At 40.9% G+C, this 144,179-nt stretch overlaps 1 long non-coding RNA gene across 1 annotated transcript; it reads right to left on the bottom strand.

Moving 5' to 3' along the window:
- Positions 1-30,390: 30,390 nt before the first annotated feature.
- LOC102948496 lies at positions 30,391-134,319 on the bottom strand. The gene is made up of 4 exons (XR_006213595.1): positions 134,012-134,319; positions 119,115-119,241; positions 62,596-62,671; positions 30,391-30,875 (listed from the first exon to the last, which is right to left on the bottom strand). It is a non-coding gene; the product is annotated as an uncharacterized LOC102948496 (long non-coding RNA).
- Positions 134,320-144,179: the final 9,860 nt, after the last annotated feature.

Below are 144,179 nucleotides of genomic sequence, written 5' to 3'. Positions count from 1 at the left end.
GGTGCTTCACAGATGTGATTAAATTAAAGATTTGGGGATGGGGAGATTATTCTGGATTATATGGGTGACTTCAATGTAATCACAAGGGTCCTAGTAAATGAAAGATGGAGGCAAAAGAGTGGGTCAGTTTGTGATGGAAGCAGACAAACAGAGAGGGGTGGAGGCATTGAAAATGAACAGTCTACATCACTGGCCTTGAAGATGGAGGAAGGGGCCATGAGCCAAGAAATGGAGGTGGCTTCTAGAACCTGGAAAAGGCAAGGAAGCAAAATCTCCCCTAGAGCCCTCTGAAGGAATGTAGCCTGCCATAGCTTAATTTTAGCCCAGTGAGGCTCACTTTGGACTTCTGGCCTCTGAAACTCTCAGATAATAAACATATGTTGTTTTAAGCCACTAAGTTTGTGGCATTTTGTTATGGCAGCAGTAGGAAACTAATATGGAGTCTGAGGTCAAAAAAAAGGAAAAGCAAAGCCTGTATAAAGATGTATTTTAGAAATAGTATCAAACCAGGTGAAAAAAAACCTCACGGGAATTAAAGCTTATTTAGCAAGTGCCCTGGGGGAACCTGGATATGAACACAAAGGAAAATCCACCTAAATGTTTACCTCTCCTTGAATAATTCAATTTGTTCCAGATGGGTTAAAGAATGAGATATTTGGGGAAAAACTAGAAGGGAGAACAGGATGGTGAAGAGTGTGTGTGTGTGTGTGTGTGTGTGTGTGTGTGTGTGCATAAGCCCATGGTTGTCGCTTCCACCTACATCCAGAGCTGTCATGGGAAAGAGTCACAGAACACAGGACAAAGACTGGTAGTTAGACATTTTAGAGAGAGAAATTCCAGCTCAGAGTAAGGAAAACATCATAAACTATTGGCATTGTCTGAACCTGGAAGACTGCCTTAGGAAGTAGGGGGAAGCCTGTCTTTAGAGGTATTCCAGGACAGACCTAATTCTGGACAGGGGGGTTCCTGTACCCAGCAGAGGGTTTTAGAAATGATAGGCCCCTTCCAGATTCTAGGTTGTGCCAGACACTTTCTGAGCTTCGTGAGGATTGAGTCAATTGGTGCTCATCTCCATCTGGACTTGAGATAAAGAAAGAAACTAGTGTCAGTCCGGGGACCAATTCCTCTCAGCTTCCTGATACAGGCACCACCAGAACACCCAGAATCCAGGAAGCCTGAAGTGAGTCCATGGACATCACCTCTCAAAGAATTCCTCAGTATTCCTGGGAATTAAAAGTAAAGGTTAACAGATGCGCCTAGATAGGTTGTGGCACCATGACAAATGGATTCATCTCTGCAGCGCTGCATCCTGGGAGTCCAGGCAAGTGCCAAGAGCAGAGAGGCTTCACTGTGGTAGGATGGGGGACAAGAGAACTTCAAGGTTGGCGCTATGGTGGGACAGGCCAGAAACCTGCCCTGACCCAGCTTCCCTCTCATTTCAACATGTTTGGGTGACCTACCTCCTGCCCTACTAATTAACTTCACAGCCAAGCAGGGTCATCCTGAGGCCAGGGCCTTCCTTATGTTCCTCTACTTCTGTGGAGATGCCAAAAACAACCTAAATAAGGACCGTAAGCACTTGACATAGACTACTTTGCAGATGAGGACACTGATGCAGGGAGGTTACAGAACATACCAGAGTCAGGAAGAGGACATGACGTTGCTCAGACTGTGACTTACGGCAGCTTGCTAAACAGCCCACAAAATCATGCCACATGAAAGTAAAAGGGGCCTGAAAGGAGCTATCCCTTCCCCTAGGTTTGCATAGGAAGAGGCTAAGTCTCTCACTGGACTTAGGGCATGGCCTCCCTCCTGCTAGGCCTTCCTTCCCCATTATCACCCCGCCCTGATTTATCTCCCCAAAAGAATCCCACCTTAAATACCAGACAAACTCTGGCTCAGTTCTGAAAGATGTGTACATAACCTCACTGAGATTTGGAAGTCACAAAAACTTGATTCCCCTTACCCAGGGGTTGCATGCCTCCCTTCCCTTTACTGGATCCCCCTTCCTGGTTTCTTCTGGCCTGGAAAATGCTTCTAAACCCCATTCCCCAGGAAGGCCACTGTGGGGGAAGAACGTGGTAAGCCAGCTGCTTGGCTGGCTTAAGTCAGTCTGACAGTGAAGGTCTGTGAGGTATAATTTTTCCCTTCTTCATGCAAACACAATTTGCAGTCCCCACTATGACACCTTGCTGGCTGATAGTCCACATAGTTCATTGACAGCCTGTGGAACATCCCTTCTTAGGAAAACTTTCTCTCAAGCCCTGGTGATATTCAAGATCAGCTGAATAGTAGGCTGGAGGTAAGGCCTGTCTTCAGTTCTGCTCTTGTAAATGGCCCAGAAAAGGCAGAAACAAGTAAGGAAGTATTGGAGACCTGGCTTTTGTGGCTTTTGTTACTTCACTGGACCCTCAAGATGGCCCTGGGAGGTCACCCAGGATGACCAATGGCAGGATGCTACTGCATCCAATTTACAGAAGAGGGAACTGAGGCTCAGAGACATTAAGTGACTTGCCTGGGATATCTCAGCTAGGAAATGTGGGAGTCCAGGGCCCACCCTCTTAACTGCTTCTGTTGTGCTGCTCCCCACTACTGCCTCTTGAATGGCACATTTGGCTGTGAAAACTGCTTTACGGAAGACCATGGTAATGCAGGAAGCCCAGGTAAGAGCCCCGGGACTGCCAGGGCCAGGAGTCCAAATCTGCGCTGGGCCCCACTCACCCCGTGCTCATCAGAGCTGGGCAAGCGCATGCACCCATGAGGCTGGTGAGCTTGTACCACTTAATACATTTCACTTTTCAAATATGATAAAAGGGTGTACTAATCACACTATGCCAAAGCAAAGAAGAAAGAAGAAAAAGAATGTTGGGAGTTAATTTTATGGATTTGTGTAAGAGGCTTGAAATGATAGAAAATGCCTTTCAGAGCATGCACAGTATCACAGCAACAAAAGCGAAGGAGAGCAAAACAGAACGACAACACTAGGTTACTGTTTCTCCTTCACATCTTTGGGGGTTAGCCACCACTGAGGAATGAGAGTGCATGAATTTGTAATTTTTTCTCTGCTAACACCCGAAGTGCTAACCTAATTTGATATAAAAATGAGCCCATTCTAATTCACTCTCAGTATGTGCTTTAACACAAAAGACTTTTTACTGTTACCATAAACATTTTCTTTCCATCATTCATTTACCTATTCATCATTCATCCAATAAACATGTGCTGAACTCCTATTCCATGCCAGGCCCTGGCTGGGCCCTGGAATTAGGGGGAGAATACCAACGTGCATCAGGCTTAGGACCTGACCTTAAGCCTTTTGGGGTAGTGGAGGAGACAAGGCAGGGACCTAAATAATCAAGTGGAACGTGGTCACAGTGCCCCTATGAACCACAGGGCACTAGGCAGGAAGTTCTGAGGAAGGACAGAGGACTTGCTGCTAGAAAAAGAATGTAGGAGGCCTGCCCAACCTCTGGCTTCTCACGATGACCAGGAAAAGGATCTAAGCCTGCCTGGCAACATGGGCCGGAAAGAGTCCTGCTTGCCAGGCCCGGCTTGGCAGCAAGCTAAGTGTGCAGCCTGGGGCAAGTCCCTGCTTCCCTCTGGGCCTGTTTTCTCAAGTGTGAGCTAAGAGCTTTGGACCTCACAAACCTGACAGGCACTTCCAGGGTGAAGAGCCTGAGCTGAGTCCCAGACGTCGGCGTTTCAAATCCCCAGCCTTTCAGCCATCCTTCTGTTTTTTCCAACCACACAGCAACCGCCATCAGCTCAACCTCTGAGTGGGAACTACAGAGCCTGGGAAAGAGGGATGAACTTAGTAGGTGGCCGAACTACTTTCTGTAGCCCCCAAGTCTTGAGGACATCAGTCGAAGACCCTTGTTCCCAATGTGTCTCCTCCACACACGAGCGATGCCAATGCCAATAATGTCAAAATGTCCATCAAACAAAGACCCCTCTCTCCCGCCACTCCCCCCATCCCCTTTATCTGGTAGGTATGAAACAAAATACACTAGAAGGGATAAAATACAGCTCAAGTGAACCAAGAGGTAAATTAACTGGAATGCAGGAGACCTCTAGAGGGTCATTATGACTGGCCACTCTCAGGGTTTCCAGGATACCACTGGGAACCAAGGCCCCTCTTGAGCGGCTTAGCCGGCAGATGGCTCTGCCATTCATCATGGCCTCTGAGCACTGGGCTAGAAGCCTCTGCATGGAGAGGGCTGTGGGCCTGAAGGAGCCACTCCTTCTCCTCTCCTGGACACTTCCGGAGGGTCGGCGGTATTGATACCCACCCCATGCTGACCTCAACCCTCAAATGCCTTTGAGGAGCTATGGTACATCAAGACCACTGGGGACTTGGTCCGTATATTCATTTCCTAGGGCTGCCATACAAATTGCCACAAACTGGGTGGCTTAAAGCAACAGAAATGTGTTCTCTCACATTGTGGAGGCTAAAAAAGTCCAAAATTAAGGTGTCAGCAGGGCCACACTCCTTCAAAAGGCTCTGGGGTAGAATCTGTTCCATGGCTATCTCCCAGCTTTGAGTAACTGTCAACAATCTTCAGCAGTCCCTGGCCTGCGGGCACACTGCTCCAATGTTTGCCTCCATTTTCACATGGTCTTCTTTTCTTCTTCCTCTCATGACACTTGTCATTGGATGTAGGACCCATCCTAAATGCAGGATGATCTCACCTAGAGATCCCTAACTTAATTACATTTACAAAGACTATTTTCCCAAATAAGATCACATTCACAGATTCTGGGTGGACATATCTTTGGCAGAGGGTATCACTCAATGCATTATACCTCCTTTAAAGCCACTGTGCCTTTTGATAGCCAGTTGGCAGCATTCAGGCAAAGAGAGATCCTGGCCCGGGCGCTCAGTGCTCTCATCACTTCTATTGGACAAGAGCATTCTGAAAGATTCAGCTTACAAGACCCCTTGTAATAGAGCAAAGCATGAACTCTGTAGCCAGGCTCCCTGGGTTTGCATCCTGGTTTTGTTGCTTCCTAGATGCTGTGTGACCCTAGGTAAATCACTTCACCTCTCTGTACCTCAGTTTCCTCATCTGTAAAATAGGAATGATAGCAGTGCCTACCTTGCAGGAGGTGTAAGGCTCTGTAAGTGTTTGCTTTTGTTCCCAGTAGCATGTTGTGATCACCTCTGAGGCAAGCTCATACCATCCAGAAGCAGAATTGTAACTGGAACACAACAGAACCGGAAGCAACCATAGAGGCTACTGACTCACCAATAGCCTCAGTCAATAGAAAAATGGGGACTGACAGGGTGCAATGGACTAGACATTTACATGGGTGCCTTTCATACAGAAGGTGGTGTGAGAATGAGACTGCTTTCAGGCAAAGGGACCAGAATTTACACCAAGGAAATGTCTCCCTTCAGTCATCCCCTTGCGAGGCCTTATGCATTTTCTCAGAGCTACTGTTGCTCCAACACCGGGGGGCTGTGGAGGTGGTCCTCAGAGACAGTTTATGAATCACACCAGCCTTTGTAGCCAGATCCAGTCTTCCCTGGTTTAACTATCCACCATCTCCGCATTCTCTCAGAAAGACTTTTGGGTTACAGAGCCGTTCTGGGAATGGCTGGCCAGCTCTGAAGGCATACCCCTAAGACAAGGCCCACAAACACTACAGGCACCGAGCACCCACTTAAAACCCTACGGCGGGGGTGGGGGGGGGTAATGACAGTGAGCCTGCCACCGTATCCCAGTACTGCCACATCCCTGATCTCACTTTGTCTCAATAACCTTGTGGCTAAATGCTCTCCCGTCCCTTTACTAATGAGGTAACTGAGGGCCAGAGAGGCTGATCAGCTTTTCCAAGGTCAAACTAGTCTGTGGCAAAAAGGAGAGTTGAACTTAGACTTCTTGCCTCCAAATTCATCAATCTTTCTGCCACCCCAGGATGAACACAGTTGAGTCCCATTACTTCAGAGGCATCTCTTACATGTGTAAAATAATTTTCTGGTTGTCTACTTTGTCCTTATTCCCAGTCTGAACTTGGGGAAAATAGGGATTGGTTAGGCTCTGGCTGAGCCTGGTGCTTTGCTTTGCAATCAACAACTGTGTGTGCAAATACTAAGCAATACCAGCACAGTCTAGCACCATTGGCATTTCCTAGTTTTTACAATCCTAGCTTACCCTTTGTCCATCTGTAAAATGGGCATAGTGATAACAGAAAAGAGACACTTGGCTTCAGAGAGATTTTGTGAATCCTGGGCTTTCCTAAGACTAGCAATTGGAAGTGTTCTCCAGTGGGGGTAACAGGGACACCTTTGAACTGTCCTACCAAGAACAGCATTGACCCTGGAAGGAGGTGGCACTCAGTCCTGGCAGCTAAGTAAATGGTCTTGGATGGGTCACCAGCAGGAGACGCTAGAGAGCAGACCGCCACCGAGGTGTGCACGTGATCCCTGAGGCAGAACCAAAGCTGCTCCTCAGGATGGTTTTATGAAACTGGAACAGAGTGAGAGAGGGAGGGAAGCAAGGGGGTGGGGGACAAGTACATTTTCTTATTCTATGCAGAAAAATAGGACATTTTAGGATGGAAAGAGGCCAGAAAGCCCACAGAGAGCTGCCTCCTCTTTTCCAAGCCCTGAGTTCTGGCACAGTATAATTTCCCTCCTAATACTTGTCGAACCATTTTTAAAAGCAAAAACAATCGTTCCCACTAGTGGCTTCTATTATTGCCTTTGGTGAATTTTCCTGCCATTCTCCATCCCATTTCAGAATAAAACCCTAGTCCCTGGATCATTAGAAGGGACATCTTTTCTCCTAAGAGGACCAAGGACCTTCACATAGCCATCTCCACAGGAAAACTATCCCTCACCCCAGAGGGAAAAGATGTCTAGGCCTCTCTGGGAGTTTCATTTTCCCACGAGTCTTTGCTGCCAACTTGGAGAAAATTCCTGGGCCCCCAAGTGAAGTTGTCTATTTCTGCTTTCCCCTGCCGGAGGCCCTTTCCCACCCTGCTGGCTTCTGGCCTGTGTCAGAGCCAGTCCATACAGACAGTTCTGTTCTGAGTGCTTGGGCTTAGTCCTTGGTCCAGCTGTGAGAATGAAATCAAACCAGCCCTCGTGAGGAGCCTAGAATTTCCTATGCTTTGCCTTGATGTGCCCTCCACCCACCAAATGAAGTTCTGTGTGTGAGAAGAAAACTACACCTACTGAAGGAGGTCAAGAGAAGAGGTAAGCATCAACCTCCCTACTGCATCCTGGCAAGAAGTGCTTGTAGGCTGCCCTTCCCCCAGGAAGGGGCCTCTGCTGGGTGGGGCGCCCTCCGCTGGGCTCTGGTGCTGCTCTGCACACACTTGGCCTTCGTCCTTGCCATGCTGCGCTCCACTTGTTTACTCATCTGCCCACCCCAGTAGACAGACAGAAGTCTTTGAGGAGACAGTCACGGTTTCAGTGTCACTAGTCTGCTTGGAATAGAGCACAGGGCCTGACTGGAGCAGGTGCCTAGTAAATAAATACTGGTTGAATGAATGAGGGAAATGTATGCAAATAATCTTTAATATGGTGCCTAAATGAAAATTAACAAAGAACTAAGAGAGAATTGGGTCAGCCAGTTTGTTGGTCCCTGTTGATGCTTGTCCCTCACAGCCAGACTCAAGGCCTTTTCCCGCAGTCTCAGACCTGATCTTACCCTAGCCCCAGCAGGGTCCATTCAGCAGCTTATGTTGCTGCCCTACAGCAGGCAGTTGGGGGCAGGGGGCGCTAGGGGAGCCCCATTGCCCTGTGCCTACGCTGTAGAGTCACTGCCTTTCCCCACCCCAGCCACATTGGCCAAGTCCATATGGATGGGCTCTGCTTCAGTTTCTCTGCTTAGTACTCCAGCTCCTTCCTGGAGCCCTGCCCTAAGCCCCAGTGTGTTTGAATCACGTCCTGCCTCCCTTCCCAGCTTTTGTTTGGCCCCTTCACCAGAGGTGACAGACAGTCCCCCTCTTCCCAGTAGCTGCTTGGCAGGCTTTTGCTGCAAACAGTTCAGCAGCTGGCAATGCACCTCCAAGCCCCGGACTTGCAGTGTCCCCAAGCTCCCATGCTGACCCACAAGATGAGCCCACCTCAGATACTAATATCTGCACAAACCATACCCACATTTCATCACAACTTTTGACAATGTCTGGGCCCTTTCAACAGCTTTCAAAGGGACCTATCTCTACAGCCTTGGCTGCCTCCTTGTCTCCATCAGTCCAGCTTTCTAAAGGTGCAGCCCAGCCCAAAACCGAGGGCATGCAGGACACTGCCAGGGGACAGGAAACTGGTCCCCAAAACCCACAGAGGAAAAAGCACTAAATGTTAAACAGAAGCCCCGCCAAGTTCATCCTTATGTCATATTTAATGGGTCACCTGTCACCATGCCCTCCTCATTGTCTCCCACAACCACCAAATCACATCGGTCAAAAGCAGCTCTTCCTGGAAGATACACACTCTCCCTTACACACCAATGAGATCCGAGTGGACAGCTTTCACTAGAGTACTAAATGAGATCATTGCAGACTGACCTCACATCAACACATTCTCAGTAATAGCTACTGTTTTCCAGCAAATGGGGCTTCTGTGAACTACTCTCCTCAGGATCCATGTCTTGGGATAGCCTCACGGGCAAAGCTTCATTGTGAAAAAGTCCTTTGGCACTTCAGCATGTAAGTTCCCCTGAATGGAGCCCAAGAAAAGCCCATGTATGCTGTAGTATCCTCTATGTTGGCAGGACAAATAACAATAATGGCCTTTTGTTGAGTACCAACATGCACCCCCCTGTGCCTGGCCCTTCCCATTTACTCCTCAGAAACACTTTACAGAGGGTGAAGTAACTTCCCCAAGGACACACAGCTAGTAAGTGGGGCGGGGTGGGGAAGAATCAAATTTCCAACCCCAAAATCTTAGCTCTCATTGCCACACAGATTATTTCCATGTCCTTGGGCTAGCTCGAGTGGTCTGAATCAGAAGCTTCTAAGCAACACAGAGAGATGGAGTCCTTGATGATTCAAGATGTTGGAATATGGGGAGAGGACACCCCTGATAGCTACCTGCTCCCCCAAACACAGTAGCCTGTGGGCCTGTCTGTGGGTAAGCAAGCATGAGGCAGCTACTTATGATCAGAACAGATACTCTGCTAGCAGTGGCCCAATTTCTCTGGTTGCTCAACAGACTAAATTCCTTGAAGGTAGGTCTGATTCACTCAGGACACACTGTAGCACTGAGTACAAGGCTTGACAAAGAGCAGTGGTTTTGGCAGGATTCATGGTGAGCACAAGGGAGGGCTGAAGGGCTACAGGGACTCAGACGAAAAACCATCACATCAGGCTGGGGGTTCAGATGGACACTCTTGGTACTGGATCTTGAAGATTAGGTCTGATTTTACACAGGTGAACATGATGTGGAAAGATGTTCCAGGGAAAGAGATGAGCATAAGCAAAGGCTCAGAGAGTGGTAGGGTGATAGCAGGACTAAATCTGGCTGGAGCACAGGGCATGCTGAGGAGAAGATGAAAGTCTGGAGGGAAGTTGGGGCCAGACTCTGCAGACAGAACTGCAGTGCTCATAGCCGAGCAGCCACGATGGCTCAAGTACTGGGCCAGATGTTCTGCATTTATTATCCTCTCTTCAACCCTCACAACAGCTCCATGAGGCATTATCATCTCCCTTTGACAGATGAAAAAAGAGGCTCGGAAAGAGACGTAGAGTAACTGTCCAAGGCCACGTATGAGATAGAGCTGGCATCTAAAGTCAGATCTGCTTGCATCTAAAACCAACCATCCTCCCTACTATTTCATACTGAAAAGATGAGGTAGGGAAGGCTCTGAATGTCGGGTGAAGGACAGCCTGTTCTTGGGAGACAGGAGGGGACACGTACAAAACCTGAGGGCAGGAAGGCGCCAGCTTTCTGCACCAGCAGCGATTCCAACCACACTATCAAAATGGCTGCAACATGGGCTCTATCAGGACACAGGGGTGTGAGGAGCAGAAGCCTTCTAGAAGGCCAAACCCCACAGCAAGGCTAAGAGGAGTCCCAGGGTAAAGTTTCTGCAGAACTGTTTCTAGCATGGTCTGGGAGCTGCTAAATGGAGGAAAAGCATAAGCCCTCCAGATATGATTCACGATGATCAACAAGAAGTTTCCTGTGTATTTAAACCAGTCCAATCAGAAATATGTCAATTTTCAGCTAAATGCCTTGGTCCTTCTGATTCTGACAGTTTCCTTTGGGAAACTGTCCTGAGTCCGTAGCCTTGTGTCTATTTTATCCCAGGGCTGGTTTGGCCTGGGAGATGGCCTCTAGAATTGTCCCAGGCAGAGGTCCTGTGTGATGGCACTTCTTTGTGCCTCCCCGGGTCAGCCCGGCTGATCTCATGCTATTTGCCCACAACATTGACCTGCTCTGTGGCAAATGCCAGGCTTGAACAACGAGAACTGCAAATAAACCTGATGGCCAAAAGGCTGGGCCTATATAAACCGGGAAGTTTCTCCCTGCAAAGGCCCAGTAAAATGCGAAATCTCTGGAAAGTGTGATCAATGTGTACCATAGAACAGGCTGCCCTATGAAGTCAGAAGAGCAGGGACTTTTAAGCCCATTTTTGCCAAGGAGAATCCTGAGGCTCCAAGAAGCTAAGAAACTCACCCAAGGTCAAGTGAAAGAACTCAAACTTGAGCTGAGTAATTCTATTCCAAGTCCAGTGTTCTTTCTACTCCCCACAGCCTTCTCTGTGAGAGGTACCAGTGAAATGGGTTTCTGCAAAACTGGATTGTGGTATTTTCCAAGCTGCTCTTGGCTGAGATAAGGCATTTGCATGTAACTTTATCCCCTCAGAAGCTTCCTAGAGATGGCACCTCCAGCTATCTGGGACCCAGCATAACTGCTCTAAGTCCCAGCTAATGCTGCACTCTGCTCCAAGATCACTTTGGGACTTGAACTGGCTCTTCCACCCTACCCTCTGTTGAATAACAGACTCACATGCAAATGAGTGGGACATTTGTATTTGCATTTGGGGCAATGCAGCCAAATCAAATATGATGACCACATCAACTAAATATTATAGGCATTTCCTTTCCAGTTTTCCCGTCTGTCACCCACTCAATCTGGTATAGAAGGGCCATGCAAGAATGTGATAAATAGCTTTTCCTTCCTAAACTGGGATTTAGCATGAATAGAGAAAGATCAGAGAGAGAGAATTAACTGTTGAAATATATGTGGGAAGGAGTTAGAGTCATTCAGGACCAAGCTATCGCTAGGTAGAAATCTATGGTCACTGATAACAGTGTGCCCAGCAAAGAGGCACTAGGAGAGGATCTAGGACCTGTTTGCAATAAAAATAAAAGAAGGACCACCTAGTGAGAAGCCCTTTCCCATTGTACTAGTCCTTCCTTCTCAGATATGCTGCATTCAAGGTTCACCAAGTCTGCACTTCACTCCTGGAGTCTGGCTCAACCAGGCCTTACTGTGGATCTGATGGGCCCACATTTCAATCCAGGCAGCAGCCTTCTAAAGGAGTGAACAGGTGGCACTAGGAATATGGTTTTTGAGTAAGTGACTGACAGATTGGGCCTATTTGCCTGGTGTGTGTGTGTGTGTGTGTGTGTGTGTGAGAGAGAGAGAGAGAGAGAGAGAGAAACAGAGGAGGGAGGGAGGCAGAATATGAATGAGGTGGTAGTAGATGCTGATAACCCAAAGGGAGGTTTTGAAGGGAAAGCCTGATGAAAGTTCTGAGAGGGAAGTTGTTCTCAGGATTTGCAGTGTGAAGTAACTTAAAATGAGGGTGGGACTCTCAAGAAGGAAGGGAGGGGACACCTAAAGGTTGGCTTCTGTATCATGTAGGACACCAGGGCCATGGGTTAACTTGGAGAATGTACACTCTTACAAAGCACTTCCTGACAGACTCCCTGGTTTATCTTTCCCAGTGACCCTGAATGGATGTGTATGTGTGTTTGTGGAGGGGGTGTGTATTGCCCCCATTTAACTGATAATGAAACCAAGGCTCAGAGAGTTTAAGTAACTTCCCATGGTCGCATAGGCAGCATGTGGCAGACCAGGACACAAAGCCAGGTCTTCATCATCCCTTATTCTACTCTCTTTTCATTAGAGACAGTTAGCCTAGGGGATAGGAAGCAGGTTCTAGAATCAGAGAGAGATCTGGGCTCAAATCCCAGTTCCACTACTTCCTGGAGTACTTACTTACCTGATATGGTATCTGTCACCATTAAATGAAACAGTATATGATGACAGTTTATATTTAACAGAAGGCCCAAAGACCCTTCTTGCTCTTCAGAAGTGAAGTCAGAGGGAAGCCTGACTGCCAACATTGCCTTCAGCCTCCCAGCACCAGCACTCTGGCGACTCCAGTCAAGGCAGGGGGACACGGACAGGAGAGACAGCTCTTGTTGTCTTTCTTTCTCCCTATACACTCATGCCTGCTGCTTGCCTTTCCCCCACACCACACTCTGGATTTCAGGCTCCTGGACTCACCCCTCTGCTCCCACACCTCCCAGCCCTGGCCAAGTGCTCACCTCTGCAGCCTGCTTGGGCCACTCCACATGGACGCTGATGAGAAGTAGGTCAATGATGTTTCCTGAGCCTCTGTTCACCTTCCACACCCCACATTTTGTTTTTTCTTTTATGTCTCTTTCATAAGGGAAGGAAATCCTTTTCCCCTCAGCCTGGGATGTGGAAGGAACTCCCAGACCCTCCCTCTGAAGTCACAGGCACAGCTGGCAGAAGGACTTGCCATGGAAGAACACCACTTCCCTTGCCATTGATTCAGTCACTTGTGTGTCACTCAGTGGACCCTCACTGAATGAGTGCAGTTCCAGACCAGCTCCCATGCCAGGATCTGCAAGGACAGAGGTCAAGACGCTCCAGCCTTGGCTGGTTCCACAGCCTTTCTCTGCATATTCTCATTTAAGCTTCATAATCACACCTGCAAGTGTTACCATCCCATATTATGAAATAAGGAACCAGAGCTAATGCAGAGATGGGCCTTACCTGTCCATAAACACAAAGCCAGTAAGTAGCCCAGCTGATATTTCAATTTAGGTGTCTCTGTGCCCTAAGCCTATGTTCCTTTGACTCACCAGACTGAAGAGGGAAGGAGAGAGACAGTAAAAGGTTTATGGGAATCTCTCCCTTTCCCAAAGAGGATCTGGGCCAGATTGGAGGAAGCAAGGGGCATGGGCTTCTCAAACTAGAAGATGTCATGGCCAGGCTGACAAAGAACCATATGGGACCACATGGCTGTGGGTTTAAATCCATGTCTGCTTCTTACTAGTGGTCTGCTCAATTAAAGACAGGTCTTGGTCATGGTTGTCCCGACTGGCAATGTGCAGTGTTGGTCAAGAGAGCAAGAGAACATGGGCCAGCATGTGTAGCCCTGTTCTGTGTCCCAATAGCATTCTGTGAAGAATTTCCATCCCTTTAGAGCCATTGCTCTAAACTGCCATTACCCATTGTTATAGGCTGAATTGTGTCCCCCCCGCCCCCCTCCCCCCCGCCACACCAAATTCACATATTGAAGTCCAAGTGCCTCAGAATGTGACTGTATTTGGATATATGGTCTTTAAAAAGGCAACTAAGTTAAAGTGAACTCATTAGGGTGGGCTCTAATCCAATATGACTGGTGTCCTTTTAAAAAGAAGAGATTAAGACACGGACATGCACAGACGGAAGGCCATGTGAAGATGGGAGCCACAGAGACAGGGCTGGAACAGACCATTCCCTCTCAGCCTTCAGAAGGAACCAACCTTGCCAACACCTTGAGTTTGGTCTCCCAGCCTCCAGAACTGGGAGGCAATAAATTCCTGTTTTTCAAGCACCAAGTCTATGGTACCTTATTACAGCAATCACAGCAAATAAATATACCTATGTAGAGAGATCTATCTTCCTTGCTTGACTGTGAGCTCCTTGAGTGCAGAAGCCCAGCAACAGACCAGTGCCTGGTGCCCAGTGAATGGTCAGTGACCATTGCCTGGGGTGAGCAGAGAGGATATTAGCCTGGGAGGCTGGCTGTCCCATTCCTCTCAGGACAGGTCTGGAAGGCCTGCCTACTGGCCCCCTCCCTAGATCTTCTGCCAGGCAAAGAAGGCACCTTTGCTCATGGAAGAGGGTATGAGCATCATCCTGATGAACAAGCAGCCAGCAGAGCCTGGGTAGTCCATGTTTCTGAAGACTCCAAGGCATTCTGGATAATACTCAGTGCCAGTTCTCTTCACCAAACAGCATGAAGTAAGGGTTTTGAGGATTCGGTTCTGGTCTCACTCTTCCCTGACCTGAGAACAAACAAACTCTCTGGGGATTAGAGAAAACTTCATAAACTTGGTGATGTCATAGCCATAGCTTGAAAAATTCATTGGAAATAACTTCAAGGAAGAGGAGGAGAATTCTAGACAATAGGAATTGCATGAACAAAGTAAAGCAATGTGCATATACATGGGATGCTGGGATGGCTGAAGCATGAATATTGTGGAAAGAGAGTGGCCAAGATCTTGGAGAGCTTAGTGGGAAGTAGGATACTGGGGTGGAGAGGGGCCTGAATACCAGCCCTGGGCTGGGACTTCATCCTGAAGCCAGTGGAGATCCAGCCCTTCTGAGTGAGAGGCAAGACTTTGCAGTGGGAAAGAAGTCCTTTACACTGGAGGCAGTGTAGAGGATAGCTTGGAGCAACAGTGACAAGTGAGGGGGCTTCTGCCAGCACCCTTGTGAGATGTAAGTAGTGTGAACCCCAGATGTCAAATGGTGAGTGGCAGTGAATGGAGAGTGAGGAGTTTATAAATGGGCAGCTGGGGACATGGTGGGCCTCTTGGCCAAGACCTAAAACCATCTAGACCGGCCTGCATGCTTCCCAAGGTCAGAGGAACTTCCATTCTCTCCACAGAGCCCACTGCTAAGCTCAGCTCAAGGGCCCAGCAGAAAGTGAAGAGTCTCTCAGAAAAAGTTTGTGGACCAAATTAACATGCAGAAGAAGGAACAAATGCTAAGCTTCTATTTGAACACCACAGAAAAATGCTCTGCCCCACAAAAGACACAGGGAATGAAAAATGAGAAGACTTCACTGTGAAAAGCAGCCAATATTTAAATCCCAAACTTCAGAAGCACTCATAGAAGTCAGTGTCTGATAGTAAGGAGGAGTTTAAACTTAGGAAGTGCAATAGCTCATTGTGATTTACATGGTCATGCAGAAGGGGAAGAGAGTTCATCTAAAGTGAACCAGCTCCATCTAGCAACATTAATCATCAATGGCTTGGCATCTATTTTGGCCTAATAATACAGGAATAAAAGGCCTTCTCAGGGCCAAGGAAAAGTCTGCTTTCAGAAATAGCCCTTTACTTATCTCCAAAAAACCCCCAGGATGAGTATGTCCCAGGAGCCCCTTTCTCTGGAAGTTCTGCAAATCCCTGAGGGGCATGCAGCATGAACCCCATACCCTGGAAAGATGTTAAGTCTCTGCAAGATGTGCAGAAGACAAAGATGTGCAGATGTGTGTGTGTGTGAGTTCCTGGTTCTCTTACCCTAATATATACACTCTGGCATATAAATGACATCATATGCCACAGAAGATTAGTGAGAGAAAAGTTGTAGCTCTTCTGGAATTTGTGCTCAGCAGAGCAGGCAAAGCTTTCAAAGACTGGGGTCCACAGAAGCGAGGTTGGTGGTAGAGCTGTGAGTACAACCCAGAGCTCTGGACTCCTGGGCCAGTGAAAACTGGACCATACTGCCAGCCTCTCAGATTAGACCCACAAATCCAATTGGTTTGACTATCTTGCGTTAATGATAATGTATCAATACTGGTTCATCAATTGTAACAAATACATCACATCAACACAAGATGTTAATAGTAGGGAAAACTTTTACATGAATGATTATAGTAGCATTATTCATTACAGCCAAAAGATGGAAACAATTCACATAACCATCAATGGATGAATGGATTAATAAAATGTGGTATATCTACATAATAAATATTATTTGGCCATAAAAAATGAACAAAGTACTAACATACTGCAGTACAGATGAACGTTGAAAACATTATTCTAAGTGAAAGAAGTCAGTTGCAAAAGACTACATACTACTATATGATTCCATTCATATGAAAGTCCAGAATAGTGAAATCTATAGAAACAGCAAATAGATCAGTGGTTGCTTAGGTCTAGGTGCAGTGGGGAGATAGAAGGGTTGACAGCTAAAGCAAACAGTTTCTTCTTGAGGTAATGAAAATGTCCTAAAATTCACTGCAATGATGGTTGCACATACCTGTGAATATATTAACAACTATTGAATTGTATACTTTCAACTATTGAATTCAACTATTGAATTGTATGGTATGTGAATTATATCCTTAAAAAGCTGATAGGGATACAGGAGTGCTAATGCATAGGGGCAGTTGTACCCCAATGTTTATAGCAGCACTCTCAACAATAGCCAAATTATGGAAAGAGCCTAAATGTCCATCAACTGACGAATGGATAAAGAAGATGTGGTTTATATATACAATGGAATACTACTTGGCAATGAGAAAGAATGAAATCTGGCCTTTTGTAGCAATGTGGATGGAACTGGAGAGTGTTAGGCTAAGTGAAATAAGTCAGTCAGAGAAAGACAGATACCATATGTTTTCACTCTTATGTGGATCCTGAGAAACTTAACAGAAGACCATGGGGAAGGGGAAGGAAAAAAAAAAGTCAGAGAGGGAGGGAGCCAAACCATAAGAGACTCTTAAAAACTGAGAATAAACTGAGGGTTGATGGGGAGTGGGAGGGAGGGGAAGGTGGTTGATGGGCATTGAGGAGGGCACCTGTTGGGAGGAGCACTGGGTGTTGTATGGAAACCAATTTGACAATAAATTTCATATTTTTAAAAAAGCTGTTAAAAACCTATATGTTGGAAAATTTCCAGATATCTGTTATTGATTTCTTGTTTGATTGCTTGGCAGTCAGAGAACATCCTTTGCATGATTTAAATTCTCAAATTTGTGAGAATTTTTTATGGTCCAAAATATGGTCTTTCTTGGTGAACATTCTGTGTGTACTTGAAAATGATGTATATTCTGATCTCGTTGGATAGAATGTTGTATAAAAGTCAATTAGATCAATTCACCTGATAATGTAATTTGAATTTTCTATATCCTTACTAATATTCTTTCTGTCTATTCTATCAGTGACTGAGGGAGGAATATTGAAATCCCCAACTATAATTATGGACTTGACGATTTCTCCTTACAGTTCTTTCAGCTTTTACTTCACATATTTGAAACTCCCCCATCAGTTGCATACACATCTTGGACTGTTATGCCTCTTGATGCATTGACCTCTTTATTATTATGAACTATTCCTCTTTAACCCTGATAATATTCCTTATACCCAGATCTACATTGCCTAATATTAATGTAGCCACTCCAACTTTTTGTTAGTGCTTGCTTGTTATGTGTTTTTCTTTTAAGCCATATGTTCCCTTACATTTATTTATTTATTTTTTATTTTAGTTTTCAGTAACCAGAATCATGCTATATGTAGTGTTCCAAGCCTAGCACACTCCTTTTATCCATTACATATTCTACATATTTAGTGCCCCCATTGGGATTGCTTCATTCTGCTGTTATAATTATGCCCACTTTTGCACACAAACTTGAGTACAGGGGCTGGAATTTGAGGGGGAGAGTGTCATTTTGAGTCCCTATCTGAGGTGAAGGTGTGCTTACTTGTCATGTTGACTTGTGAGCAGGTGGCAGGCAGTACATGCTGAGATGGGCAGGAGGGTGGCTGGAAGGTTGATGGCATCATGTGTGATGGGGAAGTAGCTGGTTTTGCTCTAACTCATGAATTCCTTTAACTTTTGTTCATCTGGCAAACTCTATCTATCCTTCTATTCTGAATGATAGCCTTGCTGGATAGAGTAGTCTTGGCTGCAGGTTTTTCCCTTTTAGCACTTTGAATATATCATGCTGCTCCCTTCTAGCCTACAGAATTTCTGCTGAAGAGCCCACTGATAGTCTTATATGGTTTCTCTTGTATGTAACTGCTTTCTTTTCTCTTGCTGCTTTTAAAATTCTCTCTTTATCCCTAGGTTTTGCCATTTTATTTACTGGGTGGCTTGGTGTAGATCTCTTTGGGTTGGCTTCATTGGGGGCTCTTTATGCCTCCTGAATCTGGATTTCTGTTTCCTTCCCCAGATTCAGGAAGTTTTCAGGTGTTATTTCTTCAAATAAATTTTCTGCCCCCTTTTCTCTTTCTTCTCCTTCTGGGATCCCTATAATGCAACTGTTACACTTGATGGTGTTGTTGAGTTGCCTAGGTCTATTCTCATTTTGCATAATGTTTTCTGGCTCACCTGCTCAGCTTGATTACTTTCCATTACTCTGGCCCCTGTCTGGGCTGCCTGCACACTGCTAGGCTTGTGGTACCGCTTCAATGGGATCTGGCCAAGAGCTTACTGAAGGGGTGGATCCACAACGTGCACAGAGGCCAGAGGGGCAGTCTTAGCAAGGTTTGGTCTCCTGTGGGAGGGGCCCTGAAGCCCTGGGACTAAGGCAGGCCAGTCAGAGGGGTGGATCCACAGAAGCAGAGAGCTGGGGGGTTGGGTGGTGCAAGCAAGTTAGGTGGCAGGTGCTGGTTCCTGCCAGTATCTAGGCTAGGGGGCAGGGGAGAGAAGTGGTACCTGGCAGCATCTTTGTTCCTGGAGGAGTCCCCCACCAATCACTGTCCTTCTGGGACACAGGTTGAGATGAGTCAACAACTCTCCCTCCTGTAGGCCCCAGGCATTTTTCAAACTGCTGGTCTGCCTAGTATCTCCTTGGGCTCTTTGTCCTGCAGTCTCTTCGGAGCAAGATTGGGTCTCTCTTTGGAAACTCAGCTTCCTCTCATCCTCCCTGTTCTCTGAGAGTAGAGCTGATGACTTTTAAAATTCCAGGTCTTAAGTCCTACTGGTTGTGAGAACTCACGAAATTTGGCCCCTCTGGTTTTGCAAGCTAAATGTAATGGGGATCTGTCTTCCCGATGTGGGCTTCCCTGGAGTGAGGGCCTGCCCCTCTCCCCTCTCCATAGCTCACCAGTCTGTTTAGCACCCACCATCTCTCTGCCCTTCTTACCCTCTTGGTTGTGGCCTCTTGTCTATGTTTGGCTGCAGAGAGTCTGGTCTGGCAGTCTTTGGGTAATTTTCTGGGTTATTTATGCTAAAGTGGATGTAATCTAGGTGGCCTCAGGCCACAAGGTGAGCCCAGTATCCTCCTACTCCACCACATTCCCAGCAGTCTGTGTGCCCTTATATTTAAAGTGGGATTCTTATAGACAGTATAAACTTAGGTCATACTTTTTTACCCAAACTGACAATCTTTGCCTTTTAATTGGAGTGTTTAGAGCATTCATATTTAATGAAGTTATTGATTTTGTTGGATTGAAATCTACAACCTTGCTATCTAATTTTTGTCCTATCTGGTTTTCTTCCTTGTTTTTTTTAGTCCTGCTTTATTTTTGATTAATTATCTTTATGATTCATTTTAATCTCCAGTATTGGTGTTATTAGTGAATATCTGTTTCATTTTTTATTGATTATTCTAGGGTTTATAATAAAATCTTAAACTTAGCACAATCTACCTTCAAGCAATATTATACCACTTCATATATACATCTCTTTCCCCTTCTTGTCCTTTGTGCTACTGTTGTCATATATTTAATTTCTACATATTATAAACACCACAACACACCATTATCATGTTTTATTTAAAGTTAATTTTCTGTGAATGGTGTAAGAAAGTGGTCTAGTTTCATTCTTCTGCATGTTGCTGTCCAGTTCTCCCAGCACCATTTGTTAAAGAGACTGTCTTTTTTCCATTGGATATTCTTTCCTGCTTTGTCAAAGATTAGTTGGACATACTTTTGTGGGTCTAGTTCTGGGGTTTCTATTCTATTCCATTGGGCTATGTGTCTGTTTTTATGTCAATACCATGCTGTCTTGATGATTACAGCTTTGTAGTAGAGGCTAAAGTCTGGGATTGTGATGCCTCCTGCTTTGGTCTTCTTCTTCAAAATTACTTTGGCTATTCGGGGCCTTTTGTGGTTCCATATGAATTTTAGGATTGCTTGTTCTAGTTTCGAGAAGAATGCTGGTGCAATTTTGATTGGGATTGCATTGAATGTGTAGATAGCTTTGGGTAGTATTGACATTTTGACAATATTTATTCTTCCAACCCATGAGCATGGAATGTTTTTCCATTTCTTTATATCTTCAATTTCCTTCATAAGCTTTCTATAGTTTTCAGCATACAGATATTTTACATCTTTGGTTAGATTTATTCCTAGGTATTTTATGCTTCTTGGTGCAATTGTGAATGGGGTCAGTTTCTTTATTTGTCTTTCTTTTGCTTCATTATTAGTGTATAAGAATGCAACTGATTTCTGTACATTGATTTTGTATCCTGCAACTTTGCTGAATTCATGTATCAGTTCTAGCAGACTTTTGGTGGAGTCTCTTGGATTTTCCATGTATAATATCAAGTCATCTGAAAAAAGTGAAAGCTTGACTTCATCTTTGCCAATTTTGATGCCTTTGATTTCCTTTTGTTGTCTGATTGCTGATGCTAGCACTTCCAACACTATGGTAAACAACAGCGGTGAGAGTGGACATCCCTGTTGTGTTCCTGATCTCAGGGGGAAAGCTCTCAGTTTTCCCCCATTGAGGATGATATTAGCTGTGGGCTTTTCATAAATGGCTTTTATGATGTTTAAGTATGTTCCTTCTATCCCGAGTTTCTCGAGGGTTTTTATTAAGAAAGATGCTGAATTTTGTCAAATGCTTTTTCTGCATCGATTGACAGGATCATATTGTTCTTATCTTTTCTTTTATTAATGTGATGTATCACGTTGATTTGCGAATGTTGAACCAGCCCTGCATCCCAGGAATGCATCCCACTTGATCATGGTGAATAATTCTTTTTATAAGCTGTTGAATTGGATTTGCTAGTATCTTATTGAGAATTTTTGCATCCATATTCATCAGGGATATTGGCCTGTAGTTCTCTTCTTTTACTGGGTCTCTGTCTGGTTTAGGAATCAAAGTAATACTGACTTCATAGAATGAGTCTGGAAGTTTTCCTTCCCTTTCTATTTTTTGGAATAGCTTGAGAAGGATAGGCATTATCTCTGCTTTAAATGTCTGGTAGAATTCCCCAGGGAAGCCATCTGGTCCTTGACTCTTATTTGTTGGGAGATTTTTGATAACTGATTCAATTTCTTCGCTGGTTATGGGTCTGTTCAAGCTTTCTCTTTCCTCCTGTTTGAGTTTTGGAGTGTGTGGGTGTTTAGGAATTTGTCTATTTCTTCCAGGTTGTCCAGTTTGTTGGCATATAATTTTTCATAGTATTCCCTGATAATTGCTTGTATTTCTGAGGGTTGGTTGTCATAACTCCATTTTCATTCATGATTTTATCTACTTGGGTCATCTCCCTTTTCTTTTTGAGAAGCCTGGCTAGAGGTTTATCGATTTTGTTTATTTTTTCAAAAAACCAACTCTTGGTTTCGTTGATCTGCTCTACAGTTTTTTTAGATTCTATATTGATTATTTCTGCTCTGATCTTTATTATTTCTCTTCTTCTGCTGGGTTTAGGCTGCCTTTGCTGTTCTGCTTCTATTTCCTTTAGGTGTGCTGTTAGATTTTGTATTTGGGATTTTTCTTGTTTCTTGAGATAGGCCTGGATTGCAATGTATTTTCCTCTCAGGACTGCCTTCGCTGCGTCCCAAAGTGTTTGGATTGTTGTATTTTCATTTTCGTTTGTTTCCATATATTTTTTAATTTCTTCTCTAATTGCCTGGTTGACCCATTCATTCTTTAGTAGGGTGTTCTTTAACCTCCATGCTTTTGGAGGTTTTCCACACTTTTTCCTGTGGTTGATTTCAAGCTTCATAGCATTGTGGTCTGAAAGTATGCATGGTACAATCTCAATTCTTATATACTTATGAAGGGCTGTTTTGTGACCCAGTATGTGATCTATCTTGGAGAATGTTCCATGTGCACTCGAGAAGAAAGTACATTCTGTTGCTTTGGGATGCAGAGTTCTAAATATATCTGTCAAGTCCATCTGATCCAATGTATCATCCAGGGCCCTTGTTTCTTTATTGACTATGTGTCTAGATGATCTATCCATTGTTGTAAGTGGGGTATTAAAGTCCCCTGCAATTACCACATTCTTGTCAATAAGGTTGCTTATGTTTGTGAGTAATTGATTTATATATTTGGGGGCTCCTGTATTTGTTGCATAGACATTTATAATTGTTAGTTCTTCTTGATGGATAGACCCTGTAATTATTATATAATGCCCTTCTTTATCTCTTGTTACAGCCTTTAATTTGAAGTCTAGTTTGTCTGATATAAGTATGGCTACTCCAGCTTTCTTTTGACTTCCAGTAGCAAGATAGATAGTTCTCCATCCCCTCACTTTCACTCTGAAGGTGTCCTCAGGTCTACAATGAGTCTCTTCTAGACAGCAAATAGGTCTTGTTTTTTTATCCATTCTGATACCCTATGTCTTTTGGTTGGCGCATTTAGTCCATTTACATTCAGTGTTATTATAGAAAGATATGGGTTTAGAGTCATTGTGATGTCTGTAGGTTTCATGCTTGTAGCGATGTCTCTGGTACTTTGTCTCACAGGTTCCCCCTTAGGATCTCTTGTAGGGCTGGTTTAGTGGTGATGAATTCCTTCAGTTTTTGTTTGTTTGGGAAGACCTTTATCTCTCCTTCTATTCTAAATGACAGATTTGCTGGATAGAGGATTCTCGGCTGCATATTTTTTTCTGTTCATCACATTGAAGATTTCCTGCCATTCCTTTCTGGCCTGCCAAGTTTCAGTAGAGAGATCCGTCACTAGTCTTATTGGTCTCCCTTTATATGTTAGAGCACGTTTATCCCTAGCTGCTTTCAGAATTTTCTCTATCCTTGTATTTTGCCAGTTTCACTATGATATGTCGTGCAGAAGATCAATTCAAGTTACGTCTGAAGGGAGTTCTCTGTGCCTCTTGGATTTCAATGCCTTTTTCTTTCCCCAGATCAGGGAAGTTCTCAGCTATTATTTCTTCAAGTACACCTTCAGCACCTTTCCCTCTCTCTTCCTCCTCTGGAATACCAATTGTGCGTAGATTATTTCTCTTTAGTGCATCACTTAGTTCTCTAATTTTCCCCTCACACTCCTGGATTTTTTTTATCTCTCTTTTTCTCAGCTTCTTCTTTTTCCATAATTTTATCTTCTAGTTCACCTATTCTCTCCTCTGCCTCTTCAATCTGAGCCATGGTGGTCTCCATTTTATTTTGCAGCTCATTTATAGCATTTTTTAGCTCCTCCTGGCTGTTCCTTTGTCCCTTGATCTCTGTAGCAACAGATTCTCTGCTGTTCTTTATACTGTTTTCAAGCCTAGCGATTAATTTTATGACTATTATTCTAAATTCACCTTCTGTTATATTGTTTAAATCATTTTTGATCAGTTCGTTAGCTGTCGTTATTTCCTGGAGGTTTTTTTGAGGGGAATTCTTCCGTTTCATCATTTTGGATAGTCCCTGGTGTGGTGCGGAACTGCAGGGCACTTCCCCTGTGCTGTCTTGAATAGCTTGCGTTGGTGGGCGGGGCCGCAGTCAGACCTGATGTTTGCCCCCAGCCCACCGCTGGGGCCACAGTCAGACTGGTGTGTACCTTCTCTTCCCCTCTCCTAGGGGCGGGATTCACTGTAGGGTGGCGTGGCCCATCTGGGCTACTTGCACACTGCCAGGCTTGTGGTGCTGGGGATCTGGCGTATTAGCTGGGGTGGATCAGCAAGGTACACAGGGGCGGGAGGGGCAGGCTCCGCTCACTTTTCCTTTGGAGATCCACTTTGGGAGGGGCCCTGTGGCACCAGGAGGGAGTCAAACCCGCCGGAGGGATGGATCCGCAGAAGCACAGCGTTGGGTGTTTGCGCAGTGCAAGCCAAGTTCCCTGATAGGAACTGGTTCCGTTTGGGATTTTGGCTGGGGGATGGGCGAGGGAGATGGCGCTGGCGAGCGAGTTTGTTCCCCGCCAAGCTGTGCTCTGTCATCCGGGGCTCAACAACTCTCCGTCCCGTTGTCCTCCAGCCCTCCCGTTCTCCGAGCAGAGCTGTTAACTTATAACCTTCCCGATATTAAGTCCCACTTGCTGTCCGAACACACTCCGTCAGCCCCTCCATTTTTGCCAGCCAGACTCGGGGGCTCTGCTTGGCCCGCGAGCCGCCCCTCCGCCCGGGCTCCCTCCTGCCAGTCCATGTAGCACACACTGCCTCTCCGCCCTTCCTACCCTCTTCCGTGGACCTCTTGTCTATGCTTGGCTCCAGAGAATCTGTTCTGCTAGTCTTCTGGTGATTTTCTGGGTTATTTAGGCAGGTGTGGGTGGAATCTGAGTGATCCTCAGGACGCGGTGAGCCCAGCGTCCTCCTACGCTGCCATCTTCCCAGAAGCCTCAACAGTTAATTTTCACTTAAGGAGAATATAAAAATGATTTTTGAAGTGTCTGTCATATATACTCACATGTCTACAAATTCAGTGATCTTTGTACCTTTGTTTGATCCAAATTTTCATTTGGTATAATTTTGCTTTTGTCTGAAAAAACCCCTTTAAATTTTATTGTAGTGCATGTCTATTTTCTATAACTTGTCTCAGCTTTTGTCTCAAAAGTTTTTATCATAGCATCACCAAAGAAGACAAGAGAGGAAGAAAGGAACAAAGGAACTACAAAATAATCAGCAAACAATTAACAAATGGCAATAGTAAGTCCTTACCTATCAATAATTACTTTAAATGTAAATAAATTAAATTCACCAATCAAAAGACATAGTGTGACTGAATGGATTAAAAAACAAGATCCAACTATATGCTGCCTCCAAGAGACTCACTTTACCTTTAAGAACACACAGGCTGAAAGAGATGGAAAAAGACATTCCATGCCAATGGTAGCCAAAAGACAGAAGAAGTGGCTATATTTATCCCAGAAAAAAAAATAGATTTTAAGTAAAAAATTGTCACAAGAGACAAAGAAGGCCATTACATAATAATAAAAGGGTTAATTCATCAAAAGGGTATAGCAATTATGGATATACATGCACCCAACATTGGGGTCCTAAATATGTTAAGAAAAATACTAACAGATATGAAGGGGAAAAAAGACAGCAATACAATAATAGTAGGAGTCCTCAATACCCCACTTTTAACAATGGATAGATCAAGCAGACAGAAAATCAATACGGAAAAAGTAGATTTGATTAACACCAGAGACCAAATATACTTAACAGACATATAAGAACATTCTGTCCAACAGCAGCAGAAAACACATTCTTCTCAAGCACACACAGAATATTCTCCAGGATAGGTCATATGTTAGGCCACAAAACAAGAAGACTGAAATCATATCAAGTGTCTTTTCTGATTACAATGGTATGAAACCAGAGGTATTAAGAGAAAAATTGGAAAATTCACAAATATGTGGAAATTAAACAACATACTCCTAAATAGCCAATAGGTCAAAGAAGAAATCAAAAGGGAAATAAAAAATATCTTTGAGACAAATAAAAATGGCAACAAAACATACTAAAACTTACAGAATGCAGCAAAGGTAGTTATAAGAGGGAAGTTCATAGCAATGAAATACATTAAGAAAAAAGAATGATCTCAGTAACCTAAATTTACATCTCAAGGAACTAGAAAAAGAACAAACTAAACTCAAAATAATCAGAAGGAAATAATAAAGATTAGAGCAGAAATAAATGAAACAAAGACTAGAAAAACAATAATAAAACTCATCTTCATTTCTGAAAGATTTATTTGCACTGGGTTTGGATTTGTAGGATGACATCAGTACATTTAAGATGCCACTCCATTGTCTTCTAGCCTGCATGCTTAGTGACAAGAAGTCTGATGTAATTATTATCTCTGCTCCTCATGTAATATGTCTCTCTCTTCTCCTATGGTTGCTTTTAATATTTCTCTTTTTCAATGTTTTTCAGCAATTTGATTCTGATGTGCCATGATAGAGTTTCCTTTATATTTATTTTGTTGGAGTTTGTTGGTATTCTTGGATCACTGGATACTTAGTTTTCATAAAGTTTAAATATTGGGGCACCTGTGTGGCTCAATCAGTTAAGCGTCTGACTCTTGATTTCAGCTCACGTCATGATCTCACAGTTTGTGAGATTCACTCCCACTTCAGACCTCTCTCCTCTCTCTCTGCACCCCACCCCCACTCATGTGTGCTCACTCTCTCTCTCTCAAAATAAATAAACACTAAAAAAATAAAGTTTAAAAATTATCCAGCCTTATTTTTTCAAATATTTTTTCTGCCCTCCCACTGTCCCAACACTCCAGTTGGGCATATGTCTGATCACTTTATGTTATCCAGGTCACTGATGCTATATTCATTTTTCTCTTCAGTCTTTTCTCTCTGTACTTCATTTTGAATAGTTTCTATCACTATGACTTTAAGTTATCTAATTTACTGCTGTTTGTATTCTGTTAATCCCATCCAGTGCATTTTTCATTTCATATATTTTTCATCTCTACCAGTTTGATTTGAACCTTTTTATATCTCCCATTGCTTTATCACATCCAGGTTCCCTGCACCTTTATAATCATATAGAGTGTATTTATAATAGCTATTTTAATGTTTTTGTCTACTAATTCCATTATCTCTGTCATTTCTAAGAGTCTATACCTTTTGATTAGTATTTCTCTTGGGTATGAATCACATTTTCCTGCTTCTTTGTATTGTGAATACTATTTGATGGGATACTGAATATTGTGTGTTTTACATTGTTGGGTGCTGGGTTTTGTTTTATTCTTTTAAATATTGCTGGGTTTTGTTGTGGAAGGCAGCCAAGTTACTTAAAATCAGTTTGATTCTTTCAAGCCTTGCTTATAAGCTTTGTTAGGCCATGTGTATAGCAGCCTTTAGCCCAAGGATAATTTAGGTCTACTACTTTTTAGGACTCTACCTGATATCCTAAGTATTACACAGGTCTTTCCACACTGGTTAGTGGGAACATGAACTATTCCTAGCCTTGTGTGAGCTCTGATAATTATTCAGTCTACTGCTTTCTGGTGTCCTTTCAATAACCAAACATAGTTTTTCTTACGCATGTGTAGATCAGAATTCAGTCAGAGACTCAAGGAGACTTTCTGTATATCTTTGAAGTTGTCTCTTCATGTACAGATTCTGGTTCCTTAGCATTGATCCTTGCAATTTCCAACCTTCTTGGCTTCCACGAACTCTATTTTTGTCTCTCCTATTGAACAAGGTCTCTAGGATTGTTTTGGGTTCCCCCTTTCTCTGCTGAAGCCTGTGACTCCAGGCAATAAATTATGACACTCCTGGGGCTCACCTTGTTTTCCCTTTGTCAGGAATCACCATTTTACATTTTTGTACTGTCTGCTTTCCAATCTCTAAAAGCCATTATTTCATATATTCTGTTTGGTTTCCTGGTTAAGATAGAAGGTAATAAGTCCCTGTTACTCCATCATGGCTGGAAGAGGACGTCCAACTTTATATTAATTTTTGCATTTTTACAAGCACAAAATGTTTAAAAATTTAAAAAATACATTTTAAGAAAACAATTCTTTTGTCCCTGACAGTACTTTGTGCGTGTGTGCCACACATCTAGCCACCAAGAAAAGAATGATCCAAACCAGTTTCTCAACCTCAGAACTACTGACATTTTGGACTAGAAAATTCTTGAACATGGGGAGCTGTGTCATGAACTGTAGGATGTTTGGGAGTTGTAACAACCAAAAATGTCTCCAGTCATTGCTAAATATCACTGGGGGTGGGGGAAGCAAAACTGTCCCTGATTGAGAACCAAACTTTCAATATCATAGCAACCCAGAGACCATCCCCTTTTATATAAAAGTTGGGAAGCCTAAAAAATTTAACAGGGGCATACTGAACAGGCACAGAAGCCAACCTGAAAGACTTCTCAATGTCCAAAGTTGAAACAATCTGAGCTATAAGCAAAAAATAACCAAACCACTAAATAAAATCCATGAATTCATACTGACACAAATAAACGTGGAAGAAAGTACACACTTCCTAATAGAAGAATTCTAATCGATACACATAGAAGGAATGAGGGAAATAGAAAATCACCATTGGAGCACAACAGTGATAAATACTGAAGGTGGGATCTACCAGTGGTGCTGTAGTAAGTCTTATGGACAAAAGTTTAAGCAGAAACAGTATGTCTGCTTAATCTCAAAGTATTTCCCCCATAATATTTAGTAATTACAGAGGCAAGGAAGGAAATAATAACTTTATGAGAGAGAATCTTGGCAGAAACCACTTTAGCCAGGGATCAGGATTAGTCATATATATCCTCAGTAATACATATCGATACCATGCATCCCCTGATATTATTGACTTGTAAATGCACATCACTTCAGGGGTAGCCTTCCCCCAAATGCACAATGTCAATGTAATCATGAAAAAATTCAGATTAAACTAAACTGAGGGACATTCTACAACATAACTGATTGGTGTTCTTCAAATTGTCAAGGTCATAAAAGACTGACGAACTGTCATAGATTGGAGGAAACTAAGGGATATGATGACTAAATGCCATGTGGTATCCATGACTGGATCCTGGAGCAGAAAAGACACATTAGTGGCAAAACTGGTAAAATCCAAATAAAGTTTGTTTATTTAATAATAGTTTTGTTTATGTAAATATAATAGTTTAAATAATAGTATTGTACCAAGGTTAATTTCTTAGTTGATGAGTGTGCAATGGTTATGTGACATTTTAACATGGAGAAAGCTGGCTGGAGGGAGGACAGCAGTTCTCTGTAGCATTTGTATAAATTTTCTATAAACCTAAAATTATCTCAAAATATGAAGGTTTTAAAAATTGGGGCATCCTGTAATCTCAAAGTAGATATGTATCTGTGTATTATAAAGATCTTATTAAACTAAACACTGGAACCACAGAATGTCAGAGTTGGAAGGGCCCCTATACATCACCTGGTTCAATTCTTTCATTTTACCTTTGAGGCAAACTTGGTATGGGAAAGAAATGGGATCTGCCCAAACTGATTGAAATAGTGACAAAGCAGGGTCTGGAAACCCTTTTCTGCTCCTAGGTGAGAGGTCTTAGGATATTTTCCTCATAGTCTTTTGTTCTCATTTTTAAAACATGTGCAAACACACCTAAGATGCTTTGGGTACGTGTTATGGTGGACATCTGTTCTTTAGAGCAGGGGGTGGCAAACGTTTCCTGAAGGGCCACAGTAAATATTTCAGTTTGGGGGAGATATCTGGTCTCTGGCAACTACTCAGCTCTGCTGTTGTATCATGAAAGCAGTCATGGACAATATGTAAACACATGGGTGTGTCTGTGTGCCAATAAAACTTTACAAAAGCAGGAGGTGGGGTGTATTTGACCTATGGGCCATAGTTTGTCAACCCCTGCTCTAGATCTTTGCTAAAGAAGATCAGGGGCAAGCACCTAAGATGCATCTCATGTAGTATGGTGAGTGGAAGATATATGCACATGTCCCCAGCTGGGCAACAGCATTGAAGAGGAGGTCATGAAGGTGAGATCTTCTAAAATGATGAAAGAACGGCAATAAAGGTCTCTTTTTCCTTTGTGTTAGTTGGCCCAAGCAGAGGATGATCAAGTGGTATAAAGGATGTCAAAGACAATAAGCCCATAAATGGAAAGATGAACAACCATCCCTCTGACATTTCATTATGCCCTTCTGGCTAGGTGGGGGACTTTCTACACAAATAACCAGAGGTGTGGAGCTTTCAAGTTTCAAAGATAATGAATTAAATCTAATTTCAAAATAGTGGGTCTTTAAGCTAAAACACACACACCCAAACACACACACACACACACACACACACACACACACACACACACACAGGAGCAAAGTATTGTGATCTAAAGTGGTTAGAAAAAAAATGACAGAATGAAAAGAATAATTCTATTAAGAGGGCAAGATTTATTATAACTCTGTTTAGTATTGATGGAAAGCAGGCAAGAGTGAGCAGCCTGAAAATGGGATAAAGAGTATTTTTAAAATACAATGTTTAATCTTATTTCCAAAGAAATGTTTCCTAACTTGACTCTTCTTTCAAAATGTTTTTTCTGGGGCACCTGGGTGGCTCAGTCAGTTAAGCATCTGACTTCAGCTCAGGTCAGGATCTCACCATTCGTGGGTTTGAGCCCCGTGTTGGTCTCTGTGCTGACAGCTCAGAGCCTGGAGCCTGCTTTGGATTATGTGTCTCCCTCTCTTTCTGCTCCTCGTCCACTCTCTCTCTCTCTCTCTTTCTCTCTCTCTCTCTGTCTCTCTCTCTCTCTCCTGCCTTTCACACACACACACACACACACACACACACACACACACACACACAAATAAACATCAAAAAATTTTTTGTAATTTTTTTCTACTTAACAATGGTTACTACCTATTTTAAAGAAGTCCTGTGATGAAAATAACCTTTTGAGATGAGGTAAAACCTCAGTAATATATTTCCTTTTCATTTTTTTTTTACCTATCTGCGACCTTTAACCACAAAGTAAAATAAACAAGAAAAATGCTAACGATATTGAGCATGCATTTAAATAACTTCTACTCCTGACAGTTACTCGACATCGACATAATGCTTCCATGGGTCTGATTAACTTGTTGTTTCTCAGGTTAAATATTTCATACCCAGATTTTGTTTCCTTCTCTATTGGACTACAACCTTACATGGAGACACAGCTTTTTGTTCCATCGTCAATCCCTGAAGTACTGTGGCTCAGTTGGTTAGAACAATGTAGACGGCAGTTTCAGTCTGTCTCAGGTTCAGCTAGCATACTGTATCCATGAATCCTGCGGGTCACCTTGGAGGTGGGAGGCTACTGGAGTAAATGACAAGAGGGCAGTAAATCAGGGACAAGAGTCAGTAAGGACTCAAAACTATGTTATCCAAGAATACCAGATTTCCTGGGACAGATCCACTTCCAATAGTAGGCCTCATCGATCATGCCCTAAATATATTTGTTGTTGTCAGATTACAGATTTAGAATTTTAAGTTCAGGGCTAGGAGACTTCAGATCCACAAGAAGAGGTGCAATAGGGATTAAATGAAACAAAAGCTGTGTGAGGCTGCCAAAACCTTGGGCACCTTTCCCTATTTGGGATGGTTGCTCTCCCCTTCCTACTTCCCATTAGGGACTGACTGGCAATGAAGTCCCTAAAATTAAAGAAATGTTAACCTGGAAGTGGAACCTGAGGTAACGGCAGCCAGGGCAAAGCAGGGAAGACAAGTATCTGTGTGAAAGGTCACTGAGTCTCTCTGAACATTCAATTCTTCATCTATCAAATTTGTATCTAATACCCATGCTGCCACAGTGGTTATGAGAATGTAAGACCAGAATACACGGAAAGAGCGCCTAAAAACTCTGACACAAAAAAAGCCCATATGTTTATTAGGAGTCCATCCCCGGGGCTTATGGGAAAAGGGATCCTGGGTAGCCAGCCCAAGACAAGACATAGCCCCAGACCTTATCTCTTAGGAAACACGGGTGGGCTTTCCAGCCACCTCAGTCAGCTGCCTCTGCCCTACCATAAGACGAAGAGCTTGGAGAATGGGACCTTTGGGGAGGTGGTCAAACAGCTTTCCCTATTCAAAAGCCAATGCCTTCTAAGTGAATAGTGCCATGTAATGAATAATGAATAATGCCTGTTCACTGGGTACATTGGGGGAAGCAGACATTAGGTAAAAGAATTCTCCAGCAAGGTCTCTCAAAATCCAATTCACCCTAGAATAGATAGATGCTGAGCTGAAGACCATCCCAGGATACTACTTAATTGAGGAGGCTCTCCCTCATCACTCTTTCTAACTTCATCCAATATCTTTTAGTTTCATTGTTAAAAGGTTGCACTCTTTGCAGGCGCTGCTCCTCCCCTGTGGCTGCCAGGGCTGGAACACTGAGACTGCCTGACCATTTCATAACTCTTGATCCTAAGTTGAGGGAAGCACCATAGCAACACGTGAGTATCAGGGCAGAATATCTACCATAAACACCTCATCCCAAGTTGCTTCTGTAGCTTGTTCAGAGATACTTGCTGTGACCTTGAGGAATGAAAAGCCATTTTAATATTAGTGGAAGTAAAGCTAATTTAAGAAAGGAAATCTGCTATATATATCAGATAATGTCTTTTAAACTGAAATGTGTGACTTTGGAGTAACTCGTGAACTTGGATTATCCTTTTGAATTACCTATGCTTCTATTCTTTCTTTAACACAACTGAAAGCTGGCATCACCATCACACCTCAGTTCTCGGGGGTAGGGCAGAGATGGTGAGAAGGGATCTATTTACTAATATTTGGACACTAATGAATGGACACTCTGAAAAACAAAGAAAAAACACTTTTTGAAAACAATGTCATTAAGACAATGCCTACTTTCACAGAGCTTAACGTGTGTTGGCATCAATTATTTGATGACATCTATCCTCAAAGTCAATTTGCAAGTATGTACTGAGTATCTACCATATGTGAAAGAAAACACTCCATGCTGTAACTATAGAAGCCTAAGTAATTCTAGAGGATGTGATGTTGTCACTTGAAAAAGAAGAGAACAGGAAATGGAGAAGGAACATGAATTTCTGAGTACCTACTATGTGTTTGTGTGTACTTGTGTGTGTGTGTGTGTGTGTGTGTGTGTGTATCCTTCTTAAGAACCATGGAAGATAGGTGCCATTAGTTCAGCATTAGTTCATTATAAAAATGAAGAAACTTAAGTGGGTAGGTATTAAGATTGTCTATGGCCATACAGGCAGTGTGACGTAGGGCCAGGATTCCAAAAGGACTCCAAAGACTGTGCCCTTTTCACTATACTGTGTTGACATCTATAAATATGGTTCTTCATATCTGGAGTAGGACATGTACATGATGATCCTGGACTATCTTATACACAGCAAGAAAATTTTCAAAGACTACTAGAGTCATGTAAAAAGGACTAAGGAACCAACTTAAAGAGTTTCCCAATGGCCAATGCAAGCCTCAATATGAATAAGAACAATGTATTACAGGTGCCTTGGTGGCTCAGTTGGTTAAGCATCCAGCTCTTGATTTTGGCTCAGGTCATGATCTTCTGGTTTGCGGGATCAAGCCCCACATCAGGCTCTGAGCTTACAGAGCAGAGTCTGCTTGGGATTCTCTCTCTCCCTCTCTCTCTCTCTCCCCCTGCCTCTCGATTAAAAAAATAACAATAGAGGCACCTGGGTGGCTCAGTCAGTTAAGCGTCTGACTTCAGCTTAGATCATGATCTCACGGTTCGTGGGTTCAAGTCCCACATCAGGCTCTGTGCTGACAGCTCAGAGCCTGGAGCCTTCTTCGGATTCTATGTCTCCCTTTCTCTCTGCCCCTCCCCTGCTCATGCTCTGTCTCTCTCTCTCAAAAATAAATAAATAAACATTTAAAAAAAGAAAGGCTTTAAAAAATAACAATGGATTAAAACACCATTAATTCATCATAAAGTCCATTCATTCATCATTATATTTTAAAAAAATAATCACTCATTGGTTTTATTAGTGAATGCTGGCAAACTAGCTCATTATTTTGAATCAGGCCTTTATCTTGCCTCCTTATACAAACTGTACCCTGGATAAACAAGTAGTGGATGTATAGATATATTCCAGTTAATAAATAAAGAATGAATAAAAAAAGAAAAACATCACCATGTTGCACTCTTTAATGAATAAATGAATCTAGACTTATATCATCAAAGGCTGATAACATAAAAATAGAGAAAGCCAGATAGTGTGTGTCACTTAATGGAGAGCACAAAAGCATACATGAAGTAATCTCACCAAAAACAAAACAAAAGGGGCACCTGGGTGGCTCAATTGGTTAAGCGTCGGACTCTTGATCTCAGCTCAGGTCTTGATCTCAAGGTTGTGAGTTCAAGCCTCACGTTGGGCTCTACACTGGGCATGAAGCCTACTTAAAAAAACAACAAAAATAAAATAAAACGCTAAAAAAAAACCCTTTAACCTGAATCTAATTAAGCCTCTAAAATCAATTACTAATTTAGAGAAAACACAGAAGTCTGGGGATACGTAGACTACTTAAGTACGAAACTTAACAATGGGAATACAATCAGCAAAATCCAGAGTGTGGGAAATGCTACAGCCTACTTAAAAAAACAACAAAGGCATTTTCTCAATTATGTTGTCTTAAAAAAGCATTTTTCCTTTATTTTTCAGAGTGTCCATTCAAAAATAGTAATAAATAGATCCCTTCTCACCATGTCTGCCCTACTCCACAGAACTGAGGTGTGATGATGCCAGCTTTCAGCTGTGTTAAAGAAAAAAGAGATGAATGGATAATTCAAAATGGAAAAAAACAACCTATTTTCTTCCAAAAATCAATTGCAAGAAGAAAAAGGATTGAAGGGGAACCTATAGATTAAAAGACACCAAAAGGCTATTATCAATCAATTATAGTATCTAGCTCTTACTTAGAGCTTTAGTCAAACAAATAAGAATCCATTTATCCCAGCTGTAAGATAATTGGAAACTAGAACACTGACTGGATATTTGTTTATTTTAATGAAGTTCTGTTCATTTTGAGGTGTGATAATTGCATTGTGGATGTTTTTTATAGAGTCCCAATCCTTTAGAAGTACATACTGAACCACTTACAGATAAAATGTTATGATGTCTATGACTTGCTCCAAGATATTACAAAAAGAGGAAAAATGGGTGTGGTATAGATGTGAGTGGCCATGGGTTGATCATTTTTGAGGCTGGGTGATGGGTACAGGAGTCTTATTATAGAATTTTATCTGCTTTTGTATATGCTTGAAATTTTCATAATAAAAAGATGTATCTATAGAAAGCACACACATATGATTTGAAAATACATGCACATATATATGTGCCCAAATACCAACTCAGGGAATTGATGATATGGATATACAGTGGAATCACAGCATATGCACATATGAGTTATAACAATTTAAACATAGGCACTCAGCATACAGACAGGGAGAGGGAGAACAAAGGAGAGAGAAAAAGAGACAGAGAGACCAAGATATAAACAGAAAGATAGAAGAGAGAGAGTTGACAGAGAAAAGACAACTAAAATATGCCTCTCAGAGAGTGAGCATCTCACTGCGAATCTGGTGTTTAAAGATGTATATATGTCACTCAATTTGGCTCATAACTACAATTTCATCTCTTCATCAGGTGCTGAACCAGACTCAACGATCTACTTCAATACTGGAGGACAAACAGGCAAACAGGGATGATAAAGATATGGTATGCCAGCATTCTCAAGGGAATTTTAAGGATGTTTTTGACTCTATGGGATTTTCACCTACAATTAGACAATTTATAAAAAGATGCAAAAGTCCACTATACCTCATACATGTGTGCAAGGGCATGTGTAAAAAGATGTTTAATGTATCATTGTAATTTTTTAAAAACTGGAAAATCTTAAATGCTCACTAACAGAGGATTGGTTAAACATGGTGCATCCTCATAGTGGAATTCTTTATGGAGCCATTAAAAAGAAGGTAGGTGGCACAAAAACAGACACTCAGATCAATGGAACAGAATACAGAACTCAGAAATGGACCCACAAATGTATGGCCAACTAATCTTTGACAAAGCAGGAACGAATATTCAATGGAATAAAGACAGTCTCTTCAGCAAGTGGTGCTGGGAAAACTGGACAGCGATGTGCAGAAAAATGAACCTGGACCACGTTCTTACACCATACACAAAAATAAACTCAAAATGGATGAAAGACCTAAATGTAAGACAGGAAGCCATCAAAATCCTTGAGGAGAAAGCAGGCAAAAACCTCTTTGACCTTGGCCGCAGCAACTTCTTACTCAACACATCTCCGAAGGCAAGGGAAACAAAAGCAAAAATGAACTATTAGGACCTCATCAAGATAAAAAGCTTCTGTACAGTGAAGGAAACAATCAGCAAAACTAAAAGACAACCGATAGAATGGGAGAAGATATTTGCAAATGACATATCAGATAAAGGGTTAGTATCCAAAATCTATAAAGAACTTATTAAACTCAACACCCCAAAAAACAAATAATCCAGTGAAGAAATGGGTGAAAAACATGAATAGACACTTCTCCAAAGAAGACATCCAGATGGCCAACCGACACATGAAAAAATGCTCAACATCACTCATCATCAGGGAAATACAAATCAAAACCACAATGAGATACCACCTCACACCTGTCCGAATGGCTAACATTAACAACTCAGGCAACAACAGACGTTGGTGAGGATGTGGAGACAGAGGATCTCTTTTGCACTGCTGGTGGGAATGCAAACTGGTGCAGTCACTCTGGAAAACAGTATGGAGGTTCCGCAAAAAATTAAAAATAGAACTACTCTACGACCCAGCAGTTGCACTACTAGGTATTTATCCAGTGGATATAGGTATGCTGTTTCAAAGGGGCACATGCACCCCAATGTTTATAGCAATGCTATCAACAATAGCCAAGGTATGAAAAGAGCCCAAATGTCCATTTATGGATGAATGTATAAAGAAGATGTGGTATATATATACAATGGCGTATTACTCACCAATCAAAAAGAATGAAATCTTGCCATTTGCAGCTATGTGGACGGAACTAGAGGGTATTATGCTAAGCGAAATTAGAGAAATAAAAATATATGACTTCATTCATATGAGGACTTTAAGACAAAAAACATATGAACATAAGGGAAGGGAAACAAAAATAATATAAAAACAGGGAGGGAGACAAAACATAGGAGACTCTTAAATATGGAGAACAAAAAGAGGGTTGCTGGAGGGGTTATGGGAGAGGGGATGGGCTAAATGGGTAAGGGGCATTAAGGAATCTACTCCTGAAATCATTGTTGTACTATATGCTAAATAACTTGGGTGTAAATTTAAATAGATAGATAGATAGATAGATAGATAGATAGATAGAAGGTAGGTATTTTCCATGCACTGATCGAAACAGATGCCCAAGACATAGTGTTACATGAAAAAAGCATGTGTCAGAATAATGTATATAGTGTGCTTCCATTTTTGTAAATAAGAAAAAGAACAGAGATATATCCATAGATACATACACACCACTATGTTTTTACTAGAAGACTTGTTTCTAGAAGAATAATGAGGTATTACAAGAAACTGGCAATAGTTATAGCCTCTGATGAGAGGGAAAAGGATTTAAAGTAGAAGAGTGACTTCATTTTCATTATATACATTTCTACATACTTTGAAATCTTATTATGTACATGTAGTCGCATTTAAAATTTTGCTGAAGTATAACACACATGAAGAAAAGTGTACAGCTCATACCTGTATAGCTTAATAAATTAACATACCATGAACACGCTCCAGGCACCAACACAGAACATTGCCAACACAGAACAAGTCTCTAAAAGCCCCCATAATTTTCCTGTCCTCCATTTTGAAAGTTAACCATTATCCTATTCTAATATCACGGTTTAGCTTTGTCTGTTTTTTTGAACTTTATAGAAGCTGAAATAGCATGTATTTTTTAGGGTCTGATTTATTTCAATAAATATGATGTTTGTAAGAGTCTTCCATGTTCTTGTATCTAGCTCTAATTTTTCTCAACTGTATTGAATTGTATAAATGTACGACAATTTATTCATGTATTCACTATTGGTAGATATTTGGGTTGTTCCCATTATTTGACTGGTACTAAATAAATAATGCTCTAATGGACATTCTTGTATATATATTTCAGTGAACACATGCAGTGGAATTGCTGGGCCATTGGGTAGGTTTGTTTAGCTTTAGTAGATACTGCCAAACAGCTTCCCCAAGTGGTGGTCAGCTAGCAGTGTATGAAAGTTGAATTAATTTTCAAACAAATAATAAGAAGAAAAACAAAACCCCTAACTCAATTAATATAAACAGTGATGATTTGAGTTGTATTTCTGTGTTATATTCTGTGTTGAATTTTTACAAATTAAAGTTAAAAACATAAGTCACTATGTTACCTAATGTGCTTATACAAGGTTTCTATGACAAATCCCAATTTGAATTTCATGTCAGGGAGAAGCTGATCTTTAAAGAGGAATATATCTGCTTTCTAGTTCTCAGGTAATATATACTAGTGTAACCCTTACCCTTGACTGCCAAAAACTCAGAGTCATCGTCAGTGCTCAACAAGGATAGCATTCCACTCATGCAAGGTATCTGGTAATATCTACTCCTTAAAATAGACAATTCTGTTCTATGTCTTACTTTGCATTATGTTTAAACTTGCAAGCTTCTTAAAATCCTTTTGCAAGGAAAGGAAAGAGGATAAATCGTAAATAAATAAACCAAAAATAGTTCTAGCCCCAGATGGTGAAGTTTTAAAAGGAACTTTAAGAAATTAAGGTTAATGCAACCCAAACAACAAAAGTACAGAAAGGAAGCAGATAAAATGCAGTGTTCTATAATGTAAGATTAGCCAACTAACCTGTCACATGGCTGGTGGCCAAGATAATGTCAGGTTTATATGAGTTCTAGGTCTCCAAGAAACAAAATGGCATGCTTTATCCTAATGGGGAAGGTGGAAAAAAGCAATGCTTTCCCAGGATTTGAGACCTTTTGGCTAAATACTATTAAATAAGTCCTTTACCCCAGAATCAAGTCTGATTTCTTCTCCTTAAAGTGGAATTAAATCCATCTTTGGAAGGGACACACAGTCTGCACAGTCTACGACTGTATCTCTCAGTCAAGTATTGCTACCTGGAACATATTCCTAGTTGTTCCTTCAGACAGATAGAATCCCACATCCTTGTTGGTCACTATCAAAAAAGAACTCAAACCAATCCAAAGGTCCTTCACCTTTGGATGCTATTCTGGTGTTCAGTTAATGCTTGATAAATGTATCAGTGAATATCTTAGATCTCATGGTAATGACCTCATTCAACAAGATCTTTCCATTTGGTGAAAGGCTAAGTCTGTTCAGTTTCAAATGGATATCACAAAGAACAGGAGCTCAAGGGAGGGAGACAGCTTGGGCTAAGGTTTCCAGTAAGGTTTCCAAAGATCTGGAATTTGAGTGTAACTTTGAAGAGGAGGTAAGGTATAAAGGTAATAATTAATGTGACGTTTGGGAAATCAAATATGCAGATCAATGTATCCATAGACCAAAGCAGAGGGAATGAATATCAGGAAAGATTTGGCTCAGTTAATGGAGGCCCTTGAATGCCAAACTAGGGAATTTTGATTGTATGCTACTATTGAAGATTTTTTAGTGAGAATAGATTATGATGAAAGCGATGTTTCAGGAAATGATTCTAACCATGGTGTGTAGCACAGACTGGACTGGGGAGAAAAATAAGTAGGGAGTCCACGGCTATTGCTATATCCCAGGCAAAGACAACTAGTGTCTAAAACTGGGTGACAACATAAGGAATAGAAAGGCAGAAACAGAGAAGAGTACAAAGGAAGAATCACCAGGGTTCAGAAGTGATAAGGTGTACAAAAGGAGGCCGAAGGAAGAGTTAAGAATGCCACTGAGGCTTGGACTGAGGACAATCATGAAACAAATACCTCCACTACTTATGGTAGCTTTTTTTGTAATAGAAAAAGACTAGAGTCGATACAAGTATCTGTCAACAGGGACTGACAAGCTGAACAAACGACAGTTCCTCTTTTGGAGAGCATACTATCCAGTCATAAAAAAGGAACAACGAAGATCTCCATACATTGATATAGAATGATCTCTAGAGCATAATGTTAAGTGAAAAAAGGGAGGAAAACAGTTTTTATGGTATGTACTACATTTTTGTAACATATGGGGGTGAAATACAATTACTTATTCTCTTTTGTTTAATATTCAAATACATAACGGATGGATAAGCCAAAACCTAATTAAACATAGAGGGAAGGAGAAAAAAGAATGAGGGCAGGATGGAAGCAAGGCATTTAGAATATCTCCTGTTATATTTTGTCCTGTTTTGACTTTGGAACTCTGTAAATGTTTTACATAAATTAAATGTAAAATTAAATTTCAAAAAAGAAAGAAAACAATCTGTAAAACTGAGAAAAAAATGAAGCAAATGAATCAAACTATGTATCAAGTTGGTAACATAACCACACAGAAAAAGAAATTACTTTTTAAGTGACGGAAACACGACACTTTGACTACCTCCTTAGTAGGATTTATTCTAACGGCAAAAGGAAGAGCAAAGAAATCTTAAACTGCATTCAGTAATCTTAGTAGTAACATTGGAATTGCTCCCTTGAAACTGTTACAGATATAATATAGGGTAATTCAAGTAATGACAATGTCATTAGGAACCAAGACTTTCAGAATGAGAGAAATGAGATACAGTTACAAAATAAAAAATGTTAAGTAAAACCCCTATACTCTTAAATTCAGCTTCGAAATATCAGTAGGAATTCATCATGTTTCCTTTTTTAAAAAATAGGCATTTTCCAGCTCTTTCACTAAAAAGATAAAACCTGACAACCCAGCCACAGTGAGGAAACTCAGTCCTCAGATTGGGCTTTCTTAATACCATTTCCTATAAAAAGGAACAAGAGAGCTCCTTGGCAAAATGGTTAACTCCAGGACTGGGTTTGAAATTGTATAAGATGAGCCTGAAACCAAACCAAAAATCAAGAAATCTATCAGGACAAAAGGAAACAGAAGCCAACCTGAAAAGACCCCCACTGGCCTAAGATGAAATAATTTTAGCAACAAAATGAGTAATGACTACACTACGTCAAAACATACTAAATATATAAAAATCTATGAGTTTATAACAATACGTAATAGACTTGATTGGTCACCATTGGAGGCTGCTAGGATACCAACTCATTCTGAAAATTGATGTTTTTATAAGGGAAGGTATCAAATATTTATCTTGCCCTTTTTTTTGGTACACTACTTCAAGGTAACTAAATGGTTGAAGAATAAAATTATACAAAAATCTCAAGTAATGAATGTAGAAGCATAGCAGAATTAGAAAAATGCCATTTTGCAACTCTTAATGAAATAATAGACCAAAACAGTAATCATCAATGGCTGTTAAAACCATCAGGTGAAGGGTTCATGGGGACCTTTATAATGGAGGCCTCCAGGTGATACCATTTAAACCCACTGATCAATCTTAGTAACACTAAAAATGAGGCACCTAGATATGATTTGCCTCATGAGGTGATATAATAGAAAGTACACAGCACTAGCTGTGAAGTATTCTTACCCAAAAACCTCAACCTGAACCTAATCAAAGCCTCTAGACATAACTACCAGTTCAGAGGAAATATAAGGGATAGAGAAACAAGTTCAATGACAACATGAGAAAACAAACAAATTGAGAATATGAGACATTCTTCAGGGCAAATGACCTGGTTTCACCAACAACTCAAAAAACAATAAAAGACTTATAAAACATAGCCAAATGCAGTGTGTGGGCCCTATTTGGATTCTAATTTTAAAAAACTAATTTAAAAAACTAAATTACATCTTTGAGAAAATCAGGGAAATCTGAATATGGATTGGGTATGAAATGATACCAATAATTATCGTTAATTTTGTTAAATGTGATAAAAGCATAGTAATTAGTGTGTGTGTGTGTGTGTGGGTTGTGTGTGTGTATTAATGTATGTATTCCTTATATATGTATATATGTATATATACAAGGAGGGGGTCAGAAAAGCATGAGGAAGTCCAAAGTCGTTTGGTCTTAAAGAGGCTAAAGAAGTAAAGCATTTCAAGGTAAAGGTGGTCAACAGTGTTAAATTCTGGAACAAGACTGATTTAGGCCTCAGAAAATGGAGCTATCTGTTATCCCACATTCCTACTATGTTTCCAAATTAATTCCAAGCTGACTATGACCTCAATAATAGTAGCAAGCCTGTAAGAAAGTGTCTCAGTCCTCAGTCTTCCCCTGTTCCCCATTCATTTCTTCCCTCACTCCCCTACTCACTTAACCATCATTCCCTGAGTCTCTACTCCAAGCCACACCTACTACATCCTGCCAGACTTGCTATGTTCTGCACATACTGAGACAAAGATCTGTCCTCTGGGAGCTCACAGCTTAATGAGGAAGACAGATCTGGAAAAATAATCACCACACAGTATTAACATTTCAGCAACAGCTTATATACCCTGGGCCAGGCACTATGGGAGGCACTAGAGATACAAACATAAACAAGTAGTTCCTGCCCACCAGAGTTCAGAATATAGCTTGGAAGGCAACAGAATCACAATATATTAAGATATGAACTAAAAATAAATGTACAAATTATATGAAAGTACAGAGCAGGAAATGGGGCTAGTAAGGAAGCCCTGCAAGATGGGGACTATTCAATATGCCCATTTTACATATGAGAAAATGGAGTACATGGAGGTGAGTTGACTGGCCCAAGGCCATGCAACTGTGTGTGGCACAGCCAAACTTTAAGGGCCCGTTTGTGAGACTCAGGAGTTTGGGTTTTATCCACTCTGTCACATTGCCTGAATGCCTCTTCCAAGACTCTCCATTCTCTTACCACTGTGATTCCCTGGTTGTACCCCTAGAGGCACAGAGCAGGTGCTCAATGAGCATTTGCTGAGTGAATAAATGAGTTATGCAACCTCATAGGGTTGTTGGAAAGGTTCACTGCGATAAGTACTAGGCTCATTAGAGGTCACTATGTAGAATCACTGTGGCAGGTGGCAGCTAAGGATCGCTCCTGTGTAGGCCACTATTACCCAAAAGAAAAACATCCAACAAGTGTGTCGGGATTAGTAATGATTGGCATCAGGGAGCTCTGAAGTCAGTGGACAGGGCTTCAGTCACTAGGGCTGGGAGGGTGAGTGGCAAGGGCCAGGCAAAGTCCCAACCCTAGAGGGCTCATGCTCTGAATACAGGGGTTCAGGGACTCAGATGTAGTTATTTAAACTGGGTCACCAGCTCAGAGCCAACCAAGCCATTAGCCTGAGGTTCTAGAAAGTCCTCCAAAGATGAAGGTGGATGAAAAACAGAAGAAGAAAACACAGGAGGAGGAGAAGGAAGGAGGAAGGCAGGAGAGGAAAGGAGAATAGTGGCAGCTAACATTTACCAAATGCTGCCTGTGGGCCAGGTGCTGGGCTGAGTGCTTTCTAGGCAGTGAGATAACCCTCACAACCATCCTATGAAGCAGATATACTAATATGAACTTCTCCACTTTGTAGATGTTCCCCATAGACATTTAGTAACTTACTTGCAGCCACAGAACCAGAATCTGAACTCAGGCAGCCTGACACCCAAGGCACGGCTCTAATGCACTATATACCTCACAGGGTCTCGGGGTCTTACTGAGATGGGTCTTACTCGTAGGGGCAAGGGGCTCTACACTCCTCTTCCTGCACCCATCTGAACCCTGCCTTCAGGTAGCAGTGACCCTGGCTGATGGCTGTATGGGAGACTAGTAAACACAGAAGAGAACTAAGAATCTGTTCCAAAGGGCTCTTTTGGGTTGCAGAGAGAAGGAGCTGGGGTGGGGAGGGGCAATGTTTCTATCTCCTGTGAGCTGCTGAGGTTGCCTGTCCCATGATCTGTAACAATGAAGATGTTAATAAGGCCTTGTGCAGGGGTCCTGCCCTATAGTTACAAAGCCTTGTATATATATATTACTTGATTAATATGTCACTTTGGAAAAAAACAATTAAAAAAGGAGCTGGTTCTTGATATTGGAGATCTTCCCCAGAAGACTTAAGTATTTCTCTCTACTTCAATCCACATATATTTCTCAGATGTCCTCTGGTCTTCCTGGAATTTCTACTAAGAATTTCAGCTATCCCAACAAGAATGTTCAGACATCACAGTTTCTACCAACATATGGAGCCCAGATCCCCTGGCTCCAAATTCATTTCCCTTTCAATCACAGCTGGGCCCAATGCTTCCAAAGGAATGGTAGAAGGAAAACAGGCTCCACAGGAGCTGGGGTGTCATTCCTGGGCTTTGTTCCATTAACCCCCAGTTCAATTCCCCTACCCTACTCAGACCACCATAGCTGGACCTCACTGATCCTTTCAGCTAAAGGCTCAGGCCCAGTGAATTTCCCAGACCAAGTCATCCACAGGCACAGGGTCAATGCTCAGCCTCAGCCCTAGGGCTGGGGGATTAAGAATAGGTTGCCCTCCCAGATTTGGTACCCCTAGAATAGCTGCCTGAGAGGCTGTGATGCTTTCAGACTAGAACTTTCCCCAAAACCACCTCTTAGACTGATCCAGTTTTAACAGCTGGCCTTCTGCCTTGATTACCATCCCTAAGTTCTATGTGTTGTCCTGCTTACAACTTCAGTCCCCTTTGAAACTAAGCCTTGGCCTGAATGAGATACTATCTTACTTGTGTCTTCTCCCAACACCTGGCACAGAGGATGGTCCTCACTGCATGCCTGTTGGGTGGATAAGCCCCTCTGCCCTGACTTGTTCTTGGCCACCCTTGTCTCTTGAACTGGCACCTTGGCCCAGGAATGGGGTTTTGACTCTACAGAGAGGTCTTCTAGATTATGATTGCCAATTGGCTGACTATCCAAGTAATATCCATATACCCACCCCTTAGCTGTGTGATCTTGAACAGGTTGCTTAACCCCTTGGTCTCTCAGTTACCTCATAAAGCAGGAAATGGCACTGCTACCTCACAGCATTTCTGTGAAGGTTAAAAGAGTGAATCTATTTTAAGTGCTTAGCATAGTGCCCATGTAAGTATTTGCTTTTGCCATTGTTGTTGAGCTAGTTACTGTGGACTCCTCAATGTTAGCCATTTCCCAGAATGTCATTGTAGCACCAATCTCCTTACCTACTAGCCTGTCTCTGTCTGTAACAAGGCCATTAACTCAAGCATGTGTCCTGGTTAGTGGCCGTATCTAGTACCAGGGCTTAATATGCACAAGTGCTACATTAGGAGGGACACCCATTTCTAACAACCTAAGTTTGAATAATCAGGCTGTTCTCTCTTGGGCTGGGCAGTCCCTAGAGTGAGCAGAGGTGGGAGGAAGCACCAGTATGGTTCAGGGAATCAGGCCTGGAGGAGTAAAGCAGAGGCAGAACTAGGCCATGTCTCTGGGAACTAGGTGTGGTTGGCCAACCTTCCAAAGACTGGAAAGACCACTTCCCCTGATGGCAGAGCCACCCTGGGAAGAGTTTGCAAAGGTAGCAGGAAGGCAGCTGAGCTATGCAATTCTTAGGAGACCTGAATGCCTGCTACATTTGGTCCCTCAGTCCAGGCAATGCACTTGGACTTCCTCTGGCTTGTGCACTTGGGCTGCCCCTTAGGTCCTTTCACTAACTGTGCTGCCTCAGGCAGTGTCTGCAAAAAGAACCATTCCTTCTGCCCCAGCCCAGCCAGTCTCCTATCTTGCCTCCCCCCATATGCACACAGCTTCCAGGTCATGGGATTCAGGCACTGTGGCCCAGAAAAGGAATAATAATAGTAACACAAGCTCCTTGGCAGAAGGTGAGATGTTTTTAACTTTTAAAATAAAGAACAGAACCCTGGTACAAATTTCAGCTTCAGCTCTGCCTAGCTTCATGATCCTGAGGAAGTGATTCACCTTCCTTTAACTTTAGTTTCCTCATCCATAAAATGTAGAGTAAATGGGATATTGGACCTAATTGCCTGGCAATAGAAAGAGCTCACAAAATTGTAGCTAATATTAGTAGTAGTAACAGATAATCTAATAACCTCTACATCTTTGCCATCTATCAAACTTGTGCCCCAGAGCAGTTACTCAGTTAAGTGCTCAGTAAAAAACATGTTTCTTTACCTTATTGTCACAACTACCAGGGGAGGCAGGTAGGGGAGATCCTGGTCTCCCTAGAGATGGAGACCTTAGGCTGAGTGGCTAAGTGACTTGTCCCAAATCACAGGTACTGAGCAGCAGAGCCTGTACTGGAAACTTCTGTTTCCTGACTCTCTGTTTCGTATTTACTGTTTTAGGTCACCTGATCAAATTTAGGGCCAGAAAGGAGTTTAGAAATAATCTAGTATAACCCCATCATTTCAAAAACTGAAAACTGAGGCCAGAGAGACCAAGGACATTTCACAAGGTCAAGAGTTAGTCAGCTGGGCAGTAGAACCCAGGTCTCCTGACTCTCAGCTTAATGCTCTATCAATAACCCAAAAGCTTATCTTGAAAAAATCATCTCACTGTTCCTAGTTCAGTAAGCATGGTCATCCTAGGCTCAAAGCTACCATAGATTTCTAGAAAAATGCCCAAGCAGTAACAGCAAAGGCTTCCTGCAATGACAGGCCCACCTTTAGAGTACCAGGTTCATTCTTCATGGAGGGTGCATTTCCCATGTGATTTAAAAGAATGTGTCAATGTGACACCCAGTGACCATCAAGAGTACACCAACAGTCCCAAATTTCATGTGTGGAGTACCATCTTTGAAGTGGACCCTATAGTATTTCTGGAATGTCAAGCATGAACTCTGAGAAACACCCCACTTGGCAGTTCCTTCTAAAGCAACAAAGACAGTTAAATGAGGCCCAAGTAGCACAGGATATTATTGTTTACATGCGACCCTTATCCCATGGCTGTGGGAAATGGAGCCAAGTTCCACAAGCTCTTTTCTTGCAAAAGACACTTTGCAAAACAGAGAAGGACAGCGCTGTTGCTTGGTTTCCTGTTCTTTCTTGATGTCAGCTTCATTTGAAAATGAAAAATGATGTTCTCAGAATTTAAGCTCCAACACTGGGGGGATGTATTATGTTGTCCCACTTGCAGTTAATCTGAGGATGCAAAAGTTAAATGAGCATCGTGTTTGCCTCAAATGAAGAACATAATGGGGAGGGGACAGAGGTGAGTAACTCATTTGTCATTGTAACTAAAAAGGGATCTCCAATACTTCTAATTTAAAAGGTTTCAAAATTCGAAGGGTTTCTGATGAAACCGGAGGGGGATGTTTTCTATAGAAGAAAATCAACACCTTGGATTCTAATAGCACTCTTTTTTCCCCCCTTGAAAATATCACCAAAACACATTTGTTATCCACCCCTGTGCTGTTGGGCAATGGCAGCTATAGAAGCATGTGATTGATGGAAGAGGCCTGTCTCTGTGCCCACAGCATGCCCTGGCTAAGCACACAAATCAGGAGTACCTTGCCCTACTCCCCCAAGCACAGGCAAGCTAATGCCAGCATCCACGGGCTCAATAAATGCCATGCTTCTTGGTTCCCTCTGCTCCCAATATAAATAAATAGCCACAGCAAGTCTTAGACAAGTGGTCTTAGCATGCTTGCTTGGGTCTTGGGAATAAAGGAGAAAGGGCTTTTTGAAAGCATCATCTTTGTGGCCAATCTCCAAAAATGATAACATTTCACAGTTGGCTTTACTCTTACTGCATTCACCTAACATTTACTACAAGTTAGGTTCAGAGCTAGGTGTTAGACACAGAAAGAAGAATAAAGAAGGAAGCAATCAATTCTGTTTTGCGGAGGAGGCACTGGGCTCCTACTATTTGAGCTGGTCTGAGAGGACATGAATAGTGCTTCAACAGGAATGGGGGTGGGGATGGTGTACTAATGAGAGAGAAGATATAAGAAGGAAAGAAGCCAGCTAATGGCTCATGCACTCATTTGCTTAAACAGTTGGAATCAGTGGATTGCAAATGGTTGGGGCTGTTTTCTCAAAGTGAATGAGTATATTCACGGAACACACACTTGTTATTAAAATGATGTGATGCCTTTTACAAAAGACTTTATGGAGTAGAAAGCAATGGACTCCCATAACTATGTTAGCACTCATTTGTAAGACTTCTGAAGCTTCTAATAAACAAGAATTTAGTCTTTGTCTAATTAGGTTTTAATAGCTCAGACAAAATTAAGAACTAGAGGAATTTGATATGGCTTTTTTTTCATTCAAACTTTCTATCATCCTAATCTCCTTAGAAGCTATAAATTATAACTTACCCTCATAAGACTATATGCAAAGCTCATAAGCAAAGGAAAAAATAATCAGATATTGTTACTTTTATTAGATAACAATAACATATTGCAATCACAGCCCTATGTCTGGTCAATAATGCCACAGGAAAAGTCTTCATTACTCTTCTGCCTATTGATGAGATGGTTTATGAAAATCAAAGTTGTCTCCTATACTGTTAGAACATATGTTTGCAAAGGTGCACTTTATATCTATACCACAGATGGTGATCTCATGTCTATGTCATTAACTGGGGAAGCACCCAAATCTGATGATCAATTATTCTTCACTGTTTGAAATTCTCAAAGGTCTTCTAGGGTTCAGAAGGAATTTCTTGTTAAGTTCCAATATCCTGAAATATATATCTAAAAATTTTTAGGTATTTTCATTTTTTAATGAAAAGAGATAGCTATTCCAGTTCTTATTAAAATTGCAAAATTGTGAACTGGCCCTCTCTCCAGAACCCAACCCTGGACATGTCACAGAATTCAGAGATAGATGATTCTATCAAAATAGCATAAAAACAGTGAGGAAACCTCTAAGAAAACAAAAGGCGGATGAGTAAGATAGGATTGGGGAGAAAGTAAGATATCTTATTGAGTAAGATAGGACTGGGGAGAAAGACCCCAAAAAATTAAAGGACAAGAAAAATGTACAGGAGTTAAGGTGATAATTTTTTCAAATGTGCTCCTTTTTCTCTCCTTATCATCGTCCTGAGATGACCAATTTTCTCTCCCTTTGCCATTGGGAGACATTAAGCGATAGACTAGTATCCACCATGGGTGGCAAGGTAACTTTGGGATGCAACTCAGGGCTGGCCAGTATGATGGTGCTAGGTAATAAGTGCATATTTATTGGCTGGTCCGTAAGGTTGCCTGCATCCACACACCAGTACCCTAAAAGCTAGAGGACTGCAACTGGGAGAGGCTTCTCTTGAAAGAAAGCAACATGAAGGCTGAGTTACCATTTGTAACACTAGAGGTTTTCTCTCTGGAGGCATATCTTCTCCCATCAAACTCATTGGGCGGGGGGGGGGGGGCACTAGCCAAGACTTAAGGTTTAGTTTCTCCCCATAGTTATACATTACAACCGAAGATAGCCAATAACCCAAGCAGAATAGGAACTCACAAGGAAAAACAGCCAATGGGTATTCACTGGAAAGCATGGTGGTACAACTGAGAATTAGCAGCTGAAAGTAAGTGAGGCTCTACACTTTCCAATACCAAGTGAGTGAAAAGGGCCTGTAGCAAGAAGGACTGAAGGCACTGGAGGAATCTAGCCCCTATGAACTCTCAACACTGACCTGCCAACGCTCCCTTCTGGGACAGAATCCCACGTTAAGGACAAATTGGCAGTAGTGAAATAAAAATTAAGCAAGATAGTTTCTTCTGCTTCTGATATGGCTGAGTAAACTCCTATTGATCCTGATCTTCCTGTTGACAGCAACTATAAACTCAGGGGAAAATGTTAAAAACAATATGAAGACTAGAGAGTGAAAAGAAGCAGGCATGTTCTGAAGGGAAGCTGGCACAAGGTGAGTTACCCACTTTTTAAATAGCTTTTAGAATGAGGGCAAACTAAAGCTTACAGGTAGTTTAGACACCAAGAGTAATTAATACGCCAATAGCAAACCCACAATCTATCTGGTATGAAGAACTACAGGCACACCTCAGAACAACAACAGCCATTGGAAACTAAGGGGGAATCCTGGAAAGGAGAGAGCCAGATCCAGGGAACCCCAATTTCTGTCTACAGACTCTATTCCAATCTTAGCTGACTCCTGAACCACACATATGTGGGACAGACTTCCATTAAAGATCAAAGCCCTGAACTAAGATTTCAACTACCACCTAAGAGGAAAAGTTCAGAGTTTGAATGTAACCATATTAAAGTATCCACCAAAACAATGGAATCAATATTTTTCAGAGGAATACATTAGAATCCAAAATCTCGATTCAAAATATATAGGATATAATCCAAAGTTACTCAACTTATGATGAACTGGGAATTTTTGATCCATTTACAAGAGCAAATCAACAGAGAACAAACCTGAGATGACCCAAATGCTGGAATTAGGAGACAAGAATTTAAAAGTGATTATTATAATCACTCAAGAGAGTAAAGGAAGATATGCTTACAATGAATGAAAAAATATAAAATCACAGCAAAGAAATAGGAGCCATTAAAAAAAAGAACAAAATAAAAATTTCAGAAATGAAAAATAAAGTATCTTAAATTAAAAAAATATCACTGGATAGGCTCAAACAGCAGGATGGAAATGAGAGAGGAAAAGCTTTAGTAAACTTAAGATGGAACAACATAAATATCCAATGTGAAGAACAGAGAGGAAAATATATTAGGAAACAAAAACACGAACAGAGCTTCAGAGACATATGGGACAATATTCAAAGGTCTAATATACATGAAATTAGAGTTCTAGAGGAGAGGTGGCAGAGAATGGGGTAGAAAAAAACATTTAATGTGCAATGGCTTAAACTTATCTAAATTTGGAAAAAGATATAAATTTAAAATTCAAGAAGCTTAGTAAACCCCATGAGGATAGAAAACAAAACTCTGAAAATACCACAAACTGCTGAAAAAACAAATATAATTAGAAAATCAAAAGCATCCAGAGAAAAACAGCACTTTATACACAGAGGGGAAAAGTTTCAAATATGGCTGGCATCAGAAACAATGGAGGCCAAAGAGAAAAGACCAACATCTTTAAAGTGATTTAAAGAAAAAAAGCCAACCCAGAATTCTATACTCAGCAAATATATTCTTCAAGAATGAAGGCAAAACAAAGACATTTTCAGATAAAACATAAGTAAAAATAACTTATTTGCCAGCAGACCAGAACTACAAGAAACACTAAAGGTATAGAAGAATAGCTGTACCACACAGTGCCCCAATAGTATTTCTGTCACCATGCACACCCCTTAGTCAGGGTTTGACCACAATCTGACCTGTGCCTTCGGAGAACACCTTGCAACTCTTCCTGGAGAAGGGAAATAAGCAACCTGGTAAGGAACTATCACAAGACTGTTCTCTCCATCTCCTGAATATCAGTTGATCACCTTGCCCCCCTTCCCTTAGGGTACAGCTGCATGCTATAAAAATATCTGCTGTAGTTTAGAATTGAGTCCTCAATAGCAGAGTAGCCCATTGTGCCACCTATCATCTGGATCCTCTGGTTCAGTGTCATCCTGTGAGACTAGAGATGTGGAATGTTAATACCATGCTGATCTTACTATTGTTGTATAATCAACTGAATCCATTTGGGCTTACTGCCTCCTTACCAGATGAATCTATGTAAGTGTGACAAGCCAACCTCATAGTTGTATTAGTGACCCTACTGGCTTCGTTAGCCATAGCACTACTGCCTAGATACTATTTGACCTCGGTTTTTTTTAATGTTTATTTACTTCCAAGAAGGGGGAGGGGCAAAGAGAGAGGGGGACAGAGGATCCAAGGCAGGCTGATGGCAGAGAGCCTGATGTGGGGCTCAAACTCATGAACAGTGAGATCATGACCTGAGCCGAAGTTGGATGCTTAACTGACTGAGCCACCCAGGAGCCCCACTACTTGACCTCTTGACCAAAGAAAATTCTTCATCAGGCTGAAAGGAAATGAACCAAATGAAAATGAGATACCCATTTTAAAAATAAAGGTTGGTGCACCTGGCTGGCTCAGTCAGTAGAGCATGCAACTCTTGATCTCAGCATTGTAAATTTGAGTCGCATGTTGGGTGTAAAGATTACTTAAAAATAAAAGAAAAAAAAAGAAAAAAATTAAAAAATAAAAGCACAAATAATAAATATCTTGGTAAATATAAAAAAAACTAATGTTGTTCCTCTTAATTTCTTAAAATACGTGGCACTTTTTAAAGCAAAACTGATGTTCTCATCTTGTAGGCTTTATATATAGATATAATACATATGACAAGTTATGAAAAATGGAGAGGGGTTAAACTACCTCTAATTTTTCAGTTTCTACATTTCATATAAAGTGCTGTAATATTATCTTTACTTAGACTGTGAAAAGTTAGAATATATGTAGTAATCTAGAGAACACATACTAAAAACTACATACTAAAAAAGGAACATCCAAGAAGCCAATAACTCATGTCATGCAGAAAATCTGGAGTAAAATGCTTAAAAGTAAAGTAAGTTTGTTTGCCCTAACCTTGATATAGGCAAACATTAAACTCCCATGTGTTACCTTGGTTGATAAAAGCAATAAATGACAAACATTTTTTTCAAGGCAATAAATACATGAACATGAGAAGACAACATTGTAAAGGTGTCAATGACTACCAAACTAATTCAATGTGTAATTCAGTGCTATTCCAATTAAAACTCTAGCATTGCTTTTTAAATTTTTTTCCTCTGAAATAAATTACAGACTTACAGGAGGTTGCAAAATAGCTCATAGAGTCCACTGACTGGTCTCCCCAGCCTCCCCCATAGTGACTTCTTACATGACTATAGTAAAATACAGCTAACTAGACTACAGCTTATTCAGTTGTTACCAGTTTTTATATGTACTCACATGTGTGAGAGAGGTATAGTTCTATGCGATTTTATCACGTGTAGATTCATGCAATCACAATCAAGATAAAAGACTGCTGCATTACCACAAAGGCACTCCCAGATACTACTTCTTTATAGTCACTCTCACCCATCACTCCTGCCCCTGTCTCCTGGCAACCACTAATCTATCTTCCATCTTTACATTTTGTCATTTCAAGAAGCTTACATAATTAGAATCATACACTTTTGATCCTTTGAGATTGACATTTTTTCACTAAGCATCAAGTCTTTAGTATCCATCCAGGATTTTGTATGTATCAGAAATTCATTCTTTACATTGTTGAATAATATTCAATGGTATGGATATACCAGAGTTTGTTTATCTATCACCCACTGAAAGACATTTGGGTTGTTTCTAGTTGGGGTTATTATGAAAAAGCTACTATGAACATTTGTGTACACATTTTCATGTGGTATCAGCTTTCATTTATCTGGGATAAATGCCCAAGAGTACAATAGCTCTTATATAGTGATTGCATGTTTCATTTTATAAGAAATTGTCATACTTCTTTCCAGAGTGACTATACCATCTTATATTCTCACAAGCAATGTATGCAAGTTGTAGTTTCTCCATATCCTCACCAGAATTTGATGTTATCACTATTTTTTTTTATCTTGGCCATTCTAAAAGGTAAATAGTGATATCTCATTGTAGTTTTAACTGGCATTCCCTAAAACCTGATGATGTTGAATATATTTTTCATGTGTTTATTTGCCATCTGCGGATCCTATTCAGTGAAAATCTCTTCATATATTTTGCCCATTTTCTAATTGGATTATTTGGGTTTTTTTCCTGTTGAGTTTTCAGAGTTCTTTATATACCATAGATACTAGTCCTTTGTTGCATATGTAGTTTGCAAGTTATTTTCTCCCAGTCTATAGACTGTCTGTTATTCTCTTAGCATGGTATTTCACAGAGTAAAAGTTTTGCATTTTTTTTTAATTTTTAAAAACGTTTTAATTCTGATGAGTTACAATTTATAAATATTTTCTTTTGTGGATAATGCTTTTGGTATCAAGTCTAAGAATTTTTTTTAATTTTATTTTTTTAATTTACATCCAAATTAGTTAGCATATAGTGCAACAATGATTTCAGGAGTAGATTCCTTAATGCCCCTTACCCATTTAGCCAATCCCCCCTCCCACAACCCCTCCAGTAACTCTCAGCTTGTTCTCCATATTTAAGAGTCTCTTATGTTTTGTCCCCCTCCCTGTTTTTATATTATTTTTGTTTCCCTTCCCTTATGTTCATCTGTTTTGTCTCTTAAAGTCTTCATATGAGTGAAGTCATATGATATTTTTCTTTCTCTGACTAATTTCACTTAGCATAATACCTTCCAGTCAAGTCTAAGAATTTTTCACCAAGCCCCAGATCTGGACATTTCTTTCCTATGCTTTCCTTCAAAAGTTTTATATCTTACATTTTATAATTATATCTGTGAATCATTTTGATCAAGTTTGTTTTAAATTTTTTTTTTCAACGTTTTTTTTTTTTAATTTATTTTTGGGACAGAGAGAGACAGAGCATGAACGGGGGAGGGGCAGAGAGAGAGGGAGACACAGAATCGGAAACAGGCTCCAGGCTCCGAGCCATCAGCCCAGAGCCTGACGCGGGGCTCGAACTCACGGACCGTGAGATCGTGACCTGGCTGAAGTCAGACACTTAACCGACTGCGCCACCCAGGCGCCCCGATCAAGTTTGTTTTTAAACACATTCTAACTAAAATGGTCAAAGGACGAGAATACACAAGTCACTTCTTCACAGGAAAAAACACAACTACTAAATCAGTAAGGAAAATTCAGTCACACTAGTTATCAAAGAATGCAAAATTTCAACAGTAATGAAAGCTATATTTTTAACCAATTAAATTAGTAAAAATTTGTAAAGCAATTTGTCCTGTAAATTTTCCTACACTCTAGGTTTGGTTGATTGCATTCTTATGGTGTTTTAAAATGTAGGTTTTATTATTATTCAGGTATAGTGAGATCAGGAGACAACTGCCATTGAAAACATATTTTGGGGGCACCTGGGTGGCTCAGTCAGGTGAGAAACTGACTCTTGGTTTTGGTATAGGTCATGATCTCACATTTTATGGGTTCAAGCCCTACATCAGTCTTTGCATTGACAGAGCCTGCTTGGGATTCTCTCTTTCTCCCTCTCTCTCTGACCCTTGCCCTCTCCCTCCCTCCCTCCCTCCCTCTCTCTCTCTCAATTCTAAGCAGGCTCTACACTATCAGTGCTGACATAGGGCTCGAACCCATGAAATGGTAGATCATGACCCGAGCCAAAACCAAGAGTTGGTTGCTCAACTGACTGAGCCACCCAGGCACCCCATCAAAATAAATAAACTTAAAAAAATATTTTGTGACAGTTTCCAAGAAAGGGACATGCCACATCATGAAGAGCCATATGGGGAAGCACCAGGGTCAGTCAGAAGGCAAAAGGAGTAAAAGGAAAGCATAGGCAAAAGCCTTTATTATGGTTTTCTGAGAGAGGAAGCTAAAGGAACAGGGCAAGCAAGCAGCACAGTAGGTTTAAGAACAGGTTTAGGATCAGATAGTTTGAATAACTTTGACAGGCTCTAGGGTATCGGGCTGGTCCCTAGCTGTCTAGTACCTAGCCCTAGGGTGATTTAGTGCAGAGGGATATGGTCCTGGGCTCTAGAAGCCTGATAAAAGAAGGGTGGGATATGGACTCAGGATTAGTTGGTTTTCATTAAAAGATGTGCTGCAGGCAAGTTATCTCTAAAATTAGCTAACTCTGGGAGAAGCAGTCCCTCTCTGGGTCCATAAGGGTCCAAAATGTCAAAGTATCATAAATACAGAAAACAAAAACCATCATTAAACACAGGTGTTGTGGGAGTGAGAGTTTTGGTACTGGAGTGATTAGTGTGTCTTTGCAGTTACTGCATCATGAGTTTGCCAAAGGTAATAAATACAGAACTGAATCTCCTCCCATAATGGTGGGATATTTCCTCTCTAGGCAGTCCATTTGCAGAATCTGCTGGTCCCAATGAAGCCAAAGACAGTGTTTTAAAAAGAAAGCCAACCAACAACAGTACCTGGGCAAACTACAGGAATGCAAGTCCAAGTGTACTGAAAGTGAGCTTTCCATAATCTTCCAAAAGTCTCCAAAGTACTGTCTGCTTCTGGCCTACCATGCATAGGCATCTCCTGACTGGGAAGATTCTGGAATAAATCCAGAACTGCATGGGATTGAAGTTACCACCACTGGACTGTCAGATTAGCAATGACTATACCTTCCCTTTATTCTGGCTTTCCAGTTATTGCACATTCTGCAATAGGATTTTCCACTAGGAATTGTGGAAATTCCTAGTTACAGGGAACTTGCTGGATGCCAGGTAATGAGAGAGAATGGGTATAAACATCCTCTTATTTAAAGATATTGAGAAATGGACTCAAGCATATATGGAAATTTAGTATAAAAGTGGCATCTCAAACCATTGATGAAGACGCATTTCAAGTCATTTTTAAATAAAATGTTCGGGGATGGGGCGCCTGGGTGGCTCAGTTGGTTAAGTGTCCGACTTTGGCTCAGGTCACGATCTCAGTTCATGGGTTTCAGCCCCGCATCGGGCTCTGTGCCGACAGCTCAGAGCCTGGAGCCTGCTTCAGATTCTGTGTCTCTTTCTCTCTCTACCCCTCTCCCGCTCATGCTCTGTGTCCCTGTCTTTCTCAAAAATAAATAATAAAACATTTAAAATAAATAAATAAATCATTCAGGGACCATTGGAAAACCATAAGATCCATACTTCATACCATACATGAGAATAAACTAAAAAAAAAGGGGGGGTGATCTAAATGTAAAAACTGAAATCATACAAGTACTAGAAGAAAACATATACAAATTCCTCTTTATCATGCTGCAGGGAAAGGCTTTATAACTAAAATGAACTCAATATCCGGTGAAAACTGGAGCGCCTAGGTGGCTCAGTCAGTTAAGCGTCCAACTTCAGCTCAGGTCACGATATTGTGGTTTGTGAGATTGAGCCCCGCGTCAGGCTCTCTGCTGACAGCTCAGAGCCTGGAGCCTGCTTCGGATTCTGTGTTTTCCTCTCTCTCTGCCCCTCCCCTGCTCATTGTCTATCTCTCTCTATCTCTCTCTCTCTCTCTCTCTCTCCCTCTCCCTCTCTCCCTCTCTCCCTCTCTCCCTCTCCCTCTCTCTCAAATAAATAAACATTAAAAAAAAATCACGGGCACCTGGGTGGCTCAGTTGGTTGAGCATCTGATTCAGCTCAGGTCATGATCTCACAGTTTGTGGGTTTGAGCCCCGCATCAGGCTCTGTGCTGACAGCTCAGAGCCTGGAGCCTGCTTCAGATTCTGTGTCTCCCTCTCTTTCTGCTCTTCCCCCTCTCATGCTCTGTCTCTCAAAAATAAACATTAAAAAAAAGAAAAAAATCCAATATCCAGTGAAAACTAAAGATTAACAAATTGATCAATATAAAAGCAAATCTCCACACAGCAAAAAAAAAAAAAAAAGATGAAAAATAAAGTGAAAGAACAATTGATAAACTGGGAGAAAATATTTGCAGCATATATCACAAAAGGCTAGTTTCCTAAAATATGAAGAACACTCAAATATTGAGGGGAAAAGGATAAAAAATTGATTGAAAAGGGGGTAGAGGCATGAACAGATAATTCACAAATTATCTATCTATCTAGATATCCTTTAACATGTGAAAAGATGCTCCAACGTACTCAAAATTAGAGAAATACAAATTAAAACAACACCAAGGTACTATTTCTTACCTATAGATTGATGAAAATGTAAAAGAATGAAAATATATTTTATTTGTGAGACTGCAGAGAAACAGGCACTCTTAAACATTGCTGGTGGGAATGTACATTGGTACAATTCGCATGGAGGAGAATTTGCCATTGGCCAACAAAACTAACATGCACTTACCTTTCAACTCAGCAATTCTAAGAATTAACCATGAAGATACACCTCTGACAATAAAAAATACATATGTACCAGGTTTTTAATTGCAGCGTTGTTTGTTATTTCAAAATATTGAAAAAACCCTAATGCCAATAACATAGAAGAATGTTTAAATAAACTATGAAATATACACAATGCAGTTCTAAGACATAAAAGAATAAGTAAGATCTCTATGAACTGACATGGAGTGATTTCTAGGATATACTGTTAAGTGAGAAAAAGCAAATTACAGAAGAGTTTCTATATTACTCTATCCTTCATGTAGGAAAGAATGGTATATAAAAAAGTGTACATGCATCTGCTCATTGGTGCAAAAACACAGAAATGATCAAGCAGAAATGAATGAGCTTGCTTACTTAAAGGGGATGGGCAGGAACAGGGTGAAAAGAAGGGAGGTAAGAGCACTATACACTAGGGTTGATAAAATTTGTGAATATACTGTACATAATGAATGTTGGCTTTCTCACTGTTGGAGAGAAGAGGTAAAAATTAAGGAAAGGAGAAAGGTCAGAAATGAGGCCTGTGCTGTTAGGTTGGAATTTGAGGTATCAGTATGAACTCATGGTGTTTAAGATAGATGGAGAGATGCAAAAATTAGTGGGAAAAAGTATAATGACAAATATAATATTTGCATCATCTCAAAGTATCTCTCCACAAGATTCTTTTTTTATTTTTTTAAGTAAAATATATGCCCAACATGGGACTTGAACTCCCAACTCTGAGATCAAGACTTTCATGCTATACTAATTGAGCCACAGGAGCCCCTCCGCAAGATTCTTATCAATTATAAAGAGGAAAATAGTAACTTTATGATGCAGAAACCTGGAAGACACCTCCTTAACCAAATAATCACAGTTAATGTCACCATTAATGAGACACATAGATATCATGAACCCCCAGATATGACACACTGAGGGCAGACATACTTCTGTGGTGCTCTTGCCAGAAAAGCATAAACTCAATATAATCATATGAAAACATCAGATAAATCCAAATTGAAGGACAATTTACAAAATAACTGATGAATACTTTTAAGAAGTGTCAAGGGCATGAAAGACAAACAAAGACTGAAGAACTATCCCAGATGGAGTGGGATGGTGGATTAGATCCCTAAACAGAAAAAGGACATTAGTGGGAAAACTGGCAAAATTGGAATAAGGTCTGTAAGTTAGTTAATCATATTGTATCAATGATAATTTCCTTGTTTTTAAGTTCTACTATGATTATGTAAGGTGTTAACATTTGGTGAAGCTGGATGAAGTGAATTCTATGTACTATTTTTGCAACTTTTTTGCAAGTCTAAAATTATTTCAAAATAAAATCTTTTTTAAAGTTTCTGCCTAAACCAATATCAAATTCATTAAGGGATCCTCAGGTTATCTTTTATGTGGAAGGTCAAAAACTGGATTGCATGTTAGAGGTTCTAAAGATCCTAATATGCTGCTCCTTCTGGATCCCAAACCAAGGTTGTTAAAAGAGGTAGCTAACTATCAAGTGAGGGCAAGAGGGCCTTCCAGTTTCTGTATGAGACTGAGAAGGAAGATTACACCCATAAGCAATTAATGAATCCTCTTTTTATGCCAGAAGAGAAGCTACATAAAAGACCAAAACCAGGGGCACCTGGGTGGCTCAGTCAGTTAAGTCAGACTCTTGACTTTGGCTCAGGTGATGATCTCACGGTTTGTAGGCTCGAGCCCGAGCCCCGCACTGGGCTCTGCGCCGACAATGCAGAGCCAGCTTGGGATTCTTTATCTCCCTCCCTCTCTGTGCCTCCCCCACTGGTGCACTCTCCCTCTCAAAATAAATAAACTTAAAAAAAAGATCGGAAAAAAAAGAAGACCCAAACTAAAGAATTAGTCAAAAAGATAACAGGGGTTTTAGCTATCCAAGGTAACACAATGGAAACTGAAATTTAAGCAATCCAATTTTACAGTTAGACAAAGTTTAGATTCTGAACTTCCCTCCTCAGAGGTAAGACAATGTGCAGTGGTAAGAAATCGGACAAAACAAAAAGGATCCCCCAAAGTGGAAATTCTATACAAGAGTCCTAAGAGAAACAGAGAGGTCTCTTTCCTACTCAGTCCATTCTCCAAACAAGAAGGGACAGAACAAATGAGGAAAGAAGAAAAGTTTTGGAGCTGTTCATTGGTCTCTAGTTTGACGATCCCTTACTGACCATTTACTTCCTGTTACAGGGAAAACCCTTTCCCCTTAACTTTACAATCTGCCACTTTAAGTTTAGCATTCTTCACTTAACATGTTAGGCTCTCCATAGCATGGTCTGAACCTTGCTTTCTAGTCACGTTTATTTCTGAGGCATAGAGCGTAATGGTAAATTGATGGATGTTAACCAAAGTTATTGTGGTAATTGCTTCACAATATTTACATATATCAAATCGCCATGCTGTATAACTTAAACTAATACAGTGTTATATGTCAATTATATCTCAATAAAACGGGAGGGATGGAGAGAGAGAGAGAGAGAAAGAGAGACAGAGAGAGATGGAGGAAGGAAGGAAGGAAGGAAGGAAGGAAGGAAGGAAGAAAGGAAGGAAGGAAGGAAGGCAGGCAGGCAGGCAGGCAGGCAGGCTGACTGGCTGGATTTGGAGCCCAACAGAGCTGGGCTTTGCAGGTGACCAAGTTACTTAATTGCTTTAAGCTTTAGTCTCCTGATTTGTATAGTAGAGATGATACTGCCTATAACTAATGAGATTGCTGTGAATGGCAACAAAACAAGAGAATGCATGCAAAGTACCTAACACTATGCATGGCACAGAATAATGACTCAATACATGACGACTATTAGTAGCCCTAAATGGATCCTAAGATTTCTCACTTTTGTTACTTTTACTCAAGCTGTTCTTGCCTCCTAGAATGACTCTGCCTGTAGAAATTCTGTTATTTAATGCCAGTCCCCAAGGCCACCTTCTCAAGAATTCTTTGTTCCACAAGGATATATTCTATCCCTTATTTAAAATTCCTGTTCATTTGTTCCCCTCCCCTGGTACCTCCTTTACACTGATAAGTGTACCTGGGCACTGCCCAGAGCTGAGCCTTCACTGAGCAGGTGCTCCATGACTACTTATTGAATTAAACCCACATCGTGCCCAAACGTTACACGATTTCCTAGAGTTTTTAAAACTCCAAGTACCTGAGCAACAACTCAATTAATTCCAGATGCCAGAGTTTCTGCTAACAACCTCAACTCAATGTTAAAAACACATGACCAAGAACTGAAACATGAAAGCATAGAGCAGAGGATGGTGGGCTGGGGATCTGCTGGCATTTGCTGCCAATGATAATGTTGGCCTCCAAAATGCACATGGTCAATACATGTATTTTCAGGGCCTGCTACTGTAATTTTATGTTCTGGCCAGCAACTTATCTTTGAGATTTGCAACAAAATAATTAGTATGGAAAGTTTGAAAACTCTTCACAGGCAAGTATCTTAAATATACACAAATGCTTTTTAAGATGGGTGGTAAAGATGACATTTGCCTACAAGAAGGGTATAAGGGAATAACTCTAATGCCCTTCTCAGCCCTGGTGCCTCTTGTTCTGTCCGCCTCCAAACACCAACAAACAGTATCAAGGGAAGGAGAAGTGTGTATTACTACCCACCCACCCAACTCTTCCCTGAAATGCAAAGGTCCCTGATTCAAAACTAAACTTTTAGGGTTTGGATGCCAACAGGTGTGCATTACCCATACTGTCTCAGTGGGCAATTGTTGTACAGTCACAGAAGAGCAAAAAGAACTGCCTCACTGAAGGGAGATTTTCACCAACTCTGTGGAGATGTACTGACAAATTCTAGACAAAACAAAACCCTTGTGGATTACTTTCCCTTCTTATTCCTGACTTGGGAATATTTACTGGCATGCAAGAATATCACTTTCCATTGTTAATGACTCAGAGGGAGTTTGAGAGTCATGGAAAATCAAGTAAATGATCAAATGGAGTCAAAATAAGCAAGTTGCCTTTAATATTTTGATAGTGAAATGAATAATGCTCAACTATCTTTGAATCACTTAGAGTCAAACTTAACATTGGAAACATGGTCCACTGAAGTGAAAAACACTGACACACATTAGGAGGTCACAAAAACAGGATAGAGCAGCTATTCTCTTGAATGGGAAAAATCATAGCTTCATGTTCCAGCCTTAACCCCCCTTCTCCCTGTCTCATTCTCTTCCTTCCCGGAATAGACATCTAATGAATACCTACCATGTAAAGGACCCTGTGACAAGTACTCCTGGGAATAGAGAAAGAAATATTGTGCTCTCAGGTAGTTTGTAAGCTTAACAGAAAAGACAAGACTGTAACAAAAGCAGAAATACACCCCTCAAGGTTTCTACAAAATAGCATACAGACTCCAGAGTGGCTCCCTTCAAAGAACTCCATCCTGGAGATGCCACCAAAGAGGAGTGTTGATGCATCTGATAAATTAAAGAAATACTGGGGCGCCTGGGTGGCGCAGTCGGTTGAGCGTCCGACTTCAGCCAGGTCACGATCTCGCGGTCCGTGAGTTCGAGCCCCGCGTCGGGCTCTGGGCTGATGGCTCGGAGCCTGGAGCCTGTTTCCGATTCTGTGTCTCCCTCTCTCTCTGCCCCTCCCCCGTTCATGCTCTGTCTCTCTCTGTCCCAAAAATAAATAAAAAACGTTGAAAAAAAAATTTAAAAAGAAATACTTGTGAGAGTCATCTGGGGAAGTCCACCTATTTATACCTATTGTATGTATTATTTTATTGGACTTATTAAAAAAGGTCTTTGGTAAACTTTTTGAGGACTTTAATGCCTGAGAATATTTCAAACTTACATTTAAATGATATCTAGCTGGGTATAAAATTCTAGGTTCCAAGTTTTTCCCCCTCCATACTTTGAAACTTAGCACTCCACTGTCTTCCTGTATTTTGTGTATTGAGACTTCAATAGGATTTTGTTCCTTTGTAGATGATATGCTCTTTCTTGCTGAGAAGTCTTCTATTTGTCTTTTATTTTTTTTTTTAATTTAATACAATGTGTCTGGATATGGGGTTTATCTTATATACCCTGTTTGGCAAATGCTGAATTCTTTTAAACTGAGGTCATCCATGTTTTACTAAGAGTGGGGAATTCTTGGTCTTTATTTCTTCAAATACTTACCTTTCTTCCACTTACTTTATTTTCCTCTCCTTGGGTTCTTGCTGTACTGACTTGACACTTTCCATCCTCTATATCCCTAAAATTTAAAAAAAAATTCCAACTATTTCTCCCTTTCTGATTTCTTCTGAGAAAATTATTCAATCTGGTCATTCAGATCATTAATTCATTCTTCATCTGTATCCATCTTATTATTAACCTCACTCCCAATCAAGTTCTTTACTTCAACTAATATTTTTCATATCTTGTATTTATGAATGCTTCTTGGTAACTGTTTATTCCTACTTCATGTTACCAATATGTTCCTTAGTTCTTCAACGATATTCTAGTTTATTTTCAATTATTGTTTTGACTAGTTCATTAATTCTGCTTTGTCTAATAGGATTTGTTAAGTTGTCTTTCTTTTGTAATAGTTACACTCCTTATAAGACATGTTATTTAAGAGGACCAATGCTCAGTAATTTCTAAGGTTACAACAGCAGTTTTCTGATTGAGCAGACCACCTGGGTTGTCACTTTCTCAGATGAATAATAGAAGCTCCATTATTATTCTACTTGGTTTATGTTGTACATTCACCCTTCCAAAGGTTTATTCACCTATCAAAGAAAAAACTTGCAATTAAGGTATCACCAACTGGTAGCAACTGCCATAATTGCACAGCTTGAAGTATCAGTTGTGTGTGTGGCTGCTTTAAACAGATAACATAACTACATACTGCCAGATATTGCTATTTAAACTTGATAATTTAATATTTCAAAAACTGCTAAACAGAGCAACATCATTATGTTTAAGGATGGCACATAGAAAAAAGATGTAATAAAATAAATGCCATCTTGGCATTCTGTTTTTCATTGTGACCTTTTCACATCATGCCTGATACGTTAAGGATTCTGAGAAAATTCTGTGCAGACAGTTTGGTTCATTCCAGATGGTCTGCTTTTTACTTGTGACAGCCACTGGCAGTCACTAGTGGTAATATATGGACAGAAGTTTGGACTCTCTTTGGGCATGCCTAAACTAAGTAAAATCGATGTGGGGTGAAAACAGCACTTGCCTGGGAATTGGTAGACCTAAGTTCCAACTATAACTGTCACATAATAGCTGTGTGATCTTGACATGACCTAACTCTCTAGACTTCAATTTCTTCATGGGTAAAAGTAGGGTTGAACTACATCATCTCTAATGTCTCTTCAAGCTGTACAAGTTTGTCATTCAGTTTCATAAAGATATACCACTCCAAACAACCATCAGTATTTTATGTAGAGGAATCAATTTCTCTAGAACAAAAAAGTAAATAAATATACTTTTACATATACACCATGCAATCTCATATAGAACAATCGAAAAAGAAGAAAGTCTTTATGCAAAGGGTCCAATTTGTAACTTACTCTGTAATAAAGCTCAGTCTAACCATTTCCTTTGTTAACTTTACTCTTAACTATAGGCTGCCTCAGGGCATTTTCACAGCTTTTACCAATATGTCCTTGTTTAGCTTTAGCTGTTATGTCTATAGACTCCTAAAGCTAAATACTACATTAATAGGTCCCTACTCAGCGTTCCAATATCTCAGCTACTTCTTGTGCTCCCAGCTTAATCTTCTCCGTTGTCTTCCCCAGTAATCAGCCTTTGCATAGTTCCCAAGTCTCAGCCCCTTTCTCCAATTCCCATTATTTTTCTCTCCTTTTTGAATCGGAGTTTCTGAGCTGCCTTTTATGCTAGAGGCATATGATGTCATTGTGTCTACCCCCAGCTGTTCTTAATTTTCTCTCAGATCAGCTCTCTTGAAGGACTCTCAGCAGGCCCAAAGACACAGCCCTCCCTTCTAGGGTGCAGATGAAAAGCTGGGGTGGAGGGGGAAAAAGGGCAGTTCACCAACCCATAATGACTAATCCTAGCAAAATAAAGGGCAGGGCCCTCTTAATAAACACAGCACTCCAGGAAGAGGGTGGAGCCAACTGAATAAGCCCCAGGCTCTGATGAACTGAGTGTGCTCTTAGAAGCTGTCATAGCAACAGGAGTTTGCTATCCAAGATGTTGACTATCACTTCCTAAGGCAGTTGTCTAAGACTGAAGCATCACCCTCTATGGTCGTCCTTCCTTTTCAAGGTCTTGAAGCACCTGACTCTAACCACACACAATGTCAGCCTCCTGCCTCCAACCAAGGGCCAACCTTCTCTGTTTAGATAGTGAAAATGGATTGTGGGGGACTCTAGACAAATTTATCTTTCTCGTCCATGGATGCCCAGTGTTTTGTGGTGTTACAGGAAAAGTCCTGAAACACCAATTCACATGACTCATAATTCTTATTGAATTCATGTTCCAACATCCATAAGTGCTGCTTAAAAAATGATGTAATGATGCTTTACGCAAAGGAATGAACCTCTGAGATAGAAATTCTTACTATATAATGGCACCAGGCTGGAGGAGATAGGCTAGTGCCCATGCTAGTAATTTTGGAGTGAATTTCCTACTAGGATAGTGGTAGAAAGATTTTTCTTGCCTCATCCTGTTTAGGTTGGTAGCCAGTTGAGAATAAATCCCTCCAGAGCAGGGCAACTTTGATGGCGGAAGGGAAGGGTAGAGTAGGAGAATACAGTGTAGACCCATGAGGCAAGGCCTAATGGATGAATTAGCAGCAATATTCAGCCCAGGCTCCACATTAGAATCTCTGGGGGGGGGGGTGTATTTTTTTAAATTTATTTTTAAATAATTCTAAAATTACATAAAAGCTGAAAAAACAGAAGAGACAGCTGTTGCACATCCGGCATTCCCCATGCCAAAATCTTATATAACCACAGTACAGTTATCAAAACTAAGAAATTAACCTTTGTACAACACTATTAACAAAACTATAGATTTTATTTGGATTTCATTAGTTTTCCACTAATGTCCATTTTCTGTTCCAGGATCCAATTCAGGATACCACGTTGCATTTAGTCGTCATGTCTCTTTAGTCCAATCTAGTTGCCTTCAATCTATTGCAATTTTTCAGTTTCCTTATTTTTCATGGCCTTGACAATTTTAAAGATTACTTTGTAAAATGTCCTCCAATTTGGGTTTGCCTGATTATTTTCTCATGATTAAATTGGGATTATGTATTTTCAGGAAGAATAGCACAGTGGTGAAGTGCCTTTCTCATCACATGGTATCAGGGGGTTCATGATATCAACATGACATCCTGGTGATGTCAGCCTTGATCACTTAGTTAAAGAGTCATCTTTCAGGTCGCTCCACTATAAAGCTACTATTTAAAAAAATGTTGTGTTGATATAATTGGTAGATGCACATGAAGTTGAAAATATAATACAGAGGGGCGCCTGGGTGGCTCAGTCGGTTGAGCGGCCGACTTCGGCTCAGGTCATGATCTCACAGTCTGTGAGTTCGAGCCCCGCGTTGGGCTTTGTGCTGACAGCTCAGAGCCTGGAGCCTGTTTCAGATTCTGTGTCTCCCTCTCTCTGACCCTCCCCGTTCATACTCTGTCTCTCTCTGTCTCAAAAATAAATAAACGTTAAAAAAAAAAAAAGAAAATATAATACAGTGAGGTCTTGTGTATCCTTCACCCAGTTTCCCCTAATGGTACATGAGTATATTTTTGTAACCACCATCATAATCCAGAAACAGAATAATTTCATCACAACAATGATCTTCCTCATGCTACCTCTTTATAGTCACAATCCTTCTCCCAACATCCCTAACCCCTGGACACCATGCATCCGTTCTCCAGCTCTTTAATTTTATCATTTTTGAGATTTAATCAATCAGTATGTGACCTTTTGAGATTGGCTTTTTTTCACTCAGCATAATGCCCATAATATCTATCCAATTGTTGTGTGTGTCTAGTTCATTCTTTTCATTGCTGAGGAGTATTCCATGGTATGGATGTACCAGTTTGTTTAATCATTCACCTATTACTCACCAAAAGAACATTTGGGTTCTTTCCAGTTTTTTTTTAATACTTTTTTTTTTATTTTTTAGAGAGAGAGAGTGCAAGTGGGAGAGGGGTAGAGGGAGAGAGAGGGAGAGAGACAGAATCTTTTTTTTTTTGAGAGACAGAGAGGGAGAGAGAGAGAGAGAGAGAGACCATGTGGGGCTTGATCCCACAACCATGAGATCATGACCTAAGCTGAAATCAAGAGTCAGACCCTCAACCAACTAAGCTAACCAGGTGCCTGTCCAGTTTTTGATTATTGCAAATTGCTTTGTTATGAATATTCATGTACAGGTTTTTGTATGGATAGAAGTTTTCATTTCTCTGGGATACATGCCCAGGAGCATGATCGCTGAGTTGTATGGTAAGTTTATGGTTAGTTTTGTAAGAAACCGCGAAACCATTTTCCACAGTGGCTGTACCATTTTACTTTCCCACCAGAAATGTATGAGAAATCCAGTTTTTCCATATCCTTGCCAGCATTTGGTATTATCACTATTTTCATTTTATCTATTTGAATAGATGTATACTGGGGCACCTGGCTGGCTCAGTCAGTGCAGCATGTGACTCTTGATCTTGGGTTGTGAGTTTGAGCCCCACACTAAGTGTAGAGATTACTTTAAAAAATCAAATCTTAATTTAAAATTAAAAAAAGATGAATAGATGTACAGTGACATCACATCATGATATTAATTTGCATTTCTGTAATGACCAGTGATGTTGAACATCTTTTCATGTTATCTATCTGCCATTTACATATCCTCTTCAGTGAAATGTCTGTTGCTATTTTTCTTATTTTCTAATTGGATTGCTTTTTATTCTATTGAGTTTTGACAGCTCTTTATTCTTTATCATATATGTTATTTGCAAATATTTTCCCCAGTTTTTCACTTGTATTTTCATCCTCTTCAACAGCATATTTTACAGAGCAAAAGTTTTTAACTTTGATGAGTTCCAATTTATCAACTGTTTTCCTTTTATGGGTCAAGTCTAAAAAATCTTTGCCTAGTCCTAGATCCAAAGGATTTTCTCCTGTGTTTGTTTCCTGAAGGATTTACAGTTTTACATTTTACAAACTTACATGATCCATTTGGGGATTATGTCAGCATAGGATATGAGGTTTAGGTCAAAGTGGTTTTGTTTTGTTTTTGTTTTTTTTGTTTTTTGTTTTTTTTTTTGCCTATGCATGTTCAATTACTCCCACTTATTGAAAAGACTATCCTTCCTTCATTGAATTGCTTTTGCAACTTTGTTAAAAATCAGTTGGGTATATGGGAATGCAAGCTGGTGCAGCCACTGTGTTACAAACAGTATGGAGGTTCCTCAAAAAACTAAAAATAGAACTACCCTACGACCCAGCAATTGCACTACTAGGCATTTATCCACGGGATACAGGTGTGCTGTTTCGAAGGGACACATGCACCCCCATGTTTATAGCAGCATTATTAACAATAGCCAAAGTATGGAAAGAGCCCAAATGTCCATCGATGGATGAATGGATAAAGAAAATGTGGTATATATACACAATGGAGTATTACTCAGCGATCAAAAAGAATGAAATCTTGGCATTTGCAACGACGTGGATGGAACTGGAGGGTATTATGCTAAGTGAAATTAATCAGAGAAAGACGAAAATCATATGACTTCACTCATATGAGGACTTTAAGAGACAAAACAGATGAACATAAGGGAAGGGAAAAAATAATATAAAAACAGGGAGGAGAACAAAACAGAAGAGACTCATAAATATGGAAAACAAACTGAGGGTTACTGGAGGGGCTGTGGGAGGGGGGGATGGGCTAAATGGGTAAGGGGCACTAAGGAATCTACTCCTGAAATCATTGTTGCACTACATGCTAACTAATTTGGATGTAAATTTTAAAAAATTAAAAAATTAAATTAAAAAAAGACAGAAAAAAATCAGTTGGGCATATTTGTGTGGGTCTCCTTCTAAGTTCTTTGTTTAGTCCACTGATCTATGTGTCTAGCCGTCTGCTAAATCACACTGTCTTGGTTAATATAGTATAATAAGTCTTGAAACTGGATAGACTGATTCTTCCTACTTTACTCTTCTTTTTCAAAATTGTTTAGCTATTCTAGGACCTGGGCCTTTGCATATAAATTTTGAAACAGTCTTTTAATTTAATCTCTGATAAGAACTTGGAGGTCAACACTCCCATTTTTACAAAGAAAACTGAACAAACTGAAAATTCAGTGACATCTTAGACCCATCAAAGAAATCAGGTTGCAGGGAAAACTACCACCCCCGAATCTGGAGAGTCAGGAACATCCAGCTGCAATTTACTTACCTAGAAAAGAAGCTTTTGGAATCATAAGCTAGCAGCAACACCAAACCGGTCATTTCGAAAAATTACTGAAGGCTGAGTGTGCACCAATGTGAGAGTGGGAAACTTCTGAGGATAGCAGGCACAGGGGAACCCCAAAATTCCAAGAAATCCACTAAGTTCCCACAGTAAAGATCTGAATAGGATCCTCTTGTGGATCTTGGGAGGGAGAGGGGAAGAGGAATCATTGTGAAATATGCTTAAAGCATCTCCATAACTCTACAGGGAAAGAGACTGCCAGCACCTTATCCCATCTGGGGGAGGGCACTGCTCTCCACTGCAGCCCTTCTCTAGCCAACTGCAGAAAGACAAAGACAAAGAAAACATCTTTCAAGAAGACAGAGTGGGGAGGGATGACACTTATAAAGGAATAAGCATAAGAACTGCATCAGACTTCTTGTCAGAAACCATGCAAACAAGAAGAGAGTGCAGTGAAATATTTATTCAAAGAAAAAGCCATCAACCCAGATTCTATATCCAGCAAAATTTCCCTTAAGAAGTGAAAGAGAAACAAAATCTTTCTCAGAAAAATAAAAACTGAGGGAAATGAAAACAGACTTGCCCTGCACAAAATGTAGAAAGAAGTTCTTCAGGGGGAAGGAAAATAATACAGGTCAGAAACTCAGATTTACATTTAAAAAAGGAAGAGTGTGTCAGAGAAGGGATAAATGAAGGTAAATTAAAATCTTTTATTTTTCTAATTTTCAATTGATCTAAAAGATAACTGTTTAAGTAATAATAGTATAAATATATTGGTTGATTATAGCATATGGATAAGTGAAATAAATTACAATCCCACAAGGAATGGGAGAGAAGATCCCATAGCACTCTGTTATAAGGCACCTGCACTACAAGTAAAGTGGTGTAGTGTTATTTGAAGATGGATTCTTCGTTTAAAATGTATATTGAGGGGCGCCTGGGTGGCTCAGTCGGTTAAGTGTCTGACTTCGGCTCAGGTCATGATCTCACAGTCTGTGGGTTCGAGCCCCACATCGGGCTCTGTGCTGACAGCTCAGAGCCTGGAGCCTGCTTCGGATTCTGTGTCTCCCTCTTTCTCTGACCCTTCCTGTTCATGCTCTCTCTCTCTCTGTCTCAAAAATAAATAAATGTTAAAAAAAATTAAAAAAAATAAAATGTATATTGATAACTCTAGGGCAACCACCAAATATTTTAAAAGAAATGTAACTGATAATCTAAGAGAGAAGATAAAATGGAATTACATAAATTCCCAATTAAAACCAGAGAAGGCAGGACAAAAAGCATGGGAGTCATTTTCTTTGTTCTGAAGTCTATCTGATAACAGCCGGGGCATCTGGATACCTCAGTTGGTTAAGTGTCTGACTTTGGCTCAGGTCATGGTCTCATAGTTCTTGGGTTTGAGCCCCACATTGGGCTCTGTGTTGGCAGCTCAGAGCCTTGAGCCTGCTTCGGATTCTGTGCCTTCCTCTCTCTCTCTGTTCCTCCCCCACTCATACTCTGTCTCTCAAAAATAAATAAAAGATTTTAAAAATTTTATCTGATAATCACCATTCCCACTTTCTTTTTGATAATATTTGCATGGCACATTTAAATTTTTTTTTTTACTTTCAACTTACTTATATGTTAACTAGAAAATATAAACAGTAAATGGTAAAACTATTATATTTCCCTTCCTATACTTTGTTAGTACTAAGTCCAGCCCACACTCAATTGAGGGGAATTAATCGCCACCTCCAGAAGGGAGGAGTATAAAAAAATTTTGTGGACACATGTTAAAACCACCATAGTAATTGACAAATATTTGTGGGGTAATACTTTGAAGCTCTGCTAGTATCTTGCCCCTCCCCCCCAATTATTACTAGGCTTGGTTCTTTTTATTTGGGAATGGCATTTAGAAAACAAAATGTGATACTAGGTGAGCTGATTTCTATTTGAATGTTGCTGTTTCTAGGCCCTGTCAGTGGACAGAGCTAGGAAACACATGTAAGTAAAATAATCCCTGTATATACACACATCAATGTTCACTTATGTATCTATCTTTACATGTATATATATATTTCTATGTATAGATATAGCTATATACTTTTTTTTAAATGGATATCTCTGACTTTAATCTAGTACCACAGGGTTTATTCTAGGTTTCCTTCTTTGCTTACTTGTAATTTGTTTCTATGGCAGACTCTCTGAGGTGTCTTTAAAAATACAGACACTTAGAGCTCTATCCAATATCAATTAAATTGGATGCAACCATATGTTTTAAATATACACCCAGGCACCACTGGACACATAACTTATAGAGCCCAATACAAAATGAAAACGTGGAACTCCTTGTTCATAAAGCAGGGGCAAAAAAGTCATTAAAGGTACTAAAATATAAAGATTTTTCCTTTTTTTTTTCCTGTGGTCTCTCATTTAATTCGTCATACTGTTTTCTATTTACAATTCAATGTCACTCTAAGTCAAGAGAAAGTATAATTTTTAATTAACATACATTTTACTGTTCATCTTTTTATTGTGCAATGCCAGTTTTAAGTAAAAATATCAGACCATTTAGCTCATGCAGAATCACCAAAATTACACAATTTGTATTTCATGCCTTATCCCCAGAAGGTGCCTTGAGCTGACCAGAAGAGAGGCACAAATCATATTCAGGAAAGCTGGAAGGAGGAAGAGAGGGTCACCCAGATGTGTAATAAGCCCAAAGGACACTCTCTAGGGCACAAAGATACTCATGGGGCAAGCATAGTACCTCAAAGGCACCTGGGAACCCCACCCCATGACTTATGCCATGTGTGTGCTTGGGTCTAACAACTGTTAGGTTCCCTCTTCCACCAGGTGCTGGACTGACATGCTGTGCTTTATCAGAGGGCAGGGAAATTGAGACAGGCATCTCCCTTCCCATGAGCCTGCTACCCCAACTAACAGCATATAAGCACTTCTCAAGGGTATGATAACCTCTTCACAAGGATGCACTAGGGACTTGGATAAGGGATGGGTAAGAGGCTTACCACCATTGAGTTGCCCACTGAACATGCCTGGTACCGTGAACCAGATGCAAGGATGGTTATTGTCATGCCCCACCCTGAGGGGCTTTAGAATACATACATGGACCCTCCCCACCTCTAGGCTCCTGCTGGGTAATGGATGGACTTGGATGAGGAAAGGTAAGGGGGGCCCAGAGTACCAAGAGTCAAGGAAGTGACAATCAAGAACCCATCTTGAAGATATGGGGCAGTAGGGGGAGGTGAAACCATATGTGAACCAAGGTTCCAAGCCCCCAGTGCACTCTCTGTTGTCCCACTGGCCTTCACTTACAAAACAGAGGTTCAAAGATAAAATTATTAAGATTTTTAAATGGTGGGTGCTGTTGGGGTGATGGGATAAATGGGTGATGGGCATTAAGGAGGGCACTTGTTGGGATGAGCACTGGGTGTCATATGTAAGAGATGAATCACTAGGTTCTACTCCTGAAGCCAAGACTACACTATATGTTAACTAACTTGAGAATAACTTTTTAAAAAAAGAATAAAAAAGAAAAGAACTTAAATTGGTAATCACGGAGCATTAAACCGCCAGCATAGGGCCCCTTTCTGAGCATAGGATCCTGTGTATCACACTGGTCACATGCCTATGAAGTTGTGATTGCCCCCTGTTGATTCTAATGTTCAGCCAGGGAGAATTACTGAGCTAGATATTGCAAGAAGTGGTGGTCAAGGTGGTCTTTCTTGCTCAAACCAGATCCTAGGCCACCAGAGACTGCACAGAAAACCATGGATGGAGAGACCAATCCAACAGAAGCTAAGAGGAGGAGACCAGACTGGATGTCACTGCCTGAGGCTATCATCATAGAAATCGTAGTAAAGAAGCAGGGAGATCAAGCCCTCTGTTTTGCAGAGTTTGTCATTCCCCCCTCTCTCTTGGAGCCCCCAGCTCTACCTCAGTGCCTGCTGGTTGCATGTTGCCCTGCCTTGCCCAATGTGAGGAGCTTTAAGATACAAGTTATATACATCTAAGCAAATTGTAGGTGCTGGCTAAGTCATGAGGGTCACCTCTCAGCTCCTTCTCTTCTTACCTACTTTACCCACCAGCAGGCCAGGCTCTTAGCAAAGACCATGGAGGCTGCTCAACAGCCACCTAGGTCTGGGTCCAGTGCTTATCAGCTGAATTACAGAGTCAGAATGCACAAATCCTTTTACCTCCAGTCCCACAGCATGACACAAGCTCCTTGAGGAACTACTTTCCATCTTACTCAACCTTGGCTCCTTTTAGAACCTTTTACCCTCTGTCAACTTCTGTACTTGGCACACAGCAAACACTCACTTAATATTTTGATCCTGACTAGTTTGCTTAAGGCCTGCAATTCTTACATTCTCACCCTTAACTTCTATCAACTTTCTTGGCTCCTTACACAGACAGAACTCTTTTCACTTCCCAGCATTCTTTTTTTTTTAATGTTTATTTTTGAGAGAGAGAGAGAGAAAGCACGCATGTGCACATGTGCACACACAGGGGAGGGGCAGAAAGAGGGGGACAGAGGATCCAAAGAGGGCTCTGCACTGACAGCAGAGATCCTGCCCCACTCAGGGCTCGAACTCAGGAACTGCAAGATCATGATCTGAGCCCAAGTCCGCTAAGCCACCCACATGTCCCTAGCATTCTCTTTCTAACCTTTCTCCAATACCTTAATGCTGCTTTATTATACCACAGTGACTACATTTACAGGGCAGGACAAGGAAAAGTAAAATGAGATCATATACATCTTGGGGGATTTATCACAGGCCCTTTCTGACACTCTGACCCTAAAAGGCAGTCTCCTGGAGCATGATAGACAAGTGTAGTGTCAAGAACTGGATCTCTGGAATTTGAATCCTAAACCCGCCTCTTACCAGGCTGCCATGTGACCTTGGGTAAGTTACTGTACATCTTTGTCCCCTAGATTCACTCTATCCTGCTTTCCTCACCAGGAAACTGTCTGGTGTGGATTATGTCAATAGGCTTTGCTGGCTGCTGGCTTCTGATTGGGTTTGGCCAGAAAGAACTCTGGACTGTGATCAAAGATTAGGAGAAAAGTGTAGCTTCCTTCTAGCTTCCTCCCTGTGGGGACTTCGCTATTTACTTTGACCAAAGACCACTTCTCATTTCAGTGCTACCTGCTCTAGAGATCTCTCCTTCAAGACACCTTTCCTTCATCCTTTGGAGCCTGGGTGGGGGTGGGGAGTAACAGCCCCACTGTACTAGCCCCAGGGTTTCACTAGCCCTTGTGGTTACCCTATACACTGCCCATACTTTGTAAATAGCTTCCTCAAACTATCCTAATTTGAATGTATCATATCTTTCCTATTAGGACCCTAATACACAGCCTTACTTCCCTCAACTTTAAAATGGAGACTGTAACTCCTATATTACAGGATAACTGTCAGAATTTAAATGAGACAAGTTATATGAAAGCATCCAGCAGTGTCTGGAAGAAAATAGATGCCGAATTAGCTCCCTTCTCACTTTACCTTCTTCTTCTTTAGTTTTTAGGTTTGAGTCCTAGCATTGTCACTTATGAGCTAAATAATTTTCAACAAGTTGTTTCACCACTCTGAACCTTAGTTTCCATATTTGAAGTGGAGTTCATCCTACCAATATTCATCCTACCAATATTAACTTACATTTTCTATGTACTGTGAACTGCTCTGAGAAGTGAGTTAAGCGAAACTGTTTTGCCTACTTCATAGAGTTATTGTAAAAGACAAAAAGGCAATGAGCCCTTAAATACCCTAAACTACCAAAACTCATCCAAGATGAAATTGGTGAACTGAACAATCCTATCTATAATCATTAAAGAAATTTAATTTGTGGTTGAAGGCTTCTGAAAAAGAAATCTTCAGATGATTTTACTAGCAAATTCTATACAGCATTTGAAGCAGAAATAATACCAGCTCTTACAATCTCTTCCAAAAAAAAAAAAAAGGAGATGTTTGGCAACTTATTTAAAGTGGCAAACCTGGGGTGCCTGGGTGGCTCAGTCACTCAAGTGTCCAACTCTTGATTTCAGCTCAGGTCATTATCTCACTGTGTGAGTTTATGAGTTCGAGCACTGCAGTGCTCTCTCTCCCTCTTGGGATTCTCTCTCTCCCTCTCTCTCTGCCCCTTCCCTGCTCTCTCTTCTCAAAATAAATAAATAAACTTTTAAAAAGTGGTGAACCAACACTGATACCAAAATCAGACAAAAACAATTCCAAAAAAGTAAACTGGAGACCAATAGCGTTCATGAACATGGACATAGAAATCCTCAACAAATTTATTTAAATTCCAGCAATATATAAAGAAATAATACAGTATAATCAAGTGGGATTTATCAGGGATTACAAGGTTGGTTCAATAATAGAAAAATCAATCAGTGGAATCCACAGTATTAACAGTCTAAAGAAGAAAAACTATGTGATTATATTACTTGATGCAGGAAAAGCATTTGAGAAAAGTCAACATAAATTAATGATAAAAATTCTCAGCGAGTAGGAATAGAAGTAAATTTCCTCAACCTGATAGAGTGTTTCCAAAAAAAACCCTACAGGTAACAGCATACTTAATGGTAAAAGACTAAATGTTTTCTCCCTAAGACTGGGAAAAATTCAAAATATCCTCTCTCACCACCAATTCAACATCATATTGGAAGTGTTAGCCAATACAATAAGGCAAGAAAAATAAACAAAAGGCATAAACATTGGAAAGAAAGAAATAAAATTCTATTTGCAAGCGACATAACTTCCTACACAGAAAATCCCAGGAAATCTACCAAAACAAAACAAAACAAAATAAAAACTTCCAACAAACAATAAGTGAGCTTACTAAGATCAACACAAAAAGATCAATCATATTTCTATATACTCCTAACATATCACTGGAAACCAAATACACACACACACACACACACACACACATAAATATATACATACACACATCATGACAGTAGCTCAAACAAAATGAAATACTAAAATACTTAGGTGTAAATCTAACAAAATACTATACAGATTTTGTATGCTGAAAACCATAAAACAATGGTGAAATAAAACAGATCTAAAAATATCTAAATATATAGATATACTGTGTTTGTGTACTGAAAGAAACAACACAGTAAAAATGCCAATTCTCCCCAAAATGATCTACAGATTTAATGCAATCAATATCCCAACACAACTTTTTTTTTGTATGTTTAGGTAAATGGATTGTAAAATTTATTTGAAAAGCAAAGGAACTAAAAGAGCTATACAATGTTTTAAAAAAGAATATAGTTGGAGGAATAATACCATCTGATTTTAAGACTTACTATAAATCTAAAATACTACTAGGACTTCGTCAAAATAAAAAGCTTCTGCACAGTGAGGGAAACAATCAACAAAACTAAAAGGCAACCTATGGAATGGGAGAATATATTTGCAAATGACATATTGGATAAAGGGTTAGTATCCAAAATCTATAAAGAACTTATCAAACTCAACACCCAAAAAACAAATAATCCAATTTAAAAATGGGTAGAACACACAAATAGACATTTTTCCCAAGAATCTATACAGATGGCCAACAGACACATGAAAAAATGCTCAACATCACTTACCATCAGGGAAATACAAATCAAAACTACAATGAGATATCCCCTCACACTTGTCAGAATTGCTAAACTCAACAGCACAAGCAACAACAGGTGTTGGAGAGGATGTGAAGAAAGGGGAACCCTCTTTCACTGTAGGTGGGAATGCAAATTGGTACAGCCACTCTGGACAACAGTATGGAGGTTCCTCAAAAAGTTAAAAATAGAATTACCCTATGATCCAGAATTGCACGACTAGGTATTTACCCAAATAATACAAAAATACTAACTCAAAAGGATACATGTACCCTGATGTTTATAGCAGCATTATCTACAATTATGGAAATAGCCCAATTGTCCTTTGAATGATGAATGGATAAAGAAGATATGGTATATACATATACAATGGAATATTATTCAGCCATAAAAAGAATAAAATCTTGCCATTTGCAATGATGTGGATGGAGCTAGAGAGTATTATGCTAAGTGAAATAAGTCAGAGAAAGACAAATACCATGATCTCACTCATATGTAGAATTTAAGAAACAAAAACAAATGAGCAAAGGGGAAAAAAAGGCAAACCAAGAAACAGACTCTTAACTATAGAGAACAAACTGATGGTTACCAGAGGAGAGGTGGGTGGGGGGTTGGGTGAAATCGGTAATGGGGATTAAGGAGTGCACTTGGCTGTGATGAGCACTGGGTGTGCATGGAAGTATTGTACACCTGAATAGTACACTGTATGTTAACTAACTTGAATTTAAATAAAAACTTAAGTAAAATTTACTGTAAATCTAAACTAATTCAGACAGTATGGTACTAGCAAAGGGAAGGGACCACAGATCAGTGAAACAGAACAGAGTCCAGAAATAGACTCACATAAATATGGACAACTGATTTTTGACAGAGGTACAACAGCAATTCAACGGAGAAAAGATATCACTTTGAACAAATGGTGCTAAAACAATTTTATACCCATAGGCAAAAAATTTAACCCTGACCTAAACCTCACACCTTATACAAAAATTAACTGAAGGTGGATTACTGATCCAAACATAAAATATAAAACTATATAAAATATTTTAGGGAAAAAAACACAGGAGAAAATCTTTAAGACCTTGGGTTAGGTAGAGCTATTACATATGATACCAAAAGCATGATTTATAGAAAAAGAAGTTTATAAAATTGGACTTCATAAAAATTTACATTTTACTCTGTTAAAGACATTGTGGAGATAATAAAAAGACAAGGTACAGACTGGGAGAAAATATTTTCAAACCACATATCTGACATAGGACTTGTATAAGGAACTCTCAAAAGTCAACCCGTTATCTTCTAACTATAAAGTCATTCTGATTCAACTTGTTCTCATCAAGAATGTGCTCTTGGCCACTAAATACTTTCATATCCAATGTCTCGTTAAATCCTTATACCAACCCTTAGAGGTAGGTAGTGATTATTATCCCCATTTTAGGATGAGAAAACTGAGGTACCAATAATAAACAGAGAACAAATACTAAATTAGATGGGAAACTGGATACTAAAACACTTCAGTCTTAATCCCAGATTACACCATTTTGATTTCCCATTACAAGGCCATGTTATGATTCATGGAGTTACTAAGGGTTTTTAGAAAGAAAAAACAGTTTTTGCTGGAATAAGTAGCATTCTAGGTAACGGAAACCTGTTCATCTGAACTGAGCCCAAATTAGGGGCATTTGTTCAAGCTGGTGGCTTCCATGCCTGCAAAATACAGCAGGAGAGACATCAAGTGATTGAAGGAAAGACTTCCTGGGGGACCAAGGGCCTCCATGTTCTAATGTATGGATGTGGGAGCTCATGGATTCTTTGAAGGACAAGGCATATTCTCAAGTTTCCTTTAAGATTCAGGGATAAGAGAAAATCGGGAAAGTAAAATAGAGAAGTGGAAGAAAGAAAAGATATCCAAAATGCCATTTCTTCTGCCTTAGCAAGGTGCATTTAACACATTATCATATTTTCCCCCTTGCATCCTTTCTAATCCCACTCTTTAGATTACAGATAAAGTATTTAACTTTATTACTTTCATTAAGACATGACCATTAGTGTGAATCACAGGGTCAAAAAGCCCAAGTACCTTTTGGGAAATCTAACTTAACCAGGTTTTTTCTTCCTCAGCCTCAAAGTATAAACAGTGATGTAGTGATGGATAATTTGTCTATCCAGGATCATCAATCCCATTGCAATTGTTAAATACCTATCAAAAATGGTGTTGATAAGTGGACATACTGTCTCCAATTTTATTTTTTTTAATGTTTTTATTTATTTTTGAGACAGAGAGAGACAGATCATGAGCAGGGGAGGGGCAGAGAGAGGGAGACACAGAATCTGAGGCAGGCTCCAGGCTCTGAGCTGTCCGCACAGAGCCCGACGCAGGGTTCGAACTCACCGCGAGATCATGACCTGAGTTGAAGTGGGACGCTTAACTGACTGAGCCACCCAGGCACCCCTACTGTCTCCAATTTTAAACAGACCTTATAGCATAAATAATCCAACATCAGACATCATTCTAGTAACCACTGACCAAGCCAAAACTCTATGCAAGGTAAAGGAGGCCCCTGTGTTAGGGAGAGTTTGAACCACATCACATTCAGCATAAAGGTTGGTTTTCCATTTGGCAGGGGCAGATTTAACATAGTCCATTTAAAACAGGCTCTTTGCAATTCACTGGGGGCTTTAAGAAAGGTGGAAAACTTAAACAGGTATACTTTATTCTAGAAACCCTTTGTTGGACACCTGTACACATACAAAGATGACAATCAATAGCAAGAATAAAGTTTTGCTGTTTTTTGTTTTTAAATCTCATTTCCACAATACATTTTCCTTAATATGCCTCCAATCAGCAGTATTCTACCTCTGGAATTCCAAGCTCAACTTGTATCTAAGCACTGTCAAATGAAAAGGAGATAATAAAATTACTAGTGTGTTGCAAGGTGATTAAATTTACATAATGACTCTGGATTTGATTAAATGCCAGATCCCCCCTCCAAAAAAATTACCTGTAGAGGCATTAAATCTTACAGCCACACACACTTCACTGCATTTATGCTGTATCCACAGAAGCTCCAGTTTATCTTAGCAGAGATTACTGCCATCCCTCCACAGGAACACAGCATGCAGGTAATGCCTGGAAGCTTATTCAGGGAAGTGGCAGGGGCTCATGAAGCTGATTTGCAGAATAAATATCAGAAAAATGTGAGACAGTCATTGTGTTCATCCAGAGAAAAGATCATACCACAGGCTCAGAGGCAGATTTTCTACTCTGTCGAAAATGAAAAGGCTTCTTAACATGCCATCCAAATACTTTCTCCTGAAACCCAAGGCTTCCTCCCACTAACAAACTCTAAGGAGCTCACCATGCGCTTGTTGTTCCAGGAGTATACTGGTGAGGAGCGAGACCATGGTGTGCCAGATTTGGAATCCATTCCTGTCAAATTGGTACGTAACTTATGCATGTTCTCTCATCCTGAGTATTACCTCAGATTGGATTTACACAGTGGGGTATTTTCTCATTGTTCAGTTGCTGCACGGCCCTGGACAGCAGTCTTTGGAATAAAAATGTTCACAAAAACAAGTAAAAAACCTGTGCATTATGGTCATGACAGGCACCAAAGCAAAAGGCACCATGATATAGCTTTCAGATTATCCACCATACCTAATGAAAAAGATTATACAACAAAAGCATTTTTAAATATCATTTGCCTCTAGACCAAGCCATTGGAAGGGGGTTAGTACTGGCTCAGAAAGGAAAAGAGGTCTTACCACTTTCCAACGGAGCATTAAGAAGAGGAACTGTAGCATCAGCTTGTTGCTCATTCCCTGGATCAAAACTGCTTCAGCCAGAGAAGACCGATTACTTCTCTGCTATGAATGATGTAACCTAGTCCTTCCATGTACCCGTAGCTTCAGTAGCAGGTAGAGTCTTGGCTGGGCAACCATAGATATCTACACTCCACCAAAGCTCTTGGTATTGTTCAATGTTCTATACCTCCATCCTTTTTAAGGCATCCAACTGCTTGCTACCAAATGTGCATCAATCCCTTGCCAGTCATTCACAGAGATTCAGGGGTAGCTATAGTCCACCTACAGCCTTCCTACAGTGCACCTGCACTACATTCAGGAAAGGTAAGACTCAGGTCAGTGCACTATTGCTAAGTTGTAAATAGTTAACCACAACTGCAGCAAGCAGGTTGCCTCAGCAACCTGAAACAGTACTTTAGCATATGTCCAACAAACAGTACTTACAAAATAACCTTTTAAAAATTGCTGTTATTGGGCTATTTTTCAAGTGTGCAACAATTTGAATATAAAAAGACCAAATTTACAGTTGCCAGCACAAAGTGAGGACTATAAACTATTGGATTAACATTTTCTACACATCTGCTATAGTCTTTAAAAATATGTGTGAGTGCAACAAATAAATAGTTTTAAAGGACACGGGATGCCTTTTACTATTTCAGAAAAATCATATTATTTGTTAATTTTTATAATAATCATTTGGAAGGCTAAAACTGAAATTTGTTTCCCTGCAAAATGTTTTTCTTTATCACACTGGTTTATGTTAGAGTTGCTGTGAGTCATGAAACTGCCTTGATCCATTTTTCTTTTTTAAAAAAATCCCCAGGGAATTCAGGGAATTAAACTCATAAATTTAATTTCAATATCTGGTAAGCTGTGAGGACAATTATTAAGGCAGTCATTTATGAGTACCTAGGGGAAACCCAAGTGATAAACAGTAGTCAATATGGATTCTTCAAACACAAATCACGCCAAACGAAGCTAACTGCTGTTTGTGATAGGATGCCAAGCTGAATGGTGAGAGATGATGGAGCAAAGTTAACCTATCTTAGAGAGAGAAGCATCTGATATAATTTAATATGACATTCTTATAGGAATCCCAGAGAAAGACAATAAATAGAGCTAGTAAAAGAAAAACCTGATGGAATAACTAGAACTAGTTTCGTATAAGCACAAAGTAAGTGGAGCCAATGACAGAGGAGGATAAATTTCAAATACAACACCACCCAGATCAAGAATAACCATTCTCGGGTTAAATCAACATGGATTGTAATCTTAGTCAATATAATCAAAGTACATGTAGTTACATACACTACTGGGGAGAAAAATAAATTCAATGCATTATTGATATATTGGAGCTGTTTAAATCAATCCCATGTGGTGTGTTTTCTAAAGTCAAGTATTTCTCATGTAGAGAAGCTTCATCAAATAAATATGACTATAACTGGAAGGTATCTGTACAAAGAGAACCAGAGTCTGTGATAACATGGAAAAGATTCCTTTATGATTGAGGGAGAGGGTGGTAATCCAAGACTTTTTTGGTCTAAAGAACAAGTCCAAACCCTTAGCTTAGCATCAAGGCTCTTCATAAACTGGGTCAGACTCACCTCTCCAGTTTTATTTCATACTGCTCTCCACCCTACCAGACCAATCATCATTCCCTGGGCTTTTTCACACCTGCAGGGTATATGGTTCCTCAGCCTAAGCTATCTTTCACCTCAATGACTTCCTATTATAATCTCATCCATCCTTTAAGACCAAGCTCAAAAGCTGCTTCTTCTGGGGCGCCTGGGTGGCTAGGTCGGTTGAGTGTCCGACTTCGGCTTAGGTCATGATCTCACAGTTCGAGCTCTGCATCAGGCTCTGCATTGACAGCTCAGAGCCTGGGGCCTGCTTTGGATTCTGTGTCTCCCTCTCTCTCTGCCCCTCCCCCATTCATGCTCTGTCTCTCTCTCTCTCTCTCTCTCTCTCTCTCTCTCTCTCTCTCTGTCAAAAATAAACATTAAAAAAGCTGCTTTTTCCAAATATAATCTTTCCAGATTCCCTACTTAAACTTTTCATTCCTCCAATATTCCCATAGCACCTTGTTTAAACTTCTACATATACATTTATTATTATCTTCCGTGGATGACAATTAATAGTATACATGTTCATTTCCCTGTTAGACTGTGAACTCCTATAGAGTGAGAGTCATGTCTTATTCATTTTTTATCTTTTTCACAGCAGGCGTTCAACAAATATTTGTTGAACTGAATTGGATTGGAACTGAAACAAACACGCCACCTAGACATGTATTATTGACAAAGTCCCACAATTCCAGGGCAATTGCTATTGGTTTGGCCTTTCCCTTTCAGAATTTTCAGGTTTATTTCCCAATGCTGGGAATAAAATAAAGCTAAAAACCTGAAATTAAGTATAAACACTCTTCCTACCATTTAAATTGTACCCAATAGTGAAGAAATAAAATGCATTTACCTGACATCTGGAATGACCCTTCTTTTGGACTCCGAGCAATGTAGAAATGCTCAATTCAGTGCCTGGGCCACGACCACACCCAGATCCTAAATCCCCAAAGCATGAAGGGAAGACAGTGGGAGAATGAGAATTGGAGACCACGAAAAGGAGGAGTCTAGGACAGCAATCTTCTCCTAGATACCATGTGCGTTCTCTTATGTGCCTCATTCAGATAAATATGAATTCAAAGAGGTAATACCCAAGGTAGGCAGCATTGATACAGAAAGTGGAGAACTCTGATCTGGAAAGTAAAATAAAAGACTGTTTCTCTCTTGTATATTGATGGATGGGGTCAAAAGTAAGAGTTGCAAGCTTGTATCTGTAACTGAAGTGGAGCAGGAGGACATTAAACAAAAATGCCCAGCAGCTGCTGATTCTTATAACAGTACTGCACAGGAAGGATTGTGAGGCTTCATGATATGGGAATCCCTTTTCAGCTTGAATTATAAGCAGGAAGTGCTTCTTCCAACACAAGATCCCTCCCATGATTTAGCTTGTAAGAAGATGCTATTCCAGCGTGCGAGAACTCAGCACCACCCTCCTGCACAGAGCCTGCACGCAGAACATACTTAGGGAGTGGGAGTTGTGGCTTGCCCTTAGAGAATTACAGGCTTACAGAAAGGCTAATTTCTGTAATTTCTTACAGAAAGAAACACTTGCTGACTTGAGGGAAGAAGTACATGTGCTGAGTAAAAGCATAGCTTTTAGGGTGCGATAAGCCTAGGTTCAAATTCCAGCTCTTCCACCTACTAGTTGTGTGACCTTGGACCTTAGCCTTCCTGTGCCTCATCTATCGGTTAAGGATAATTACTGCATGTCCCTCACAAGTTTGTTGAAGGCATTAAAGGAAATTGGGTATACATGTTTGATGTACAATAAATGCTCAAATAAGAGTGAGCTGGAATTAGCAGCTCTTTGAGGGAGGAGTCACATTGCATATGGGCAAATGAAAACTAGTGACGACAGAACATGTGCAAATAAGCAAAAATTTTATAGTCAATAAGGCCAGATCAGAAAATGTAGGCTGAAGTTGAAGGAGAAAACTCTTTCAAAAAGGAGAAAAACTGTTATCAAGTGTTGGGATAAGCTCTGGGGACTGGTTTGGGAGCTACCTTGAGTGTGGCCCAAGGCCAAAGTAGATATATAGTGTGTGGGGAGGGAAACTGATTGAGCTAATTTTGATTTTCTGAAAACATCTGCAAGCCACTGAAATCCTTCAAGTGTCAGAATGCATAACTGGGTAATGCTCCAGTATAGAAAAAGTAAGAGAAATCTGAGAGCAGTGAATGAAAACTGAGTTTATACATTCAAAATTGGCCATCCTTAGTGCACTCTATAGAAAATTCATCAGAACCTCAGGGCTTTCCAAAGTTATGTTTTAACCACGCAGCCTTAAAGGGAATCAGCAGGACTGCATATGCTGATATGGAAGTAGACTTAAAAAACTGGTTTTCAAATGCTCCAATCAGTGTTTCCTGAAAAAACATATATGTGTGTGTGTATATGTATATATATGTATGTATATATGTACACACATACATATGTATATATGTATATATACACACACAAACACACGCATATATATATGAATGTATACATCACACATATTTTTATATGTATAGAAAAGTTCTGGAAGGATAAATAAATCACTGCTGATGATTATGCCTAAGGAGTGACAGACTAGGGCCTTGAAGGAGCTCTTTGTTTCTTTTATATCCCTTTACAGTGTCTGTATTTTTACTATGAACATGTATTATGTTTATAATTTAAAAAGGAACAACATTACCAGAAAAGAGTAACTTGAAAAACTCAGAACACTGCACGGTGTTTTGCACAAAGTAGGATTTGGTGAATGTTTGAATGAATGGATGAAAGTCAGTCAATCACCCTATCAGTTGGTTTATGAGAAGGGAGAAAAGGGAGATAAAAAGAAGAGAAAAGGAATATAAGGGGAAAATACAGAGATCACCGAAGCAATGTACAGCAGGTTTCACTATGTCAGAGGAGTAAAATAGAAGGAAAGCCACCAAAGGAAAGAGTTGATGAGTACTGTCCCCACCCCAGTGGCTCCTGTTGGCCAAGATTCCAATGTGCTTTGTAAATACTGTCTGCAGATCTGAGACGGTGTAAACAAACAGCTCTTTAAGGAGCTGTTTGATACTCCAAACAGGGAAGGGACAGAACAGGGGTTAATGTCCTCCTCCTGGCCGCAAAACATGCTTTGCCATGAGGATGCACTTCAATGAGGAGCCAAGGGACTCCACAGAAAGTGCAGTAAGGCATCCCATATCAGTAATATATGCCATTACAACAGTGCTTTCCCAAATGTGAAAGTTTATTATGAAATGTATTTCTACAAAGAACAGTAGAAATTAAAGGTAGAAAACCCTACTAGGTCATCCACTCTCTTAGACAGCCTAATGCAGACTATATTCCGCCATACAAATCCTAACACTTCCCATGATGTATAAGGGGGATTTACACTAATAAATCCTAAATGGAAAACACAGGCACAAAGGAGCAATACTGAATGCAAAGGAAAGAGAGTCACCTTTACTGATTCATCTTGACACATTCCAAAGTGATTATGAATTGCCAGCATGTTTTTTATTTTTAAAATAAATTACAATTTCATTGAAAGTTTAACGGATGAAGCCATCAGAGTCAAGTTAGAACAAATGAATACATATGTCATTTTCATTGATCAATTCAATTTAGTATGCTCATGGAAGATAAACAAATTCCTGAGCAAATGTGGGGAGAAACAGGGAGCTCTTATCCTGCAGCAATCAAACGTGTACCTTTAACAGGGGAAAACATTCTTTGGGCCAAAAGAATAAGGTAGTTGGACTGAGTGCAGTGGCTTTTTTGCTACTAGAGAAGCCCGTGGGAAAGCTAATTTGGTCTTCGATGAAACCCATTTATACTGATCATCTTCAATTTTGTGATTTAGCAGTGAAGGCCCTTATAAATATGTTTTCTATTTTCTTTCACTTTACTTTTCAGACTCTTCTATTTTCCTTTCTTTCTATTCACCTGTGAAAAATAGGATGCTGCCTAACTTTGGGACAATTACTCACCAAATGGCCCATAGAAAAAGCACAATGGGAATCCAGACTTCTCTTTATCAAACAGCCTTTCTCTTTCCTTCTCCTTTCTTTTCTTCCTTAGTTATTGTCTGGAGATCTAAATGCTAGGCCTGGCTGCACCACCAACTTGCTATGTGGCCTGGGGAAATGGCTCCTCCTCTCTTAGGCTCACTCTCCCCATCTGTACAATGAGAATCTAGACCAAATGACTGCTAATTTTATATGGCATTGACTCTATTAACTCTGAATGAGATGACCCCTCAGAAGTCCATCGTAACCCCATTATCAACCTAACAGAGCTAGAGGCCCTCTCTAGTCAGATCCCCACCCCCTGGTGCAGCCTTCAGTGCTCTCCTCAGGCAAAGAAATCTTCTTTGACATAAAAGTGAGGGCGTTCCACTCAGGTTCTGAGTTGACCTCTCAGGGATCTGAGGTGACAGACATTGTACCAACCAACCTCTATGGCACAATAGATACTTAGTAGACACAGGAGAGACTCAATTAATACTGTGTGACTGACAACTTCAGAAAAAGAACTCATGATGACAACTCACTCAAGACCCTCCATGATCCTGCAATTGTCTCTGCTCTAAGCTACGCTGCCATCTTCATGGTGTCTGTCTCAGTCAGGGTCCTCCAGAGAAACAGAACCAAAAGGATAGATATAGATATAGATGTAGATGCAGATTCAGACAGAGATGTGTATACACACATACATATAGAATATACATATACATATGTGTGTGTGTGTGTGTGTGTGTGTGTGTATAAAGAGAGAGAGAAAGAGAGGGAGGGAGAGATGGTGGAGGGAGAGATGGGGGAAGGGAGAAAGATTTATTTTAAATAATTGGTTCATGTAATTGTGGGGGCTGACAAGTCTGAAATTTGTAGCACAGGTTGATATGCTAGAAATTCAGGTAAAAATTGATGTTGTGGCCTTAAGTCAAAAATCTGCAGGGCAGACCAGGCAGGCTGTAAACTTAGAAAGGGTTTCTATGTAATAGTTTTGAGACCAAATTCCTTCTTCTTTGGGAAACCTTGGTCTTTGATCTTAAGGTTTCTCTCTCCACTGATTAGATGAGGCCCACCCACATTATGGAGGGAAATTTGCTTTACTCAAACTCAACTGATTTAAATGTTAATCACATCTGGGTCACCTGGATGGCTTAGTCAGTTAAACATCTGACTTCAGCTCATGTCATGATCCCATGGTTTGTGGGTTCAAGCCCTGCATCGGGCTCTGTGTTGACAGCTCAGAGCCTGGAGCCTGCTTCAGATTCTGTGCCTCCCTTTCTCTCTGCCCCTCCCTATCTCATGCTCTCTCTCTCTGTCTCTCAAAAATGAATAAATGTAAAAAAATATGTTACATGTTAATCACATCTAAGACAATACCTTCATAGTAATATCCAAGTAGCGTTTGACCAAACAACTGGACACCATAACCTCATCGTCACAGTGTCCAACTACGACTCAAGCTCATCTAGGCTAATCTTACTACTCTCCTTTAAACAGGGTTTGCCTTGGGGTGCCTGGGTGGCTCAGTCGGTTGGGTGTCTGACTTTGGCTCAGGTCATGATCTCATGGTTTGTGAGTTCAAGTCCCGTGTCAGGCTCTGTGCTGATGGCTCGGAGCCTGGAGCCTGCTTTGGATTCTGTCTCCTTCTCTCTCTGCCCCTCCCTACTTGTGCTCTCTCTGTCTCTCAAAAATAAATAAATGTAAAAACAAATAAATAAACAGACAAACAAACAACAGGGTTTGCCTTGGGCTAGCTGATACTGGCCTTGTACCCTTTTTGCTGGCCCCTAAATCCTGCCAGTACTTATAAGAATAGTCCCTCACATTTGGTCTCCTCTTCCTCTACCCTATTAACTTCTTCCAAAGGAGCTTCAGTCTAAGCTGCTAGACCAGCAACAGCAGGCACCAAACAAAAAGAAGTCAGTAGCCCCTGTGCTCTAGCTCAGGAAATTCCTCTCTGCTCAGGAAATTCCTCTCCTTCAAACTTCCCCATGTATCGTCTCTGCTGGCTCCCCAAAGCACTTGGCTTTGTGTACTGTCTCCCTAGCCTCATCTGGCTCCATGTCAGGCCGTTTGCCTCATTTCTGATCTTTTATTCCCTAAGGGCGCTGATCCCAATCTTTGCTGTCTACCAACACTCGGCAAGAGGTTCCATGTCCGTGGCTAACATCCACCTGAGAAAAAAAAAAGACCAGATAATCTGTATGATGCATTACAGTTCTTAAAACACTTTCACATCCACTATCCACTAACTGGTATTCTTAATACCACCTTGAGAGTTTATAAATGAGCAGAGATACTATCTCTACAAAGCCTCATTTGGCAGATGATGAACTTGAGGTTCAGAAAGAGTAAGTCCTCAGCACAAGGACACATAGCTAACCAGTACACATGCCCCTGCTATTGGGGCCAGGACTCTGGGTTATTTCATTAGGCCAGAAGCACCTTTGCAAGGAATTGAATTGAATACAGCTAGGCTATTTATTAACAATAACAATGTCACCTTAGATTCACATGCAACTTTACTTCCAAAAAGATCATAGTGCAGCTTTAGTGAAGGTCAGCAGTAAGGAACAAGGGGCTGTGCCAGACAGTAGGCTAGGGGGCATCGTGGATTCTCAGGCACAAGTATTGACAGAGATCTCTGCAGATAGGCTCATGGGCAAATCCAGACAGTTCTGGCAGTAGCCAAGCTCAGACCTGAAGAAGACTGAAAACAGCAACAGAATTCCAGGTTCAAAGGGCAAGGACACCAAGGCAGGGACCCAGGCTCTCTGGTAAAAGAGAATAGGTAATAGACAAGGAATGAGCTCCCAGATGCGGAGGAGAAGGCAAGGGGTTGGTCACAGGCAAGTATCAAGAATTTATTTATTAGGATCAAGGCACAGAATCTATGAAGAACATACAGCCACACTGCCTCAGTGACCCTGGACCCTTTAAATCACCCTTGATTATGGACAGGATGGGGTTCAGGGCCTTGCTGAATGGGATGGAGTGGGATGATGACCTACATCTGGGGGTCACCTAGGCCCATCTGGAGGTAAAGGAGGACTGAGGAACCATGAAGCCAATAATCAGTCCCCTTAGAGGGACTGTGGAGTGGAGAGAGCACCTCCCTAACCAGAGGAAAACCTGTAAGGAAACCCCAGTTGTACATGTCACCACCTCTCTGATCCATATTCTGGGATGTGGGTCTCCCTTTTCTCATTCCACAAGATGTTAGTAAGTATTCTGCAGAGCCAAAGCATGGAGTAATGTAACCCTAAATATTCCAGAATCCTAGAATGGGAGAGCTGGAAGAGTTCAGCTCACAAGCACTTAAAAAAAAAAAAAAAAAAAAAAAAAGAGAGAACCTGAGACCCAGAGTCCCTTTAGAGACCTGCCCAAGATCACATAATGATCTAGTAATAGAGGCTGGGACTTAGATTTCCTTACTGTCAACCAAGGTTCTTTCCACTAAACCCAAAGATAAATATTCCAACACCTATGTGAATCTGAAGATAGCTTTTGTATAGCCCAATTTCCAGCCATGCCTTGGACAATCAAGCTGATTTATCTCATTTGGTTTCAAAACACACATTTATAGATGTAGATCAAGGAGGTAGGGAGACTTCAGCAGCCATCATATATAATAAATTAACTTTCCTTCCAAAGCCTGACTTATTTGATATTTGAAAAATAAAGGAAATACCTGCAATATGCACCCCGCCACAAAGTGTGCTATATTTAGTAAATTTCACTAGCATGCTAAACTCAAAATTCCAATATTTCCCCGTTGCTATAGTTATGGCATCTGGTTAAATCAGAGTTCAGCAGCTGTGAGCAACGCTAACACTAACCCTGGCCAACTTTGTGCTTTGTTTCTAATGCAGAACAAGGAAAATGGGAGCAAAACAGCCACTCTCCCTCCCATCCCCTCCCAGGAGCAAGCCCCTTAGCTAGTCTGGGTTATACTACAGATTGACTCTCAGCTAGCACCAATACAACTGTAGCTGTGAGTCCCAGGGCACTGACTTGATGATGCAGGCAGCTCCAGGTCTATGACTGTGGGTTACATGTTCAGGATGTGTTAATACGCCAAAGCTGTAATCTGCTCAACCAGGATTTTGATGCCTAGTATAGCTGGATGCTTGCTTGCGTGTCGATTCCTTTTACAAATATACCATTTGAGGATTCTTGAACAGGACAAAATGAGGGCTTTCAAATGGAGTTGCCACTTTAGCTCCACACTTTACCAGTTTTGAATTTTCATTTTGAACTCCTATTATTTGAGGGCTTCTTTTGCCTGCTTTTCAAGAGAAGCTGTCTTAAGCAGGTTTCTTAGATCAACACACTGAGCCCATTATTGGGCTCTAACCCCTCTATTTCCTTGACTCTGAATAGTGACTTGTTCTCCAAATGTTATTTTGAACATTTATGGACCATCATAAATATACATGACAGAGCATTTCCAAAGTTGTGACAATAAAATCAATATCATATAAATTATGCCATAGATTTGTAATGGCAGGCTATCTTATAGGACTGGAATGTACAGCTAGGCCCATTTTTAAAAAGGGCATTTAGCAGGTTTTCTATAATCCTTTCTAATGCTAATATTCTCTTCAAATTGGTATGTCTTATGGGTACACGTTTTCTGGAAAATACGATCTATATCTGAGTTTAAATGGGCTTTCCAAAAAATCATTTTTACATTGTTCCATTGATATCTAAGCAAATTGATAATGGATACTTACTCGTAAATAAGTTCTGACAGCAGACTATAGCATATCCCTGACAGAAGCATGTTCTCAAAATGACTCCTCCTTTCTCTGACCGCTTTAGACTGGGATGCAAGCCTTTTGGGACCAACATGTGCTGGTTTATGGTAAAATGACTACAGAGCTCATGCAATGTGCTACATTCATCTAGCCTGGGCTGGTAGACAATGATGATAAAGTGAATCTGCCTTTAAGCTGGAAGACTTTGATCTGGCCACACTGCTAAGTGCTCACAAGGCTCTGGAAGTCCTTCAGGAGACAGAACCAGGCCTGGGTCATCTTCACACAAGGTCAATGGCTCACCTCAGTTGCTGTAGTTTCCACCTGGAAGCCCTCACAGCTAGAGAGGGATCTACAGTCATGGGAGATCCACTAATGTGACTTTTTGGGGCACTGCATAAATGTGAAATCTGAAGATTGGCAGAGATTGGCTTTTTTCTCCAAATAAAAAGTATCCAGAGTGCCTTCAGAGTGTGTGCCATGTCCAATACCCCAGAATCTTAGCAACAGCTCCCATTTCCAACACTTGATAACTCATGTACACTGCTCACATGTCAGGAGGAATTTTACCATTCTGAATTTCTATTTATACTGATATTACAATTATATGATTACATGGCATCAGTGTTTCATCACACAGTAATATGCATTATTGGCTAACAGTTCCATTTCAATTTCTAAATGTCTCATCAACATTCCCATATTATTTAGACATTCAGTACACAAATTCCTTGCAATACTGGGGACTTATCCAGTGTTCACGTCAATTCAATGTTCACGTCAATTCAAAACTCCAAATAACATGAACTGCTAAGTCTTTGGTGAATGTGGCAGGAGTGCTTTGGAGAGAAATTCAAGAATCTTTAATACTTTCTCATATAATTCCATACCATTTGAAATATATTTCAGAGTGAAATAGAATTTGTTGATAGTGATCTGAGATAAGGTAGTAAAAGGGTATCCTTTTTAGACTGGACTCTTGCTCATGTCCCAAGTTAAGGAAACACATAGTGTAGAAGAAAAGTATTGAATTGGGAATCAGAAGACCTAGGTTAGTTTTTGCTCTGCCACTTACTAGTTGTGGGACATATGGCATGTCCCTTGCTTCTTCAGACCTCAATCTTCCCATCTGTAAAATGATGAATTTAGACCAGCTGATCTCCAAAAGCCTCTCTTACCCCAGAGCTTATGGTTTCCTAACACTTTCATTCTGCAAATCACCTCCAGTTTTCTGACATCCATGTTAATGGCATAGCACTACCAGTCCTAACCGATTGATTCAAAGGTCTAAGCTTCTGAAATTGTGTTATCAGACTGGCCTTTATTATCTCATTCTCAAATACTTCCATATGACTCCTTTCCAAGTTGCTTTTAATTTGAGGTTCCTTTCATATATATCATTGAGTTTATCTAAACCAACAAAAAGTCACAAGAAAAGGAAGTGACACATTTTACTCCATAGGAAGCCTTTTGTGCCCTCACAGATGATAGATGGGTGGGAAACAATGTCATCTGATGATCAGCTGAAGGAACTTTAAATATTTACTTAGACATGAGAAGACAGAGCTGCATATGAAATGTGCTTTTAAGCATGTGTAGATCTTACACACTGATAAAGGATTTGCCTGGGTCTGTGTGGCCTCAAGGAGTTTTAATCTAGGACCAAGTTAGTAGAAGATACCAGTTGATAGATTTTGGTGCAGCCTAAAGAAGAGCTTTCTAATAGAGCAACCTCAAGATGAAGTAGGCTGCCTTGACATGTAATGAGTGCTCTGACACTGGACATACTCAAAGAAGAGGCTAGACTACCATTTGCAGGGATGCAACCAAAGGTGCTTAGCCTAGGCTAGCTGATCTTTGAGGTCCCTTCCAACTCTGAAATTCTATGGCTCATTTCCAGCCTCACTCCCCCTCTTCCATCTTCTCATTTTCCTCCACTTGCCCTCCTCACCCACTCCAAATACTCATCAGTCAGACAGGTCATCTAAACGCACCCCTTCTCTCTATCCCCACTGTTCTTGCCATAGTTCAAACCCCCATCCTTTCTCATTTGGGACTAACGAAACAGCTGATAACTGGTATCCCAGTTTCCAGTGTCTCTCCCTCCATCCAATTTCCACACTGCTAACAGAATAAGCTAAAATAAACATTTGGTAACATCACTTCCATACTTAGAACTGTCCAGTGCTCTCCTATTATTTTACAGGGAAAAGAAAAATAAAAATCTCTTAGTAGGGAATAGAAGTCTTTCAAAGCCTGTCTTTAGCCTATCTTTCCAGCCACACACTCCATGCCTTTATCAAAATGGACCATCTTCCCATTACCAGAACAGCCCAAGGAACTTCTTCAATTCTGCACTCTTCTCATATGTTCCTTCTGCTCAGAATGCCCTTCCCTGCTCCTGTACGGCCAAAAAGCCCCCGTTCAGCCTTCAAAGTCTAGCCCACTGTTCTGTAGGTGTTTATCACCTCCCCATATAGAATCAGTCACACCTTTATCTGTGTGATGTTACCATTTTGTAAATACCTCGACATATCTTATTCTCTGGAGATGCATTTGGTGAACTGTATATGTGGTCATGTCTGGAAACATGGGATGCAAATGTACCCTAAATGAATTCCCAATCTACTGGATTTAATCTTCAATGTGGCATTGCTGAGTTTGTAAACTATTTAGCTTCTTTAATAATACTTCTCTATGATTTGGTCTCAATTCAATTTTTAGATGCTTAGGATGGGAAGGTTTTATCATTATGACTTTTTCTGAGAATTTTAAAACATTAGTTGCCACAGCATCCTGAAGAGAAAGATGTTGTTGTGAAGAAAAATGCAAATGGCTTTCTCACAGAATACAGTGAGTCAGGAGCAGATGAACAGGCGTAATTTAATTTTGCAGGGTTAGACAATATAGAATGGAACTAGAAACTAGAAATGTTTTTGTCTTTCTAAATGATGAATTCTACTTCTTCCTGTTCCAGATTAGGGTATTAACAGATTAGGGCAGCAGGGGAAGAACAGGTGAAAAGTAGAGAATGAAACCACAACAGGGTAGCAGAGAAAGCTTGTTCCAGGGAAATGACCAGAAAGCAAAAGGACCCACATATAGGTGGGCAGAGCCAGACAGGAAGCCCCAAGACCATGCAAGTATCTGTATTTATGCTTATGAGTGTACAGTCTCACTCTGGAGGGAGCCACAAGAAGGTGGTTGTGGCAGCTTCCTCTGGAGGAGGGAACCAGGGGACACATGATCATCTAGAAGAGAAAGGCTTACATTTCACTGAATACACTTATTTTATTTGCATTTTTATTATATGTGTCTTATTTTACTAGGAAAAAAAGATACATATAAAAAGGAGACAAGTCAGCAACTGTGAGTAGTGAAAATGTTGAACGGATAGCACAAGATATTCAAAGGCCAGAAAACCAGCAAAGCTATCCTGACCAAAGCAAACAAGGCAGGCTAGAGAACAAGGCAATGCCCCTGCCCTTGACCCTGACCTTGAGGGCAGTGCTGCCCAAATTGCAGGTACCTATATTTATTTCCTTCCTATCTTACTGGAAATTAATTCTAAGCAAGCCTGATCTGAATGCCTACAGGTGTAACTGAAAGTACACCTTTGGCTGTGCAAAAGGTGAGGCAGGGAGCATGAAGTTTTCTGACTGTGATGGTTAATTTTATGTGTCAGATTGACTGGGCCATTGGATAACCAGATATCTGATTAAACATTATTTCTGGGTGTGTCTGTAAGGGGGTTTCTGAAAGAGATTAACATTTGAATTGGTAGACTGAGTAAAGCAGATGGTCTCCCCCAAAGTGGGTGGGCATTATCCAATCCATTGAGGGTCTGAATAGAACAAAAAGGCAGAGGAAGGTTGAATTTGATCTCTGTATGACTGACTGAACTGGGACATCAATCTTCTGCTTTTGATATTCCTGGTTCTTAGGCCTGTAGACTTGGACTGGAATCTATACCACTGGCTTTCTGGTTCTGAGGCCTTCAAACTACACTACTGACTTGACCAGTCGTCTGGCTTGCAGATGGCAGATCATGGAATTTCTTCTATTACTTCTGTTTCTCTGGAGAACCCTAATACAGACGGCTTTGATATTTGGGCTCCTTAGTGTACATTAAGCATATGTTCTTGCAAAAGATCTGATATTCTAAAAACCAAATGCAACAACGGGCATTTAAAAGGTACTGGCCACTTATGTCCTACATGATGACTCAATCCCATCTTAGTGACAGATACAATGCATGCCATATGAGCAGAGTCCAGAAGCTCTGGTAATGGTGTGGTCAAGGCTAGCCCTAGAAGCAAATCACTATCACCATCTAGGAAAATATCCTAAAGTAAATGACATTCTGAAGGGAAAAGGCATCAGTGATCTCTGCTTTGAATACAAAAGTCCATACACCATGACGGAACATGGGAGGGAACTACCATTTTCTCAGCAATTACATGGCAGACTACACTTAAAACAACTCTATCAGATTGTGATTATTATCCCCATTTTTACAGATGAGAAAATTTGGCTCAGAGGGGTAAAACAAACAAGTACAAGAGTCCCTTCATAGCCAATTATGTTTGATTACAAAAACTATGCCTTTTTTGTTCTAAGAACCTGGATCTAGAAATCATATTCTATGCAGGAAAAGCCAGTTTTGGAAGGAAAGCCTACCAGAAAGGATCATCAGAGCTTCATATAAGTCCACCAGAAGGTGGTAGAGGGCAAAGTGTGTCTGTCCAGAACAGGTTTAGGTCATATAGTCCCCAGTCAAGGGCTGCCACAAATTATTCCAAAGGATAAGACACAGGCAACAGGAAACGAAGGTTCATCCATCAACATGGTTGTGATAGCTTAAGTCAAAGGTTAACAAGGGAGAATACCAAACCTTGATGCGGGGGGTACCACATTGCAGCCCTCGACATCAGACTGAGCCAGGGTTGAGCAGAGGCAAGCATAATCTGCCTGGCAGGAAAGGGGCTGGACTAGGCCCAGATGCTGGCTCTGCCCCCACTGTTCCTTAAAGAAAGGAATCGTGACCCAGCCTGGGAAAATCTTGGTGGGGGGGCTCTAACAATAAGAGAAAAGACACCGCTGACATGACTATATCCACATGTTCAACTAATGTACCAGCAACACTCACTTATGTCCTTAATAAACATTTACTAAGGTACTATTTTATGCCAGGCATCGTGGTAACAACAGGAACAATGGCACAGTCCCTGTCACTACCTCTGTGACTCAGAGTTGGGCATTTTGGGGAACACTCAATTCATTTGTGATGATTCCTTCAACATCTGCCTTCATCTAGTTAATCCATGTATGCGGCAACCGTATCAGTCTGAATCACCCGAGTATATGTAGCTCCCTAAGAGAGGGCCTGATATTTAGCTGACATTTCCATTGTAAACATGTCTGATGCACTAACAATACATCTCTGTGAGGGGAGGCAGTTGGAAAGTCAATAATCAAGGATCACAATAAGATATGTTAAGTAATGATGGAGATAAGCTGGGGGTGGGGGTGGCTAAGGGAGTCTAAAGGAAGGCATCTGAGTCCAATTGGGATGAGGGTGGTCAGGAAAAGTTTCCCAGGAAGAGGGGATCCTTACAATGAACTCTAAAGAATAAGTAAAAATTGCCAAAATAAAGTAGAGGGGGAACTGTCCAGTAGATGGAACAACAATGCCAACACTCTGAGTGGACAAGCCTAAATAATTAGTAATTATTAGCGAATCCTCATTTCAAACAATTGGATTTTAACCAATCAAAATGATGGAGGTAGCTATGTGTGGACACATGGCTGGGCACTGTCCCCAATGATTGTGTATCAGCCAACAGAGGCGGTTGTTTGCTGGTGTGATGGAATACTGAGCAAGAGATTGGGGGTTCAGTCATAGGAACCCCCCAGGAGAAGACAAGGGAACAACTCCAGACCCTCCACTGCTTGGTGATAAAAGGGTACTCATGATACAACTCAATAGGCTTTCCAGTCATTTCCTCAAAGTAGTCTGGGCCCCTGGATTATTTGTTGACCAGTCTGCTTCCAACTGCAAAGGTATATAAATCTTCTCAAGGAGAGCAGTTCTGTCTGTCTGTGATGTTAAAGATGGCTGCCAAGTCCTTGCTATTTCTTTCACTAAGAGGTGGAATCTAATCACCCTTGCCTTGAATCTGGATTGGCCCTTACTGTCTTGCTTGACCAAGAGAATGCAGTGAAAGTGACATTCTGGGACATAAAGGACCATGCATCTTCCACCTGGGTCACTAGGATACTAGTTCTTAGAGCCCTGAGCTGTCACCTAACGACTCCAATCACCCTGACACCACTATGTTGGTAAGGCCACATGTAGGCACCCTGGTTGATAGGACCAGCTGAATCTATCCCTCCAGCCATCCCTGCCAAGGCAGCAAACATATGAGTAAAGCTGTGGTGGGCTCACCAGATGAGCTGAATACTGTTGAGTGATCTCTGTCAATGACAAAAGTCTCTCAGCTGAGCCCTGTCCAAATTCCTGAATTATGGAATATGGTAGAATGTTTGTTGCGTCAAGCCACTAAAGCCTGAGGGTGGTTTATCGCAGAGCGATGCATAAGAGGAACACTGTCTTAGGGCACCTGGGTGGCTCAGTCAGTTAAGCGTCTGACTTCGGCTCAGGTCATGATCCCAAGGTTCATGAGTTCGAGCCCCCTGTCAGGCTCTGTTTTGACAGCTCAGAGCCTGAAGCCTGCTTCCGATTCTGTGTCTCCCTCTCTCTCTCTGCCCCTTCTCCAGTCACACTCTGTCTGTCTGTCTGTCTGTCTCTCTCTCACACACACAAATAAATAAACGTTAAAAAAAAAAAGAGGAATAGTGTCTTAGTTACCATTATACACATGGTGCTGGCACTGTGTGTGGCACACAGCTGACCTCCAGCACATAATCGTTGACCAAAGGAACAAGTGTGGGAGAGAAGGACAGGAGAAAGGGCCAGCAGAGAAAGACAAAGATGACTTACAGGTGACAGTGTTATACACGGACAGAACCTCTGATAAATGAGTCTACTTTCCTAAACAATAAGGTACCTACTCTGGGAAGTTAAGCGGGATAGACAAAGCTTAACTTCTCCCGTGGGGTGGGAAGCAGGGATCAGAATGGAACAACTGAGCCTTTATCCCATGTTCCCTGCCATAAAATCCAGCTGTCCACTGGCTTTCCCTTTAGCCCAAGACCTCAGGTTTTTCCAGCTCTCATGATATGGACCCTGTCCAGTTATACTTAATATGCTTTTCTTTTCCTTCACTGTAAGACTTTTGCACTTTTCTAGAAGTTATTGGCTCCAAAAAGACCAGCTAGAGCTTTAAGCGAGAGAATAATTACCAAAACAAATGCATTTCCAAGTTTGGCTTCAGAACCAGACCCACCTTGCAAAGTATATACAAAGATTATGCCTCCCAATGGAGATATATGGACTTTAATTGTAAATGTAACTAGGTTTTACTTCCCTCACCTTTAATTGCCTAGAGTTTAGACTGAAATTCAATCAGTAGACTATTGTTTTCTGCTTCCTGGGAAGCAAGTCGCAGCTGAAAGGAGAGCTCAGGGAGAACTGGGTGGGGTTGGAAATCTGAATCTTGGCGTGACTCTTACGAATTTTCTTTTCCATTTTACTCACCTCCTTCTGGCTCTGATGTTATCAGTAATTTCCCGAGACAGAGAAAATCCAGACTTCCTTAAAGAGTTCAACTACCTGCCTCAGCAAAATCCAAAATGGGGGGAGACTAGCTGCCCTATAGAAACTCCCCTCCTGTGTTTGTGTCCAAGGAAACGCACACAAAGGAAACACACTGACAAGCCTCTTTCATTTCTGCCGTCCTCTAGTTGGCTAAGAAGCAAAGCCTGTGGTGATTCTGGGCAGCCCATGCAAAAGCCAGAGTGGACAGGACACTCTTGCAGCCAATGAACAGACAGCAAAGGAGAGAGAAATTCAAGCCACTTCTGATGTATTCAAAGGTATGAGCTAACCAGCACCAACAAAACAGATGATAAGCTGGGCAAAGGGCAGAGTAGAAAGCACACTTACTTTAATTTTCTCAGCAAGTCCAATGTTAGTTTCCAAACGGCACAAATGTTAAAAGACCAAACCTGGCTTTTTCTACCTAGTAGTGCACTTGGAGTCAAGAAACCTGAGCTCTAGTACTGCCTATGCTATTGACTGACTGTGTTATCCTGGACCAGCTCCCTCCACTATCTAGGATCAGTTCTATCATCTGCAAAATAAAGAACATGGACAGACAGTGTTTAAGGACTCTAAACGACAAACACAGTCATATATTCATTATCCAAGCACAGATTCTCATGAGCGTAACTCCTCTGTGCATAACTTTGCCTTCAAACTTACAGATAGCAACCCTTCTGATTAGTACCTTTCCTGCTTAATTAAGGCATTGTCATTTCAATGTCTTCTTTACTTTGTATTCAGAAGCATCCTTTGAAATCCATACACTTAACTACCCACTATGTTGTAAAGGAAGTCTTAGAGAGCAATGTTTATGTCCATTCTAAGAGAAGCAAGAGATGAGGGGCCTATATCCAGGGATCAGTACAAAAGCACAATCACCAAATAATAGGGACCTCATATTAAATGCCTACTATGTGCCAAGACTTTACATGGGTCAGTCTAATCCTTACAAGAGAAATAAAGGTAGCAGCAACAGTTGTTAGTGAGAGCTACACACTGTGCTAGACACTCCAAAATACACGCTCTCCAATAGCAAACACTGCATAGCACTTACCACCTGCTGGCCATGTTCTAAGTGCTTCATGCATATTAATTTCTTCAGTATTCACACAGATTCCGTGAGGGAGGAGGAATTGTTAATCAAATCCAGAAAGCCCAACCCCTACGACCCTTCAAGGAAGATGATGTCCAATGCATAGGGATGCTTTCAGCTGTGCATTTACTGAAAAATTAACCTCAAAATGCCACTGACTTAACACTACAACAGTTTACTTCTCACTCAGACTGCATGCTTGCTGTAAGATGAGGAGTGTCTGTGCTCCACACAGTCACCGAGGGACCCTGACTGATGGAGGCTCCATCGTGAAGACTCCTGCCAGCTACCACAGGGAGAAGACAGACAGGCGACTGCACATTTGCTCTTCTCTGCTCCAGCCATGAAGTGACACAGGTCATTTTCCCTCCCAGCTCATTGGCCAGACTTTGTCACCACTGCCCCATATAACTACAAGAGGGTGTGGAAGTTAGTCTCTCATGCTCTCAGAGGGACAGAAGCAGACGTTAGTAAACACTAGTGACATCTACCACAAGCTACGAGTATCAAACACCCAACTAAAAGTTCAGCTCTTAGGGGTGTCCGGGTGGCTCAGTCGGTTGAGCATCCGACTTCAGCTCAGGTCATGATCTCAGGGTTCAGGAATTCGGTTCTAGAGATGGGCCCTGTGCTGACAGCTAGGAGCCTGGAGCCTGCTTTGGATTCTGTGTGTCTCTCTCTCTCTCTCTGCCCCATCCCCACTCATGCTCTGTCTCTCTCTGTCTTAAAAATAAATAAAATATTAAATTTTTTTTTAAAAAGTTCAGCTCTACATCTAATGGCAATCAGAATTCTCTTAACAAAGGAGGAGATGGCTACTGGATAGATAACAAACAATGCCCATCACATACCCACATCTTAAGATGAAGAACCTGAGACTTAGGTTTACTAACGTACTTAAGGTCACTTAGTAAGAAAGTGGCGAAGCCAGAATTTGAACCCTGGTCTGACTCTAAAGTCTATACTCTTTCACTCCAGCAAACTGCCCTCCCAAAGGAAGAAAGCGATTGTTTTGTGATCACCCACCAGTCAGGATTACCCACAGTGGCCCACAGAGCCAGGAGAACTGGAGCTACAGCTGGCTACTGACCACTGCTGTGTCATACACAAGCACAGATGGCAGAACTAGAAGGGCTTTCAGACAAGAAACCAGACTACCCTTTGCCATCTCAGCACTTTTCAGACAGAAAAAATGTGGCTCATCAAGTGGAGTACTTTGTCCAAAAGTACCTAGTTGATGATGAGATAGCTCTGCTAGAGCGCTTGTGTCATCCAGGGTACTGGAGGGAAACGGAGAGCACATAAAAAACAGTGTAACTGAAGGTGTGGGCAGAGTAAAGGGGGTCAACAAGGGATTATACAGCAGGCCTGGACCAGCAGTAAGAGGCTGTTACCATCCTTAGGCCTGAAGTAGGAAGAAGAGCAGAACCCGGTAAAAGCTGAGGCTGTCAGCAAGGGAAAACCCGACAGAAGATGTGTCACAAGTAAAGGAACACAATCACTGCTAAATGTGACCTGGCAGAGAGGGACCTAGAGAAATAAATGCCTAGACGTCTCTTTTTCCCAACTCTCTGATCCTCCTCCCTCCACCATTGGTCAAACCCACTGAAAGCCAGAGGACAAGGGAGCCTGGGCAATGCAGTCCATGGAAGCCAGTCTCCAGGGGCCTAGAGCAGGGCAGAGAAGGGTAAAGAGGAGATCTTAAGTATTAAACCAAGACTATCGATTACTATCTTTCCTTTCTTTTTCACTGATTCATTCATTTATTCATGTACCATGCTCAGTGTGAGACACATTTTAATTGCCATCAACATTCAAGTTTTCTCTTTAAATTCTGGTAGTGAAAACATGTCACCTATCCAACTGTAATGCTATTTTTATTTAGAAGATCAAGGGTATATTTTAAGGTCATGTTTAGTTCATCATGAGCTAAAGAAAACTACATTTTAAAATTCTTCCACAGCTTGACTTCTGATTAAACATGGCAGATTAACCACATGTGATATATTCATTCATTTATATTCTCTCTCCCCCTCTCCTGAAGGCCCATTAAAACAACAATAAAAGAATTAAAACAAAACAAATGAAAACAATGAAAGGAGAGAGGAGAGCAAGAGGTACAAATTCACACAGATGAAGAGAATAAGAAAGGAGACCATTGTGGATGAGAACTGTCCACAAATTTTTTGAGAACGGGAAGTAAATGAAGGAATGTATATGAATTTAGAAGAATGGAGAAGGCTTTACCCTAAGTGCCTGTAGAAGGAGATGCCAATAAAAAGTGAGCCAAAGAGCCCTCAAAGAATCCTGGGAAGGCTTAGTACTTAGAAATACCAGGTACCACAGCAGTTAGGAATAAGATACAGGAAAACAGGAATTGGAAGTCTGTATGGAGGAGTGAGCTTCCACATTTCCTTTATCCCATGCAACTAGCCAAGTAACCTCCATCTACCCCTTTTGTCTCCAGGAGGCAAGAGATGTGTTCTCTGAAAACATCGGACTAGACTCACCCAGAGCACTAGGAACATCAAGGACAGTAGAGGGTGGTGTGAGGCACATAACAGAAAATAGAGGAATTAAGGGAATGGCAGGAATATATGGAATGGCAGGAATCCAACCAGCCTACCTCCAATCCCAAAATACCCAAAAGCACACTAAACGATTCTATCTGTAAGTGAAGGTCAGTAGAGGAAATTGCTGTATATACTGGCATTTGGATGTCCTCCAATAAAGTCAGTTGCTGCCAATCACTCGGCAGTGAACCCCACCGCTTGACAAGCTCTGCTTTTCCATCTAACACTTCCAATTAGCTTTTGAGGGCTCTACTCTTAAATATGAATAGACTGCCAAGTATCACAAAACATTTGAGGACAGCCTCTAACATGAGAGAGGCTTCAAACAAACTGGAAAAGGGAACCCAAAGAAAACAGAAATGATGCCAAGAATAGAAGAAAACTTCACATGTGGTATAGTATATATTACACACACACACACACACACACACACACACACACATTCTTCAAAGAGATAAGAGAAAAAATCCTATCTATAACCATGAACAGGACACTATGAAAAAGGGAGACAGAAAACAAGGAAATTGATGGACATTGAAAATATGATAATCAAAATACAAGAAAAGGGGAAGGAGGAAGATTAAAATACTTGTCTCATCAAAAGAAGAACATAAAGACCAAGAAAGAAAATGATAAGGAACGTAGAGTAGCAATCAAGGAGGTCTAACATCCAAATAACTGAAACGTCAGGGGCACCTGGGTGGCTCAGTCGGTAAGTATCCGACTTCAGCTCAGGTCATGATCTCGCGGTTCGTGGGTTTGAGCCCATGTCCGGCTTGGTGCTGACAGTTCAGAGCCTGCAGCCTGCCATGGATTCCGTCTCCCTCTCTCTCTGCCCTCCCCCACTCATGCTCTGTCTCTCTCTTTCAAAAATAAATAAACGGGGGCGCCTGGGTGGCGCAGTTGGTTAAGCGTCCGACTTCAGCCAGGTCACGATCTCACGGTCCGTGAGTTCGAGCCCCGCGTCAGGCTCTGGGCTGATGGCTCGGAGCCTGGAGCCTGTTTCCGATTCTGTGTCTCCCTCTCTCTCTGCCCCTCCCCCGTTCATGCTCTGTCTCTCTCTGTCCCAAAAATAAATTTAAAAAAAAAAAAAGTTGAGAAAAAATAAATAAACGTTAAAAAATGTTTAAACAAATAACTGAAACTGCAGAAAGAAAAAAAACAGAGGAAAATTATTAAAGTAATAAGAAAATTTCTCAGAAACTAAGGATATAAATTTCCACGTTGATAGGACCCAAGGAAGGATCAGCAAAATAAATGCAAAAAGATCTCCACAAACTCACATCATCATTAAAATTCTGAACAGTAGGAGTTAAAAGAATATCCTTAAAAAAAAAACTCCTAAAAGCTTTCAGAGTAAAGGAAGAAAAGTCTTCTACAGAATAATAGAAATCAGATGGGCATCAGGCTGTTAAATTACATTGAAAACTAGGAAATGATGGAGCAGTGTCTTCAAAATTCCAGGTGGGGGAGAATCAACCTGTAATTGTATATGCAGCCAAACTATTTCCTATAGTGAATCGTATAATTTTGTATTTTTTTAAGTTTATTTATTTTGGGGAGAGAGCTGGGGAGGGGCAAAGAGAGAGGGAGAGAGAGAATCCCAAGCAGGTTCTGGGCTATCAGTGCAGAGCCCGACTCAAGGCCTGATCCCATGACCCGTGAGATGAACGACCCAAGCTGAAGTCAAGGGTCAGATGCTTAACCGACTGAGCTACCCAGGCACCCCATAATTTGTCATTACACTTCATACTTATGAACATCAGACCTGGCCATAAGATTTGCTCTGGCCAAAGAAAGATGAACAAAAGTGAGGTGTGCCCCTTCTAAGCAGAAGCTTTGAGAGTCATCCCTGGTTCTGTAGGTGCTCGTTTTCCTCTGCCATGAGAAATGCTTTTCCCAGGGCGCCTGGGTGGCGCAGTCGGTTAAGCGTCCGACTTCAGCCAGGTCACGATCTCACGGTCCGTGAGTTCGAGCCCCGCGTCAGGCTCTGGGCTGATGGCTCGGAGCCTGGAGCCTGTTTCCGATTCTGTGTCTCCCTCTCTCTCTGCCCCTCCCCCGTTCATGCTCTGTCTCTCTCTGTCCCAAAAATAAATAAAAAATGTTGAAAAAAAAATTTTTTTAAATAAAAAAGAAATGCTTTTCCCAAAAAGGGGCTTCTTACTCAGATAGGGTCCCAGATTGAAAAAGACCTAGGTAGAGCTGTAGCTGATCCATGAAGGACACAGGACACGAGTAAGAAAAAAACCTTGTTGTATAAGCCAGTGAGATTTTAGAATCTTTTACAACCACAGCATAACCTACTAAAAAAGCTGACTAGTACACTTCCCATACACCTTTCCTTACAAATCTATTAGAGCTTGTGCTCCAACAAAACAAGTGAGTAAACCAAAAAAGAGGGAAATATGGGCCCCAGAAACCTAAGACTCTAACACAGGAAACTGGCAACAGAAGTCCCAGAATGAGACTTGCTCAGCAAGCCTAGAGAGCAACTATCCCAGACTGAAGTAGGAGGTTAGAAGACTGCAGGAAAAAACAAAATTCATAGGTTATCTCACAGTTTTTAGCATTTAAAAAATAACGTGGGGGACTATTTGACATATATGATGAATGTTATGGAAAAAATAAGGAATAAATACAAATAACAGTAGACAAAAAATTAGGCAATTATTAGCTCTGGTGAAATAAAATATTTTTTTTAAAAAAATGGCATGTAAGCATAATGCATTGGCTTGACAGTGCATGATATTTACAAAGCTATAATAATATAAACATTGAACATTGATTTTGAAAAAAAATATGATTTACTTATATTAGGGCAATAGGGAACATGGGAACACGGAGCAAGCTATGTGGCAGTCATTAGGGCTGGTCAAAAATTATCCAGGGCATCTCCTACCACATCCAAAGCAGGACGCACTTTCTGGCCTCCTTTCAGATTAAGTGTGGCCATGTGATTTGCTTTGATCAATAAAACAGGAGTGAAACTGACTTGTATCATAACTGGGCAGAAGCTCTGAGAGCCGGTATGCAATCCCCCTATCATCTGCCCATTCTGCAGAGATCACGGAATCAGGTGTTGCGATGGAGCCTCCACCAGTCTAGAGGACCAACATGAGCCAGAGGCTCCCTACCTACTTAGGCTGAACATGTAGCAAGAGCAAGAAATAAACTTTTGTTGGGTGCCTGGGTGGCTCAGTTGGTTAAGCATCCGACTTTGGCTCAGGTCATGATCTCCCAGTTCATGAGCTCAAGCTCTACATCGGGGTCTGTGCTGACAGCTCAGAGCCTGAAGCCTGCTTCAGATTCTGTGTCTCCCTCTCTCTCTCTGTCCCTCCCCTGCCTGCTCATACTCTGTCTCTTTCTCTCAAAGATAAATAAACATTTTTTTTAATTGAAAAAAGAAATAAACTTTTGTTCTGTGAAGCCACTGGCGATCAGGAGTGGTTTCTTTGCAGCATAAACTAGCCAAGCCTGACTAATAATAGCCAGACTCTCATCCGCCATCACAGGAAGTTAACAAATAATACCTAAAATAATGAATCAAGTAATAGCAGTATGAACATATTATATAAAATATACAGGTAAATACAAAAGCAATAGCTAGAACAGTTAACAAGCGGTTGCTCTAAAGGAACAGCCTTGAGAAGGAGCAGTGCTGGCCTGATTGTTTTTGTTGTTGCTGTTGTTATAAGCCTGAGTTTAAAAAATTTTTGTACTATTACATTGATAAAAATAATTTTAAGACACTATATATATATATATATATAGTGTCTATATATATATATATATATATATATATATATATATATATATATATTCTAGTGGGGATCCAGTATAAGGAACCATATACAGGCAGCAGCAAGGCTGTAATAGGAATTTTCTCCCCAGTGCTCAGGACTCCTGGTGGAGAAAACATTATTTTTAATAGAGAAAATTATCACCTGACCCTTCAGACAGGTTGTTCCAGATTAAACACTAACTCTAAATATTTTGTAGGACTTTCACCTCCAGGATCATAATTCCAAAAGCAGCAGTGATTAAAACAATAGAAATTGATGAATGAAGAGGGTTTTCTTTTTAAGACTTTTTATACTGAGGGACCAGGGATACTTAGTCTGTCAGAAAGACTTGGAAATTGTCTTATAAAACCATCATGCTAAATTCCAGAAAGTGTTCATTTCTCCAAGGGCTGAGTAGAAAGGGGCTCATCAGGGACAGCTCTGTGACAACAGGACACCTGCCCAAGTAGACCTTGATGCTGCCTTCCAGAGATTTTTCTTCCTAGACAGTTTCTCTGCTCATGTCTGGAGGAATGTGTGCTGGGCTTTTTAAAAAGAGCACTAATACCCTTTCTGCCCCAATAATTAGTGAGAGAGAGCAGCCCAGGAAGGGCCTGTCCATCTCACAGCAAAGTAATATAGAGATGAAGCCACTCTGGTGCAGCCACTCTGGAAAACAGTATGGAGGTTCCTCAAAAAGCTAAAAATAGAACTATGCTATGACCCAGCAATTGCACTACTAGGTATTTATCCAAGGGATACAGGTGTGCTGTTTCGAAGGGGCACACGCACCCCCATGTTTATAGCAGCACCATTAACAATAGCCAAACTATGGAAAAAGCCCAAATGTCCATCGATGGATGAATGGATAAAAAAGATTTGGTATATATGTACAATGGAGTATTACTCGGCAATCAAAAAGAAGGAAATCTTGCCATTTGCAACTATGTGGATGGAACTAGAGGGTATTATGCTAAGTGAAATTAGTCAGAGAAGGACAAAAAAGCATATGACTTCACTCATATGAGGACGTTAAGAGAAAACAGATGAACAGCAGGGAAGGGAAACAAAAATAATATAAAAACAGGGAGGAGAACAAAACAGAAGAGACTAATAAATATGGAGAACAAACTGAGGGTTACTGGAGGGGTTGTGGGAGGGGGGATGAGCTAAATGGGTAAGGGGCACTAAGGAATCTACTCCTGAAATCATTGTTGCACTAGATGCTCACTAATTTGGATGTAAATTTTAAAAAATAAAAAAAGAAAATTAAAAAAAATTTTTTCTTAAAAAAAAAAAAAACACTGGCAGAGAGAATCTTAGTGAGAGCTGTGGTTCCATGTGTACCACAGCATCCATCCAACCACGCTCCCTGTAACAGCATGGAACCCATCTGAAAGATGGTGTGCTAGGAATAAGACCAGTGCTTGTGGCTTTGGACCAGAGGGTAGTGCTACATATACCTGGAGCAGGGTGTACTGTGAACAACAGCTCCAGGCTATCATGCCCCATGCATTCTTAAGTGGCCTGATCTTTGGCTGCTCTTGCAAGCCTACTCATTTGATCCTGGCTGCTTATGAAGTAGAACCAGATGAATGAGCCAAACTGGTCCTTTATATCTGAATTGGATGTGAGTTGTTAACACGTACTTTAAAAAAAGAAACTTTAATTTTTTTTTATTTTCATTTATTTTTTCTTCATATACTTTTATGTAACATAACCAACAATGCACAGGATTGAGTGGTTTTTATTCAGTTGGGTCTTTTTCTTTAAATATAATTTATTGTCAAGTTAGCTGGCATACAGTGTATACAGTGTGCTCTTGGCTTCGGGAGTAAATTCCCACGATTATTCGCTTACATACAACACCCAGTGCTCATCCCAATAAGTGCCCTCCTCAATGTCCATCACCCATTTTCCCCTCTCCCTCGCCCCCTCCATCAACCCTCAGTTTGTTCTCTGTATTTAAGTCTCTTATGGTTTGCCTCCCTCCCTCTTTGTTTGAAACTATTTTTTCCCCTTCCCATCCTCAATGATCTTCTGTTAAGTTTCTCAAATTCCACCTATGAGTGAAAACAGATGATATCTGCCTTTCTCTGATTTATCTCACTTAGCATAATACCCTCCACTCTCATCCACATTGTTGCAAATGGCAGGATTTCATTCTTTCTCATTGCCAAGTAGTATTCCATTGTATATATAAACTACACCTTTTTTTTGAAACTGTAATTTTATTTTATTTTAATATGAAATGTATTGTCAAATTGGTTTCCACACAACACCCAGTGCTCATCCCAACAGGTGCCCTCCTCCATGCCCATCACCCACCCTCCCCTCCCTCCCACTCCCCATCAACCCTCAATTTATTCTCAGTTTTTAAGAGTCTCTTATGGTTTGGCTCTCTCCCTCTCTAACTTTTTTTCTTCCTTCCCCTCCCCCACGGTCTTCTGTTAAGTTTCTCAGATAAGAGTGAAACCATATGGTATCTGTCTTTCTCTCTATGACTTATCTCACTTAGCATAACACTCTCCAGTTCCATCCACATTGCTACAAAGGGCCATATTTCATTCTTTCTCATTGCCATGTAGTATTCCATTGTGTATATAAACCACAATTTCTTTATCCATTCATCAGTTGATGGACATTTAGGCTCTTTCCATAACTTGGCTATTGTTGAAAGTGCTGCTATAACCATTGGGGTTCAAGTGCCCCTATGCATCAGCACTCCTGTATCCCTTGGGTACATTCCTAGCAGTGCTATTGCTGGGTCATAGGATAGATCTATTTTTAATTTTTTGAGGAACCTCCACACTGTTTTCCAGAGCGGTTGCACCAGTTTGCATTCCCACCAACAGTGCAAGAGGGTTCCCATTTCTCCACATCCTCTCCAGCATCTATAGTCTCCTGATTTGTTCACTTTAGCCACTCTGACTGGTGTGAGGTGGTATCTGAGTGTGGTTTTGATTTGTATTTCCCTGATGAGGAGCGACGTTGAGCATCTTTTCATGTGCCTGTTGACCATCTGGATGTCTTCTTTAGAGAAATGTCTATTCATGTCTTCTGCCCATTTCTTCACTGGATTATTTGTTTTTCGGGTGTGGAGTTTGGTGAGCTCTTTATAGATTTTGGATACTAGCCCTTTGTCCGATATGTCATTTGCAAATATCTTTTCCCATTCTGTTGGTCGCCTTTTAGTTTTGTTGATTGTTTCCTTTGCAGTGCAGAAGATTTTTATCTTTATGAGGTCCTAATAGTTCATTTTTGCTTTTAATTCTCTTGCCTTTGGAGATGTGTCAAGTAAGAAATTGCTGCGGCTGAGGTCAGAGAGGTTTTTTCCTGCTTTCTCCTCTAGAGTTTTGATAGTTTCCTGTCTCACATTCAGGTCCTTCATCCATTTTGAGTTTATTTTTGTAAATGGTGTAAGAAAGTAAGCCACATCTTCTTTATCCCTTCATCAGTCTCCATCCATTCCATCAGTTGATGGACATTTAGGGGTATTTCCATAATTTGGCTATTGTTGATAGTGCTGCTATAAACATTGCAGTATACATGTCCCTATGAATCAGCACTACTGTATCCTTTGGATAAATCCATAGTAGTGCTATTGCTGGGTCATAGAGTAATTCTTTTTAATTTTTTGAGGAACCTCCACACTGTTTTCCATAGTGGCTGTCCCACCTTGCATTCCCACCAGCAGTGCAAGAGGGTTCCCCTTTCTCCACATCCTTGCCAACATCTGTTGTTTCCTGAGGTGTTAATTTTAGGCACTCTGAACAGTGTGATACGGTATCTCAATGTGGTTTTGATTTGTATTTCCCTGATGATGAGCGATGTTGAGCATCTTTTCATGTGTCTGTTGGCCATCTGGATGTCTTCTTTGGAAAAATGTCTATTCATGTCTTCTGTCTATTTATTCACTGGATTGTTTATCAGGTGTTGAGTTTGGTAAGTTCTTTGTAGATTTTGGAAATGAACCCTTTATCTGATATGTCATTTGCAAATATCTTCTCCCATTCTGTCAGTTGCCTTTTAGTTTTGTTGATTGCCTCCTTCACCGTGTAGAAGCTTTTTATCTGATGAGGTCCCAATAGTTCACTTTTGTTTTTATTTCCCTTGCCTTTGGAGATGTGTCGAGTAAGAAGTTGCTGCAGTTAAGGCCAAAGAGGTTGTTACTGTTTTCTCCTTTAGGGTTTTGATGGTTTCCTGTCTCACATTTAGGTCTTTCATCCATTTGAGTTGATTTTTCATATATGGTGTAAGAAAGTGGTCCAGTTTCATTCTTGTGCATATTGCTGTCCAGTTCTCCCAACACCATTTGCTAAAGAGACTGTCTTTTTCCATTGGCTACTCTTTCCTGCTTTGGCAAAGATTAGTTGGCCATACATTTGTGGGTCATATTCTGGGTTCTCTATTCTATTCCGTTAGTCTGTGTGTCTGCTTTTGTGCCAATACCATACTGTCTTGATGATTACAGCTTTGTAGTAGAGGCTAAAGTCTGGGATTGTGATACCTCTCACTTTGGTTTTCTTTTTCAACATTACTTTGGCTATTCAGGGTCTTTTGTGGTTCCATACAAATTTTGGGGTTGTTTTTTTCTAGCTCTGAGAAGAATGCTGGTGCAATTTTGACTGGGATTGTATTAAATGTGTAGATTGCTTTGGGTAGTATTAACATTTTAATAATATTTGTTCTACCCAATCCAAGAGCATGGAATGTTTTTCTATTTCTTTGTGTCTTCTTCAATTTCTTTCATAAGTTTTCTATAGTTTTCAGCATACAGATCTTTTACATCTTTGGTTAGGTTTATTCCTAGGTATTTTATGGTTCTTGGTGCAATTGTAAATGGGATCAATTTCTTGATTTCTCTTTCTATTGCTTAATTATTGGGGTATAGAAATGCAACTGATTTCTGTACATTGATTTTATATCCTGCGACTCTGCTGAATTCATGTATCAGTTCTAGCAGCTTTCTGGTGGAGTCTTTCGGGTTTTCCATGTAGAGTATCATGTCATTTGAGAAAAATGAAAGTTTGACTTCTTCTTTGCCAATCTGGATGCCTTTTACATCATTTTGTCTGATTGCTAAGGCTAGGATTTCCAGCACTATGTTAAACAATAGTGGTGGGGCGCCTGGGTAGCTCAGTCAGTAAAGCGCCTGATTGGCTCAGGTCATGATCTTGTGATTTGGGAGTTCGAGCCCTACATTGGGCTCTGTGCTGACAGCTCAGAGCCTGGAGCCTGCTCTGGATTCTGTGCCTCCCTCTCTCTCTGTCTCTCCCCTGCTCATGATCTGTCGCTCTCTCTCTCTCTCTCTCTCTCTCTCTCTCTCTCTCTCTCTCAAAACTCAATAAACATTTAAAAATTAAAAAAAAAAACAGTGGTGAGAGTGCACATACCTGTCGTGTTCCTGATCTCAGGGGGAAAGCTCTCAGTTTTTCCCCACTGAGGATGAAATAAGCTGTGGGCTTTTCATATATGGTTATTTGAAAGAGAGAGAGAGAGAGAGAGAGAGAGAGAGAGAGAGAGAGAGAGAGAGAGGCAGAGGGAGGGAGAGACAGAATCCAAGCAGTCTTCATGCTCAGCACAGAGACTGACACGGGGCTTGATCCTACAAGCCTGGAATCACGACCTGATCCAGAATGAAGAGTTGGATGCTCAACAGACTGAGCCACCCAGATGCCCCCACACTTACTGTTAAATATGGATCTCTGTATGTTCTGGGATATGACAATATTTCAAGACAGTAATGAAATCAAACTATAAATTTCTGACTGGGGAGTAGGTACAAAACTATCCAGCTTTGCTATCCTTCCTTCCCAACCTTTCCTCCAAAGCAAATCTTCTCTCCCTTCCTTAAGCCAATGATATATCACACACATCTCAGACTAGCATGCTCTAGCTCCAAGCCATATAAGATGCTCTAATTTCTGACTCACAAGGTCCCTAGAGCTGAGGATCACTGTTTCAGTTTTAATATCTCTCTCTTTCACCTCCTGCTAAACTAAACAAAGGTTCTAGGAATGTCGACAGAATTGTTACTGTGGATCCAATATCCTGAATTCAAGGGATACCCAAATCATCTTCAGAAAGCTAAAAATCTGAACTCTTGAAAATATGACCCACATCTATGTCCCAGTCTTTTCTCCAGTAGCTTCCTGCCAACATCCACACCACACTCCACTATGCTACATTGCTTGTGATTCTCCAAGCAAATTGTGTATTCCTCCTGCCCTCAACCTCTGCTCATGCCGGTGCCCTGACCTGGAATTTTCTACCCAGCTGTTGGTGTTACAGTTATTTGTTGATGTGTCTGTCTTTCTCTTACTAGACTGTGAGACAACCCAAGAGCAGGGACTGTACCTTTCTCATCTGTGAATTCCCAGCACTCAGCACAGCTCCTCACCCATAAAACATACTCAATAAATATGTGCTACATAAATCTTAGAAGGTACCACAAACCATTTGCTGATTTCTTGAAGTAACAAATATTCCAACTGAAGTATACTAGTCCACAAAGGCTTCAAAATGGTCAAAATCAAGGCTTGTATAGCCCATTATGAGCTAAAGAACCTAAACAACCAAACATATTGGTATGCTCACAGATCTTTTTTTAAAAAAGGGGAAAACTTACTTCTCAAAATACTACTTAAGTGTGGCCAGAAGGTATGAGGAGCTCACGGAAGCCTTCTGACCCCAAAACAAAGGTACAATGTAAGTTTCTGGGCCTTCCATGTGCCCTGAGCCTGGAGCCAATGACTCTACTCTAGATTGGCCTCTCTTTCTCAACTGGGCATTGGGAAATCATCAATGTGGCAGGAGAACATACTCATAGTTCTTTTATTATTATTATTAAAGTATTTATTTTGAGGGCCACCTGGGCAGCTCAGTCAGTTGAGCATCGGCCTTCAGCTCAGGTTATGATCTTGCAGTCTGTGGGTTCGAGCCCCACGTTGGGCCTTGTGCTGATAGCTCGGAGCCTGGAGCCTGCTTCAGATTCTGTCTGTCTGTCTCTCTCTGCCCCTCTCCTGCTTGTGCTCTGTTTCTCTCTCTCTCTCTCTCTCTCTCTCTCTCTCTCTCTCTCTCAAAAATAAATAAACATTAAAGACATTTAAAAAAAGAACTTTAGATTAGACATGTTGTGGCTAATGTACAAGTGGCACAGTGCCGGTTACTGCATAGATCAAATGCCACCCTATTTTAGATGTCGCCAAAGCCTGTTGATATGTACCTTTAGACATAATTTTTACCCAAAAGTCTGTTGTCCTGAAAGAAAAATGACACCTCCAAACCTATATGGAAAGCAGTGGGAGGCAGGGGTAGAGAAAGAAGTGTGGGAGGGAGGGCCAGTGGGCTGATGGCAGTCAACAGTGATTTGTGTAATGGCACTTGTCTGGCCTTCTGAAGGACCTTGAAGTAAACCCAGCTGCTAGCTGACAGAAGCAGGAGCGATTCAAGTCCATTTACCAGAAGGGCAAGGACAAATTCTGTGGGTAAAGAAAGAAACACCTTTGGGTCCTAAAGAGGGACCTGGGCACAGTGACTATTGAGAAAACAAAAAGACGACAATAATCCTAAAAAGATACATGACAGTGCCTCTTTAATAATCACAATATCCTGTGCTGAAGGTAGAAGGTATTTAGAAAATAATCAAAAACCTTCCCTAACAGCTTTGGGGGAAATGGTGGTAACCCTTTCATTGGCTTCTCCTCAGCCATGTGCCAATGACACAAGGCAGCTCTGAATTTCTCCCAATGACAATTCACCCTGTGGAGTCTACTTCACACTGGACTGCAGAAGAAAGAGAAAACTGTCAAAAAGCTACAGCAGCCATATTTTGCTAAAAAAATCTGGACAGTTTGTTTGTCACTACATAGCATTTTATTTCATAGGAGGCTGGCAAATTTCCCATGGCTTCTTTGGTTAATGCTTCCTCGAGAGAGGAGGCTGGAACTGTGAGTGGGTCCAAACCTTAGTGAAGTATAAGATGTCCACAGCTTTCCATGGATGTGAAACTGGAGTATGGGATAAAGCAGACTATTTCCCATATTTTGCAGCGAAATTTTATAGTGATAGTGAGGACTCCAAAGGCTGCAATGCCAGGAGAGCAGGAAAAGGAGAATGAGCACAGATCGAGCAGACTCAGAACTACGAGGACCAAAGAGTTGTCCCCAGTAGGGCTTACTGGCCAACTTACAAAGATTTAAGAAAAAAAAAAAGGCAAACAAAAGCTAGCTATTTCAGAACACAATCTGGTTAGGAGAGACCCTGCAGCGGCAGTGACACTAATCATCAGGCAGGTGGCAGCACCATGTTTCCACAAGGTTTTATTTGGATTGGACCCTAGCTGGCAGCCAGCCAGCCAGAGCCCAGCACCTCAGGGAAAGGCCTAGCAAAGCCTAGGCTGGATGTCAGAGCCCCAGCAGAGCAGGATAGCCGTCAGTGGGTTCCTGGAGCACATCCCAGCTTCACTCACACTATAATGTCAAGAGGAAGGCTGAGGATTAGCAAGCCCCCATGGGATTCAGGGGCTCTTCCCAGGGGCACTTAATACTTGAGGTATCAGATTAATCCCAGATATCATCTACCACTTGGGGGGTGGGGTGCTTCTATCCTGCCAACCCTTAGCTCTGGATGCTTCAGGTACTGGGAGTCACTGAGTCTTCTGGCTGCTGACATTTAGTACCTACCCCGATAGGGGCGGGGGCAACCACAGGCTGACAACCAGGTGGCAGGACTGGAATCAGGGTAAGGTATTACCATTGTGCTCTGCAAAGAAAGTCATCAATCCACTGCGTGGGGCGTCCAGTGCCATGTAAGGGAATGGAAATCAGCCTTTGATTCAATGACCTAGGGCATTAGCTCACATTATATCAATATCCAAATGATACCAGCAGATAAAAATCTAGCATTAACATTTCAGTGTCAGTGGCCTCAGAAAGAGCTTCAACATATGTACCAGATGGATTCACTCTTTTAGATTTAGTTCCCTTCTCTCAGCAAACTCCTGCAACACCAAAGGAATAATTACCGCTCCATGGAATACTGCGGAGTGCTAGCCAAAAAATAAAGTCACATCAATTTAACCAGCAAATATGAATTTTTGGAAGAGAAGAGCATTCTCTTTCCAGAGGCAATTACTTGTCTCTTCAGAAATGTTTGCCAATATAAAACCCCCTCCCCCACTGTGGAACTCAAAAAATGAGAATCACAGCAGTGTATCTGCTTGGAAGGGGCTGGAAGTTGCTGGGCAAAGGGGCAGAGATGGCTTTGCATGGAGCCTTGTGCATTGCTAAAGGGTGGATAAGCTAAATCTAAAACTCAGGTGCAGATGAAGGCATACTCCCAAAGGAAAGACAGCAAATGGTAGCATGGTTCTCATTTCTTCATGTGTGCCCCCACCTGACAATTACAAAGGACTTTTCTATCCATTCCCTTACAGAGCTACCCAACATCTCTGTAAATTAGGCAAGGCAAGGAGCACTAGATCCATTTTACAGATGAGGAAGCTGAGGTGTGATTGCTGGAACAGCAATCTAATGGGCTTCACTTCAGACCTGCTTGTCTCACAACCACGGCATCATCCAGGTGGCAGTGGACACACATTTCCCCCCATCTACCAGCCACCTCACCTCAACCACACCAGACACTGCTCTTAATTCTTTAAGGGAAACTGACTATATCTTAGGTTTGGAGGAAGCTGTTCAAAGCCCTCCACACCCACATCCAACTGCATCCTGGTGCAGGCTGCCAGCTGGTCTAGTAGAATTGTTATTAGGCACTAAAGGAGCCACCTTCACTATGTACCTTCTATATATAAGTCCATGAATGTGCCTCCCTAGCTACTAAAAAGTTTGCTTAAAACAGTTCACTTTGATTCCCTCTTAAAGCAGTAATGGCCCCATCACTACTACTTCCCCACACCCCAAAGAGTCACCAAGACACTGACAGCCACCAAGTACCTCAAAGAGCCATGAATCACCCCCACCCAACCCCCATCCACATGGACATTGTGAACACCTGTCAACAGCATCACTCTTAGACTGGGGCAACCAGGTCCCTGCCCTAGGCGTCACACTTTACAGAGCCTTGCTCTGGCCCTGCTCTAGACACACCGCTCCTCATACAGCAAGGAGTCTATGGGGCCAAGGAACTTGTCTACTCAAACTCTATGCTTCCCTCTTCTAGGCTACTCTCAGAATATCCAAGACCTTAAAATTCCCTGTCCATATGCCCCAAGCCTGTGTCTGTGGCCTGTGCCATCCTCTTCCCTAGCTCTGTCTTCCTAAGGATGAACCAAGCCATAGGTGGGAACGACCCTAGGCCTACTAAGGTGTTATGAGGGGTGGCCATGGGGCAGTTGTTGCCCTTCAACCCAGTAATGCTGGAGCTTGAACATGTGGGCTATAATGATCCTTCCCAAACCTGAATGTGACTGTGAATCACCTAGAATCCTATTAAAATCCAGAGCCTGGTGAAGTAGGCTTACAGCAGGCCCTGAGAGTCTGCAGTTCTAATAAGCTCTCAAGTACTGCCAATGCTCTGGACTGGGGTCAATACTCTGTGGAGCAAGGCTTGTATCTACGGCACGTGCAGAAGGCCCCTCAGGGTAAGGGACGGAGCCAAGAGGTTAGAGAGAAGGGGGAGCTGGACGTGAGCCTACAGTTTGCATCCTTGCCACAGGCCCACCAAAGTTAGGAGTAGCCTTGCTTTTCATCGTGTCAAGAAGTATAAAGAGTATGTCAACCATCTCTGGACACACCAAAGGAAAATGGTCAAGTCAGAAATACCATTTGTCCCTCCTCCCAAGCCCCGACATCCCTGCGATCATCACCTCCCAAGCCAGAAACTGGAAAACCATCCCCGGGGACCCTACACCATGACACATGTCAGTTTTCAACATCAATTTCCCCTTTCCATGGATATTCATACAGTGTTTTACTATGGTGCCACAACACTGGGCTCTCAGAAATCATACATTCCCCCTTCCTCACCACTGGTCAGTATCAAAGACTAAAGACCAGGAATTCAAGTAAGCTACAGAAGACATACTAGATTCTTATGACAACATACCTTCTACCTAGTAATCTCACGTACACCCAGGCCTGAGAGGGAAAGTAGGACACTAGGTAGAACTGACCCATTCATACTAACACATAGCTGAGAGGCCATAAAGTCCCAGCTTCAGGCACTGCTCCACTAGCCAGTTTGGGACAATCGACATTCAAGTTACCACACCCACATGAGCAGGCCTGGAGTTTTTCTTCCTTTTATCATTGTAAAGAGAAGGGTAAAAATAAAAATAAACACAAAATCACAGAAATATTGTTTAATTGGAATATTCAACTGGGGGAGTAAACTAGTAAGTGCATTCCCTCAGGCAGTTTTCAAAACTTTTTCAACATGAAATCACTTAAATCCAGTGGCAGTGTGAGCCCATATAAAACAAATGAAAACAAAACTTCCCATACAGTATGAAGTGTGGGTTGGCATCCCAGAGCCCTGTTTTCCTGGGACCCCACTGACTGGTGGTATACACAGAAGCCCAAGGGCAGCTCCAAGAAACCTCTAGTGCTCCAAAGTCCCCTTTTGGAAATCACCAAGGCAGCACACGTCACTTATAAAGGTCATAATTTCTTCCTAATCTCACTGATTAGCACTCAGGCACAAGAGAAGCAAAAAAAGAAAGAGAAGTCAGATGAAGGAAGGAAGTCATGCCACAGTAGTCTGGGGAGTGGGCCACAGAGCTGCCAAATGTTTAAATAATACATCCAAGTGAAGCCTCGTGATGACTTGAGAAATACAGAGAACTGAGTCTGAGTCCTAATTCTACAGCTAACTCAGTTTGTGACCTTAAATAAGGTCCTTCCCTTCTCTGAGCCTCAGACAAAAGATCCAGATGGCCTCTGTCCAGCTCTGACACTGAGGATTTTATGATTTTTCAGGATTCCATATTTAAGTGAAGATTCATGGTCATATCATCCATCACAGATAGATGCTAGAGGAAAATAAATAAAGGAAACCTTTATGTTGTTCTGCTGGCACAGTTCTGTGCTTTCGTTCAGAAGCTCAAAGCATTTTAATAGCTTATTCCATTGGATCCGTAGCAGAAAAACAAAAAGGAAATTAATCTTGAAGAAATCATATGTCTGCAATCTTTGAATATCTCTTACTCAGTAGCGTTCCAGCTACTTCTGTGCATTGCCAGTCCTTACTGCCTTCTAGACAGAAGGAGAGAAAATAGAGTTTGACTTTTGGTGGAGAGGGAGGTGGTCTTTAGGGTATAAAACTGAGGAGACAGAGAGACCATCAGAAAGTATTTGCAGTAATGTAAATAAGAGAAGATGTGAACCTGAACCAGAGTCATGTCAATGGAGAGAACAGATTCAAGCAGTATTCAGGAAGACACACTGACAGGACTGAGTGCTGGAGTTGAGGAGGACAGAGGGCAAAATGAAGACGAAGTGTCTTACCTGGATGATGACAGGCATGACAGTGCCATTATTCAAGCTATGACTAAGAAGGGAAAAGATTTGGGAGGCAGGCTGATGAATTAAATCTTGGAATGTTGACCGGGAAGGGCCTGTGGACCATCAGGTGGAAATGTCCAGCCTATATGTGGGCATACTGTGATAGGTCCTACAGGCCTAGGCAGGACCACATGCGGTCATGAGATTAATCTGGAAGTTCTCAGCACATTGGGCTCCTGCCTCCCTGTATTTCTGCTACATTGCCTCCTTTATTCATTAAAATATTTAGAGCCCCTACTTACTTTGCTAGGCAAGGAGATCTAGGGATGAATATAAATAGACAAGGTCTCTGTCCTTGTATAGCTTATAGACTAGCAGGGGAGACAATTAACAAGAAAAAAGATACAAGTATCATTTTCAATTGTGACAAATACTATGAAGGAAACACATGGGTACAGTGATCAAGAATACCAGAGGGAGGAAGGGGGACCTCTTGAAAAGGCCTTTAAACCAAGACTTGAACAGCTTTCCTGGACAAGAAACAGAATATGCAAAGACCTAGAAGCAGGAAGAATCTTGTCACCAAGCTGGGATACCCACTAACGTGGGTTCTGTGGTATGCCTAGAGTATTTGCTGCTGCTGTTACTGATATTTAAATGATAGTAGAACACTTGATGCCTATGACACGGTATTTAACAACTGTATGTTGTCACTGATGGGACTGGAGAGTGATGGTTACATGAGTCAGGTAGAACATTAACTTGCACAACACTTAAACAAAATTGCCACAGAGCTCTGTACTCCATTACTAATAGCTCCGATTGCCTTCAAACTCACCAGCTCACTGAAGTCACACTCTGGGCAAAGTCACCATTCTGTAGGATTTCAGTCGAACACTGTTACTGAGGAAGTTGATACTTAAAATAACAGTCCTTTTAATGATTAAATAGAGGGTTGGCGCAAACTGAAAAACAGAAAAAAAAATTCTATGTAGCCATTGGGGAAAAGAGAAGTAGGTTGTGTTTTGCAATTCCTTCCTGGTGGGTTTGCAATTATTCCACAGCATGACAGCTAAAATGCCTAAGAAATCACTTACCTGAATTTCAATAATAATTAGTTCTCTATCCTTTGTATGTTCACTGTGAGTTCTGTTGACCTCACCACATGGAAAGACTGAGTTTACCCATTTACAGTTCTAAGTATTTATTCCTTGCAGTGTGCTGGGGGTTGAACAATTTCTGGCCAGCAGTGTGTATTTTAACTGGAATGTTTAAGATGCATCAGTTGAATAATTAATGTATAAATCTTAGCCGGCTGGGTAAGAAAAATGAAAACAAGCTTTACTTGTTATAGACATAGATTTAGCTATGTTAAAGTCTTTCTGCTTTTAAGACGAGCCTCTATGTCAAAAAAGGCAAATGACAGAAACGCTACTCTTTGTAAGGCAATTAAAGAGGAAATTAACAAATTGTGCTAATTTGTCATGCTGGTAATTTGTCTGCAAATTGTGGTGTTGCAGTATTACAATTTGGGTGTGGGACAGCATGCAAATGAGAACTCACCAGCACTTACCAAACTATTGGCTTCTTCCCTTGTTTGTAAAACTACTCAGAAATGCACGGCCTGCCTGTGGTAAGCTGTAATTAAGGCTATTTTTTTTTATAATTAAGGACAATTTTTTAAATTCACATTTTAAAGTCCACTAGCAGCCCCTTACATCTTTGTCTTACCCCGGCAGGACTGACAGGATGGTGCCCATCTATCGCCATTCAGAAAGGGCAGCTCATCTTACCACAGTCCTCAGCCAATGAGCCATGTGTGATTTGGGCAAAGGACTAAAGCTCTCCCGTGTGCTGGTGCTGTGTGCATCACTAGCCCCGTAAGAGTACCTGCAGTGCAGCGGGCCTCTGGTCTAATACCACTACGTAAGCTATCGCATATGCAGAGGCCAAGAAGAACAACTGCTCAACCCTAGTCACTTTGCTTCATGCCATTCCCACAAACGCTAAATGGCCCAACGAAACAGACTATCTTCAACACCCCTGGCTCTGGCAAGCAAGCAAGGGAAAGGATTTGACTATTGATAGTTTGATTTTGACTTTGGGGCTTTCCATAGGTTCAGGTCAAATGTAGTGCTGCGGGTGTATTTCTTTCCAAGTAAAACAAGCCAAATGTCAGAGGCCACAGAATTATTTTCTATGCTTTAGAACTCACAACTGAAAGATGAACCATATGTCTTTACCTCCTCAATCCCCATTTTATATACAGGGAAACTGAGGCTCTCAAAGATTAGATGACTTGTCTAAGATTCCATGGGCAATCAGTGGCAGAGCACTGGCTAAAAACCCAGAGTACTGGTGCCTCCCGGCAATGCTCTTTCCAACACACTACATCACCTCCTCAAGTCGGTCTGTCAGAAAATAAATGTCTAAGCAGTGAGCTGTGTGGAGTAATTAACTGGTATAAAGACACATCTATGAAGCTATAGATGAACATGAACTCCAAGGCTTCTATAGAGCAGCCTGATTATCAATCTGCTCAGCTTCCCTCCGTGGTCAGACCAAAGCTTAACAACCTGCTGGAATACCATGGCCCAACTTTAGGCTTGGACTTTACCCCATTGCTCCTTGTGTCTGTTACCCCCGATTCTGACCCATCTTCCTGTGGTCTAGTTCATGACCTAACACTCCATGGCTTTCCACTTGGGCTTGTTCATAGATTCTCTTTCTCCCTTCTTCCCAACATCCATCTCAACCATATTCCCTGCGAATCTTCCATCTCTACTGTTACCCCTCCGAGACCTGTCATCTCAGAAGATTTGGTACAGGTTACCACAGGCCTTCTTCCTTGATCCACCAGGTCCTGTAGATGAGGACCAGGGGCAGGGAGTGAGGTGGGGAAGGTAAGCATAATTAAACACTTACTGTTTCAAAATATCAAGAAGCTTCACTCAACCAACCCCTGGCATCGCTACATGCAATGAAAATGGGTAATCAAAAGCTAACCCAGGGCCTTCCAAGACTGTGAAGTGCCTGCTGAATGAAAAAGATGAAAGTAAGCTGCTCCCACAATTAGGGCTGAGTGCATTTTCTCATATTCTTGCTTTTCAAAGCTGTTCACCTCTATATGGCTTACAGTAACTTTTTTCCCAGCTAGAATATTTGCTAGATATGAAATTACTATCATTTGGGAACAAGTGTTTTGGTGATGTTCTTAAAAGAGCCAGGAAGCGGGGTACCTGGCTGGCTCAGTCAGTAGAGCATGAGATTCTTGATCTCAGGGTCATGAGTTCAGACCCCACATTGATCACAGAGCTTACTGAAAAACAAACAAACAAACGAACAAATAAATAATAAATAACAAAAATAAAAGAGCCTGGAAGTCATCTAAACTATCAGTCATAAAGATAAGTCCTCATCAAATGGCATGGGTGGACATCTACCATTTAGAAAAATAATCTCTGTGTGTAGAAACTTAGCAAGAAAACTAGGCCTCCTTTTAGCAAATGTGTGTTACACTAGTAATTGGCAATAAAATAAATACATAAAAATATAATTCTTTTCAAACTATTGCTGAATTAGTGATAATTCAATCACGGGCTGGCATATTTTACCTTTCTTCTATTTAAAAAACACCAACAACAGGTTTCTGAGCAAATTAAGAGTATAAACATGAGCTCTTAGGGGATGTTTAACCCAGTTCAGAGAACAACCTGTTTCTAAGCTCTCTGACAACATTCATTTGCATAGAAATAATTAGTGTGCTAATTTCAAATGATCTTTACCTACTCATTGTAGCATATTCTAGCAAGACCTCTGCTTGGCAATGTTGTTAGCTGTTTATAATATCATTTCTGCTTGCAAATAATGCAAATCAATCACTTTAAAGTAACCTATAACTCAGAATTGTCAAGACGTTAGAATGCCCACACCCCACCCCCGTACTGCTGGTCTGCATGAGAGAGGCCTTAACTGCACCACACAGACACATTTTAGCATCCACCAAATCCTCATTAAAGAGAATTTAAAACAAAATGTCTATAAATGCTCCATGCAGTAAGATCTGAAGCAGGCTGCCTGGTTATTAAGGGTATATAAACCAAGACTCCACCTAGGAACCAAAATGCCCAGAGCTTTAAGAGATTTTCAAGAAAAAGAAATAACCATGCATCTATATTGCTTTTACAATTCAAAAAAAAATCTAAGTAGTGTAAAAATGTTCAGAAATAAGGGTTGAGAAGTATTCTAGTAACTCAAACACTATCTGAGCCACAAGAGAGCTCAGAGGTCATCAAGGGCGACCCCACCCTTGGCAACAAAACTCTCAGCAGAAGCTCAGAAACCTAGCTCTGCTTAAAGACCTCAAGAGTCTCAGACCTTCCCCTCTCCCAAAACTCTTCCCATCATCCAACAGCTCCAGGCATTAGACAGTCTTTCCTTACACTAAGTCAAAGTCTGCCTCCCTATAATTCCCACATATTGGTCCAAGTTTCTTGGGGGAGGGAAACCAATGTTTTTCTGGTTCTTTACGTGGTATTTTTTGCATGCATGTTCTCACTGGATCTTCCCAATAACTCTGTGAGGCAGATATTCCTACAACCCTTGCTTTATAGATGAAGACCTGGAGGCTGAGAGGCTCGGTGACTGCTCAGGTTTGCAGAACGGTGAAGTAGCAGAGGCAGGGCTTCAACTCACATTCCCTAACTCCACCTTCTATGCCATTTTTGTTCTCCCACTTTGCCTTACTGACACTTTGAAAACAAACAAAAAGGTTCTGATTTTTCACAAGAACCACCCCTGAAGACAAAAAGGGAAAGAATAATTGAAGGTGCACTCTGCACACACTCTCTGAGAGATCTCTGCCACTCACATGACTTCAAATCCGCCATACAGAGCAGCTCAGGTCTATTATCTCCAGCCCAGGCAATCATCCTGAGCTCTGAAACTAAATTGCCACCCTCCCATCTGGATGTCCTACAGTACCTCAAATATAGCAGATTCCATGCTGAATTTATCAATTATTCCCCCATTCTCTCTCCACACTCCATTTATGGTCTTGGTCAGAAATACCATCCTCTACCCAAGAAGCCATGTCAGAAACCTGGAGAATTAGCCTAGACACCTCTCTTCCACAATGTCATAAGGATTCCACCACTTTGAAATCTCTTTTGATCTGCCTCTTCCTCTCCATCCCCACTGCTACTGCCTTATTCCATCCACCATGAACTCTCAATTCAACATGCTGCTGGAGTCTATGTGCCTCCAGGAGCATTCCTCTCAAATCGACCTGCCTCCATGTACATCGTCACCAAAGTGATCCAATATGACAATCTATGTTCCTCCCCTGCTACCAACCTTCCAATAGCTTCCTGTTGCCTCCAGAAGTAATTGTTAGGGGCACCTGGGTGGCGAAGTTGGTTGAGTGTCCGATTCTTGATTTTGGCTCAGGACACGACCTCACAGTTTGTGAGCTTAAGCCCTGCATCAGGCTCTTCGTTGACGGTGAGAAGGCTGCTTGGGATTCTCTCTCTCCCTCTCTCTGTTCCACCCCCACTTGTGCTCCCTCTCTCTCCAAATAAATAAATAAACTTTAAATTTTTTTTTAAAGAAGTGATTGTTAAACGCAGCTCATCGAGAAATCACTGGGCATGTGGGTAAGACATCTTTATATTTTTTAAGTGCCCTGGGCGATTTGAATGAGTCAGCAGTGTTTGGGAACTAATGGTGTACCAGGCAAAGTTTACACCTTCAATGACCTGGTTCCTGCCTACCTGTCAAGTCACCATTCCTGCCACTTCCCCCTTGGCAATGAACACTCCAGCAGTCCTAGAATATACCATGTTGGGTCACACCTCTGTGTCCCCACTGATGCTGACTCTCAGCCTAGAATGTTCTTTCTACCTTTGGCCAACCTCTACTGAACCTTCAAATTTTAACTGAGGTGTCACTTCTTCAACAAGCCTTTCATGACCTCATTAGACTGGATTAGGCACCCTTCCTCTGTGACCCCATAGCATTGCACGGAGTTGTCTATTCTAACACTTAGCACATTGTGTTGAGATTATTTCCTCATGTGTCTGGCTTCTTGACAAACCTGTAAGCTCCTTGAAAGCAAGAAATATGTTTATTTATCACTGTCAAGCACATAATAAGTGCTTGTCAAGCACATAATAAGTGCACATAATAAGTGCTTAGTGAATGTCGACCTGCAATGGGTCTGATTTTAAGTTGAGGCTCTACACTGACTAACTAGATTTGGATTTTAGGAAGTTCAATTCATCTGCTTGGGCCTCAGTTCCCATATCTGTATAACAGCATAATAAATCCCCACGCTCATTCATATGCCAAACATGTGAACGTCTACTAAGTGCCAAGTACTGGTTTGCGTGAAGATTGAATGAATAAATTAATATATGTGAAGTTTTTCTGTAAACTGTTACACAGTATTGCAAAGACATTTCTGCAATTGTAGTTTTTCCTTAGTCTCTCTGAACCAGAAATAACAATCTCATTCCATGAGACCAAAGTCTACTGAATGATAATCTCCAGTAGGCTCACCAAGGTATCAGGGTAAGAAAGCCACTTAGTCCATAAGGAAGTGCACTGGCCTAACTAGGACTGGAGGTCCACTCTGGGAAAGCATAAGATAGTGAGAACCCGCTGTAGCAGGGGCAGTGCTAATATCCCAAGGACACAGGCTTCACAGCTGAGCATTAGTGAAAAAAGGTCACTAAGCCACAATCCTCCCCAGTGACTTCTACCTGTGCTCAGGTTTCCATGATAAAGGGTGTAAAGCCCAATGCAGCATGCTAGACGGGCTCAACAACCCGACTTCCTAAGACTCTTCCAGGTCTTCCTGAAGCCTGTCTACTCAGGTGAGTAATAGGTCCCCTGAGATTTTCCAGGGGATGTCACTCCCAGGGGTAGCAGTCTTAAAGTTCAGTCCCACAGAGCCCAGGGAAACCAAATTGATTTGCTGACCCTGAGGAATCTGAGCCCAGATGAGCTCTGGGCTATTCTCTACCAAACTGCACTGTTGTCCCTGAGGGCTTATGTCTTACAGGTCCAGAAGGGACCATAAACTCCCCCAAAGCCCTTGGACTAGAGGTTCTTTGGCATGTTCTAAGCTACTACTCTCTCCTATGGAGCTGTTCATCCTCTAGGAGGAGGTCCCAGCCCACAGATTACTTCTTAGAATCCCAAACCCTACAGATATCGGGCAATGACACCATGTGGCATAATGTCCACCCCCCTAAAGGAACCTGATCTCTCATTGCCCAAGAAGTAACTCTTAGAGTGGGGGAGCTATCAGAAGTTATGCCAAGAGCTAAGCAAAGAGGGGATGGAGATTTCTTTCATGTACAGAGCCCTTAGAAAGCATCAAGTCCACATTCACTGAAACAGGTTCTTATCAGTCATCCCCTCTAATACCAGCCAGGTGATCATGTCTACCTCCAAGAAAACGAAAGGTTTGAGCTTGTCGACTAGGAGAGAAAATAAAAGACATGAAATCTGTGGTATCATATTATTTCACACTCAGTGCCACATAGAGTTAGACTTCAGGGACCACAATTCAGTCCATGGAACATCTTAATCATTCATTCGATAAATATTTACTGAGCACTTATTATATTGCTGGAAAAACAGCCACAATCTGTCCTTGGAGAGCTCACAGCCTAGGAGGGAAGACAGACACATAAACAAAAGAATTATGATATGACATTATGTGAAGTACAGAAGAATCTCAGAACTGGATGTAGTTCATTGTTCTGGAAAAAGGCTTTTCCAAGTAGGGGACACCCAGACAGGGTTTTTGAAGAACAAAGGCAGACAAGGCAGGCGAAGGAGTCTGAACACAGAGAATATGTTAAACGTCCCGGAATATTGCTGGAGCCTAAGATAAGATGGGGGTGGGAGAATAAGGTGAAATGAAAGTAAAGAAGTAAGTAAGAAGCACATGGATATACCAGGCTAAAGAGCTTGAACTATACACCTTTAGGAAAGTGAGGCACCACCAGGGAAATTCGAAATTTTTCCTGTTTTTATTTTGTTGTTTATTGTTTTTGTTTTTGTTTGTTCTTTGCAGTGAAATGCCATGACTAAATGTTCAGTTTGGAAAACCACTTTGTGTCAGTGGACAGAGTAGAGGGGGTTGCGGGGGCACGGCGAGAAACTAGAAACAGGTGCAGCACCTGGCTGGCTCAGTCGGTTGAGCATGTGACTCTTAATCTCGGGGTTGTGAGTGCAAGCCGCATGGTGGGTGTAGAATTACTTAGAAACAAAATTAAAAAAAATTTTTTTAATTGTGCTTTGTAAAGAACATTGTTAAGAGAATGAAAAAAGAAACGAGAAATATTTGCAAATACATATCTGATAAAGGACCTATATCTAAAATATACAAAGAACGCTGAACACAACAATAAGCAAAAAACCCAATTTAAAAATAGGCAAAGGATCTGAACAAAAACTTCACAAAGAAGATATACAGATGGTAAGATGTTCCATATTATGTGTCATCAGTGAATTGCGAATTAAAACAATGAGATACTACTACACACCTATTGGAATGGATAAAATCCAAACGACTGACACACCAAATGCTAGCAAGGATGCCAAGCAACAGGAACTCTCATTCCTTACTAGAGAAAATGTGAAATGCTTTAGCCACTGTGGAAGACAGTTTGGCAGTTTCTTACGAGACAAAGCATACTCTTACCATATGATCTAACAATTGTGCTCCTTGATATTTACCCAAAAGTGTTGAAAACTTAGGTCCATGCAAAAACCTGCACACAGATGTTTACAGCAACTTTATTCAGAGTTGCCAAAACCTGGCAGCAAGCAAGATCTCCTTCAGTACGGGAATGGATAAAATAAACTATGGTCTATCCAGACAATGGCATATCATTCAGCCCGAAAAAGGAATGAACCCTCAAGCCATGAAAAACACTATGGAGGAACCTTAAATGCATACCACCAAGTGAAAGAAACCAATGTGAAAAGGCTCCATACTGTATGATTCCAACTACATGACATTCTGGGAAAGGCAAAACCATGGAGACAGTAAACAGAGCAGTGTGGCTAGAGGTTCTGGCAGAGGAGGGAAGGACTGCACTATAAATCCCCTGTACTCCAACTATTCATCAAACTACTCTATAGGATACTTGTCATGAATGATACGTGACATTTTGCTCTTGTCAAAACTCACAGAACTACAACACAAAGCGTGGACCCTAATGTAAACTGTGAACTTTAGTTAATAATATCAACATTGACTCATTAATTATAACAAATGTATCACACCAATGAAAGATGTTAGTGGGGAAGACTATGGTCAGGAGAGCATATGGGAGAGGAAAGTATATGGGAACACTATACTATCTGCTCAATTCTCTGCAAACCCAAAAGTGCTCTAAAACAATAAAGGTCTATAAAAAAAAAACAAAGAGAAAATGAAGTACTAGTACACGTTACAACTGGGTGAATCTTAGAAGCTTGATGCTAAGTGAGAGAAGGCAGTCACAAAAGACCACATATTGTGTGATTCCATTTATATGAAAGGTCTAGAGTAGGCACATGTAGAGAGACAGAAAACAAATTAGAGGCTGTCTAGGGCTGGTAGGACTAACAGAAAATGGACAGTGAGTGCTAATGGCTATGGAGTTTCTTTGTTGTTTTTTTTAATGTTTTAAAATTTACGGTGGCAATTGTGGTGATGGTCGTAGAACTCTGAATATACTAGAAACTACTTTAAACGGATGAAGTGTATGGCATGGGGATTATACCTCCCTGAAGCTTGAAAAATGCTAATAAATTTGAAAATCTTAATAAAATGGATGTTTTTCTAGGAAACAGCAAATTGGAATCACAAAGAAGTAGAGAACATGGGGCAAACCATGTTGTTAGAAGTCATTTCCTCCAATGGTTACTACAGCACCTAGATAGTTTTATGGGCAAGTTCTTTCTAATTTACAAGGAACCAATAATTTCCATGCTCTGAAAGTAGTTCTCGGTATACAGAAATAGAAGGAAAAAAGTCCCATATGTTTTATAAAACTAAGTTATCCTGTCCATAAAATTTGGTGAATACACATACAAACACGCAGAGAGAGAAAACTGAAAGCTAACAGTTACAAATAGAGATGCAAAAATCCTAAATAAAATGCCAGCAAACCAAACCTGGTAAGACAAGAATATCACACCATAAGCAAAAGGGGATTTCCAGGACTGCAATTTAAAGTAAGACCCTGGATTAAGAGTAACTTATTCTGTGAGTGTTCTTCAAGACAGGCAAAATTTTGTAATAAATTTTACCTTGATAAACGAGTGATGTCTTACAATACAAGTAGTATGTGATGCCAAACGTCACATGATCACAACTGAGCCAATGGTTCTTCTCTCTCTCTCTCTCTCTCTCTCTCTCTCTCTTGCTGTGGGATTGTGGGTGATCATCTCTCATGCTCGGATGCTCAGTCTCAGGCCACAGTGTTTGGCAGAAATCAGTAATTTTTCAGAACTCTGGAAGGTGTCCACAACTGGCACTAGTGTATTTTTTGTCACTTCAAAGCACCTATGGACAGTCCTTTGCTTTTGCACACAAGAGTAAGCTTAGGAATGCTTTGCTTCCTTCTAGGTCAGGCTGCCTGCAGATAGAGACCCTTTCCTCTGCTGCCTTATTGTCCGTTACATTAAATACAGTATGTGACAAGAGTTTATTAATACTGCACTGTAGTCAACATCCGTGCAAGCATATACAATGGCCTCATGCAGGAAAAGGCTCCATTGAGCCAATAGATAGCAGTGATTCCATTACTGATAGTGAAAGTCGTCCTACACAATAACCCTCCTCTCTCTCATCTCCCTCACACCAGCCACGAAGGTTTTCAAAGGTAAGTGCAGGTTAATTTGTTTATTTTTCTTTATATTTTTTAGTTTCTTTATTATTTTGTATTATGTTATAGTATTGTAATCACTTTTATATCAATATTTTTGGGTTGTGGAACAAACTGTCTAAGTTTCCATTATTTCTTATGGGGAAATTCGCTTTGATCTACAAGTGCTTTGGATTACAAGCATGTTTCTGGAACGAATTATGCTTGCAAACTAAGGTTTTACCTGTATTAGGAAATCATCACAACAAATAGCCAAAAGAGAAAACTAGCATGGATGACAAAGAATTGATATTTTAAATTTATTTTAAAAATCTCTTCAGTAGGGGTGCCTGGGTGGCTCAGTTGGTTAAGCATCAAACTCTTAATTTTGGCTCAGGTCCTGATGTCACCATCATGAGATCGAGCCCTACATTGGGCTCTGTGCTGACAGCGTGGAGCCTACTTGGTGTTCTCTCTCTCCCTCTCTCTCTCTCTCTCTGCCCCTTCCCTGCTCATGCATATGCTCTCTCTAAAAATAAACTTTAGAAAAAAATCTCTTTGTAAATAAGAAAAATATCTATACCAGAACAGAAAAGTGGGCAAAGGATAAAGAAAAGAAAAAAAAGTTCAGCTTCACTAGCGATCAAGTAAACGTAAATTTTAAAACAAGGCACTAATTCTTTGCAATCATATTGTCAAAAAACTCAGTGACAATCAAGAATTCAGACAAAAGGGGCAAAGGGGCATGCCCACACTCTGCCTCTAAGATGAGAATTATTTACAGAGCCAGTTAGCAATACCAATCACAAGCTTAAAAATGTGCATACATGTAGGAACCAACAACTGCACATCTAGAATTTATTCAAAGGAAACAACCAAAGATTTTTGCACAGACTTGGCCACAGAAAGATCATCTCTGCATTGTTTCCAGCATGGAAAACAGAAATAACCTAAATGCCCAACAGTAGCGAGTTGGTCAAATAAATTACGGTATTTCTATACAACAAAATGCTATGTAACCACTGAATGCGTAGGAGAATAAGGAACCTAAAAGATTCTTCAGAATATGTTAACTAAAAAAACGAACAGAAGAGTATGAAGAAAATAGAGAAAAGAAGACTGAACAGTTGTGATAAAAGGTTAATAGTGGTTACCTCTGAGTGGTAAGAATATGAGTGACTTTTATATTCTCCTTTTTGTGTATCTGTGCTTTCTCCACAGTCTATAATAAACATGTGACTTTGCTAAAGAAAGATACAATGAAAGAGTGCCTTCTAATGTTCACACTGGTTAACTCAGAAGTTGCAGTTCTAGAAATTTACCCTGATGATCACACATTCATGTACAGATTTATATTTGAGAACATACATTATTATAATCACAAAAGAAAAGGAGGCCAACTAAATATCTAGCAATAGTAATTATCAAGCATGTTATAGCTATAGGATGCAATACTGGGCAACTACTAAAAATCATGAGGTAGAAGAATATCTAAATATATAAATAATTCACTGAAAAGGCAAATTATAAAATATTAAATATGATAAAAAGCTAATATTCTAAAAAAAAAAAACCTTCGTTGAAAAAAGGTTGGAAGAAAATGTACCAAAATGAACATCAACTACGATTCTCTCCAAGTGGTAGAACCACAGGTGGTTTGTTTATTTTCATCTATCTGCATTTTACACATTTTCTAAATTGTAATTTTAAACTCCAGAAAAAAATTTTAGTTTGCATTTGAGGGGGAAGGAGAGAGAAAAGGTAGAACAACATAAAAATTATCTTTGCTGCCATCATGCTGAGAGGCGTTTATGTCAGGGCACATTGGCACCCTAAAACTGAATCCCAGAATAGGCCCTGTAAGAATGGGAGGAACACAGGTTAAGACAAATGAGAAAAGGGGCAATATATTAATATGTTGTCTGCATAATAGTTAAAAAATAAACATAGAAAATTTTGGAAATCGATATATCAAGATGTTAAGATGGTTTAATTCTTGTTGATAGGAATATGGGTAGTGGCTACTTTTATGGGTGTGATTTTCTATTTTTTTTTATTTTCCAAAAATAAAAAAATTACATAATAAAACCAAATGAGAGAGCCATACATGTTTGTACTCAGTGGTCCCAGAGCAATGGGAATACATTTGATCATCTGTCTCTGAGACTGGGGAAAAGCCCAGTCTGTTCCTGGGATGGGAGGGAGCATTCATGGCTACTGCTTTCCTGCCTTGGCCTCTGGGGCTGAACAGGGTCACTACCAGTGAAATAATGCAATAGTGCCCGTCTCTCCCTTCCAGTATATGGCAGGGAACTCCTCATCCTATGCCAACAGTCCCACAAACCAGGGTCATGGACCACTAGGCCTTCAGAGCCTCCAGTCTGAAGCATTCACTCCCCTGCCATGGCCCTCTACTGTAGCTCTAGGCCATCTGTCCCCTGCCACTAGACTGTGAGCTCCTGGAGGGCCTGGACAGCTGTTTGACTCAAATCTTGCCTCTGTGCCTACCACAGCACCTAGAATAGAGTAGGTACTAAATCAACACTTAGGAGACTTTGAAAAGCAGGCAGGTATGAAACAGCATCTTGCTGCTGATGGGAATAGAGGGACAAGGCAACCCACAAATGTTTCATCCGAACAGGAGGGCAACACCCAGCCTACTGCTTGGCCGTTTTTTGCTGTGCGCACGGCTGCAGCAGTCTCATGGGTAAGATCGCCACCTAGTGGAATGGGGTAGGCATGGGCAGTGATGAAAGCAGGTCAACATAGAAATAAAATGGTTCAGATCTTCTTTGAAATAAAAATATACACATCATCACAGTATGTGGAACAGTGGGGACCAGACGAACAGTCTGTGTAAGGGCATGACAGCAACAAAGTCAATATCACATTAATATACCAACTTACCTGTGATGCAACAGGTTTCCTTTGTTTCAAAGCAAGGAAATATGTCCCATCTCACTGCCAAGGGCTTACGTATTAACTTTAAGTGCCAAGGTTCCTGTGGATGCTACAGTATTCCTATAACTTTAAAATTATTCTACCATTTTTCAGCCACTATTTCTCTTGGTGGGAAGAAGATAGAATTGTTTTATCGTAAGAAATATGTAAAGAGAGAAGTCTCCTTTGTTACAAGTTCACATAACAAAAGGTATGGAAAAATACCTTTTTTTCATTAAGACAAATTTTCCTTTAAACGTTTGCTAGGCATCCAAAGCCACCAACTCCTGTTCTTAGAAAACAGCTTTCAGGGGCAGAAAAACTCAGGTCTGGTATTGCACAACCCTTATATTTTCCCCTTGAAACATAAGCCAAATAGTGGCTGTCAAACCGAGTGCAGGGAAATCCCTCCATCTCCTCTAACATCAGAATGAAATGAAGCCCCACCATTCAAGCTCACACGTGACAAGTCTGAGAGCACATGTGGGTCAAACACCTCACACCTGGTCTATGTGACGTCCCCTCTTTCAACACAATAAGCTGCAGACAGTCAATCTGAACTTGGAGCTCCATGGAACCACATAAACTTCATGATGCCAAGAGTACGATACATGGCTTGAGAACCCCATTCTGAATGAGTACCTTCGAAAGGCAAGGCAAAGGGTCCTTTTGTTTTCATTTGAGCCAGGAGAAATCCTAGCCAGCATTAACTAGAAAGTCTATGGAATCCCAAGAGGTAGGTAACACTTCATCAGCTTTTACACACCAACACAATAACAGAGCTCACAATAAAATTGGAAAACCTCAAAAACACCTTTCATCCCAGACTGTTGAAAGTTTCTGGTTGATCTCTCTGTCTTCACTTGTCTCAATCTGGTGAAACCTACACATTCCAGCCTTATTAATATCCTTAGAGTCTAACTCTGGCCATTTCATATTTCTTCTTTAGTCCTTGTCCAAAGACCTGCAGTGCCTCCAAATTACCTATGGAAGAAAGTTGAATTCAAGGCCCTCAAAAATGGGGCCCCAGCCTACCTTTCAAAACATGTTTGCATAATTCTCCCATTATAAGCCTGTGCTCCAGAAACATTAAATTGCTCACTGTGCAAGTGTATCCATATATATTTTTTCACCTTTCAAAGGCAATGAAAAAAATAAGGTCACCCCAAAAGACCATTAGGATTGTCCCCAAGTGCTATAGAAAGCCTGCCCAGAAAAGTATCTTCAGACGCACCATCACACAAGACATGTATTTAAGTACAAATCCATGGAGGATGAGTCAAGAATTTATACCTCTCATTACCTGACCTAGGTTATTTTAATGCTTGTTCTGGTACTTACTGACTAGTCCACTGCTTCCTAAAAGTTTTTTGAGTTTTGACATTTTGTTGGCTTTACTTGGTTGGTGGGGGTGGGGGGGCGGCGGTTTTTGTATTACTATTTTTTTTGTAAAACACACCCACCTCCACCCTAAAATGCTGTAACTCCAAAAAAATTGAAGTCAACTAAGATGAATTTGGCTTTGAGAATTTTCGAGTGGTTTTGTGAGGCATTTTGAGATCCTGTGAGACACCCTGAATGTCCCCCAAATGGAATTGAGAATCGGTGTCTTGGCAAGTACATTTGCCTCTTGGTGCTTTACTGCTACCACCTACAGAACGAGAGCCAGCTCCTACTCCCTCCCAAGTCTCTCAGCCTGGGTGTTGGGAAAACACATGCTGTATATGAAGAACTTGGTTTTCCCCAGAATGAAGGAGCCATATATAACCCAGATAAAACAAGGCAGTCATAACTCTAAAATCCCCTTATGATATAGAATTTTCTAAATAGCACCAGCAAAATATGAGACACTATCACATTAGTTGAAAACACAGATATAAAGTTCTTCCAGGCTACAGAAAGACATTTATGCCATTGAACTTACATTTGAAGAACACAATGCTTGGAAAGGTGTGCGTCCAACATCCAAATAGAATTTCCTTGGGAAGGAACTGGACTTCGGCTAGCTTTAGCTGCTGTGAACAGAGGAGTTCCTTCTGAAGTAGGAATGGGAGTTCAGGACTTTGAGAAGATAACTTGTCTCAATTTCCACAGGGTTTTCTGTTGAAATGTTTCTTTCTGCAGAGAGATTAGAAGTGAAGCACTGGGAGGAGAGGCTGGAAAACAAACATAAGGCTCCCTTGTCAGGAGTACATTTTGTCCCCACACAGCTATTTTGTTTGCAATCACAATTCAGCAAATTCTTTTTGATAGAATTCTTTCATTGAAACCATCTCTAAGATGTTGAACTTCTCCAAGCAGCAGTCTATAGAGAATTCCAATACCAGACTATAACTGTAACTACAAATAAGAGTTCTACAAGTCACCAGAGGGTTTTAGACCAAAGAGAGGGTGACAGACCATGCAGGCTGTGTAAGAAGAAGGCTATCCCAAGTAGACTGGAAGAGTCCACGTCATTCTAAAAGGATTACAAGAAAGAATCCAAGAATGGTGGACCTATCTTAGAAACAGTAGAGACTTCTAGAGATCATTTGCTGTAGCCTTCTTACAGAGAACAAAGGTTTATGCTAATTTTATATAGGTCTAATGTTAAGAAGGTATCTCTTGGTAACCTCCGATGAAAACAACTAATGTGAAATAAACAATACATGTGCATGATCTCAAATAATAAGATTAAATCACCTTTCCAGATTCTATGACTATTTTTTTTTACATATTAAAAAAAGGTCAGCATAAATTAGTCCATTAGATAACCTGAAAGTGCTGAAGACTCCCTCCTATTTCTCTAGTACTTCTTCTTCTCCATCCCATTGAGTACCAGCTTAGGTCACTAGGTGCCTCCAGCTCTTATCAGAATCACAGGTGATTTTGTCCTTTCAGAGAAAGAACCATTCCAAAGACCCAAAGAAAACCTTGAGGGATGGGCTAGCACTTGGTTTCCCCTAGGAATTCCCCTGTGTTTAGAGAAGGTGGTCTGGATTAAACCAAACCTGCTTCCAGAACTGACTAGATATCCCAACAGGAGGCTACCACCTTCCCAAACTGGAAGCTACACAAAACAAAACACATAGCATGGCTCTGGGCTTCTGAAGTCTTCGCTGCCCTTCCCTCCCCAGTCACGGGAGATCAGAAGTTCCAGAACTCCCAGGACCCAACATATGGACTGGAAGACAAGCATAAGTGAAATCTATCCTACATCTGAAACATCTTTGCATGCAGAAGCTAAAAGGCTATCTGTCTGGGACACTGAAGATTATTGCATTGGCTGAAATGTGGGATTAGACGTCTTCCAGCCCTAGGACTCCAGCAGCACTAAAATGAGATAAGGCAACCAATCACACCAAACCCTAATTGGTATGTTGCACTTTGAAACTGATAAATAACTTCTGCCCCATTATTAAAGTTGGTCTTCACAACAGACTTATGAAGCCAAGGTTGTTAGGATGATTTTAGAGATGAGGAAATCTATGCACATAAAGGTGAGTCGGTGACCCAGAGTCATGCAGCTGGTGCATAGGAGAGCTAAGTTCCAAATACTGCTTTCATGGCAATAAGGGGCCCATGAACAGAAAACAGTTTTCTGTTTTTCTATGGCCCTATCACCCCTTCTGGAGAGTCTCCAGGATGAAGACCTTGCAGAAGACGCAATCTAATCTTTGCCTGAAACACTCTGCCCAGCTATGGGATATACAGTCAAGGGAGGCTGTGGCATTGTGGCAGGAAGCATGATAATTAGCAGAGTAAATTCTACTCTCAAGGGAGTTCATCTTCTCTGGCAGATTCCACAGCATGGAGCTCTCTATATCCAAAGACAGGCATTGCGCCTATGATTTATTGTGAGCGCCTATGCCTGAGTCCTTGGAAAGTAGACAGAAGATTATTTGTGTTTTACGAGAACAATTAACATACCAAAAGGAAATAATTTTGAGTGGTAGCTGTGCTGCAGGTCTCATAATGACAGAAGGTAGCAGGGCCTCATTCATTCAGATCCTAAAAGTGTGTAAGTTAGGATTGGTATCATTTGCTGTGTTTGTGAAAAGTTAGTTTTCTAACCTAATCAACTCGTGCTAACTTAAATAATTCCTCACCTTTACCAGCCAAAAACAGAGGTCATGGAAATAATGCGATAATACAACAGTCTCCCTCAGTCTCGGCCATTTTTATTCATCTTTGAGAGTCTTTCCTCTTGAAAAGCAGTGATGGATTTATCTGAGAAGGAACCCCCTAAAACATCACCCTTCAGCAATTTCTTCAGTTCGTGAGGAGGAGATTTCATGTGAAACTACTTAGTGTGGGGGTGGACTTGTGTGAATGCCATGGAGTAGCCTGTAGCAAAGAATAACTAGAAAAGTCACATCAAAATGTAAAACATCTATTGGAAGGCATTAGAGTAATGATTAGGCAACCAGGACTTTGGAAAAGAGAGGCAATGACACCCTGCAGCCACTTTTTCCTCGGAACGTTTGCTGATTCTGGGCATGAGGTAAATGAGTGGGGACAGGAGTAAAGGCCTAGACTGAGAGCCTCTACCAAGACAAGAGAAAGCAGCAGAGCTTTGGGTGGTCTCTGTGGGGTGGAGAAAAATTATTTGAGCCTTGAAGAGCCAGGATTCTGGTGAGAAGAAGAGGGCAAAATGGTGCAGTATTCCGCCAGGTTTTCCCTCAGGGCATTTACTGAGTTCTGAAACTGCATTCACCAATAGACTAAGAAAATGTCTGTCAAAGTAGAATTTTATGCCTAGCAAAAATATCTTTTGAAAAAGAAAGGCAAGACTTTAGGAGGAAAATGTTAGCAGTGGCATCATAGTTTCTGTCTCCCTGAATCACCCACTGAAAACAGATGGAGTGCTAGAATAATACAACAAAACCCCATAAACAACATCTACAACAAAACTAGATGAAAAGATATTCCAATGAAACCCAAAATAGGACCAGGCAGTATCTGCTAGGGGGAAGCAGAAGGAATAAATGGGGTATCTGAAATACCCCAAAATAGGAATACCACAAAATAGTCAACAGGCATTTACTGCAAAGCAGAGCAGAATATTTTGAGAGCAACAATCATAAGAAGGAAATGTTCTGCACATTACAATATATGAATAACAATAAGGGGTGTGAGGGGCTGATGGTCTGAGCTCAAAGAAATCTAAAATTGATCAGCCAGGAGATAGCTTCTACTCTGGGATGCAGTAGGCTGGAAGAAGTATCATTCCCACAGTTAAGACAAAAAACAAGCCAGACTAACTTTAAATTCATCAATGTTTTCAAATGCATTGGAGAACTGTGGCCACAGAGCAACAAACTTGCCCCAAACCTGAGGAGATACCATTTCTGCAGGAGAAAAGATGTAAGCACTCACTCATCTGGGCTTAGCTTACTGAAAACCAGGAAGAAGAGGTCAGCTGGAACCATAGATGACTTGGTGAATGCAGAATATAAACCTGCAGGGCAGAGGGAAGCCTCTGAGAGCCTCAGATACTGTGGGAGTCCCTACCCCAGAAACTCCACTGGGTGCTTTGCTCTCAGAAAAGATCAGAAAGAACACTAAGAAGGGACCATTGAAATGCAGACCTTGAAGAGAAGAACACTAGGGAGGGCTATGAATCCTCACCTCTGCATTTCCCTTATCTCCTCCAGGAAGAAAACGCCTTTCTCTGTGGAGGCAAAGAACACAGACTGCACGGTAGCAACCCATGGCAACTGGGAGAAGAAAACAGGAAAACAAGTAAAACAACGAGTCCTGGGAGAAGGGCAGAAATGTGTGCTGGGCCCACAACAACCAAGGAGAGGAGCAAAAGACTTATGAAGGCCACACTCCTGAGACCAAGGGACCCAGGACCTAAGACTGAGGCTCAAGCAGAAGAACGGAAACTGCCCCCTCCCAGTCCCCCACACCACTAAGCAACCAAGTTCCAGTAACTGGTAACAGCAGAATAGTGCTGGGAAAGGGACAGAAGAGGAAGAGTATGCAAAGAGACCACCTGAAGCAGTGGGAAGGGAAGACCTAAAGCTCAGTGTTGACAAAACATTCTGGAAAACCACCTCTCCCCCTAAGTACAAGGAATTGCTACAGGAATTTGAAACCTGTGGTGCACAGGTTTCTGCAAGGACAACCTCAAACTCAGTCCAATTCCTAATCAGGGTAACTCAACGCCCTGTTCTAAAGATCTAGCAGAAGGAAATTCACGTTCACATCCAGGCATAAAAACTATATACCTCAGTCTCTATTGTCCCACACAAGATGTATGGCTTCAAACAAAAAAAATTAAGACACACAGAAAGGCAAGGAAAATCATACTCCCAAGAAACAAAGCAATCATCAGAGCCAGCATCTGCTATGACACAGACACTGCGGCGATCAGACAAGGAACTTCCATTATGATTAACACGTTAAAAGTTCTAATGGGAAAAGTGGATATCATGCAGGAGCAGAAGGTAATTGCAGCAGAGAAACACAAACTCTAAGAGAAAAACCAAATGGAAATGCTAGAAATGAAAAACATGGTAGTGGAGGTAAATAATATGTTCAGTGGGCTCACCACCAGTGTCAACACAGCCAGGGAAAGAATCAGTGAACCTGAAGATCAGTCAATAGAAATTACCCCCATTGAAATCAAAGAGAAAAATTAGAAATAAAAACAGAAAAGAATACCCAAGATAATATATAAAACAGCCTAAGGTAAGTATAATCCCAGAAGGAAGGCAGGGGGATGGGAAATTATTTATTTTAAAAATTTTTATGAAGTCATAATGGGTGAGAATATCCTGAAATTAAATGACACCAAAGCACAAATATAAGTTCAAGGTCTCCAGTTAATCACCCCTTGGCATATCAGAGTCAGACTGCTGAAAACAAAAGTTAAAGAAAATCTTGAAAGTGGCCAGAGAAAAGAGAAACATTACATAGAATAAAAAGATAAGAATTACATGAAATTTTTTCATCAGAAACCATGCAACTCAGAATTCTATACCCAGAAAAAATTATCTTTAGAAATGAACTGGTGTCAATGTAAACTGGTACAGCCACTTTTGAAACCAGTTTGTCAATTCGTTCCTTAAAATGTAAAACATAATGTACTTTAGTTCTGATGTAAAAGGCATAATAATCTAATGACACAAGAGTAGCTTCACATTTTAAAAAGTATCACCTTGAACAAAATACAGAATAGCATTATTCAAGTATCTCTTAAATAGTGTATTCAATCTCTTCTAAAAATAGTTTAACTTACTAAAACAAAAAAAATGTTTTTTGAAAAAATTTTTAAATGTTAGACATAAATTTACCATGTGAACCAGCAATTATGTATGCTCTAGGTAAGAAGTAAAATGAAAACATATGCCCACACAAAGACCTGTAAGCAAATGTTCATAACAGCATTATTCATAGAACCAAAAAATGAAAACAATTCAAATGTTTACCAGTTAGTAAACAGATAAAATATACTACGTCCATACAACGGGATACTATTTAGCAACACAAAGGAACAAAATTCTGACACCTGCTACAACATGGATGAACCTCAAAAACATTATGGTAAGTGCAAGAACCCAGATGCAGAAGACTCAGTATTGTATAATTCAATTTATATGGAAATTCCAAAGAAGGCAAATCTATAGGCATAGAAAGCAGATTTCTACAGCTTAAACGTATACAATGATGGGGGTGGCTGGGCGGCTCGGTTGAGCGTCTGACTCTTGATTTCAACTCAAGTCATGGTCCCAGCATCATGGGATCAAGCCCCACGTTAGGCTCTGTGCTGAGCGTGGGGCCTGCTTAGGATTTTCTCTTCCTCTCCCTCTGCCCCTCTCCCTGACTCATGTGTGTGCTCTCTCTCTCTCTCTCTAAAATAAAACAGAAAAAAAATGTAAACAATGATGTATGTCAGTTATATCTCAATAAAACTGGAAGGGGGAAGAAAGCAGATTAGTGGTTACCTGAAATGGGGGTGAGAAGATGATTGACATGGTATGAGGGGTCTCTGGGGGTGATAGCAATGCTCTAAAAGTGGATTTTGGTGAGAGTTCCCCAACTTTGCAAATTGATCAAATGTCACTGAAGTATACATGTGAGAGGGTGAATTTTACAGTATGTAAATTATATCTCCGTAAGGCTAATTTTCAAAATGACAGAGAAATAAAGACTTTCTCAGAAGACCACAAATAATGATGGAAATCATAGCCAGTAGTCCTACTCAACAAAAAATTTGAAGTAACTTTTCCAGCTGAAGTAATACATTAGTCTGAAACATGGATCTTCACAAACAAATCAAGAGTGCTAAAAAGAAAGAAATGAAGGTAAAACAGATTTTTCTTATATTTAATTTATCTAAAAGAGAAGTATAAAGCAACAATAGTAGCAAAATATTGTGGAGTAGCTAGAGTAACCTCAGACAAAAACCTCGGAATAAAGAATATTATCAGAAATGAAGAGGGACATTACACAAGAAAGAGGTCAAGTCTCCAATAAGATAAAAATCATAAAAATGTGCTCACTTAACAGAGCTTAAAAATGCACTAAAAATGACACTACTATAAGGAGAAAAAAGACAAATATGCAATTACAGTTGGAGACTTCCACACTCCTCTCAGAAACTGACAGAAACACAGGCAAAAAATGAGTAAAGTTGCAGATTACCTGGACAGCACAGCAACCAATCTGACGAAACTGGTGTACAAAATCCCACCCAGCACATTCTTTTCTCGCACATGGAACGTTCATAAAGATCAACTATTGTGTGGGCCATAGAAAAAAACCTCAATGAATTTTAAGTAACAGCAATCATTAAACGTATGGTCTCAGGCCATGCTAGAAATCAATAGAAAAAAAAAAAGGTAAAGAACATTGTTTAAGAGAATGAAAAGAATAATCACAGACTGGGAAAAATATTTGCAAATGACATAGCTGAAGAAGGTCTTATATCCAAAACATATGAACAACTCTCCAAATTCAACAATAACAATAATAAAGTCTTGTACTGGGGGAGGTAGAGACACATACATCAGCAGAAGACAATAGAGAATAGAGAATATACCTACACAAAGATGCCCAATGGATTGAAAGCATGACACGCAAAAGTAAAAATTGATAAACTGTACCTCATCAAATCTAAAAACCTCCAATCTATAGAAGACACTAAAGAGGAGATGAAAAGACAAATTACAGACTGGAAGAAAAGTGTGAAAATTCTATGTCCCACAAAGGACTTGTATCTGGAGTATATAAAGAATCTCAAAACTCAGCATCAAAAAACTCATTCTATTAGGAGATGGGCAAAAGACAGGAAGAGACATTTAACCGCAGAGGACACACAGAGGCAAAGAAGCACATGAAAAGATATTCAACATCATTAGCCTTTCAAGAAAATGCAAATTATAACCATAATGAGACATTACTACAAGCCTATCCAAGTGAATAAAATAATAAACTGTGACACCAAATTGCTAGTGAGGATGCCAAGAAAATGGATCTCCATACATTGATGGTCAGAATATAAAATGGTACAGCCACTCTGAAAATTAGTTTGGCAATTTATTTAAATACTTAAAATGTATTTACTCGATGACCCAGCAATCACATTCTTGGGCATTTATTGCAGAGAAATGAAAACTTACGTTAGTGCAGAAACCTGTAGATGAATGTTTATAGCAGCTTTATTCATTAAATGGCCAAAAAATGAAAACTACTGAAGTGTGTAAACGGTTAAATTGTGATACATCACTACTATTAAATGCTATCCAGCAATAAAAAGAAGTGGACTATTGATACATGGCAGTAACTTGAATGAACCTCCAGGGAATTATGCTGAGTGAAAAAAAAAGCCATTATCAAAAGGTACATACTGTGCCATATGAGTCCATGTAAATAACATTCTTGGTATAGCACAGCGACAGAGATGCAGAATAAAATAGTAGTCGCCAGGGGTAAGGGATGTGGAGTAGGAAGTGAGTGAGGATATAAAGGGGTACCATGAGGTATGAGGATGATGTGGTGATGGTACAGTTCTATACCTCACTGGTGGTGGAAGTTACAGCAATCCCCACCTCTGGATATTTACTCAGGAGAAATGAAAACTTATATCCACACAAAAACCTCTATATGAATATTTACAACAATAGACCAAAAACTGGAAACAAACCAAATGTCCTTCAACTGTTGAACAGATAAACAAAATGTGGTGCATCCATACAATGGATGACTACCCACCAATAAAAAGCAGTGAGTTACTGATACACAACAACCACACAGATGAAACTCAAAGGCATTTTGCTTAGTAAAAGAAGCCAGATCCAAAAGACTATATACCATTTGATTCCATTTACTCGAGAATCTGGAAAAGGTAAAATTATAGGGATGGAGATCAGGGCAGTGGCTGCCAGGGTCTGAGAATGGGGGAGGAGTAGAACACAAAGAGGTGGTGCCAGGCCATTTGAGGGGGGAGGGGGAGGGAACTTTTCTGTATCTTGGTAGTAACGGATTCATGGCTCTGCACTTCTGTCCAAAGTCATGAAATTGTACACCACAGAAGTCTGATCTATGTAAACAAACAAACCAAAATAAGATCCCCCTGCAACCCACCTAAGTGACAACGTGTGCTATCAAGGATAGAGACTAACTGGAACTCACACCCTGCTGGTGGTAGTATAGAAGTTGCTACAACCACTTTGGAAAGCTATTTGGCAGTATCTGCTAAAGTTAAACTTGGTCACATCCTATAAATCATCAATTACACCTCTAGACATATATGCAACAGAAACATATATTTGCCAAAGAAAGTAAATACAAGGATATTCCTAGCAGCTTTATTTGTAACAACAAAAGGCTGGAAACCATGCCAATGTCCACAAACAGTGGAATAGATAAATCACAGTGTAGTCATAAACCGGTATACTGTATGGCAACGAGAATCAAGGAGATACTGTTCATGCAACAATACGGATGAATCTCACAAACAATATTAAGTGTTGAGAATCCAGACAATAATAACAGTACATAATGTAGGATTCCATAAGATGTAACAAGCCAAAGTGGTGGTTACCTTTGGGCAGAAGGAGTGACCTGGAGGAGATCACAAGGCGGTTCTAGCAGTGTTCTATTTCTTAATATAAATATGTGTTACTGGTATGTTAACTTTGTGAATATCCACTAATCTATTCACTTAATATTTGTGCTTTTTTTTCTGTTTGCAAATTATATTTCTATTTTTAAAAGTTTCAGAAGCAGAGTGTGTGTGTGTGTGTATTTCTTTTTTTAAAAAAATTTGGTTTGCTGATCAAAGATCCTCTGATTCCAAAGGGGAGGAGTGAGAATTATACACCACAACCTTTGTTCCTGACTGGACCAAAGGATGGAAGCAACTTTTGATCACCTACTCTACCAGGAATGGTGCCAGGGGCTGACAACAACTGAGAGACGTAGGTATTTTACTTCTGTTTTAGAGATAGAGAAGACCCAAGGACAAGAAGATAAATGGTTTCAACTATGATTGCGTGACTCCAGCGTTTCTAGAATGACAGACTCATGGAACATCAAAGAGAGAAAGGCCTCTACTCTAAAGAGCATCTATTCCAGTGCCTTTGTTTTACAAAAGCAGAAAATATGTCCCAGGAAGGGAAGGACTCATAGAAGATGACCCATCTACTGAAAGAAGGGAGTAGAACTTCAGTCTTCCAAGTGCCACCCAGTCTATGTCCAATGCACCCTGACCATTGTTTACAGATAAATCATCAAAATGCTTTACTGAATGGAAGGATAAGAGTGTTAAATTGGGAGTTGGAAGACCTGGATCCTATCCCAGTTTTGCCACATATACTTGACTTCCCCCTTTCAGTTTTAATCTCCCACCTGTGAAATATGGGGTGACAATAACAAAATCAACAAGAAGTCACAAGTCTTGGATCCACAACAGAGGCAGATCCAGGTTCTGTGGAACCGGAAGCTTATAACACTTGGGGCCCTCTCCAAGGATAAGAATACAAAAATATCAATACATGATTGGTAACAGAAGTGAATATTTAAAATGAGAGAAGAAATACAATGAAACACACATTTGAAAAAGTCAACAAATGTGAGGCACATCTCAAAATTCAGAAAAA

Source organism: Panthera tigris, chromosome X (genome assembly GCF_018350195.1).
Source record: "Panthera tigris isolate Pti1 chromosome X, P.tigris_Pti1_mat1.1, whole genome shotgun sequence".
NCBI lineage: Eukaryota > Metazoa > Chordata > Mammalia > Carnivora > Felidae > Panthera > Panthera tigris.
This window is presented reverse-complemented; position numbering and strand designations above follow the sequence as displayed.